This window comes from Prionailurus bengalensis, chromosome A1, assembly GCF_016509475.1.
Source record: "Prionailurus bengalensis isolate Pbe53 chromosome A1, Fcat_Pben_1.1_paternal_pri, whole genome shotgun sequence".
Lineage (NCBI taxonomy): Eukaryota > Metazoa > Chordata > Mammalia > Carnivora > Felidae > Prionailurus > Prionailurus bengalensis.
This window is the reverse complement of record NC_057343.1, coordinates 46,041,893-46,186,071: the sequence shown is the minus strand read 5'-3', so window position 1 is coordinate 46,186,071 and position 144,179 is coordinate 46,041,893. Positions and strand designations below refer to the sequence as shown.

The window sequence follows — 144,179 nt, the reverse complement described above, 5'->3', positions numbered from 1 at the left end:
CAGACTCCAGTAACAGTTTCCTCACTGTCCTTCAATCTGTAACTAATACCGTTCTTGAGGACCTTGAGGCCTAAGCTCTTGACAAGGTCCCAAAGAGAGTGCTACATATTTTAGGTTGTTATGATGGAAATAATCCTCTTCCTGGTAAGAAATTCTGTTCCAGTTATCAAACTTCTTTTCTTCTAAGACAAGAAAACAAAGATCTAAAACAGTTTGTTAGCAGCTTTCATGGTTCTATGACTTGACACACACCCGGTCCTTTAGAGCCTCTTCTACAGTTCAGTCAGACAGTGGCCAGGATTGGAGTCCTCTGAATGTTCAGCTGGCTTCATAGCCCAAATTCCTCACACTTTGTTCACATAATGAGTCTCTCTGACCACATGCCTCTTTTAGGTAAGAAGCATACATGTGGAAGAGGATGTGCTGCCAGATTCTTCTCTTTAGTAGCTGCTAGGCTCTCCCCTTTTCTCCAGACATTTGCTGGATTCATGAGCTTCTGAGTCATCCAGGGAAGGTGTCAAAAAATAAAGCAGTAAAGGATTTTTTTTCACTTTTACTCTTGTGAACTGGCATTGGTTCCCCATATGATGGACATTATCAGAGCTGAGCTGACTTTTTCTCTCTCAGACTTGTACATTTCTCTTCTTTCCTTCCTTCCTTCCTTCCTTCCTTCCTTCCTTCCTTCCTTCCTTCCTTCCTTTGTAAGATAACTGACATTTATTTTTAAAGTTAACAAATTCTAGGAGCATAACACTAAAGGGGGCCTCTTAAGGGAAAAGGAGGGTAGTAGACATTGAGTTCTCAGGTGTCAGCAAGTGGTACCACTGACCAACAACTTTTAGACTTATACATCTCTAAAGATATCTTACCTGCTCTTCACTGACCCAAGTGATGCATAGCCTCTGGTTCATTACTCTTAATTTATGGTACTTCTGGCAGAGTCTAGGCATTTTCTAGGCAATCTTAAATATGTTCTATGATAACCCTAGATAAGTTTACTGTAAAACTTTGGTTTACAAGTATAATTGATTCCAGAAACATGCTTGTAATCCAAAGCACTTGTATGTAACAGTGAATTTCCCCATAAGAAATAGTAGAAACTCAGATGATTCATCCCACAACCTAAAAATATTCATAGAGGAATGATTACAATATTGTAATATACAAAGATAAAGAAAATATAAAATGTAAAGAAAAATTAACCTGCACGTACCTTTGAATACCTTCACAGCTGGTGTGAGAGAGACAAGAGAGAGGAGGGTTATTGTGTAGGATGACTCTCACTATCACTAATGGAATCGCTGTTATCTGTTGGCTCAATGGAATCTTCTTTCCGTGCAACTTTAACAAGGAACCTATCCAATGACTTGCTGTTTCCTCCTTTTGAGGATTTCGCTGAAATGTGACATTGCATTGTCGTTAAACAGATTCATCACTTGCAATGCTATAGTCTTATTTGGGTGGTGCTTTTCTACAAAATTTTGCAATGTTTCCCACATTTGACACATCTCCCTAATCTCATTTGAAGTGAGGGTTTCCTCCACCTTTTCTTTCCACTGCAGATGAGATGTAGATATAGACTTATCATGAAATCTTGGCAATTTAAGCCACTCACATACCTCATTCATACTTCTCAATGATTTTCTTTTTAACTTCTACCATAATCATTTCCTTCTTACAGCCTTTATTTTCAACCATTTTCAGCGTGGGGCCATTGTATACATTACACAGATGTTCACTACAGTACAGTATTAATAAACCCTTGTCATATACTCTATTGAATGTAACTGGCAATAAGGGAGCAGAGGAAAGGGTCTCTAAGTGCTTGGAGCCTGACCTAGAATGAAGCAAGGGGCCTAGAATGAAGGAAAGGACTGTCCATAGGTTCTTTGAAGTGACAAAAAATACACTGGTGCCAGTTGTGGGCACCTTCCAATGTTCGGAAAAATCACTGATTTCTGCCAAACACCGTAGCCTGAGACTGAGCATTTGAGCATGGGAGATGATCATCCACAATCCCGCAGAGAGAGAAAGAGAGAGAGAGAACCATTGGCTCAGTTGTGATCATGCGACATTCAGTGTTACCTACTGCTTATATTGCAAGACATCGCTCATTTATCAGTTAAAATTTATTAGAAATGTTTGCTTGTCTTGTGGAACACTTGCAAAACAAATTACTCACAATCCAAGGTTTTGCTGTATTTATATTCATCTAACTTACATCTTTTATTAATTTTATTTTGGTAAAAATTACATATAAAAATATCCATTTAAAGTATACAATTTTATGAATACACATGTATAGAATCATCAAACCACTGCCATAGTCAAGATACAAATATTTTCATCACCTTCAAAGGTTTTCTTGTGCTCCTTTGTAATTCATTCCTCTCTGCACTCCTGGCCCAAAGAAACCATTAGTAAGCTATTAGTCACTCTAGATTACTTAGTCTTTCACAGAATTTTACATTAATGGACTTACATAGTATGAGCAATACTCTTTGTGTCTATCTTCTTTCACTTGACATAATGATATTAAGATTTACCTATGTTGTTCTGTACATTGCTATTCATTATGTGTATTGCTAAGTAGTATTTTATTGTAGGGATACACCTGTGGATAGGCATTGGTTCTTCAGTTTTGAGCTACTTAAAGCACTTATTAAACTTATGTAAAATAATTGTGTGAACATACATTTTTAATTATCTTCAGTAAATACCTAGTAGTGAAATGGCTAAGTGTTAACACTATTGTGTTATCATTTTCATGTTTTAAAATCTGTGCTAGTAACTCCTCTTTTAATATTCATATTGTTTTTTTTTAATTTTTAATCAATCAAGTCAGGAGTTGATCAATTTTTTAATCTTCTTAAATATCCAGTTTTTGGCATTCTTAATTTTCTCTGTATCTCTCATATTCTGCTGAATTCTGCTTTTAAATATTTTAATTTTGTTTACTTACTTTACTTCTACTCTAGTTTGTTCGTTTTTAGCTTAAAGTAGTGTTAGATTATTGAGCTGAGGTGTTCTGTATCTTTTTGCTTGTTTGTTTTCAGTATTGTCACTTCAAGCTATAAATTTCCCTCTGGGTACTGTTCTGGCTGCAGCTCTCTAATTTTGATACATCTTGTATTTATTATAATTTAATTTTTATTTTTTATTTTACCTATGATTTCTTTTTTAACTTATGCATGATTTAGAGGTGTGTTGTTTACTTTTCAAAGATTTTTTGGAGTGGGGTTTTTATATATCTTGTTAACTTGGTTTCTAATTTAGTTTCATTTCAGTCAGAGAATATACTCTCTATGATACCAATCATTCTTAATATACTGCAACTTATTTTAAGGTTCAGCATATAGTTTTGTTGGTGAAAGAACCGTGTGCACATATTAACATGAAAATAATCTGTATTTTGCAGTTGTTGGCTATTGAGCAGTGTTCCATAAATATCAGTTAGTACATGGTGCTTAATAGTGTGGTTTAGATAATTTATATATTCACTGACTCTTTATCTAGTTGTTCTGTCAGTTGCTGAGAAAGGAGTGTTAAAAATATCCTGTTGTAATTGGGAAATTATAGATTTTAAGAGGTTTTGCTTCATGTGTTTTCATGCTCTATTTTTAGTCACTATATATTCATAATTGTAGTCTCACTCATATAAATTGATCCTTTTATTTTCATAAAATGTTCCTTTTTATCTCTGGTAATAATTTATTTTTATTTTTATTTTTTAGTTTTTAAAATTTACATCCAAATTAGTTAGCATATAGTGAAATACTGATTTCAGGAGTAGATTCCTTAATTTTATCTTGAAATATATTTTCTGATAATATACCCACTACAGTATTTCTAACCTTAATTTTTGCAAAGTGTATATATATTTATTCTATCCAGTTATTTTCAACTTATGTGTAACTTTTAAATTGAAGTGCCTCTTGTATACAGCATGCAGTTGGGTATCCTTGTTTCTGGTAATATTTGCCCTTTATTTGAAGTGTTTACATGATAACACAAAAGTCAGGTTCTTATAAAGTTGTTTTTAGGTCTACCATTTTACTGCCATTTTTCTCTATGGACAGTAGACAATATACACTTAGAAGTACACTTGCACAATGGCTGTATTATACTGGTTTGCATGTAGGATGTTTTTGAACTGCTGATCTTATACTAGAAATATTTTCAATAAGCTACTTGCTTTTAAAACATTGTTGAGCCACTTAAAAAATCTGATTGTGACACAATTTGCCTCAAATATGTTTCAAGTTCTACATTTGTTGTCCAATTTTTGTTCCTGTTTCCCATTTTCTGACTTCAGTTGGATTATTTGAATAGTTTTAGAATCCTGTTTTAATTTATCTATTTCCTTTTTAGTTGTGTTGTTAGGCATAATTCTTTATTTAGAATTCTGTAGAATGAGAACAATTCCAAAGAGGGGGTTTAACTTGAGGAAGATGGACAGGATTATCATAGAGCTTTAGCATGTGTGGTCAGCTAAAATTTCACATGTTTGGGAAACAACTATCTAAAGATGGTCCTCAAAGAGGAAGGAAATATTCTTGTGGCTTAGCAGACACTCACTGGGCAATTCAGGATTATCAAGGACAGGAAGAACAGTCATGAGAACCAAAGTTATGTTTAGGCCAAACTGGACAATTTTTACATGTCAGAGTCTCTTACGTTACCCTACTTTATTACTTAACCTACTTCACTTGTCTTCATAGTACTTATTTTCACTTTAAATATTTTTAGCAATTTATTAATTTCCTTTCTGTTGTTTTCTTTCCCTTTGAAATACAATCTTCATGAGGGCAGAGCTGCTATCTGCCTTGTTCTTCTCAGTGTTTCTAACGTCTACAACATTGCCAGGCGTGTAATAGAAATTCCAGAAATATTGCTACAGTAAAAATTGGGGGGAGGAGTAAATTATATTTTTTGTTGGACAACAAATGTAGAACTTGAAGCATATTTGAGGCAAATTGTGTCACAATCAGATTTGTTAAGTGGCTCAACAATGTTTTGAAAGCAAGTAGCTTATTGAAAATATTTCTAGTATAAGATCAGCAGTTCAAAAACATCCTACATGCAAACCAGTATAATACAGCCATTTTGCCAGTGTACTTTTAAGTACATATTGTCTATTGTCCATAGTCTACCCAGTTACAAGCCCACACTTCAACAACATGCTGATAGTTCCTAAGTAAAACTAATTAAAAGAAAAAGGCATAACCCGATGTTCCCTCATTTGACCAACTCCATTAAAGTTTAGACATGCAGAAAGGTTTAGAAATATCCAGAGTAAACCACATGAAACATGTTACTTTTAGTTTTCTAGAATAACGTTTCAGGACAATGACAGTGAGATACAGGAAGAAAGGGGCCCCTGGGTGGCTCAGTTGGATAAGTGTCTGACTCTTGGTTTCAGCTCAGGTCATGATCTCACAGTTCATGGGTTCAAGTACCACATGGGGCTCTGCACTGACAGTGTGGAGCCTGCTGGGGATTCTCTCTCTCTCTCTCTCTCCCTCTCTTTCCCTCTCTCTCCCTCTCTCTCTCCTTCTCTCTCTTCCCCTCCCTCACTCATGTTCTCTCTCTCAAAATAAATAAATAAACTTAAAAGAAATGTAAAAAGGGGCACCTGGGTGGTTCAGTCAGTTAAACACTGACTCTTGATTTTGGCTCAGGTCATGATCTCACAGTTTGTGGGACTGAGCCCTACATTGGGCTGCACTGACAGCATGCAGACTGCTTGGGATTTGCTCTCTCATCCTCTCTCTCTGCCCCTCCCTCACTAGTCCTCACTCTGTCTCAAAAAAATAAACATTAAAATGAAAAAAAATAATTTAAAACAAAAGAAGGAAAATTATTTAAAAAAAAGATACGGGAAGCAAAATGGATGACTGAAATCCTCATTACTACACATGCATATTTGTTGACAGTAGAGGGAACTTTTTACATACAAGTTACAAAGAAAAGGCAAATTATTGTGTGCAAGAAATTTAACACATTCTATACAATGTCCTTACTTTTGCTTTCATTTTGTATAAACTCTTCACAGTTGACCTGAGCATCAGCATCAACGTTTCCCTGAGCAGATTGAGTAACTGAATAATCATTTACCAATGTTCTACTATCCCTTTCTTGCACAGAAACTAGAGCTTTAACATTTAGATAGATCCCTTCTCTTATCACCTTCCAATTCCCTCAAGTTGTAAGTACAATCATCTTTTTTATGTTTTTATTTGTTTTCATTTTATTTTATTTTATTTTATTTTATTTTATTTTATTTTATTTTATTTTATTTTATTTTATTTTATTTTCATCACGGTAAGTGTACTCTAATCCCCATCCCTTCTTTCCCCCATTCCCCCACCCACCTCCCCTCTGGTAACCATCAATTTGTTCTCTATCATTAAGAGTCTGCATTTCCATTTGTTTATCTATTTTTCTCCTTTGTTTTGCTTCTTAAAGTGCACATGTAAGTGAGATCATATCATATTTGTCTTCTCTGACTGATTTGCTTTGCTTAGCATTATACCCTTTAGCTCTATCCATGTTGTTGCACATGACAAGATTTCATTCTTTTTTATGGCTGAATAATATTACATTGTATGTGTATACAACCTCTTTATCCATCTATCAGTGGAAAGTTGGGTTGCTCCCATACATTGGCTATTGTAAATAATGCTGCAATAAACATAGGGGTGTATGTATCCTTTTGAATTAGCTATTTTTATATTTTTTGGAGTAAATACCCAGTAGTGTGATTCCTAGATCATAGAATAGTTCTATTTTTAATTTTTTAAAGAACTTGTGTACTATTTTCCACAGTGGGTGTACCAATTTATATTCCCACCAACAGCGCAAGAGGTTTCCTTTTTCTCCACATCTTCATCAGCACATTTCTTGTGTTTTTTATTCTAGCCATTCTGATAGATGTGAGGTGATATCTCATTGTAATTTTTATTTTCATTTCCCTGATAATGAGTGATATTAAGCATCTTTTCATGTGTCTGTTGGCCCTGTGTGTCTTCTTTGGAGAAATGTCTGTTTATGTCTTCTGCCCATTTTTTAATTAGATTATTTCCTTTTTTGGGTATCGAGTTGTATCAGTTTTTTGTATATTTTGGATACTAACCCTTTATCAGAAATGTCATTTGCAAATATCTTTTTCCATCCAGTATGTTGCCTTTTAGTTTTGTTGATTGTTTCCTTCACTGTGCAGAAGCTTTTTATTTGATGCAGTCCCAATAGTTTATTTTTGCTATTGTTTCTCTTGCCTCAATACAAATATCTAGAAAAGTATTGCTATGGTTGCTGTCAGAGACATTACTGCATGTGCTTTCTTCAAGGATTTGTATGGTTTCAGGTCTTACTTTTAGGTCTTTAATCTACTTTGAGGTTTTTTTTTTTTTTTTTTTGGGTTATGGTGAAAGAAATCGTCCATTTTCATTATTTTGCATGTTGCTGTCCAGTTTTCCCAACACCACTTGTTGAAGAGACTATCATTTTCCCATTGTATATTCATTCCTAATTTGTTAAAGACTAATTTACAATTTAATTGTGACTTGATTTCTGAGTTTTTGTTCTATCCCATTGATCTGTCTATTTTTATGCCAGTACCATACTGTTTTAATTACTACCAGTTTGTAGTATAACTTGAAATCTGGAATATTGATACCTCCATTTTTGTTTTTCTTTTTCAAGATTTCTTTGGCTACTCAGGGTCTTTGTGGTTTCATACCCATTTTAGGATTGTTTGTTCTAGTTCTGTAAAAAAAAATGTGGTTGGTATTTTGATAAGAATTGCATTGTGTAGATTGCTTTGGGTAGTATAGACATTTTGACAGTATTTGTTCATATAACTCATGAGCATGGACGGTCTTTCCATTTCTTTGAGTCATCTTAAATTTCTTTCATCAGCATTTTCTTTTTATTTTTTTAGTTTATTTATGTATTTTGAGAGAGAGAGAGAGCATGTGCACACATAAGTGGGAGACGGACAGAGAGAGGGAGAGAGAGAATCCCAAGTAGGCTCCTCACTGTTGGGGCAGAAACCAACATGGGGCTTGAATCCACAAACTGTGAGATCATAACCTGAGCCAAAATCAAGAGTTGGACACTCACCAACTGAGCCACCCGGGTGCCCCTTATTGGTGTTTTATAGTTTTCAGAGAATGCGTCTTTCACCTCCTTGGTTATATTTATTCCTAGATATTTTATTGTCTTTGGTGCAATTGCAAGTGGTATTGTCTTCTTAATTTCACTTTCTGCTGCTTCATTATTAGTGTATAAGGATGCAACAGATTGATTTTGTATCCTGCGATTTTGCCGAATTCATTTATCAGTTCTAGTAGTTGTTTGGTGGAGTCTTTAGGGTTTTCTATATTTAGTATCATGTCATCTGCATATAATGAAAGTTTTACTTCTTCCTTACCAATTGGGTGGCCTTTATTTCTTTATGTTCACTAACTTCTGTGGCTGGGACTTCCAGTACTATATTAAATAAAACATTATATACCAACCATCTTTTAAAATCAGGACACAGTGGTTTATTAAGGAAATAGCGAACAAGTGAAAAGGGAAAGAAAGTTGGGCATAACTTTTCAACATCAGTCACCACACTGCTTCTCCAAAATATATTTGGCTCATTTCCAAGAAAGACAAAAATTTCTCTAAAAAGATCTACAGGCATGAAAGAAATTGATGGAGGAGGGCAATAACTTTCTCCCTTTCTCACACATATGAGATTTTATTATTTCAGTTCTGAGCTTAAAATACTTCTTTATATTTAAAGCTAAAAGAATTCTATTTATTTGCATTCCAAATTATATATTAATATAGATTCACATTTGCATTTTAACCCACATCATGCTATTTTCCAATCTTAAACTTGAAGTTTTCATTTATTTTTTAATTTAAAACAACTTTTAATGTTATTTATTTTTGAGAGAGAGAGGACACTAGAGGGTGAGGGACAGAGAGAGAGGGAGACACAGAATCCAAAGCAGGCTCCACGCTCTGAGCTGTCAGCGTAGAGCCTGACACAGGGCTCGAATTCACAAACCTTGAGATCATGACCTAGACCAAAATCAGACCCTTAATCAACTAAGCCACCCAGGAGCCCCTTGAAGGTTTCATTTAAATTTGCAACCCTATGTAATGAGTCACCTCTTTTAGCAATTGCTAAGAAGTAAATATATTACAAAGCAAATTTTACTTAAGTAAAGTGTAATTATTTTCATTAACATTGATGGTATAGACAAAAAGTTCTATAATAAGTTCCTAATTATTCTACTTATTTTTCCAGCTAGTGCTTTACAATGTAATATTTTCTAGGTTTGATTAACCACCTCTAAGGGTTTTTGAATAAGTAAAACCTTTGCTAACACATTTTTCTTCAAGTTGTATTTCTATTTGTTTACAGGCTTGATCTCAGTGTGTCACTTGCCTGCAATGTTTTCCATTACTGTGCACTGTTTGAAAATGCCTTGATGGCAATAATCATTGGGCTCCTGGAGTGTGATCAGTGTGGTGAGCATTCCTGACTTGCCTTTTAAATTTTCTTCGTTTTTCCACAATTAAACAGATTTTAGTCTTGTTTACAATTAGCCTCTTGCTTTTAATTTCTGGTCAAATAGGTGATGGCATTTGGTTTCAGTATAATTTTATAATATGTGATTTTCAATTTCTTGAAGTTTGTAGCCTATGGTTTTTTCTTCTAACACTCAATTGAATACCGAAACTAGATCTTAAAGGTTAAGAAGTTATTGCATGTGTTTTACTCATGCTGCCTTTCTGCCTATCCCTTTATATATGTGTGTATATTTTGACTAGGAATAGTAATATCAATATGCTCTATGTGAGATAACATTTCATTTATATTCTTTTTTCTTCTGGTCATATTGTATGATTCTTTTAAATAATACCCATGAGTTTCTGGGTGATAGAACAATTAAGTCATTCCTAAAGCAGGGTAGCATATGAAATGCATAAAGTAGATCCAAGCATGCAGAACTGTCTGCTACTTTTTTCTGCAAATTCTCAATCTAAGCTTTCCTAAATCTGTAAACTCCACTGTTACATTTCTTCCAATAAATTGAGATTCTCCTTGATAGGGTACCTGCATCTACAATAAACTAATAGCTGCTAAATTAGAATTGATAAGTATAATTTCAGTGCTTTCTGTCTTTATCACTGAACTGCCTGCATACTAAAATACTGTAATTTTAGTAGTTAACTTGACAAACTAAAAATAAGGTTCTAAAATTATATTCAAAATAGCACTTAAAAATTAGCTTTGTAGTTTAGCTGCTTAAAAACTGAAAGAACTATACAAAGTGTTGTTGTATCATAAACATACACATGAACAATATAATTCATTACTCATAATGCTAAGAAGGTCATTGACCCAAAGAGTCAAACTTATGATAATAAACAGATAGATCGTTTTAAATAAAAAAGTATCACTATTTTAGACCAGTCCATTTTGTCACGGTAAAGGAATCATTCACGCTTTACTGTGGTAAAAAATGTCATTGAAAGTTATGTTATATTATTAGGTACATCTTAATGCATTTTGTAAGATTAAAGATATTTTACTATGTAAGATGCCAAAAGAGCTCAGTGGGTGTGATCTTTCTCTCAGTCTTTCTGTACCACTCAATATGGGTCATTTAATTCGTATTTAGCCCATGCATGCATGCATTACAGCTGTCAAGAACAACCCCCAAGGAATCTCATAACTTTAGGGAGTGTATTGTCCTGTTTGTGGATCCCAAAGGCCTATTTGTCATAAGAATTCTTTGAACCATCTGGACCCAGCCTTTATCTGTGAGATTCCTGGAATTTCATTAGTCAGGTAAGCAGAAACTGTTAGGTTGGCAGGGTAGGCAAATCACGAGTTTCACAGTAGGTGTGTATAAAAAAATAAATAAATAACAATAACAGTAGTGTTCCCAATGAACAGTCTCTCTGTGGGGGCTCCTGGATGGCACAGTCGGTTAAGCGGCAGGCTCTTTATTTTGGCTCAGGTCATGATCTCCTGGTTCATGAGATCAAACCCCAACTCAGCTCTGAGCTGACAGCATGGAGCCTGCCTGGGATTCTCTCCTTCTCTCTCTGCCCCTTCCCTGCTCATGCACTCTCTCTCTCAAAAATAAATAAATAAACATTAAAAAAAAAAGCAAGTCTCTCTGCCTTCTGGCTCCAAAAGTTTGTATGATTTTAGACTATTTACAACTAATATTTATACTATTTGCAACTGCTCTCTTTATAGATAACAGCAAAATTTAAATTATTTCAAGTTTTTTTCAAGAATGATGAATAAAACATTGGGTTCAGAGTTGAATGGTTTGCAACAAGAAAAACAGTATTATTGGGTTATTCGGGAACAAGAACAAAAAACAGTGCCCACAACCTTTTGACAAAGAAGAGATAGACTTTAGAGCAGGAATTATGTATTTGCTAGTCATTTTTCATGAGCCATTTGATTTATTCCTCAGAAAACCCATACAACCTAGGTATTCCCATTTTACACATGAGGAAAACTTACTGCAGATCACTCCAATCAGTCAGAACCTGTCGGGGTAGACGCTCCAGTGGCCCATGATTCTCATAGGCCAGCCTGCTGTACCACTCAATATGGGTCATTTAATTGGCAATTGGGCCATGGATATATGCATTACAGCTGTCAAGAACTACCCACCAAAGGACATATCCTGAGCAGGGCCAGAGTTTCCCAAAAGGCAGTTGGACACTATGGATGGGAAGGGCCGGAGCCATTTGTGGACCTGTAAAAATCAGAGCTGGAAGTCAGACCAGATCTGTCTTGCTCCAAAGGCAATCATTGTAGCATACTATCTTCTGATCAACTGAAAATCACATTACTTTAGCAATGTAATGATCTTTTAGGTTTTTAATAGATTGTAAGGGTAGTTATCAATCACGTGCTATAAACCAAGAGTTCTGATAGATTATTATATATATTAATGTTAGTTATTCTTCTCTGCTCAATCTTCAGTAAAGTATATATGTATGTGTGCATATATATAATACAGAATAATTATATTTATATTTATATTTATGTTTATATTTATATTTATTACATATATAAAATACAGAATGAAACTTTCAAACTATACTTCTTTAGTTGAAACTTGAGTCAGGAACCACAGTAACCAAGAAATCATAGACAATTTCCCTTGTCCCATCTCCCAGCTTCTAAGAATGTGAATAAATAATGGGATACACTGTGGACTTACTATAATATTTGGAGTTAATATTTTGTGCAATGTCCAACCTAACATCTTAATTATAAATATAGAAACATGCCAGTTTTAGGAAAATATTTAATATGCTTTGCTGCTTTAGACTGAATGTACTCCTCCCTCTCTCCCTACCCACCATATTCATGTGTAGAAACCTAATTCCCAAAATGTTAGTATTTGGACGTGTGTCCTTTGGGAGGTGATTAGCTCATGAGGAGGAGCCCTCATGAATGGGATTCATGCTCTTCTAAAAGAGACCCCATGAGCACCCACACACTTTATTTCATGTGAGGACACCGCAAAATTATGACTGTCTATGAAACAGAAGTGGACCCTCATCACATACTGAATCTGCTGGCACCTTGCTTTGACTTCCCAGCCTCCAGATTAGTGAAAAGTAAGCTCTCCCAACTAAGGTATTCTGTTATATAGCAGCTTGAATGACATTTGTATATCATCTATTAACCTGCAATTGACTCAGGATTTATTAATGCATAATTGTGACATTTTTTGTTGGGATAAGCAAAATTTTCCATAGGGTTCTACTTTATTTGAACATAATTCTGTTCCAAAGGAAAATAAAATCTGTAGGCATCCTGAAAGGAACTCTACAGACACTGTAAAATTTTATAATGTTGATATGTAAGTAATCAATTTAGAAAACAACAAAAGAAGAGAGAATTTGTTTTTTTTTTTTAAGTGGCAGAATGAAGTTTTCATTCTGAGTGTCTTGGCAAATCAGAAGTCTCTCTGTTCCAACAAAGCAAAGTATGTGTGATAGGCAGAGCAATGGTTCCCTACCCCAATCCAAAGATGTTCACATCCTAATCCCCAGAACTTGTTTCATGGCAAAAGGAATAAAAGAGCAGGTACAATTAAGATTGCAAATCACCAGATCTTGAGAGAGGGTGAATATCCTGTGTGGCCAATGTAATCACAGGGTTCTTAAAGGGGAGGTAGTAGAGGGTCCAAGTGATGCAGTGAGAGAAAGACTCAACAGGCCATTGCCAACTTTGAAGATGAAAGGGAACCACATGTCAAAGAATACAAAGAATACCACAGGTCTAGAAGCTGGGAAAGAAATTGAATTGTCCCTAGAGCTTCCAGAAAGGAACACAACCTTGCCAATACCTTGATTTTAGCCCAGTGAGATCCATTACAGAACTATAAGATCATAAATTTGCATTAGTTTGAGCCACTAAGTTTGTGGCAGTTTGTTACAGCAGCAATAGGGACCTAATACACTGAGTGACACTCTAAACTATTACATGATATTGCTGTTGAACGTGCGTTCTTTGCTTCAAGATAGAGCCATTTAGTATGAAGTTGGAAATCCCATAGAAAGATCAATTTATAGTTTTTGCTTTTTTATCTTTAGTTTGTAAATTTTAGGGATGGCATTTTTGCCAATTGGGTTTGCACAAAACATGGCCTACCCTTTTTAAAAATCAGTATCTATTGATGTGTATATGTATGTGCATTCAGTAAATCTCAAATAACTTTAGGTTATGGATTTTTACAATTTATATTTGATAATGCCGGCTCCCTACTCCATCAGCTTACAGCCAGACACATGGGTTATTAAACCATGTTCACATGCTATTTATCCAATAAATGCACAATCAGCCTTTAGTGTTGTTCTACTCTGAACTTTGCAATAAATAATCAAAACGTACTATCTCTTCTTAGAGGTTGTTTTCAATGCTGTAACTTCAGGGCCTAGAGTAGTGCCTGCCATGTGATTGTGTCCCTAATATCTTTATGGACTAAGTGAATGGAGCTAACCATTGCAGAGAGCACTGAAGAATTCTGTTGAGGCATTTTTTCTCAAGGTACCACCAGAGTGCTAATGATTATCTGTTCCTTGGCTGTCCACAAACCATTTCCAAAATGGTTCAAGCCTGTGCAAATGTCCTCATTTTCACTTTTTGCTGCTATAAGGGCTGCTGAGGTACTTAACATCCTCAGTGTCTAAAGGGTTTCTGTGAAATAGCTCTTTCCGTTTTCATCCATCCTTTTCTGAGCATCCGTACCTGAAACATAGCCATGAATCTGTCTGATATCTGGGCAGATATTGTGCTGTACTCATAACCACTTCCTCTCTGATTTAAAATTATTTTTTCCTTAAAAACAACCTATTCTCTTCCTTATCTTAGTAGATTTTTTTGAGCTTCCCCCACTAGTTCTCTAACATATAACCATACAGAGTAAAATCAGCTTAGAAAATAACTTATGTGCAAGCTAACACACCTATCGCTTTAGTTTCAAATGTATTCATGATTTCCCACAAATAACCTTTAAACATATTTGTAACATACAAAGCCTTTAACGCAGAGACTGATGCTAAATAGACACTTAATAAATGTTAATTTACCTGCTCCTTTCTATTAAGAACCATGAAATCCATTCCTACAGGAAAAAAATGCTTAGATTAATGTGAAGAATATAATATTTTGAATATTTAAAGCCATGTTCCTGATAAGACAACTATTTAACATGATTTTACAACAGATTTACAGTTAATATGTACTGAACAAAGTATATAAAGAGCAGTGGAGGAATGTCAACACATAATATCCTGAGCTTTTTAGCTCTAGTGTAGAAATCTCCACAATTATGAGATTATACTTAATGCTAATTTTCTTCAAAAGCTGGTGCAATGGAAAGATAACTGGCTCTAAATTAAAATCTCAAATTTGTGTGTGAGCCTAACAATTAAAATAGTTAAAATTTCTCTGATTCATATTTAAACTCTATTTTCTAAGAAGAAGACAACAGATTTGTTTATTTGTTTAAGGGCTTTTTTTTTTTTTTTACCTTACATCAAAAGCATTATGGTTTTTTAGAAGTGGTCCCAAAATATAAGATGATATGAAAGTTTTATTTAATTTCAAACTATTGATACCCTTTCATAATTCAAGTCATTTGACTTTAAAACAAGCTCACAGTCAAAAAAAATGTTGACATATATAATATTTGATTTTTATATTGTAGCACGATTGAGCATACTTTTTGTGAAAATAAAATGCCTATACCCTGGACATCATTATCAAAGGTTGGTGTTTTTTAAACATGATGGCAATTTTCTCACTCTTTTCAATGTCATTTTAAATATGTTTCAAAAGGTGCCTGGAATTAATCACAAAAAGAAAAAAAAAACTTAACATTTCAACAAAGAAAATTGGTGGACACAACCTTAACCAAGTGATCAAAGTTATTAACATCATCACTAATAGGAAAAATCACCACCACGTGTCCATGGATGTGATACACTCAGGACACTTTGTCACTTATGTGGTATTCTTGCCCCCAAATTCATAACCCGAATGACGAAATATTACACAAACCCAAATTGGGGGATATTCTGTGACATAACTGCCTGTAATCTTTAAGAGTGTCAAGGTCATGAATGTTGAACAACTGAGAAACTCTTCCGGAGTGAACGAAACCAGACACATGACAATAAATGCAATGTGAGATGCTGAATCTGATCTTAAATCAGCAGAAAAATATACTTCTAAAGGACATCATTTTCACAAACTGAGGACATAATATTTAATGTGGAGTAAAGGTTAGACAAAGCATTGTATTAATGTTATATTTCCTAATTTTGATGATTATACTATGGTCAAGTAAAAAAATTCCCTTGGTCTTAGGAAATATATGCGGGAGAACTTAGGGATATAGGACACCACGGTTCCAACTTATGGAACAAAGTTCCAATCAAATAGTATCAAAAATTAAAACACATATATTAAAAAATACAAAGAAATAATAAGGCAATTGGAGTAAAATGTAAACATTTAAGTGAATCTGGATAAAGAGCAGAAACTCTTTACTACTCTTTACAACTTTTCTCTAAATTTGAAACTACATAATTTTTTTAAAAAATTGCCCAAGGGTTAGTGTTAGGGGAAGGGGAAAATAATAGTTACAGAGAGGGAGGAAGCAAACCATAAGAGACACTTAAATATAGAGAACAAACTGAGGGTTGATGGGGGGAGGAGGGGAGAATGTGATGGGCATTGAGGAGGGTACTTGTTGGGATGAGCATTGGGTGTTGTATGTAAGCGATGAATCATGGGAATCTACCCCCAAAACCAAGAGCACACTGTATACGCCGTATGGTAGCCAACTTGACAATAAATTATATTTTTAAGAAAATTACCCAAGGGGCACTTGGGTGGCTCAGTCGGTTAAGGGACCGACTCTTGATTTCAGCTCAGGTCACGGCCTTGCAGTTCATGAGCTAGAGTCCCGGGTCAGGCTCTGCACTATTAGTGTAGGATTCTGTGTCTCCCTCTCTCTGTGTGCCCCTCCCCCACATAAGCGCGCGCTCTCTCTCTCTCTCTCTCTCTTTCTCTCTCTCAAAATAAATAAACATTTTTAAAAAATTACCCCAAACAACAGTGCTTGGGAAGTATACATTATTTATCTTTATAAGGAAATAGAGAGTGTTTTGAACATTTGATAAGCCCACTCCATTTGTTACAAAATATGTAGTCTGGACTAATTAAAAATATGTAGTATTATTTTATTTGCTCTTATCAGCAACTGATAACTTGGATGAAAACGTCGTTCGTAATTTTTTTTCTTATTTCAAAGATCAAAGAAATAGCTCATTTTTAAGACAGTTACAAGTCCAGGTGAATTCAGACCAGATGTTTTAAGGATTTAATTCCACTCTAAAATCTCTGATACACACGGTAGAGAATGTCTAAGATGGAATGACCGGCCAGAATTTCCCATTGAAGATTGGCTATTCCTGGGTCAGCCTCCAAGTTAAATGTTTATTTTTCAAACTGTTTTATAGTGAAGTTTGGTTAAAAGACTTGGCACAGTGCTCTTCAGTTTAATTTTAAGCCTGACAGAAATGCTGGCCTCAGTGTGTGCATGTGTGTAATTTAGTTGCTGTGCTACTGGAAGTCTATGGAAGATTAATGAATGGTGAGGCTCAGTGGCAGTTGTGAAGGGATGCAGGATAGAGAAAACCAGCCACCATCTGTTCAGAATGTCTTTTGTAGTGCTTTTAAGGAAAACAGTTATCAGCAGGAGACAGAGGCAAACAATGGCTTTAAATATTAATGTTTCTGTTGCAAATAAATATTGCAATTGTACTTCTATTATTTCAACAAATAAATAGGCACATATTATATTGTGACCATACTGTATATTCAAATCAATGCTCCAAAAAGCAGGAAAATTACCAACAACTTATTATCTTTACCAATATTTACTCTCAATTACGATTTTCATATATATATATATATATAGTAAGCCCACAGACAAACTCTGAAAATCATTTTTTTCCTTACAATTCACCTTTTTCTGTAGAATCACAGTCACCGTGGTCTCATACAACTTACACAACATGCATTAATTATGTTTGCATAGAGTCGTTATCCCAATCTAGACTTCACATCTTTTAAAATTGTCCTTTTATAACTGAAATGCTATCAGTTATTTATGCTCACTCAAGAAACTCTAGATCAGTATTTTTCAAACTTTAACAGAAGACAGATCACCTGGGGGTCTTTTAAAAGGCAGATTTGATTCCTTAAGTCTAGGCTTGAACCTAGCTTTCTGGTGTTGCCCAAGTTGTTGGCATATGGTTACACTCTGAATTAAGGATAGAAATTTATCTTCATGAACCTTTTACTGCAAATAATGGTGAAGGAGTCATTCGTAAAATGCTAAAAATATACAACCCTCCCCCCCAAATTTTGTTGTCTACCTGTCTCAGTCTTTGCAAAGTTTCCCATTGACCCAAGCACCAAATAATAAAACAACAACAACAACAGAAACCCTTTAATGGCTTATATCAATAGAACCAGTATTGAGCCAGTATTGGGTCTTTCATCAACATTTTTGGTTATGTCAAAAAATCATATATTAACAACTTATATATCTTATATTTACTAAAAACATGAATGTTAATCCTTGTGTCTATCTTTAAGGCTGAGGTATTTTATTTTAGTAAAAGTCTGTTGATTGGATTTCCTTGTCATCTTTCATGCACAGAAGTTACCCATAATTCATCACCTTAGATTTCCAGTTTCCATTTATTTCAAGTGAAGCAGTAACTTAAGTGTACCTGCAAAGCACTGTAATGAGACGATTTACGGCAACTTCCAATTTTTTACAATTAGCTCGTCTACACCTAATTCAAGTCCAATTGCTTTAGAAAACTTTTTTTTGATTAATCCAGAGCACTCAACATACTTTCCATAAAAATAAAAACATATGTTTTCTTTTTCTCTTATTTATTGTTGTTGCTGTTTATATAGTGATTGTTATACCTTCAAGGACAAATACAGCCAAAATATTGAACTTGCTACTTGACATTGACAGCAGAATTGTGTGTGTAAACTAGGGAGTGACTAACCCAAAAAGGGTCCACTGTGCCATTAGTATCCATCAGTTTGTTTCACACAGTGAATTGGGAATAGTATTGAATCAGGGAGGTGGAAAACAGTTAAGAAATCTAATCTTAAAGAAAATCCAGTGGTTATCTGCAATACTTAAAATTGTTTTTAAGTATTTCGGGGCACCTGGGTGGCTCAGTTGGTTGGGTGACCAACTTCAGCTCAGGCCATGATCTCACAGTTTGTGAGTTTGAGCCCCATGTCGGGCTCTGTGCTGACAGCTCAGAGCCTGGAGCCTATTTTAGATTCTGTGTCTCCCCCTCTCTCTACCCCTCCCCTGCCCACGCTCTGTGTCTCTCTGTCTCCCAATAATAAATAAATGTTAAAAAAAATTAAAAATGTTTTTTAAGTATTTCAATTCATAATCTCCAGAAATATTTTTTGCAATCTCTTTTGCCATTTCCCAGTTCTTTTGTATATTTGGCTGATCTTTCCTTCCATGTTGAGTCATATTTGTTTCCCTATCACTCTGTCATACCTCTTCTACATTGAGTCCACACGGAGTCATATTTGTTTCTCTATCACTCTGTTACACGTCTCAGTTTCTCTCTGTGTGTATATCTACCAAACCATTTTAAATTGTTCCTCTTTCATCCCCCCTCCTTTTTTCCCAAGTTTTACCTCTAATTCTCTTACTTCTGAATCGTAAAATATCCAGGGAGAAATGGCAAAACAGAATTGTGACAGTCTGAAATTATTTCCTTGAAAATGACTTGTTTATGTCTTACAAATATTTGCTAAATTTGTTATTTATTTGATCCATCAATTTGTAAGCCAAGATAGTAGTATATTAATTCATTAAGGCACTTGTATCCCAAAAGAATGAAGTAATTCTGTTGCTTACGACTAGAGAATGTCATTTATGATAAGAATCATCTGAGTGATACAAAATCAAAGTGTCATTAAATACAGCACAAGTAAATACACATGAGCTCATTATCTAGGCCCAAAAAGCCAGCAAAGGTCTTTTTTCTCTTAATAGCAATGTAATTACCTTAATGCTACCAATTGACAATGTGATCACAAAATATGAACAAAAAATATAACTAAGTTATCCACTCTTCTTTAAAAATTTGTGATTTTAGGGGCGCCTGGGTGGCGCAGTCGGTTAAGCGTCCGACTTCAGCCAGGTCACGATCTTGCGGTCCGTGAGTTCGAGCCCCACGTCGGGCTCTGGGTTGATGGCTCAGAGCCTGGAGCCTGCTTCCGATTCTGTGTCTCCCTCTCTCTCTGCCCCTCCCCCGTTCATGCTCTGTCTCTCTCTGTCCCAAAAATAAATAAACGTTGAAAAAAAAATTAAAAAAAATAAAATTAAATAAATAAAAATTTGTGATTTTATAATTCTTTATGATTTCAATCATAGTAATGAGGGGCCCAATTATTTAAAAACTTAAAATATACTATAGTCAAAAACCATTCTAGCAAAAAATTATATAAAACATTTGTATACTTAAAAAGAAAATACATTTTTAAAATTAACTTAATTACTAGTTGTATAAGAAGTTTGGTTAAGGCTTCTGTATTCAGGTTTTATTCATCATTTTATGATTTAGTGGGAAAATTACTGGGTTGGAATTCTGAAAACTTCAAAACTTGTATTAATTCAGTTGTTTATTGACTATATAACATCAGGTAAATCATTTAATGTCTTGAAGTTTACTTTTTACTCTATTTTACTGTGATTTTAATATGGCTTTTGAAATTATTATTTTCAGAAAGAAACATCTTGTAAAATATTTAAAAGCTAAAATAGGCAAAATGTAAAATATTAATGAATGATTTGTATATTATGTTGTACTTAAGCAGACATTTAGATTGAAATTAGAGTATGGAAGGCAAATTGTTCTAATCATTTATCTTTTCCTGGTGAATAGCAAGTCATTTTTATAACAATAGATGTTTTATTCAATTTCTCTTTGTTAATGATTTGAAGCAATTAACAGTAAGTAAGCCTCTCCAGGTTCGGAAATTAAACATTTATAGTATTTATCAGCATATAATTGTATTTCCGTGAGTTTGGCTGTACACACACACACACCTCATACATGAAACAGTCACAGCCACAGCTGCCAACTTATGGGTCTATAAATGGAAAATATTCTCCTTTATTCATTATTGGTTTGATCATTTTAAAGAAAGCATGCATTATTTACAGGGCACCTATATTAGGAAAACCGATTCAATGTGGTATTCAGGTTAATTACTTTATTCTTCTGGGGTTTTTGACCTGATTTCTATTTTGGTAGGCAAAATACAGTGAAAATTGGGATTAAACTGCTCTTGCCTGTAAATGAATTTCCAAAGTAAATAACTAAAGCAAATTTCAAAAACAAAAACAAAGACTGACTACACTAAAGGAGTTACTATACTCTCATGTAGATACACTAAATAAAATATTAACTAGAAGAAAGCAACCAAAACTTTTTTCCTGATTTAATATATCTTTACGCAGGAGTTTTGTATGCAACTTTATCATATAAACTGCACTGATTGAGACATAGAATTTTAACTGAAATGTAAGGTTAGGGGGTAAGAATGAGTGGTTCTAGTTATTCTTACCTTTGAACAATAAAATCACTGCACAACAGTTGAATAAAATGAATCCGAAAAGTTCTACAAATATAAGCAAGCAGTTAGCGTCGACAAACAGCTTAGCTAACTCATGCTGCTTAAACACATACTACAGAAATATGGCCCTAAGGCAAAAACTGGTTTCTGTACTCTCCTGTCCTTTTCAAAGATCAGGTTATCTACGTATGTCCCTCAGATGGCTGTACATTTGCCCAAAGTCACACAGTATCAGTGGTACTTGCTCAAAAATTAAAACTGTTTCTGATTTTTGCAAGTTACCCACTAATGTCTTTTAGAACAAGAAGTCACATGTGGTGGGCAGAAATCCTCCCCTCCGCCCCACCACCATGCACATCTTCAAAGATTTTCAATCCTAATGGCCAAAACCTGCGAATAGGTTTCCTTACATGGCAAAATGTGATTAAGGTTAGGGACCACAAGCTGAGAAGATTAACCTGAATTATCCAGGTGAGCCCAAACTAATCACACAAATTCTTACAAGTAGAGAACCTTTTCCAGCTGTGGTCAAAGACTAATCGATGGCAGCAAGAGAAGGATTCGGCTTTGATCATGTCCAGTTGCAGGTCCCAAGATGTAGGGGGCCGTGTACAAGGAACTGAATTCTGCCAACAAGCTAAATGGGCGTGGAAACGGATCCTCCTTTAGAGCCTTCAGAAAGGGATGCAGCAGTGCCAATACCTTGATTTTAACTGGGGTGAGGCTGTGTTGGAATTCTGACCTATAGAAGATAATAAATTCAGTTGCTCTAGGCCACTAAATTGGTGGTGATTTATTAACAGCTAATGAAACCTAATATAATCCAGAATCACATGCCCCACTTAATTGCCATATCTCTTTAGTCTACTTCATTTTGCAAGTTGTTCAGTCTTCGACTGACTTCCATATCCTCGACAATTTTGAAGATTGCAGGCAGATTAGAAAGCCCTTCGAATATGGGTCTGTCTTTAGTGTCTGCGTGGCTTCATCTTGGTTATGTGCATTTGGCAGAATACCATAGAAGTGATATAATGATTCTTCTCATTGCGTTTTATCAGATAGAGGATTTTATTTTTTTCCATTCCTGGTAATATTTACTCTGACCACACAAATAATGTACTGTCTCCCAGGCTTCTCAAACTGTGAAGTTACTATTTTTCCTTTGGCAATTCCTAAGAGTTGTATAGGGAGTACTTTGACTTATGTAATTATCACATCTGTCAGCAAATTTTCTATTTATTTATTTAGCTACTTATTGATTCTTGGTTCCTTTTTAATTCAAAGGTTAAAATCATTACTGTTATTATTTATTTAGATTCTACCATATCTCTTCAATGCGTATTCTCGTCGCTGTTCTTAGATTCTGGCTTGGGTCATCTAGCTCTGAGGATACACTTAGGCACCAACACCCCAGGCCATGCCCCCTTGTGGACACCCCTTTCACTGTTGTTGGGCTTTGGTACTTCTCACCAGGCTGATCCTTAATATGGATACCCACCTCAGTCTATTCTGCTATGACTTTTCATATTCGCAGTTTTTAAATCTAGGTTAAAATTTTATTCGTTCTTCATGAAAGCCAGTAATTTGAGTTTGAGAATTTATCAGTTATTGTAACATGGTTTCATGATATCATGGTTCCAATTGTGACGTGTCATAGATAATCACTGGGTTATTAATTATTCAGTTTTGTTAGTAAGGGAAGTTGCTCTTAGATTTATTCATCTATTCTACAGGTCTAGAGCAGAAAATTTAAAGAGTTCTGTGATAGAAACATTAAATGGTAAGAAATTTCATATTTTTGCATTCAGAAAAATTCATAAAGAAAATGTTCTATGACTTGTATTCACCTCATTAATTTACTTAAAATGCTAACATACAGCACATACACAAAAACAGTAGACTCAATGACTTGAAATGAAAGTATTTTAAATGATAAGTCAGAAAGCCTGGCTTCAAATATCTATCTTCTAATTTATGTTGGACAAATTAATTACTCTAAATCTGTTTCCCTATTTGTAAATAGAAGAATGATGTATGCTTTGTTCACTTTAAAATCAGGGGGAGGAGAATGAGCTATGGAGTCAGATAATTTTGGATTTAGATTTCTGTTTTGATATCAATAGTTACATGACTTTTGACAAATTGTTTAATTTTTCTGATCTTCCATTTGACCATGAGTGACATGGAGACAGTAATGGCTACCTCAGATCTGACGTAGGAATGAAATGGGATATAAATGGGATACTGTGTATTAACACCTAGACCAGTGGCTGTTAGGTATTACATTATTGTAGTATTTGACACATAGTAGCATCAACAGTTGAATAAGAGAGAGATTATATGAAAAGCTATGTTGTGATTTAATTGGCCCTCATTTTTAAAAAAAAAATTTTTTTTCAACGTTTATTTATTTTTGGGACAGAGAGAGACAGAGCATGAACAGGGGAGGGGCAGAGAGAGAGGGAGACACAGAATCGGAAACAGGCTCCAGGCTCTGAGCCATCAGCCCAGAGTCCGACGCGGGGCTCGAACTCATGGACCGCGAGATCGTGACCTGGCTGAAGTCGGACGCTTAACCAACTGAGCCACCCAGGCGCCCCTAATTGGCCCTCATTTTTAATGATTTCCTAACACTTTGTGTTTCTCCCTTTTGGCATTACCACAAGTGTGATGATTTATTTTCTAGTTACTTTTTACATCTTTATTTTCTACTGAAATGTATAGAATAAAGGAACCATTTTTGTGCTCCCACAATACCCTAGTGTTCATGTATAAAGTCTTTTTATAGTTATTTGTGTTCATCTGTATCTCCTTTCACTAAAGAGTGAACTTTTCTCAGGTAGTACCCATATAGATTTTGACTCCTGAATAAGTATCTATGCATGTTAAATGAAGGAATAAAAACATGTATGAATGAAACCACAGAATACTTGTGTTTTTAAAAATCTGTTTGAATATAAGAAAATGCACTTCACTTTATGAAAACTTCAAATGAATTTTGAATATACTAAGATATTAATTTCTCATTAAATGAAACTGAATTCACTTTCATTTATCATAAATAAAAAGAGATGATTGAAATTAATACCATTCAAAAACCAAAATGTATTAAGACTCTAAGTCACAGTTTGGAAACAGATTGAGGAATTGTTTCAAATTGAAAGCTATCAGAAAGGAGAAGCTTGAAGAATGAATTTGTGATTTTCATTGATATTTTAATGAATTTCATCTAAAATATTAAAACTCTAAAATCTTAATAATTATGTTATTACTTAGACATGTTTGTATTTTTTTCTTGTTCTTAAATATTTCCCAAACAAGTTGTGAAATTTTTCAGATTTTCCATTTTTCATTAGATTTTTTTAATCAGGAAAAAAAGTAATATATGCCAAATTCTTGAATAGGGACATGCAGCCCTGGCCCAGGAGACTAAATAACATGATATCCAATGGACAAGGTTGAAGAGAGTGTGGTGTTGGATATCTAAGTAAATATTGTAAATTACTGAAATGTAGTCAGAATGAGAATCCAGAGTCATTAATGAATGAAGAGGGTAAATCACTGTATTATATGTGATACAAAAGCAGTACTAAAATAATCTTCCAAACATTTATAGACATAATTTAGCCAGTGGAGACTCTTAAACGGACTTGGGAATCTACCTGATAATTATGGTTAACAAAGCTTGGAGTTTAACTTAAAGATTTAAAGCAACAGGTCCTAGAAGGAAGGTAGTGAAAGATCTCTGAGTGCCTAATACTATAGGATGGAATGTAACCTTTTAGGGACAGTGCTATGGAGAATTAGAATGGCCCGGGAGTAATTCAAGGCCATCATCCCACTTCACCTCTTCATTTTTCTACATGACTAAAGAGATAAGTATCTTACAGATCATCTAAGCTACCCACTGGTGGTGGTTTCTGGATGTTAATTACCTGAATATTACCACTGTTCCCTAAAGGCTAGTACTAGAAATTTCACTATTGGTTTTATCGTGGCTTGGATAATTCTTATGCAAGATGTATTACTGAGAGCATAATAATACTTTTAAGTTGTTGTTAGGCAGTTGAACTTTAAAAGGAGTGCCTTTTCTTTTGAGACATAGAGCATACAGGAGTAGGGAGAGGAGCAGAGGGAGAGAGAATCTTAAGCAGCCTCTCCACTCAGCATAGACTCCTATGCGGGGCTGGATTCCACGACCCTGGGATCATGACCTGAGCCAAAATCAAGAGTCAGATGCTCAATCCTGATTGAGCCACCCAGGCACCCTAAGAGGAGTATCTTTAAAGTACTTTCAAGACTAGGGGCGCCTGGGTGGCGCAGTCGGTTAAGCGTCCGACTTCAGCCAGGTCACGATCTCGCGGTCCATGAGTTCGAGCCCCGCGTCAGGCTCTGGGCTGATGGCTCAGAGCCTGGAGCCTGTTTCCGATTCTGTGTCTCCCTCTCTCTCTGCCCCTACCCCATTCATGCTCTGTCTCTCTCTGTCCCAAAAATAAATAAACGTTGAAAAAAAAATTTAAAAAAAAAAGTACTTTCAAGACTGAAAATGTTCATGGTGGAGAAAATGAGAGTATTAGGTTTTTAGCGACTTAACTGCAGTTTTTAGTTTCCTCTGAAAATTCTTCCAAATTCTTTTAAAAGATGTAAACCAGTTAATATTTTTTCCCTGCTTAATACCCTTCTATGACTCTTCATTAAATAGGATAAAACCTATACTTCTCAGAATATAGTCATCTGGATTATGGCCACCACTCATCTGTTTCCATTTAGCCATTTTTCACACTATGGAAGCCAGTTTCAGAAAACTGCTTACTGATTTCTCTATGCATTTTATGTAATGTTTTCTCTGCAGGAAATGACCCATTTATTTACCCAGCAAGCAAGTACCCATAGAAAAAAACTCTGAGCTCATATGCTAGCTCCACTGTGAATTCTTGTCAGCTTAGGCAGGGTTAAGTGATTTCTTCTTTGTGGTTCCCATATGTCTAATGACATTATTGTAGTTATGTTTATATGTTCATCTCTTCCATCAGTTCCTCAAAAAGGGAAGCATATTCTATACCTCTGTGATTCTCTAGTGCCTCGATATAACAGGTGTTTTATAAATCACTAACAAAGAATGACGAAGTGAAAGATAGGAAGGGAAATATTACTGAGATGTCAAACATTCAAAACAGAGATGAACAAGTAGGTTATAAGAATGAAAATTCATTACTTGACAATTTTTTGGGTACAACTAATCTAACTTTCCTTATATAACCACCTTTCCCATGGTCTATATGAAGAGTAGAGTTGAAATGATGCCATTATGTTCAGTGGTTACAGTGAATGTCATCCCTTAAATGTACAGTGTCACCCTGTCTTTATTACTTTGTCAAAACTTCATCTCTACAGCTCAGTCCACCCCTTAACAATTGAACACTTGTTACTGTTTTCTTAGATATTTTTAAGATCTACCATTTCTAATTTGCTTTTTTTTTCTTTCCTGCACATGTAAAATGCCATCTGTAATGCTTTTATTCAACTTCTTTTGTATCTGGCACTCAAATGATGTTGACATTAAGGCAGATAATTAATATCATTTTGCATAAACGCCATGGAAGCTTTGAGTTCATGTGTACACAATTTGTTATCTTCTGCAGAATTTGATGGAAATATTTTATTTTTATTTTAACACAGTAGACAGGTAGTTGAACAAAAATGACCTTTTCATATCATAAGGTCTTCAAATCCTCTACTGTGATTCAGTTTTGCATACTACACCTGCTGAGTTTCTAATGCAAACTATCACAGTGTGTGGTCCCTGCTACTGTAAACATGAATTCTTTCTCATTGTGATTTCATATCTTCAGCACTGATTATAATGATTCTTTGTCAGCTCAAAGCTGTCAACATTGTTCTCAAAGTATTGCAATCTTAGCTTAAAAAAATATAGATAGCTAGTCACACGGAATTAAAGGTGGACCAGTGCTCTCAAATATAAAAGACAAAAGGAAAATAAACGTTTCTCTCTTCTCTCACTGACAAGAAAAAGAAATGGACTGTGTAGTTTTGGTTTTGTCAGATCACCTTACTAATGAAATTCAATATTTTTTAATGAAGTACTTGGCATCACTTTTTTTTCATTTTACTACAGCAATATTCTATATATAAGCCTCTGATAGTTATTCTTCTGCTTAATCCTCCTTAACACATTTCCCTTTTCATAAAAAGTGATAAACTACACAAACACTCAACTGCCTGATTACCCAAATACCTCTGCTAATTTGCCAAGGTTAGCAGAAATGGGGCGTACAGTATATTGTTGGCTATGCATGGATGAAGGGTGCAGAAACAGCACAAGGCTATATATTTCACACTCCATAAACAAAATGGTGAAACACACACTAGAAAGGTGCAATACTTATCTAATCTAAATTCAGGAAACATCAGTAGCTTTGATCTCTATTAGGTTAAATCACTGTCTCTTCAAGGAATGACCAAATCATTAACCCAACAAACCAGTTGATGAAAACACTCATATGTATGAATACTGAGTAAGCAACATTTCTGATGCAGTGAAAAATAACTCCACATAATTGAGCAGAACAATAATGACTGGAGTAGCTCTAAAGCTTTATCCCCTCTTTGATCTATTTGTCCATTCATACAAAAAGTATATTGAGTATCTACGAACTGAACAAAGTGCGAGGCAATGAAATAATAAAGATAAATAACAATTTCTGATACCCTGAATCTCATGGAACAGCCAGATATATAGACAAATTAATAAAACAGAGCACAGTTAGTGCTTGTATCAGTAAGGATAATCTAGGTCATAACCAATGTCCCCCAAATCACAGTGGTTTATAACAACTAAGATTGTCATCATGGTTGCACTGTGGTTCTTCCCTATGTCATTTTCACTATAGAACTCAAGCTAAAGGAATAGCCTCCCTGTGAAACATTTCTGACTTCAAATTTTCTGCCTGGAAGAGGCACCCATCAATTCCACTCATATTTTACTCGCCAGACCAAATAACACAGCCAAGATTGACATCATCCTGCTGGAAAAGTTTAATCCTGCCTTTGCAAGGAGCAGGGAAAAGTTTGAATGTAATTATGCTGCTCTTATGGTACTACAAAAGAGGAGTAGACCCAGTGCTTTTGTAAGATAATGTGCAAATCAGTGTTAATTCTGGAAAAATCTGGTGTGAGGAGGACTTCAGAGAGGAGGTGACAATCGAAGCAGGTCTTGAACAATAAATACATTCTGTCACACGTTACCCTATCTCGTGTCATAAAAGGGGGAAAGGTAATTCTCTATAGAGATTCAGAGGAAGGCTTAGAGATATAAAAGAGAATGGCATACTTGGGTATGAGTGAGAAATTCAGGATTGGAAATGTATTTTGCAGAAAGGGAAAGGGAAAGGTAGTGACTTAAGACCAAATAAAGGGTCTTGAAGACTAGACTATGGGAATTGAAGTATATTATAACTGGCTTTGAGGAATCAAAAAAGATATTTAAATGGGAAAGGGATATGGGCTGTAAGCAGATCCTTCTGGTCTCATAGGGTCATGTGACATCATCAACAATTAGACAATAAATTTCAGTTCTGAAATAGAGGAGAAACAGTAAGAATGGGAAAGAATGAACTATTTTTTCTTGGGAAGTTTTACTTTGTTCAAACACCTTAGTTAACGTAGCTAGTTGGTCACTGAAATTGAGTTAAAAGAAATTAAATACAGGGAAGAAAAGACATTTATTGAGTGACCCCCCCCCAACCAACTTTAAGCTTTATATATTAAAACACTGTATTTTTTAAATTTATAAATTACTTACTTTAATAAATTGTGAGAAAATATACATAATATGAAATTTACCATTGTAACCATTTTTCAGTACACAGTTCAGTGGCATTAGGTACATACACATTGTGAATCATCACTATCACACATTCATAGAATTTTGCTTTTTTCTTGAAAAACTAAAACTCTGAACCCATTATACAACTCTCCATGATCCCCTCTCCTCAACCCCTGGAAAACATCAGTCTACTTTCTGTACCTGTGAATTTGACTGGGTACCTCATATGCGTGTTTTAATGGTATTGAAAGGAAAAAAGAGATAATCATGAATAATTATATGGGGGATAATTTTTTAGTGTATCACTTATATTATAATAAACCAATTCATTAAATTATTATGAAATTTGCTCTCTCAGTGCTCCCATGGCCGTGCAAGCTTAGTGATTCAGTGGAGGGACTCATGTGACTTAGCATAAAATTATACCTATGACTCACATTTATTACAGAAAAAAAAAGTACAGGAACATCCAGGAAAAAAAATACATAGATAAGGGCTGGAGTAATCAGTCAAAGAGGCTTTTTTGTCCTTTCTCCAGAGATGAACACTTTTGTCCACCAGGAAACTGCAGGGATATGTACCAGTATCCTTGCCCAAAAAAAGCCTGCTATGTCTTCAAATTCAAATTTCTTAAAGAGAACAAATCATATATCTGTCATGTGACCAGCCATGGTGCAGACCCCAATCGGGGCATCAGATGCACAACCCTAAATCTTCATGTTTACTCTGAACATGCTAACAACCTGGTCCATCTTGATGCACCTCTTTGGGTACGTAAAGTAGTATCATTCCCCAGCAACCGGGAAAATTCCACTTGGTTGGTTCTCAGAGTTTGACCAAGTGTAATCATCATGGCTGCCAACATAAGCAAGAACAGAATCAAACAGGGCTGCTGCATTAACCTTTTCCTCACATGTGCCTATTTTATTTTTTAATGTTTGCAAATACTCAGCATCTATGCAGAAAATTTCAATTTCAGTATAGTCATCTATTTTAAAAAATAGTTGGTTTAAAAAAACCAAAAACCTTATAAGTATTATTGATATGTACTCAATCTTTAAAAAATCCTTAGAGGGGTGCCTGGGTGGCTCAGTTGGTTGAGCAACCGACTTTGGCTCAGGTCATGATCTCACAGTTTATTGGTTCAAGCCCCTGTGGCTTACTGCTACCAGTGCAGAGCCCGCTTTGGATCCTCTGTCCCCCTCTCTCTGCCCCTCCCCTGCTAATGCTCTTTCTGTCTCTAAAAAATGAATAACGAGTTTTTGAAAAGTAAAAATAAAAATAAAAAATCATTTGAGTTCCTAGCATTACATACAATGTGCATGTAAGTCAATAGTACCTCTAGTTAATAGAGAAAAACTTGTCTCCTTCACTTGTAGTTATTCCAATCAAAAATCTTATTGTATTGGTCAGTGTTCCCTGCAGAATCTAGAAAATTATCCAGGGCCAAAGGGCAATTGAAGGACAATTCTGGGTGCTTAAGGTTAGGTAAGGAGCATCAGCATAATATTCCTTGGAGCCCAAATTTCAAAATTATGTCAGGTCTTCCTATATTACTATACATAGAAATTGCTTCTCTTTTTCTAACCAGCCTGTCTTTTTAGCTTTTCCCTACAGTACCTCAATAAGGTGACATGAGTATTCAATTTCAGAAAATTGGCTTGTGATTTACTCATGAATACAGGTTTTTGGTGGAAATCAAACTAGAATCCTAGACTTTTACTTTGTTTCTGTTTTTATAGAAGATTCTAGTTTAATTCTGGCTGGTCAGAAAACATATTTTATACAATTTTAATCTTAAAAAATGTATTCATACTTGTTTTGTGGCCCAGCATGTAGTCCATCCAGAAAAAGTATTTCATGAGGAATTAAAATAATTTGTACCCTACAGTCTTTGGGTGAATTGTTTTAAAAATATCAATTCTTACAATTTATCAGTTTACTTAATAATGTTGTTCTAATCTTTTACATTTTTGCTGATCTTTATCTAGTTGTCTTATAAACTATTTAGAATGAGGAAATTGAATTCACTGAGGATTATTGACAAATTTCCTATTTGTCCTTTCAATTCTGTCAGTTTTGCTTCAGCTATTTTGGAGTCAGTTATTAAGTACATAAACATTTTCCTCATGAGCTTACCCCTTTATCACTATGAAATGTCATCCTTTGTCTATAATAACATTTCTTATAGTCCATTTTATTTCATATTAATAGAGCCACTCCAGCTCTTCCATGGATGTTCTTTGCCATATATATATAAATGGCCATCCTTTTATTTTCAACTTATTTGTGTTTCTGAATCTATGGTGTGTTCTTCGCAAACACTATATAGTTGAGTCTTGGTTTTTTAACTGGTCTCACTATCTCTGCTTTTTTAGTTCACCTATATTGTTGAATTTATATCTGCCATTTCAGTATTTGCTTTCAGTTTGTGTGTTGTATCATTGTTGTTCTTCTGCAGCTTTTTTGCTGCCTTATTTTGTAGCATCTATATATTTTTTTATTGTGACAATTTATTCTTCTGTTGACTTTTAAACTATATAATTTTGCCTTATTTTCCTAATGGTTTCTCTTGAGAACACAATCTGCATTTTATGTTATCACAGTTGATTTCAGAATATTAAACTAATTATGATAAAATATAGAGGCTTGACTCCAATGTAGGTTTATTTCCCTCCCCATCCTCTCTGCTATGACTGAAATACCAAGTCCACTGAAATGTTTTGAGCAAGAGAGAGATGGATTCAGGTATGCATGCCTGGCCTCTCCTAACCATGTCTGCAGGAAACCATATTTATGGAAACCTTGCCTGTCTAGAAGATCAAGACTGTCTGAATGAAGGGATATGGTTTTGCTTCAGCTCTGATACTGCTTAAAGCATGTTGTGTTATAGAGTTCGTCCCTCCTGTGGTAAGGAGCTTGTGTCCATGGCCTTTTCTAGATCAGTCAGGGTTACTTTGAATCAGCTTATGCTGCATCTCAGGGTAAGATAAAATGTGTCCATCCTTCTGTTCCTCACAGAGCTTAGTGCCCATATCCCAGTGTGCGCAAGCAAATGCTAGTTGCCGTGTTCTACCAGCTTGTGCCTGGCTCTTGCCCCCGAACCATCTTCCTTCGCCAGTTTTTATACACTGTAGGAACTCACTGAAGTAAATGTGACTCTTGCAACAAAATGTTTTTGAGCCTTAAAGATAACCCATCATTAACACAAATTTTCTTTTCCAGAAAAAAATATTTCATATGTATAAATATTAGTAATAAATCACAATTTTTGGATTGACAGTGTGCTACCACAGAAATGTTCGTGTGCTTTCAGTGATGGACATATGAGTCTAAAATGAGTCTAAAATCAGGTCCTCCTCTTTTTATTATCAACAAAGTGAGACTGTGTATGACAGATGTTGCATTGCCTTTTTCAGGAAGTAGGCAGAAGCCAAGTTGTGGGCTGTCCTAACATGAGGAGGCAATGCATGTCAGACCCAGGGACCACCAGGACATTGAAGTAGAGGATGAATTAGGATCAGATACCTCAAGTGATGACCTGTGTTAATAGGACAAAAAAAAAAAGAGATCTAAAATTCAGAAGCAAAGTACTGTGATACAAAGGGTTTATCAGAAATGTCAAATAAAAGATAGAAGAGGGAGGCAAATAAACTTGTGAACTTGTGATCCAGAATGTTCCTTAAATGTAAGGTTATTTCTCTTGACTCTCCTAGCCCTATGTATGTTCAAACGGATCCTTCTTTAGGGAAGATTCAGGATTATGAAATGGTACTTAACTTAATACGTGTAGTTTGATTGATCAGGTAGAGCAAATTTAAACTGATTTGTCTTGCCATGTAAATATCATATTTAGGAATTTGAGGATTGTGCCCACTAAAGGCAGAAAGCTTCTTCCCTACACACTTCTGTTACTTCCATAAACCAAGGTTATGAATCATGTGGTCCATTGAAGTTGTTGGGAACTCTATACTGACCATATTTTAGTCATTATGGACACTAAATAGATTTTAGAGTAGAATGTTAAAAAAGAAGGGAGTTGTAGAGTTTACCCCCATGAAAATAGAATGATGTGTAGGGCTGAAATAAAGGAAAAGAAGAGAATTCACATGGATTCTCCAATAGAAAGAATACAAAAATTATGCCAACTCTGAACTTCCTTCTTATACCCGCCCCCTCCTTGTTGGAAAATATACTAAGAAAAGATCTTTGAATTCTAGCCAGTGAGGAATAGGAATAAAGTAGGAAAAATATTAGAGCGTTTGGTTTTCTTAGAGGACGTAGAGCGTCCAATATTCCTGTGAATTCCTTCAAAGTCGGAAGACTTCAAACCTTCTTTCCCTGTGCATGGTGTGATCTTCTGGATGTGCCAGTATGAAGCACATTACTTTATAGGCACAATGGAAAAACACATAGGGTAGTTAAAGTTTTTAATTTGAAAAATAAATTAACATTATATCACATAATTTATGGGAAATGTGCAATATATTTTATTGACTGCATGTAGAACTTGGAAATATGATTTATGTGAATTTGCTATTTCAGCATGATGAATTGATTGTCACATTGAGGATTATGGAATTAGCTGGAAGAACAGATGATTAACCACCACAGCCTTTTGGCTAGTGAAGTTTTACCTTCTGATTTTTGAACATTAATAAATCATACTTCAGCATATGGGACTATTTTGGCAATAGAGCCGCTATCAATTTAATCATCTCAAACCAGAAAGCAATGTGTATGTTGCAAATGCTGCAGACATGAAAAACAGTTACTAAGAACAATTGAGCGTTATTCTTATAGTCACATTAATTACAGCTGAAACAAACCTTGAAGAGCTAAGAAAACATAGCACAACTTATCTACTATTTACTAGAGAAAAAAAAGGAATCAATATAGCCATTAATTGCATAAATAGCAATAAATACCTTGGCTGCTGTCCAGGAAGTGTACCAACTGAGAGAATTTTTCGTACTGCTGGTTTCATTACACAGATCATAGTCACAGTAAAGCAGGCAGTGGACTGCTGTTCAATAAACTACATTTAATGTTACTCAATTATGATCATCGTGCTCAGATATAATACTAATAGGAATGTCAACCGCGATTACATTTTCAGATTTATGTAAAATAATTCAAATGCTATTTGCTATCCCTCAGATACAAGGTTCATCCGGTTGTTTATGCAGTTGGTCGATATTGATCGTGCACAGCAAGTAGCGTAGTAGAGGCCCAATGGCAAGTATATATAATATCCCTTGTGCCAGCTGCCAGGGTGCTGTGCCAAGCACCGGGGGCGGCATGCCAAGTCATCAAGCAGACAGCACACCTCTGCAAAGCTGCCTTGTTTTTTTTTCAATATTTTTTTTGAATTGCTCACATGTGCCATGAATAATTCTTGCCAACATTACCCAGCATGAAACAGAAATGAAGGCAATGAAATGTCTTTCTTAGAGAATTCTTTTCAGAGCTAAATGAATCTAGTGAAGATATCATTCTAGCATCATTATATGTTGTTATGTATGGCTGGGGCTGTGTCATTTAGCAAAGTATTACTCAGTGGGCCAAGCAGCTGGTATATATGATTTTGTATACCACCTGCAAAAAATATGCCAAACCATACAATCAACCACCTGGCCAAGAGAGTAGGGTAGCTAAACACCACTTTGCTGTTGCACCCACATTTTCAGGAAGTTCGAGAACATAAACAGACACAGGCAGAATGAACATTGTACAAGATAAGGTTTGTTAAAGCTTTTCTGTTCAATAAAGCATATAGTGCCTGCTGTTCAGAGTACTGTTGAACAGATTTGCTTTATTTCTAATGAAGGTGTTTGGGCATTTCCTGGCACAAATGGAGTAAAATTATGTACTTAAAACAACATTTTCGAACAACAACACAACAAACCACCACTTCAATTGCACTGCAACAGATTGGAAAAAATGAAAATAGATATAAACTGAAACTCGATAATGAATTAGTGTCATTACTATGGATGAATCATTCATTTAGGAAGATCTTGCCTCGTCTTAAACAACCTGTATGCCTAGCAACCTCCACTGCATTTCTTTCTGCCTAAAACATGGGTTTATTATAATACTCTCCACACCATTACTCGTAGGGAAAATATTTTACAGGTGGCCTCTTTACTTATTTGGCTATAAGTGAATATGAGAGTAATTTGATTGTAAACTCATCTTTGTATCACCAGATTTCCAGTGTCAGCAATGTCAATCTCATCATCTCCCCTTTCCACTGGCTCAGCACTAGCTTGCTTTCTGTGGCGATGCACCTTTTAAAGTTCTAGTCCCTCATTGTTTGACAGATTACTGGAGGAAGAACTAATAACTAGATGAGGGTATTCAATGAGAAACAAAGGGAGTTGTTGCCTACAGACCAAGGTCTCTTGCTCTCATTATCTCTGTGGCTAGGAGTTTAAGCTCATTAGACTCTCCCTTTTGTCTCTTTTTAATATAAAAAGACGATTTGGGACTTGACTTCATTGTAACTCCTTACGTAAAATATTCTGGAATTTTCAACACTTCTAGAAGTTCTGCTACATAATACTAGTTTTCAACTTAGCTGCCTCTTTGTTTTCATGGGGGTTGGTTATCCCCCACCCCATTTTTTTCATCTTTCACTTGAAGAGGAGATTCTCACATTAGAGCTTTTAAAATTATTGTAGGTTTGTAAAAATATATGAAGGTATTTTTCCAGTAATTTCAAATGTATGGTTGTTACTTCTGTTTCTTCTAGGAAAATGAAAACAAAAGGGAAAGAAAAATAGAACGTTTAAAATCTATTAAAAATATATTGTGTATATTAAGTGCAAAAAATAGAACATAGGTGGCATGATTTTTTTAATTCAAAGTGAATTCTAGACAAGATGAACCAAAGCATAAAATTTTCTTACCGTAAGCATATGATAATTTATTAAATAACATTTTGAGTTGTTTGTTTACATTTCAACTTTAGCATTGTGGTAGTTAATTTTCTGTGTCAACATGGCTATGTCATGAGCTGCCCAGTTTTTTTGGTTAAACATTATTTCTGGGTATGTCTGTGACTGTGTTTCTGGATGAGATTAACATTTGATTCAGTAGATTTAGAAAAGCAGATTGTCCTCTCCAATGTGGGTAGGAATTTTCACATCTGTTGAAGGGCTGTAAGGACAAAAATGTGGAGGAAGAAAGAATTCACTCTCTGCCTCACCATTTGAGCTGACACTTTGGTCTTCCCAGCCCTAGGATTCCTGGCTCTCAGGCCTTCAGACTCATATTGTAACTATACTGCTGACTCCTGAGTCTCTAGCTTCCTAACTGCAGATTGTGGGACTTCTCAGCCTTCATAATTGTGTAGGCTGATTACTTAGAATGAGTAAATATGTACATAATATATATTAATTATAATATAAGAATATTTGTTTTTCATTTGAGATGAAAAATGTGTAAGCTTCAAATTCTCATTCAGTAAATGACTTTTGGGTCTCCTGGTAGAAACTCTTCTCTCTTAAACCTGAAAGCTACATCTCAGCAGTTTGGACAACGAAAATTTTGTATGGCTGTCATTAGGAATTATAGTGAGAAGTATCCCTTGATTCCTAGACCCATGTATTCTACTTATGGGAGAAACAGCTCCAAATATTCACTGCTGGTTAGAGCATATACCTCATGCTATAGGACACTACCTCAATCTCTGAAATCATTAGCTCCCATTAGGAAGAATGACTCTTGAAAAGGCTATTCTGCCATTGCATGAGCCCTCTGGCTTCTAGTGATAGGGTGCCTTGTAATACCAGTGAATCCCATGAATATTAGCCCATTGAATCATTTCTTTTGCTCAAAAATAAAACGTTTGATCAAAATTTGTGAGGTATGAGAAGCATGGTATAAAATTATTCATCCTCTAAGTCTGTGATTGGTGCTACAGGCTGATGCATGGTTGATAGTCAGTGATGGCAATTCAATATATACAAGAGCTACTTCCTCTTTCCAGTGAAAGAAAATTGCCTCTACCGTCTTCTGTTCATTGGAACAGATAAAAATGCATTTGAAGTAGCAGTGTAAGCATTTCAGTTGCCAGGGCCTCAATTGCTTTTCTCCATTCCATCTCTGAAATGGAAGCTGCATTTGGAGTTACTCTCTGATTATGATAACTATTGTCATTCTCTAAGGCCCAACTATCTACCCCAAAGGTCAAATGGATGAGTTATTGAAGAAGCAATATCAAATATTCCCAGTGAATCTTTCGGATCTTGGATGGTAGCACTAATGTCTACTATTCTTTCAAGAATACAGTACCACTTTATTTTTGTATGGAGGGAGATTTCCATAAGCAGTTTCTACTTATATGTTCTTACCATGAAGCACTATTCTGGAAAGGCAGTGGTTAAGTTCTGCCGGGTGCTGTGTATCTATTTCAACTGAACAACACAGGAACTGTACAAATAATCACAGAATAAATCCACAGGAAAGCACTGAATGCACTGTGAGACAGACTGACATAAACTCCATTGATCATAGGATCTGATGGTGATAGGAGTCCCACAGTGGTGTTTTGGTTCTCTAGAAATTAATATCATCAAAGAACAAACTTCTGATATGCCAGAGAAATATTGATATTTCCAATTCTCTGGTACACGGTTATTCTTCTAAATACTTGTATGCTTCTGTGGGGGAGGTCTACAACTTGGGTCTCTAGGAATTGGGTGAAGGACTACGATTCTTCAAAAGGGAGGAGACTTTGAGTCAGGCCTCTGTTCTGTAGACTTGTAGGTATTTTGGACATTTTGGGACTGCCCGTCTCTTAGTTCAAAGAGACTTATAAGCAATTAGTTACTGCCAAAGATGAATGAACTTCACCAAGTTCTGAATGCCACACTTACTCACTTGTCTATTTTGATAGCCGTGTCTACCTTACCTCTTTTAATTATTGACTTTGCCTCTAGATCCTAGGATCCTATATCTACATTCAAATGAGGTAGTCTATTTCAGTGGAATTTATGGACATTATGTCTCATAATCATTCCTGACCTATGAAGTATAGACACACCCCTTTAAACAATGTACTTTCCATTGCCATAATGAAGGGTGTACTTTCTTTGCTATTCTTTGAGGCATATAATAAATTTAATCCAGCGTCCCCATCTCTTAAAGTCTTTGGATTCCTTTGGCTATCTGAATTCCATTGCCATCTGTCACCACTAAATCCAGCTTTTAGTCAAACAAAATGAGAAAAACAACTGAGCCTCACTCATTTGCTCAAACCAACTTCAATGTAAAATTGTGTTATTCAACACTGGACTGGCCACATGAGTCTACTAGGCACTAGAAATGTTGCTAATATGACAGAGGGATTAATGCCTAATTTTTTTTAATTTTAATTAATTTCAATTTATGTGTCAAAACACAGACTATAAAATAATTTTCTCTGTAAAACAACTTCATTGTTTAGGGAGGATTACATTTTACTTTAACTGTTCCATTCTGTAAGATATTGTTGAATGATAATGTACCTCTTTGGCGCTTAGGTCCTAGTGTTATGCAGAAACCCATCACTTACCAAGTTAGTATCAACTGATTTAGTTGAATATTTTTTTACACAATAATGTAACATTGAATATGTTCATTTAAGTATTTTATACAGGCAGGTGATATCTAGGTAAAAATAGTTGTTAATCTACCATTGTAGTGTTTATAATATATAAAATTTATTGTAATTTAATTGCTATGTAAATAACTATTTTTCTAAATAATTTCTATGGACAAATTTATAAATTTGAAATAGAGACATGTTATTGGTACAGAATTAAGTGGGGATGCAGAAACTAGTAACACAAACAGAACAGTAAAGGAAAAAAGATACTGGAGAAAAATACATTGCATATTTTGCCACAAATGGCAATTACTGTTTGACATGACAGAACAAAATGAGAAAGCTGTGTGTCTTGTAAAAAAAACCAAAAAACAGCAATCAACAGAATAACATGAACAATACTAGGAGATATATTTAGCAAAGGCATAGTTCATTTGATAAGAAGATTTTTTTTCTTTATCTCAACACCCAAAAAATAACTAATAAATTCATTCTCCTGAAATCAGAATTAAATGTTCAACAAAAATATTTTTAAAGCTTTTTAAAAGAATCTGACCTTGAAAATTTATTCACCTATAAGATGATTTGTATACTTGCACCATGGAATATATTTTTAGGTGGAGAAATGGTAAGAAATTATTTTATATAAATTCTGAAAACTTTGTAGATGTTAATTAGGGACTTAAGAAAAAAGACTATCCATAGAATCAAAGACTTCTAAAATTATGAAAAATCAATGGAATCAAAATTAGAAAAATTTGGGGCGCCTGGGTGGCACAGTCGGTTAAGCGTCCGACTTCAGCCAGGTCACGATCTCGCGGTCGGGAGTTCGAGCCCCACGTCAGGCTCTGGGCTGATGGCTCAGAGCCTGGAACCTGTTTCCAATTCTGTGTCTCCCTCTCTCTCTGTCCCTCCCCCGTTCATGCTTTGTCTCTCTCTGTCCCAAAAATAAAATAAACGTTGAAAAAAAAATTAAAAAAAAAATTAGAAAAATTGGAAATGATTTTTAATTTAAGAAGACTCATGAAGTAGATAAAAATACTCTTAATTAATATTTTGGGTATTTTGTATCAACAAAGCTCCAGATTTATAAACAAATTCCCATTTGTGGAATAAAAAGTAAAATTTGTGAATACACATATACACATATGAATATATTATACATATATGTATATTTGAATATTTTTATTTTTCAAAGAAGAATTTTAGCTATATGTGAAAAAATAGTTTTACATCAGACGCTACGTATGTTTGGTCAAAATCTATATTTATTGTAATTCTGTACAAGAGACTGATATTCTCCTTTTATTCCATTCTGCTGCATGTTACATATTAGAAATATCTGTACTCAGTTTTCTAGTGCCACCTTTGTGAAAGGTGCAAATGTATGTAATTGTCAAATGATTCATTTGCATATATATACGTGCAAATGCTCTGAATCAGTATTAGTTTATGGAATTAAAAAAAACATGATGAATTTAACAATCTTGTGTTCTTTACCCACTCTTATTCGTTGAGTCATGGAAGATTTATTTACAAAGATTTATCGTACTGTTCATTCCAATTCAAGATTTTCTTGGAACAAAAGAACACTTACCAAATATGCAATAATAAAAAAATGGCAGTGTGATTTACATTTTCACTCATGAAATCATACTGCTCATGAACAAGCTAAATTTGGAGCTTCAAGGAAAGGAAGAGCTTCTATGTGTCTTAGCTAGACAGGTACAAAAATTTATGTTGAAATTGAAACTTTTCATTATACAAATCAATAATAATGTTATATTGACACAAGAAGTATTGAATTTATCTAACTTGGGTAGCAATACTTTTGAAAATTATATGCTTTTTCTTCTAGGTCAAAATAATTCTTGTAGTATTGATGAGCCAGTTTTGTTAACGATGTAAATATTTATGGAAAATTATATTTTGGTATTTGAAATTTTTGAAGTCTGTTTGATACATCTTGGAGATGTAAATCTACTTTCTCAAATGTAAGTTTTTTTACACGTAAATAAATCAAGTGTTTCTGATGCAAGCTTAGCATCTGAACTGAGCCATGCTGTAAGTGTAAAGTCATGCTGGATTTTGAAGAAGTAGTAAAAACAGAGTAAAATACATCCTTAATATTTATATAGATTTTGTTTGGAAATAACAATATTTTGGATATATCAGATAAAAATACATTAGTAAAATTTGTTTCATCTATTATTTTTTACTTTTTATGTGACAACTAAAATTGAAATTACATATATAATTCCCATTACATTTCTAAGGACAGTACAGGGTCTGATATATATATATATATATATATATATATATATATATATATATATATATTCATGTGAATAATTTTAATCCATGCAAAGACATGTTCTTTTTAAAATTTATTTATTTTATTTTTATTTTTGGTCTTGTGTTTCAGAAATTACTCCCACACAATAATTTTAGTTTTTTTGCCCAATATAACTAACCACAGTCTTGCATTTCTTGTGGTATATAAGTGTCTGGTCCCCTAGACACCACATGCTGGAAAATGTAAAGGGCTGATAGACACTGGCAGGTGGTGGGTGTGGACATGAGCTAATACCCCTCCAGGCTCTGTAAGCAAGGCTTGCTTCTGCTGGTAAGTTAGGCTCAGTGGGAGCGGAAGTTTGAGGGTAATTTGAATGAAATAAATCCTTTCAAATATCATTATTCTCAGTATCGGTCTTCCATTCTTTCCCAGTGTGTGCTCCAATGAGTACATAAGATATGAGAATTTAATGTATTTTGTATTTTCTCAACCCAGAACATCTGGCTCTGATTTTCTTTTAGGGCAATCATATAAAGTTTCTTTTTTCTTTTCTTTTCTTTCCTTTTCCCTTTCTCTTTCTTTCTTTCTTTCTTTCTTGTGTCTTTATTCAAGAACTTAAGACTTAAAGCCTATCATGTTATAGCAGCTTAAACTCTCCAGTGCATGAAATAGTCATTCACTTATGTTCCTATATTCCTTATTCTCTTAGTAGCCTCCATTTCGTCTGCTTAAGGGGAATCAACAGGGATAACTTAGGCAACTCATTTGCAATTTTCCATGTACAAATTACTGGTATTCTTTTCAGAAATAAATTAATATACTGCTATCAAGAGCAACCCAACATAAAGTCCAGATAACAATCACTAGAACTGTGTTATCAGTTAGTGTATTGTGTGAGTTTCAGTGACAGATGGAGCCTACTCTAGATAATTTTTACAAGAAAGAAATTCAATAGATGGAATTGTTTAAAACTGTTGGTTGATATGGTATAGAATCCAGGAATGGCTGTCACAACGATGACTTTGAACTGACCTCCCAAGAGAGCTACGAGCTCTACCATTTCTGAACTCTGGGGAATTGAAAACTATCACCACAACTTCAGGCTTCTGGATTACATTGTCATTGTCATGACCTCAGCCAGAAAGTAAATATTTGCCTGATGATTTGTGAGCATCTGCAGTATTTGTTTACAGAGTAGTCTACGCTTACCCATGGTTTCCCTTTACATAGTTTCAGTTACCCATTATAACTGCAGTGTGGAAGCCAATGATCCTCCTCTGACATATCGGTAGAAGGTCAATGGTAACCTAATGCTAGCTATGTCACAGTGCCTACATCATTCACCTCACTTCATCTCATGTGACATATATGCATTTTATCATCTCACATCCTCACAAGAAGAAAAGGGTGAGTGCAGTACAATAAGATATTTTGGGAGAGATCGACCACATTCATATAACTTTTATTATAGTATATTATTGTAATTATTCTATTTTATTATTAATTATTGTTCATCTTTATTTTAAAGGAAGTCTGTAAATAATATCAAACGCATTTATTTCAACAGGAAAATATTACAGTTCTAAACTTTTATGTACCTATATAGCTCTCTCAGTGGATTAAGGGGACAAAAACTTCTGTAAGTGTCCAGATAAGTTGAACAACATAATTAACAAGCTTTATTTACATGTATAATCCTGAAAAGTAATAAATAATAAGGGGGATATTTTAAGTTATTATAAGGTTTATGTAAGAGGGAGACATTATCTCTATCTTCCAACATTATTTGCTGTACAAAAATTCTGGGGGTGCCTGGGTGGCTCGGTCGATTAAGCGTTCGACTTTGGCTCAGGTCATGATCTTACACTTGGTGGGTGTGTGCCCACCAACTGTAAGCTCTGTGCTTACAGCTCAGAGCTGTACTGACAGCTCAGAGCTTGGAACCTGCTTCAGATTCTGTCTCCCTGTTTCCCTGCCCCTCCCCCACTCACACTCTGTTTCTCTTTCTCTCTCTCAAAAATAAATAAACAAAAAAAATTCTGTAAAATAAAATCCTGGACAAAGGGCAGTTAGTACCTTGCTTGCGTGATATAAAAAAATCCAAAAGATCAGTGCATCTTGTCTCCCACTAATGACTCCACTGAAAGATGACAGTTTCAGATAACTTACTAATTGTATTAAAATCATATCATCAAATGTAATTTATGTTGCCTCAAATCCTGAAAGTCTTAGCACAAGTTTGACTTTGTCTTTGTTCTAAGAGGTATACAAATGCACTAACTTGTCTTTCACCTTTGAGGGTATAGCGGATTGTATTATTTATTTAGAATTCTCTCTTTACCTTCACCCATGCCATAGTTCACACAGGAAAAGTATAATTCCCAGCCTCATTGACTTTTGGCCATATAACTTACTTTGTTCAGTGGAAGCTGAGCTGGCTTTAAATGTGCTTGTATGGACTTGCCTGATTGGGCATGCACTCTAACTACCCTACACTGCACCATAAGAAATAAAAACACTCTAAATAATGACTGCTTCTTCTGCTTTGGTCCTGAAATGAAAGATTATAGAGCTGGTGTGAGCTCAATCTATAGCCTGAAACAGACACTACACCTACTCCACATATATATGTGCAGAAAAACAAATGAATGTATTGTACACCATTAAGATTTTATAACTGATTTTGTATAGAATTATTCCAACACAAGTTGACTAATACAGGGGCGGGGGGAAGTTTATGCCCCAGCCCACTGGACACATAAAAAACATACTTAGGTGTAAATGCCTGAGTTTTCATGGGAATGGTTTCTGAATTACTCTGAATAAGGAATTTTTCAGAAGATTTCTCTCAAACTGAGCATGATTCAAGTGTTCCATTCTGGTTCTTTCCTCAAGATGCTGTGTGACATTTCTCTTCACCTCAGCCATATGTGTATTGCATGTGAACAAACCTCTGTGTCTACAGGGTAGCTCACTAAGCAGGGAAATTACATTCCAACCTCTAGACCTCCAAGTTGAAAGGGGAATTCACTAGTAATGTCCATTAAAGTAAAACTTTTTTACTGTTAATCCAGTTCCTGGGTGATTGTTTGAAGTTCTACGATGGAAATCTTCTAATCCTCCAACTTATAGTAGAAACTTTTTTGTTTCCAAAGTATTTTCTTTTTTTTTTTTTTTTTTTTTAAATTTTTTTTTCAACATTTATTTATTTTTGGGACAGAGAGAGACAGAGCATGAACGGGGGAGGGGCAGAGAGAGAGGGAGACACAGAATCGGAAACAGGCTCCAGGCTCTGAGCCATCAGCCCAGAGCCTGACGCGGGGCTCGAACTCACGGGCCGCAAGATCGTGACCTGGCTGAAGTCGGCCGCTTAACCGACTGCGCCACCCAGGCGCCCCCAATTTCCAAAGTATTTTCATATGCTTTTATTATTTTATTACAAAACTATTATAAAATAATCAAGAAAATATTTGTAATATCTCCATTTTTAAAGAACAATGAGGAATCAGACCATACATAAACTGGCAAGAAAAGTAACATACTAAGATTTTGCCCAGTGCAAGTTGGGGGAATGCTCCTTAAATAATGAGGAAATAGTTTCTTAATAAAACACTCTGTTAATGAATAAAACTTTAATTTTCAAATGACAGCTTAAGAAAAATATCTCTGAATGAAAACATTTGCATATTTTTGGTTCTATAAGACTTCAATTTTGTGAGATATCCTTGTTGTTAAAGTATCTTTTGTGGTAGGATGGAGTCTACAAATATTTATTTTATATCTGTGTACTTGTACATACACAGATAATCTTTAGAAGTTTCAAAACTTTTAATAAATGTTTATTATGTATGACCTAAAGAGCTCAGATAAAGTAAGAATAAGTGACTTGTAAATAACTAATGTCAGTAAAGACCCACCTGCTATTACTTAATCATACTCGTATTCTACAGCAAAACAGCCATATAAGGGTCATTACTGAGAAGAATGTCAAATTGGCCGATTTAATGTTACTTAGGGCTTACTTTATCTATATAACTGTCTCAGATAAGAATTGCAAGCTAATAATAATTGCATTAGTGTCAGAAGTGTAGGGGACACCTATGGTTTATTTAGTAGGGAGAGATAGTTTTAATGTTCTAAATTGAGTTTTACTCTCTAAGATAGTTAAAATAGCGTATGTAAAATATTCAAGCATCCATTAATGGTTGATATCTGAGAAATACAATATTGTTTGAAATATTTTAGAGTCTTCCAGTACCGCAGTCCAAACTGCTTATTAAAAGGCATGGGGTTGCTTAAATATACTGTTGATACATCTAAATAAAATTGCTATAATTTCATGAAGTAAAACAAGTTATTTTTTAAAAAAAGTAAAACTTTTTTTAAGTTACAGGTCATCAGGACCTTCATAGATTTAAAGAGTTTTCTCCTCTTGGTATCAGGTTGCATTCTCTAAATTCATGTATCTAGTGGAAAAATCTACAAAAGTAAATTTGTAATAGCAAGCTTTGAAATAATATATTCCATATATGACCATGGTTCTCAGCTAATACACACACACACACACACACACACACACACACGCACACAAAATCCATATTTGACACTGAGCCATCAGAAACAATTATGAAACAGTAAAAATTACAGAAAACTCAGAACAAGTTCAAAGCTATTTTTGGAAGTAGAGCTTTTCCACCTAAGTTCCTAATTTTCAAAGATGTTGATTCCCTAGCATATATGCAGCACTCTTGTGAACTAAGTAATAAGCACCTTAAAAATATCTGCCATCATCACAACAGTAGTAAGTTTGTTTTATTTTAAAACATTTATATATTGAAAACATTGAAAATAGTTTGTTACTACATTTTTATTCATAGAAAACAAATGAACATAGAATAGCAGCAAAATATAGATGGATAATATGCAAAAAGGAGACCGTTAGATGAGCGTGATTAATTCATTGTTAGCATGAATCTATGCTAACTAATGTAGCGTGGCAGCAGGTAGGTGTATCTAGAGAGGAGTTGTGGAGCACCTGTGGAGAGTTTCTCTTTTCTATTCAGAATGAAAAATTTGGGAATTGATGACAAAGGCAAACTTTGCTCCCATTGCTACATCAGCAAATATGTCCGTAGTTAGAAAGATGAAACGTCAAGATGTCCAAAGGGGCCCATTTTAGGTTTATATCTTTTGTTTGAAGTTCAGCTTGTCAAGTATTCCAGAACAACTGGTCAAACTGTCTGGAGTATGCCTGGCTGGGAACCACCAAATAACAGGAAAACATATGGGTACTGTGCTTTACAATTCACAAAATTCACAAAGCATTTTACCACACATGATCTCATTTGTTCTTCATAACAATGCAGGTATATTGGTAGGTTAAACATATTCTGCAAGTTCAAAGGTAAATGCTGAAATGAGAGAATTTAAGTGATTCATACATGGACACACAAATTGTAGTAGCAGATCCAGGACCTAGACCAAAGTTTTCTAATTCTAATTACAGACTCCTTTCTATTACCTCTGCTCTCATAAGAAGGTTGAAAACGTGCATTTCATTAAGATTTAATGTATGTCATAATTTTATTAAATGTTAAATATGTGAAAATTCTTCTAAATGAATTCAGCCTGGCTAGGAACTTAGTTGCTCTTGAGGCAATCAACATCAGGAAATATCATTTTTTCATGGTATTATTGGGTTAAAATTCGTATACCATAGGCCTCCTACTTGGGTGATAATTGTGTTAGTGGTATGATAAACCTTTATAAGGGTAGCACAACTTGCAGCATTTTAACATTCTCAGGGAAATGTTCTAAAAGCAAAAATGAATGGGACGAAAGAGAAAGATCTAGGTGTTTCTCTGTAAGTGTGTACATGTGAGTATTTTTTTCCACATATATTATACTTGACATGCCAAATTCCAGTTCAATCTTGGAAATGTAATAAAACAATGATCATTATAGAAAGCTCTACTCCTACATTCAAGAAGCTTATAGTCTAGGAAGGGAGACTGATACTAATCAAATAATTTTCTTTTCATGTATTCATTCATTCATTCATTCATTCAGCTAATACTTACGAAACACTTACAAGTGAGAAATTATTCTGTGTACTGGTAATGTAAACATCACAGCTATGAAGTGATGCAACTGGGATACCACATTTCCTGCAACTGAGGGACACAACTTGATGTGTCTGAATGTAGAGGTCTTGTGAACAATTAACCATCTCACCACCCTTCTTCATCTACCAAGAAAATGGCAACTGAAGCTGGAAATTTATTTGAAGTTTATTATTTGGTTCAGAAATACATACAATTTTACATTATTTAATAATATATTTATATTTTATGCCATATTATAATAATACATTACAATATATTGTAATAATATGAAGGTATTAGTTTTCATCACCCTTGCCCCCAATTTAAGTAAAATTGATTCTTGAAAGCAGATGTCTTTCTGAGACTTGTTTGGGAAATGGTAAGCAATTATTTCAGCTGCAGCATTATTTTTAAATATGTTTTAAAAAGTACAGGAACCGTGGCACTGCTGTGGCTCAGTCAGTTCAGCCTCCAACTTTGGCTCAGGTCATGATCTCACGGTTCATGAGTTTGAGTCCCGCGTAGGGCTCTGTGCTGACAGCTAAGAGGCTGGAGCCTGCTTGGAATTCTGTGTCTCCCCCTCTCTCTAACCCCTCCTCCACTCATGCTCTGTCTCTGTCTCTCAAAAGTAAATAAATGTCAAAAAATGAATAGAAATTATTTTTGGGACAGAGAGAGACAGAGCATGAACAGGGGAGGGGCAGAGAGAGAGGGAGACACAGAATCAGAAACAGGCTCCAGGCTCTGAGCCATCAGCCCAGAGCCTAACGCTGTGCTCGAACTCACAGACCGTGAGATCGTGACCTGGCTGAAGTTGGACGCTTAACCGACTGCGCCACCCAGGCGCCCCAAAAAATGAATAGAAATTAAAAAGTACAGGAACTAAGACTGGAGATAGAGAATATGAAACTGTTCTGTAGACCCATAAATGTAAAGGCAAAATGATGCTGTATTTGGAGAAGACTTATTGCAATCTTTTTCATTCTATTAGTACTTTTAACACCTACCTTGTAGAAGAGTGACAAGATGATCTATGTATAGGCTCCTCTCAGAGTATAGAACACATGGTAGGATATCAATAAATATTAAAATATATATAGTCTTGAGGACTTTACAATAGCTCAGTTTAGAAGTGTTGAGGGGTTCATCACTTATTCTTAATATAAAACTTATGCAAAGTGTGCAACAAATAAAACCTATAGAAAACAGATGTTTCCATCACAATCTGTTGCTTTTCCGAATAATATTTTGAAAACACATTCCTTCAGCCATTATACAGTTCTTAAAATACAAACGATATTAAATATTTATTTTTGAGAGAGAGTAATGGGGGGAGGGGCAGAGAGAGGGAGATAGGATCCAAAGTGGGTTCTGCCCTGACAGCAGAGAGCCCAATGTGGAGCTTGAACTCATGGACCATGAGATTATGACCTAAGCCAAAGTCTGACACTTAACTGACTGAGCCACCCAGGTACCCCCAAAAGAAATTAAATCTGTAAGAAAGCCTAGTAGATGGGATTCTGTACACAGGACTTGGTACTTGGTGGTTTATGCTTTAGTACATGTCACACCATCCACCTCCATTCATGCCACCTTGCCCATAGTAACCTCCACTGCCTATCATGGCCATAACCACTCAAACCACCAGGAGTACCAATCCTTCGCTGTAATTGTCCCCCATTTCCATCCTTCCAATGGATCCATAATCTCTCTCATTATCCATTCCATCTCTGCTACAGCACCCATTCCAGAACCTGCCATGCCAGACTAGAATTCAAGAAGAGTTTAATGTATTGGTATTGCATCTATTCTTACCGTTAGACATGGTAGCTACTGCATCCTTATATGTTACAAACTCTACATCTGCTTCTCCTGTTGCTCTGCCACCAGCTCCAATATCAGTATCAACTCATATTGGATTTAGTCATGGGGAAAATTATCGATGTTATTTTCAGTTGAATTAAAAGGTAATCCTCCCATATGTACAAAATGACCACCGAAAAAACCTGAAGTTGCATCACCAGCTCCCCCTAGCCATGCCCATCAATATCAACTCTCAATCTGGCATCAAAGCCATCATTTCCATAGCCATAATTATTATAGCCATAATAGTTACCAAAGCCTCCACAACTAGGGACTAGGGGAGAAAAAGACAGGACAGATGTCAGAGATGGAGCAAATATATTATTAACAGAATTCTATTTAGTTAAAAAATACATAGAGCCTAATGTGTGTCAAGCATTGTGCTGAATGCTTTGAAATACAGCCGAGCCCTAATTTGATATAAAACACAAGAAAAAGATAATCCCATAGTTTGGAAACAGTATGACTATGAGAAAGATATTTAAATGAATAAGAATAAAGATGTCAGAAAGTTGGATCTTGATTGCTGGTACAGGTGAAGGAAGACACATCATTTGATTCAACTCTTAATAGGAAACTTGTTTTTGTTTCTAAATAACAAAGTAAAATGCTGCAGTTCTTATTATTTTTGGGAACTATTTGGAAAAATCTTTTCCATCAATGCCTCCCCTCCCTCCAGTTACAGTATGATAACTTTGATGAATCCTTGACTTAGAATAAATGACCTCCTTTCATCTCACTGGTAGTTTTACATAGCCAGAAAAAGCTGCCAAAACTTCAAAATGGGAAGTGTGAAAATGTGGCTCAAACATCATTATTTCATATAGTATATGTATATACACATATACATATTTACTAATTTCCCTTCTAACATTTTTAGAATATTGATACTTTACTCTTCATTTGATTTAATATAAGGCTCCAGATTTTATCTTCAATCTGAAATTTTCCTTTCAAAGAGAGATAAGAATTTACATTTTTTAAAGTTTGTTTGTTTGTTTATTTAGAGAATGAGCAGGGAAGGGGCAGCGGAGAGGGACACAGAGGATCCAAAACAGTCTCTGTGCTGACAGCAGAGAGCCTGACATAGGCTCAAACTCACAAACTTTGAGATCATGACCTGAGCTGAAGTCCGACACTTTGACTGACTGAGCTACCCAGGTGCCCTGAGTGAGATAAGGATATGAATGACTCTCCTTTTTGCCAGTCTAGGTGCCCCGATGAATATTGGTTTATCGGTATTCAAGTACTGAAACCTCTCAGAATCGATTGATTTCTCAAAGTTTCTTTCATATAGGAAATCTTTTCCTCTTACCTCTAAAAAGTTATTATTATCAATATTATGGAGACCGACAGAGAGATGAAAGGTATGGGACATTTTCTAAAATAAGGTTTCTGTGGCATGTGTGTGTGTGTGTGTGTGTGCATGCATGTGTGGTGTGTACACACGTGCGTGTGCTCATCCATACCCATTGGTGGTGGTAAAATATTTTCTTTCCCCTTTACAAATAAAAATGTCTTATTCTAAAGAAGATACATAAACTATCAAATGCAATGTGATGTTTTTGTTAAATAATAAGCAACGGAAGCATACAGAAATAAATATTTCTCATGGAGGTAAAATATATACAACTATAAAATCATAAATATACTGGAGAATTATAATATGAATTTGTAAATTGTATGCAAATAGCTTGAAACCAGATCTATAAAGACATAAATAAAGCAACAAGACTGAAAGGTTTATATGTTGGCTTGTTTATAGAGTAGCACAAACATTTTTCTTTTTTAATTGGCAATTAATTTTCGGCAGCCATCTAGGTACTTTCATGTCAAATTACTTTTCCTACACTAAACAAGATTAGGCATCCAAGCAGCAAAGCACTTACGTGAAAAGTGAGAAACTGACTGTCAAGTAGATATTTTCCACCTATAACCAATTAAAATGTTTCTTTTTTGATGAATGGGTGTTGTAATTTCACATTTTGTATTTTTACCTAAGCACATACCTGTGTAACATCCCAGTTCACAAAGGCTAAAAAAGATGGGTACTGAGATTTCTTTTATTCCTTTTATTCAATACACCTTCAGAATGAAGCAAGCATTTTTGTGCTGTTTCAAAGACAGAGCTTTCTTATGCTACTGCACACAAAAATATAGCAACAGTTCATGTACGTATATATGTTTAGGGGCATATATGTGTGTATGTGTGTATAAGTGTATCAACGCACGTGTTTTTATAAACCTCAAAAAATATTTTAATCAAATGATTTTTAGTCTCTTGGTTCCTTGTAGATTATCATTTCACATTAAAATGTAGAGATGTCTGTATTTAAAAATTAAACCATTGACACATCAGGTAAAAAAGTAATGTATTATTGATAATCTTCAAGTGAATGACATAAAAAGGAAAATATTGATTTTTTGGAAGATGTCTCATTTTTCTTACTTCACAGAAGACTGATGCAGGTTCATGAGCCTATCAATATTATTTGAATTAATGCATATTCCCTGCTATTGATTGCCTTAACAATGATTGTCATAACTGATTTATGGGCACTTATGCCTGTTAAATATTTTAAGAGGTAAATATCAGATTTGTATATATAAGTAGATTGACTTGAATAAACAACAAGGTTGGATGTTAACATTATACCTTTTGATTTAATCCATATTATAATACATTATGCAAGATGTATTTTTAAGATAGCAGCAAAAATTCCAACTAAAGTTGATATTAGATCACATTGTTTACTAGAGTTAAGTGCAGAATTCTCTCTAAGGCTAACAAAGTATTTTCAATTTTGAGGTAGAAATTCTCATGTCATTTGGAAATGTAGCTAATGTATCTATGAGAAAAACTAGGTCTATCAAGCCAAAATATAAAATTTGAGTATCATTGTAATATACTTAAAATTGATTTCTTCTTACTGCTTAGAATAGATCAGGATATAAGATTATATTTCAGCTTTCTATGGTGACTGATACCCAATATTTTCCAAATAAATGAGACAAGTTGTGATGGTGTGAGAGGCAAAAAGATGTATATATCATCTTATAATTAGTATATCTTTGACTTCAAATGTGAGATATGATTACTACAGTCATTTACCAAGGACCTGCTTTTTTAAAGATGAGTTTATTGAGGTATCACATATGCATCTTAAATTCATTTGGTTTAAGACAATAATTAAATGCTTTTTCAAATTGACAGACAAGTATAAAAATTACCACAATCTAATTGTAGAAAATTTTTGTTACCTCAAACAGATACATGGTGCTCACTACGGTCACTTCCTGTTCCTAAACCCAGTCCCTGACAACCACTGATCTACTTACTGTTTCTAAAGATTTACTGTTTCTGGACACTTCACATAAATAAAATCACCCAAAATGTGGTCTTTTGCATCTGGCTTCTTTCATGTAGTGTAATATTTTAGACGTTGATCCATGTTGTAGTATGTGTCAGCCTTTCATTCATTTTTATTGCCAAATGCAATTCCATTGTATGGATAACCACAACTCTATACATTCACCAGTTGATGGATGCGTTTTTTTCACTTTTTGGCTATTAAAAGTATTTTTGCTATCATCATTCATGCAGAAATCTTACTGTGGACATATGTTTTCATTTCTCTTGCATATTCTAAACATGGGATTGCTTGATTATATGGTAAATTTGTACTTAACTCTTTAAGAAACTGCTAAACTGTCTTCTAAATTGGCTAAGCCATTTAGCATTCCTACCTACAATGCATGATGGTTCCAGTTTTGCTACATCCTTGACAATATGTTTTACATTTTCTTTTGATTGTAGCTATCCTAGTAGATGTGAAGTGGTAAGTCATTGTGGTTTTGATTTGCATTTCCCTAATGGCTGATGATGTACATCTTTTCCTAAGCTTATTAACCATTGCATATCTTTGTCAAGAAATGAATATTCAAATTCTTTGTCCATTTTCAACTAGATTATCTGTCTCTTTTTTGGTTTTGGTATTATATGTAAGAAATCATTATCTAATCCAAGCTCATAAGGAGTTATTCTTATATTTTCCTATTCCTAAGGGTTTTATAATGTTAGCTTTTACATTTAAATCAATGATTCATTTTGAATGATTTTTTTTTATGGTGTGAGGTAGGAATCAAAATTCATTCTTCTGCATGTGGATATTGTCTCAGCACTATTTGTTGAAAAGATTATATTCCCCCCCATTGAATTGCCTATTTTCCCTCCATATGCGTATCACAGTTTCCTTCTCCTCCTCCTCCTCCTCCTCCTCCTCCTCCTCCTCCTCCTCCTCCTCCTTCTCCTTTTTCTTCTTTTCTTTTTTTGCATGTCTCTTAACTTTTTCTTGAAAATTGTGCATTTTAGGTAATATAACAAATCAGAATCTTAACTCTACCTACCCCCTTAGGGTTGATGCTATCATTTATTTGTTTAGCAAGTTGGCAAAAATAATTCTATGATGTTTATTGCCATTACAATATGCAGTTGTTTTCTTGTGTTTATCTTTTTACCTGACTAGTAATTGGCCCAGGTCAGCATAAGCTTGTTATTGGTCAACAGGTGTGCTTAAGTTCCCTTGGCCTGCTGGATATTTAGTTTTGCAATTAAATGCATGTGTGTTTGGAGGTTGCTATCATAGTTCAGAGTTTACATTTTTTTCCCTCTATCCTCCACCCCTTTTGCTTAGAACTGATAGCATGGATTTTCCTGTATGATTCTATTTTAGAGGATGCAACCTTGGGCATGTACATAGTCTTCCAGACTGCTACAGTGGATGTGATTTTATTGTTAAACCTGGCTTCTTAGTAATTATTTCTGAATCACAGTAGCTTATTGTTTGGCCAATGTTTGGTTAGAGATTGTGCTTAAGCTCCTAGTTCCAGTGAAGCTTTTACTCTTTACCGTGGATCTGTGTGTGACTTGGGGAATGTTTTCGTTCCTGTCCCATCTCCTGCTCTAATTGTTCCTCAGTTCATTCAGCTTGTGCACAGCCTTTCTGTACCCAAGGGTTAAATGTGATCCTAGTAGTTCTTCATGGATATCTATTTTCTTGGTTCTCTCTGTTAAAATATGTGATTGCTCTGCTTTTTTTTTTTTTTTTTTTTTTTTTTTTTTTGCTACTGGTAGAGCTATGTGTACCTTTTGTTGCTCTCTGCCAAGATCACCATTGTTTATGACATCTCCCCTTTGTCCCGTAGGCATGGAGTTCTTCATGCTCTTTTCCAAACAAAGTCAATTTTCTCAGATAGAACTGTGAAACTCTTTGCTCCTGTGCTGTGTCTTTCCCATTGGGTATAAGCTTTTCATTAACTCACAAGATCTAGGACAGGAACAATGATGCATTTCGACTGGAGTCACACCTTTGCTCTATGACCAAGAACTGTGCAAAGCTGGAGAGTGTTCCTATATTACTGGCTGGAACCAGTTCTTGGAACCTCCACCCTAGAAGCAAGATGGGTTGGGGATCAGGGTTCGGTATTCTGGTCTTGTAATTTCTGGAATAGAGATTTTGCCCTGTGAGTGGGGACTGGGTGTTAGAAGGGAGTCTTGGCCCTCAGGGCTGTGTTGGCCCAAAACATTACTTCAGCCACATGGAGTTGGGAACAATGAGAAATACCAGCTGCCTGCCCATCTCATGTTAATACAGTTGCTTAGATTGGGAACTAGAAGGGGAAGAAGCCCCATAAGATGAAGCTTTTTGAGTGGAATGCAAAGAGTTGTAGCTTAAATGCCAGAGATTCTTAATGTTCTTATTAAAATGTAGTAGATGTTATTGAATGAATGTTTGGTCACCTGTTATATGCTTTCAGAAAAATTTACTTAAAATTGAGTAAAAAGACTTAAAATGTTGATTTTTTGAAAAATAATTTTCTGCAGGGGCGCCTGGGTGGCTCAGTTGGTTAAGCGTCTGACTTCAGTTCGGGTCATGATCTCGCAGTCTGTGGGTTAGAGCCCTGCATCAGGCTCTGTGCTGACAGCGTGGGAGTCTAAAGCCTGCTTCAGATTCTGTGTCTCCCTCTCTCTCTGCCCCTACCCTGCTCACACTCTGTCTGTGTGTCTGTCTCTCTCTCTCAAAACGAAATAAACTTAAAAAAATAAATACAAAATAAATAAAATAATTTTCTGCATATAAATGGTTGTTTGGTTGCAAAGGGTTTGCTGAGCTTCTGACTCTGCCTTTTCAAAAGAAATCAGTCTCTTAAGGAACTTACTTTTAAAGATAAATATTTTGTTTCTATTTTCAAAAAAATATTCAAAAAATATTCAAAAAATAAACATTTTAGGGACTCAAATATATAATAAGCTTTTGTAAATATTACTAAACTCAAATGTTTCTGTCAAAATGAATATTTTGACTAAAAATGCAAAATGGCAACCCTTTACAACATATAATACCATTATCATTCATGTTTTTTTTTCCTTCTGAACAGTCTTTATTTAATTGTTCGTGATAAAGTACTATTTGATATCACCAACACCAAAGTCATTGTTAGCATAAATTTTAATTGATAATTTATAGTCTAATTGCTAATCCCATTCTGCCCTAATTTATAATTCTACCTATGTCATAAATATGAATGGATAGTTTCTAACATATACTATCAAGCATTGGTTCAAGGACTTCCTTTAATTACTTCCATTATTACTGATCCTGTGGTGTAGGTGGGAGAAATTTGGGTAACCCTTTGGATGCTACCACTGTTTTATGTGTCAAAATTGGATTAGAAACTATGCATAATGCAAATAACCATGTAATTATTTTGAATTTACAATGTATTTACTATGTAATTGCATAGTAAGTACCATATAATTACAAGATGATTACATGATTATTTCTGCCTTTTACACAGCTTTAAAAGCAAAAGATTTTGTTGCAATTATTATTGGCATTTATTGGTAAGTGTTACATAGTAGGGAACAAAATATTTATCATGTAATCAACGAAGCAAGCAACTGTTATTGTGTCTTTTCAGTTGCGAAATTATATTTTAAAGTTATTGAAGTGAACCTGAAACTGCTCTAAAAAATAAAGTTTATTAATTAAAAAAAAGTTATTGCACTCAAAGAGTTAGCCATAAGTACAAGGCATAACTTGATATATCTAAGATAGCTGATTATTCTGGATATCGTTCTGTTTACCACAGTTGTGTATTTTTAATTGAAGATCTGAGATTGAGGTTGATTTTTTAAAATATTCCAAGAAAATTTTAATGGGCCAGAGGAGAAACTCCAGAACTAAAGTAAAAATGATACTTACAAATATCCATACTTATAAGAATAAACCATATCATTACTTTTTTTGTTTACCAATACTTTAATTTCCCCAGATTTATTGAGAAATTATTGACATACATCACTGTATAAGTTTAAGGCATACAGCATGATGGTTTGATTTATATTTATTCTGTAATGCTAACCACAATGGGTTCATCCAACATCCGTCTTCTCATATACTACAATAAAAAGAAAAGAGGAAAAAAATTTCCTTGTGATGAGAACTCAGGATTTACTCTCTTATCAAGTTTGCTATATATCACACAACTGTGTTAGGTATGGTCATCGTGCTGTACGTCATATCCCTACTATGTATTTATCTTGTATCTGGCAGTTTATATCTGGACCACCTTCTTACAATTCCCCCTCACCCCACCCTTTTCCTTTGGTAACCACAAGTGTGATCTCTTTTACTATGAGTTTGAGGGTCTTTGTTTTGTTTTGTTTTGGGGGATTTTTTTAGATTCCGCATATAACTGAGATCATACAAGTTGTTGCAAATGATAGGATTTTCTCATTTTTTATGGCTGAGTAATACTCCTTCATATATATACCACAACTTCTTCATTCATCCACTAATGGACACTTAGTCTGTTTCTGTATCTTGGCTACGGCAAATAATGGACATGGGGGTACAGATATCTTTTTGAGTTGGTGTTTTGAATTAGTGTCTTTAAGTTAGTGTTCTTCATGTGTTTGTGAATTTTCCAGTTTTCTTCTTGCTATTGATTTCTAGTTTCATGCCATTGTGGTCAGAGAAGATAGTTGGTATGATTTGGATAGGCCAGGCTGTGCACCAGATCCCCTGGCCAGGTGAGCCCCTGGTTTGCTCTGCAAATGAGGGAAGCCACAGGCTATGCTCTCTGTTTAAGTATCACTCTATTTAGGGCTGCTGAATAGGCCATGGGAGCTTCTCATGTGCCCTGGTGAGGTTCCCTGGCTGTACACACTAAAGTCTGTATTCTGTGATAAGTGGGGCTATGAATTAGATTCTCTGCCTGGGCTCAGGGGGAGAAGTAGCTCTAAAGCTGGGAAAACTCTTTGCTGCTTTAACTCAAGCTGACCCATACCCCAAGTTTCTGGCTGAACAAGGTCACTACCTTTGCTTTGCACGCTATAGCCTCTGCCTGCCCTCCTCAGGGCTCACTGCACCATGCAGAGAGACACTGCTGGGCCACACAGATCCCAAGAGTTGCTGCCAGCCCTTCTGGTCAAATGGGCTGGAAAGACACATTCCATGCTGGGCGGGGCTATATTTCAGCAACTTTGCCTGGGCAGGAAGGGGAGAGGCTGTTCCAGGTTACTCTTATTTTCCAAAACAGGCTCTCTGTGTGGGAGACGCTAGAACCTACCCTCAGCCTTGGCTCTGAATTAATCCTCCTGACTGTGTATAACATGGGGCTTCCTCATGTCTGATATTGGCTTTGCTTCAGAGGTAACTGCTCTGACTACCCACCTCTTGGCTGGAGCACCCCAGGACCATGTGGTTTCTAGTACTTATCACTAGTCCTTCTGGTCAGATGGGGCCAGAAGACATTCTCCACAGAGGGTAAGGCTGTGGTTCTGCTCCTTGCCTGGGAGTAGACAAACCTAGTTCTAGGGACCAGCAAAACTCCTCGTTTGAAGATTCAAATATGGCAGATCTGCACCTGACCAAATCCTGTGGTCACAGCGTGCCACCAACTTGCTTCTGTGGATGAGCAAAGCCAAGATCCATATGCTGGTTGTTGCAAGCAACAAATTAGGTAGGTTGTTACCTACCCCCTTTATTTGTCACAGTCAGATTCCCAGTGGTTTAGTTCCATAGATTTCCCTGCAATTCCTGTGATATGAGATCAGAGGAAGGGCTGGGGTGGGTGTTGTCTCCATAGGTTCTTTTTCCCCGCTGGAGGAACCAGAGACTCTGAGGAGTCTCCTCAGCATGGTGCTGCACTGACCTGAGGGAGGGGCAATGTGGCCCATGGGTAGCCATGTCCATTACCCTTCTAATGTTGTCTGTCTTGGTAACCATGGTACAGGGGGTGCTTCAGCTTCACTCCATGTTCTGGGATTCTCTCAGTGGCATCTTGTTGTAGAATAGTTGTTGGATGTTCTTGTGAGGAGACAACCTATTTTGCCATCTTAATGAGGTTACTCACCCATACCTTTTTTAACTTTATAAAAATAAGCATTTTATTTTAGAGCAATATTAGAGTTACAGGAAAATAATACAGTTGGTACAGAGTTTTCACATGCCCTACACACCCAATTTCTGTTATTATTAACATCTTTCATTGATATGGTATACCTCTTGGTTGTGACAGTTTCTCAGACTTTCCTAGTTTCTGATGACCTTGAAGAATATTTGACTTTTGAAGAATATTGGTAAAGTATTTATAGAATATCTCTCAATTGGGTTTTGTTGAATGCTTTTCTTGGGATTGGACTGTGATTATGTGTTTTAGGGAGGTAGAGCACAAGGACAATGAAGATTATATTAGCACACTGAGGTGCTAATAAGATCAGATTATATTAAGAATACATAAAATAAGTATGATTTATAACTATTATTATTAACCTTGATAGCCTGGGTAATCCAGTATTTCTCTGAGTTCTTAACTGTGAAGTCATTCTTTCTTCCCTCTTTCTATGCTATACTTTTGAAAGGATGTCAATGTTTGCATCCCACACATAAGAATAAGGAAGTTATAGTCAATCTCCTTGAGGGCAGAATATCTGCATAAATTATTTGGAATTCTTCTGTACAGTAGGTATATCTATTTTCCCCGCTTATTTACTCAATCATTTATTTGTACCATTATGACCTCATGGACAGGTATTTTTTACTTTAAGTTCTAATCTGAAACTATACGATGTTGCTCAAATTGTTTCATTTTTGGCCATTTGATGCTTTTTCTGTTGGCTCCTATGTCCCTTAGACATCCTGGGTATTGTGAAATTTTTTTGAGCAATTATTATAAAGCACTATGTGCACTTGAATGAAGGTTTTTGTGTGGGCATGTTATCAGATCTGCTGAGTAAATATCTAGAAGTGTGATTGCTGGAGTGTGTGGTAAGACTTTGATTAGCTTTATAGGAAACTGAGAATCTGTCTTCCAAAGTGGTTCTACCATTGTGTTCTCACCAGTAATAAAAGAGAGTTCCTTCTGCTTCATATGGTTGTCAACAATTGAAACTGCAGATTTTTGGATTTAGTCATTGAAATAGGTATACAGTAGTATCTCATTGTTGCCTTAATTTGCAATTATATGATAAACCATATTTAACATATTTTCAAATACTTACTTGCCATCTACATATCTTCTTTGGTGAGGCACCTGTTAGATCTGTTGCCTATTTTTCAATTGAATTGTTTACTTTTTTATCGTTGAGTTTCAGAGTTCATTATATAATTTATATATATATATATATATATATATATATATCATTCTTTATAAAATATGTGATTTTGAAATATTTTTTCATAGTCTGAGATTATATTGTGTTTCTCTTAATAGTGTCTTTTGCTGAGAAGAAGCATTTAATGTAAACAAAGTTTATTGATCAATATTTTGTTTCATGGATTGCGCTTTTTGTGTTGTGTCTGTTTTAGTTGACTAGGGATGTTGTTATAATGTACCACAACCTGAGCAGCTTAAACAACAGAAATGTATCCTCTCGTAGTTCTGGAGGCTGGAACTCCAAGATTAAGGTGTCATTAGGGCCATGCTTTCCCTGAAAGTGTCAGGGAGGCGTCTGTCCAAAGTTTTTATCCTAGCTGCAGGTGTTCTTTGGTTTGTGGCAGCTTAATTCCAATTTTTATTTCAAGCATTCCCTCTGTGTCCAGACTCCCTCTTTATATAAGGACACCAATCATATCAGATTAGAGGCCTCTCTTATCACAGTAAGGTCTTGTCTTGTCTTAACTAATTGCATTTCTGCCATCCTATTTCCAAATAAGGCCATATTAGGAGGTACTAAGAGTTGGGACTTCAACATACGTATTTTAGGGGACCCAATTTAACCCATAATAGCCACTAAAACTCACCACCAAACTCATGGTCACATAGATGTTCTCCTATGCTCTCTTTCAGATGTTCAGTAGAATTGCATTTTACATTTAGGTCTGTGATCCATTTTGGGTAATTTTTTTGAAAGTTGTAAGATTAGTGTCTAGGTTTATTTATTTATTTTTTGCATATGGAGTTGTAGTTGTTACATTACCACTTGGTGAAAATATTAGGCTTCCTTCATTGAATTGCCTTTGATCCTTTGCCAAATACTAATTGACTATACTTGTATGAGCATTTTTCTGGGCCCTCTCTTCTGTTCCATTGATCTATATATCTACTGTTTCACCAATACCATGCGGTCTTAACTACTACACCTTTGAAATAAGTTTTGAAATCAACTTGTGTAAGTCCTCTAACTTTTTTTGCCCTTCAGTATTGTGTTAGCTATTCTACTTCTTTTGCTTTTCAATATGAACTGTAGAATGAGATAAATTTTCTCAAAAACATGACAGCATTTCTTGAAAATTCGAGCAATCATAGCTAAAAGAACAAAATATTGGCCTTTGTCTCTATCTATGGCTAACATAGCTTCTTGTCAGAGCGACTCAGTTATTGGACATAGAAACTTCTGCCTTCTAAGAGAACAAGGCAGGAGTGACTTCCGTAGCCCTCAGTTAATGCCTCAGATATGAAAGCATGGAGAGGAAATTCGTGTGCGACTTTATAGTGCAGATCTGCTTCTGCTGACATAGGCTGCATTGTTAATTGAAATATTACCCTTTTCTGTTGCTGATACATGCTACTGGCTCACACCTAGAGAAGCTTGAAAACCTAGGCAGTGCATTTCAATATTACTGAACATACAAATCACCAAAGGATATTATTGAAATTTACATTGTGATTCAATGTCTGGTTTGGGCCATGATTTTGTGTATGTAACAAGCTCTTAAGTGATGTTGCTGGTTCTACTGAATACACTTTGAGCAGCAGAGAGCTAGAGAGGTTTTTCCTCAAACTTTGGCATGCACAAAATGACTTAGGCTGTTTGTTAACATACGGATTATTGGGCTTCATCTACAGAATTTCTGATCCAGTGGAATTGACAATCCAGTGGAAGGCTCTTCTGGTAGGCAGGTTACTATCACTGGTTCTGCTGCCAGTATTAGTCTGGCCCAATATCTAATCAATGCCAGGCTTTCCTCTGAGAAGGGCATGGGGTACAGCTAGAACAGTGTAGGTTCACTTATAGCCCCTTTCTGCTGTTTTCCCACGATCCAACTGTGTAATTTCTGGTCAGTGATTCCAGGTTTTAAATAATTTGTAAGTGTTCAGTTTCTACACAACTTATCATCCACTAAGAATTTAAAAATCACATTCTCTGTTCAGCTGTTAATGCTGGGATCCATATTTAGTTTTATAAGCTACTCCCTGTTTTTAGTTTTGTTTTGGGTTTTTGGCTCATGAATTTTATTTCTGTTTGTCGATGAGAAATGTAAGAGTGGAATGTTAATAAGTTTCAGTTTCGTTCTGTAATGTCAAGAATTTAAAAATTAAAAAAATGGATTGGTTAAAAAAAAATCTAAAATGACCTAAAAACCACATGTGAAAAGATTGATCCCGAATTCTAACCTACAACTACTCCAAAATGGAGAAGTACCAGGATCCCAGCCCATTTGACAGGTTGGAGAAAAAAAATTTTTTTTTTCTCCCTATACCTCACTGCTTATTGACTCAGCTATTGGCTACATGATGGAAAGGCTGATCTGCATGTATTTTGAGGGAATTCACACTTACTGGCAGTGCCGATGGTTGTAATTAAAATGGTCCAGCTACTAACAAAGATGATTTTATGTTAGCTTTTTTACCCACATAGACTGTAATATCATTACTATAAATAGCATTATTTTAACTAATATATAAATAAAATTTCATCCATAATGAAAATATGAGGCCGAAATCGTCACTCATACATTCTATTGTAACTACATATTTCTAAGAATACTAAAAAATACAGACAAAGATAGGTAAGTAAAGTTGACTGGCTATTTAAGGGGTCTCAGTGGTTCAAAGGAGAAAAACCAAGCCACAAAATCAGAATAGTTTACTCACATGACATTAATATAATTGAAGAAACCAGACAGAATTTATCATTTTTTGATACAAATTTCTGTGATGATTCAAAAAACTATTGCGGGGTGCCTGGGTGGCTCAGTCAGTTAAGTGTCTGACTTCAACTCAGGTCATGGTCTCACAGTTAGTGGGTTCAAGCCTGTGTCCGGGTCTGCGCTGACACCTCAGAGACTGGAGCCTGCTTCAGATTCTGTGTGCCCCTCTCTCTTTGCCCCTCCCCTGCTTGTGTGCTCTTTCTCTCTCAAAAATAAATAAATAAACATTAAAAATGTACTTAAAACTGTAATGTGCAATGTGACAATTAGATAACATTTTCTGGAAATAATAATAACAAGCCCACAGAATGACTTGTGAAATGTAAATAATCAAGAGGAAAAAAACAACAACAGAATAAAATAGACTCCATCTTGTGGGAAATGGCTGTAATCTTCCCCAGCTGCTAATGGCTACTCAAACAGTTGCTGAGTCTTAATGCCTGAACTCTTCTCTTTCTCCCACATTTTGCACTTAATTATTCAGCAAATCTACTTGGTCCTGCCTTCCACTTATATACTGAACTTAATCACCCCCACCATCCCTGCTGCTAATACACTAGTCCAGACAACATTTTTCTTTTACTTGGGTATTAACATACCTGCTTAAATGCCCCCTTTGTTTTCCTTATGTGCCCAGCAGAGTATCCTCAACATTGGCTCAGAGTGATCCATATCAGGCAGATCATATCAGGCAGATCAAATCACTGCTCTTTTCAAAGTTCTTTAGTGGCTTTTTACCACTTGATATAAACTCATTTCTTACTCATCCTCCAAAGCAGCCCACACCCTGGCCCCTGGTAGTAATCTTCCCACCACCCCTCCTCACCCTTCTCCCCTTGCTCATTCCAGTCTTCACACCTGCTGGTCATGCCCCTGGCTCAAGGTCTTTGTTGTTTCCTTTGCCTGCTTCTCCAGAAATCTGAAAGCGTTGCTCCCCCACCTACTTCAGCCTTTGATCAAATGTCATCTTCACAATCAGACCTTTCTTGACTGCCCTAAAGTAGTAACTGCTTCTCTTCTCCCACCTCCTCTTCTTCTTCCCTACTTTATATTTCTCCAGAGCACTTATTATTATCTGACATAAAACATATTTTTCTGATTTGTTGTTTGTAGTATCCTATAACATAAGCTGTAAGAAAGTATTTTTTTTGGGGGGGGTGGAGACTTTATCATTCATTGCTGTATACCTCATACTTAACAAAGTGCTTAATAATTTAAAACAAAAATACAAACAATTGAAAATTAACAGTGAAAATTTAAAAAAATGTGAAAGACAAATCCAGAGGATCTTATAACTGAATAATAGAAGTTCAATGGAAAAGAAAACAGGTAGGTGAAGAAAAAATAGTCAAAATAGAGAATGCCTTCCTAAAATAATTTTTAGGTTACAAGTGCACAGAAAATGACTGGGTAGAATAAATAAGTGTATAGACTGTAGCAATAAAGATAAGTCTGGAAACTTGTCAGACATAACAGGTTACCAGCCAAGAATGAGAACCAGGCTGCCATTTTTTTCAAAACTAAAATTTAAAAACATGTAACAGCGCTTATGAACTTATACTAGAAACAGTGGTGTTTGTGAGGGAAACAAAAAGCAACTCATGGACCCCCTGTTTGTGATGGAGATTGTTAGCTTCTACTATAGTATTAGGTTTGTATCTGGCCCAATGTCTGCTCAGCCACAACATTCTTCCCCATCACTGAGGTTAGCTGAGGCCACATAACTAAGTTTTTGTTTTTGTTTTTGTAAGTTTATTTATTTTGAGAGTTAAAGAGAGAGTGTGAGTGGAGGAGGGGCAGAGAGAGAGAGGGAGTGAGAGAATCCAAAGTAGGCATCGTGCTGTCAGCACAGAGCCTGATTTAGGGCTTGAACTCAAGAACTTGGAAAACATGACCTGAGTTGAAATCAAGAGTTGGATGCGGGGGAACCTGGGTGGCTCAGTTGGTTAAGCATCCGACTTCAGCTCAGGTCATGATCTCCCTGTTTCAGAGTTCAAGCACCGCCTAGGGCTCTATGCTGACAGTTCAGAGCCTGGAGCCTGTTTCAGATTCTGTGTCTCCCTCTCTCTCTGCCCCTCTCTCTCCCACTCATGCTCTGTCTCTCGAAAGAAAGAAAGGAAAGAAAGAAAGAAACACTAAAACAACCAGACCAAAAAAGAGTCAGGTGCTTAACTGACTGAGCCATCTAGGTGCCCATGTTTAAGTTCTTGACAGTGAGTTAGGAACAGATGTGATTATGTACTGGCCTGTGGCCTGAGACATTTGGATGTGCTTTGTTCACCATACCTCTTTCCTTCCCCAGTTTCTACTACCTAGAAAACCCAGTGCCCCGGTGAGTTTAAAAGAAACCTAGGTCTCTCATCAACTCTGAGGAGCAGAGTTGCTTTATACATCCAGATTGTTCACATCAGTGCAAGAAAGAAGAAACCTTCCCCCAAATGAAGAATTCTTATTTCTTAGCTCAGTGGGCAGATGTAATGCCAGGCAAAGTGGAGGAATAAATTACAGTAAAAGCTTGGATTGGAAATAACTTGTTCTGTGAGTGTTCCACAAAATGAACAAACATTACTAATAAATTTTAACTTGATATATGAGTGATGGCTTGCAATAGAGTAGTACATGATGCCGAATGTCACATAATCACATCTGAGACAATGGTTCCTCTCTCTCTCTCTCTCTCTCTCTCTCTCTCTCTCTCTCTCTTGCTTGCTATGGGATTATGGTTGATCATCTCCCATGCTCAGATGCTTGGTCTCAGCCCTCGGTGTTTGGCAGAAATCATTGATTTTTCAGAATGTTTGAAGGTGCCCACAACTGGCACTAGTGGGTTTTTTTGGCATTTCAAAGCACCTATGGACATTCCTTTGCTTTTCCATTCAAGAGTAAGCTTAGGAATGCTTTGGTTCATCCTAGGTCTGGCTGCAGATATAGATCCTTTCCTCTGCCTTATTGCCAGTTACATTAACTACTGTGTATGACAAGAGTTTATTAATACTGTACTGTAGTCAGTATCCGTGTGAGCATATACAATGGCAGAAGATTCCATTCAGCCAGTAGATAGCAGTGATTCTGTTAGTGATAGTGAAAGTCGCCCTACACAGTAACCCTCCTCTCTTGTCTCCCTCACACCAGCCCTGAAAGTTTTCAAAGGAAAGTGCAGGTTAATTTGTTTATTTTTCTTTATATTTTATATTTTCTTTATTATTTTGTATTATATTACAGTGTTGTAATCATTTTTATATGAATATTTTTGGGTGGTGGAATGAATCATCCAAGTTTCCATTATCTTATGTGGAAAATCATTTTAATATACAAGTGCTTTGGATTACAAGCATGTTTCCAGGGCAAATTGTGCTTGTAAACTAAGGTTTTAATGTACACACATGGATGTATATTTAGGTATATTTCTGAAATTGAAGGAGAGAGAAATAAAAGTTTTCATTTTTTAGTCACTAAATTTTGAGTCTTTCCATTATAAATTACAGCCTTCATCCAAAACAATTCACTACTACCCATTTGCCTTTTCTCTAAAGATTATTTAATTAAATATTTTATAGGAGGAAAGAGTCACTTTTACTTCTTAATATACCTCTCTAATGTTGAAATGATGTGTGAGTTATTTTTACTGTTTTTTTCCTAATAAAAATATGGATTGTAGAAGAAACTAAAAAATCCATAATTCAGTATAGGTTGATGTGTCAAATAATTTAGCTGAATTGGTTATTAAGAAAAGAGTCTATGGGGTGCCTGGGTGGCGCAATCGGTTAAGCGTCCGACTTCAGCCAGGTCACGATCTCGCGGTCCGTGAGTTCGAGCCCCGCGTCGGGCTCTGGGCCGATGGCTCAGAACCTGGAGCCTGTTTCCGATTCTGTGTCTCCCTCTCTCTCTGCCCCTCCCCCGTTCATGCTCTGTCTCTCTCTGTCCCAAAAATAAATAAACGTTGAAAAAAAATTTAAAAAAAGAAAAGAGTCTATATCTATATCTATATCTATATCTATATCTATATCTATATCTATATCTATATTTCTCATCATTTAAGGCTTAATTCAAATATTTCCTTCTCCCATAAAATTCTGTTCATATTTCATTATAACTTGTGTAGCACATGATTTTATGAGAATCTAAATGTTACCTTCTCCTTCAAAATTGTGAGAACCTTAAAGACAGGAAATTCATCCTCTGCTGTTATTTATGAAGAAATACTATTCATACTGTTATCAAATAAGAGATGGACTTGATCAGACACCATAAAAATAAAGTGAAACCAGTAAGGTAAAGTGTAGATGGAAAATGCAAATTCTTATATTTGGGTTCAAAATAGCAATTTTATAAGGGGAAGATGAGAAAGGCCCAGCTTAACCACAGTTCATATAAAATGGCTTATGAGATTTTGTTAACTACATAGTCTGTGAGTCAACAATGTAACATGGCTGCCAAAATAAGCAATAAGCACAATGAAAATGTTTCACTTTGCCAGGCTCAATAAACATTATTTTGCTGTTCTGATGGCCTCTAATTAGGATAATTAAGAACTCAAGTGTCAACATTGGCCCCATCTACTAATTTCCTGATTGTTCATGGACTTTCGCCACTCCACATTTTGTTGCTCTGCATTCAACCACTCTGCTCTTTTTGTACCGCCTAAGAAAGGCCCATCACTCACTCTTAGCTGCTCTGATGCTCGTGTTAGACAATTTTCATGAATGTCTACAGAGATGATGTGCTAAGGTATGCAGTCACAGAACTAGCAAGAGGTATTAGGCAATTGCTTTAATATCAGTTGTATCTTCGGCCAAACAGTAGTTTTGAGACTTTCTGATCGACACTAAATTTGATATTATAAATAGGAAGTATTCATTAAGACAGTCTGCAGTAAGGTTGTTACACAGAGTTTCATGGAAAGATAAAAAACTGAAAAATCTTGGAGAAATTCCTTAAAATTACATTTTGAAAGGCAAATGAGAGAGATGTGCCAGCCTGTGGTATTCAGGCACAGGAAATTTGAACACTTACGTAGGTATATCAAGAGTGACAGTATGGCTAATGTCTAGTCACTGGTTATTCAGATTGCATAATGGCATTCAATTGATAAATAACTTTGCTATTTTAAGAAGAGTATTTCATTATGGTATTAACACAATCCTTTATTATAAAGATAGAGGATAACTCCTTCAACTTTCTTTGTCCTCAAATTATAGGTAAATGTCTTACCTCAAATCAGGGTGAAGAATGTCTCATCTGCCTGAGGTTCAATTTGTGTATGTTTCTCTCACCCAAGTCCATACACTACTTGTTTTCCCATCATTAAAAACACAAGTCCTTTATTTTCCCTTATCTATTGCCACCATTCCAGATGTAAATATCTTAGATCAAGTTTCTGGAAAGCAAAGTCTGACACAGAGGTCTGAGTGCACATAAGTTATTAATGAAGGACTTTTCAAGAAAAACTTAAGGGAATAGAAGAAGATAGGAAAGGGAAAAATGCAACGCAAAAAATGTGAGTTCAGGTCAAGCCTAATCTTCAGCTGGCTTACATAAACTGCTCTGCTGCCTTGTTCACATTCAAGGCAAGATGATTGGCATTTAAAACCCTATATCAGGATATCATGGGCTGTGGGCTTCCCTCAGAGTTTGGGCCGATGTGTATACTTCCTGGGTAAGGTGGCTCTAATTGTCAGCCAGTGACAATTTCCGTAGAAAGAGTGGCATCTGCTCCTAGTAGCAGCCGACGTTCACAGCAGTTCAGAAATGGACTGTGACCACAGAACCTGGAAAGGGAATCTGGAGTGGCTGGGTGGGGGCATCGTCCAGACATAGCTTTTCAAGAATTCTCCGACCAAAATTCCAGATGTAATTTACAAGAGGACAGTTACTTGGAGAGCTGCAGCCCACCAACACGGATGCTGCAGTTAGCACCAAAGCTGTAACTACCCCCGGAACTTCCCTTCATTCTTGTATAGCATTTCTGCTGGACTGGAGGCTTACAAGGTACAATGAGCTAGTCCCAAACATTGGAGAATGTTAGCGTCTGGGTCTCAGGTCACCATGCACTTATCAGATGTGGATGTTGTACCTGCTCATTTACAGTAAAAACTGGGCATGTGGGTACCGCTGGTTGTCTCAATGGATCATTTGAATATCAAATATTTTTCTTCCTTCCCTAATTACAAAACAGAAGTTCTGCCTTTTGATAATAATTAGGGTCAGTGATCCCTGCCAAACTGTGTATTTGTGTAAAGAGTCCAAAGCGGCCCTATAGCAGTCCTAGATTTAGTCTCACTGTGTCTCCTGTTAGGAGGATCCACCCTTTGAGAATGAGCACTTCTGAACTCATAGATCCTAGAGTTTTAGGGATGAGATCAATGAGTTCCTCAAGTGGGTACCTGGAAGGATTTGTAAGTGGGGACTTGTAAGGGCTGAATTATACCCCTTCAAATCCATACGTTGAAGTTCTAACCTCTAGTTCCTCAGAATGTGGCATTATTGGGCATAGAGCCTTTAAAGAAGCAATTAAGTTAAAATGAGGCTGTTAGGATGGGCCCTAAGGCAATATGGCTACCATTTTTATAAGAAGAGGAATTTTGGGCACAAAAAGAGTTATGATGAACACATGTGACCAGAGAAAAACTATGTGAGGGCACAACAAGAAGGTGGTCATTTGTAAGCCAAGGAGAAAGATCTCAGAAGAAACTAAACCTGCCAACACCATGATCTTGGACTTCTAGGCTTTACAACTGTGAGAAATAAATTTGTGTGTGTGTGTGTTTTTTTTTTTTATCAGCCCTATCATAAGGCCACAGCTGCTTTTACTTCTTGTTTTTCAGACCAACATACTCTATTTACTAGAGATATAGTACTACATAATGACTATTTTTAAAGGAGCACACCCCATACTAAAGATTAGCACCCCTTCTTTGCAAGGATATGGTTTCTCCATACTACTCCTTTAGGCAAGTATCTTTGGGATGCTGTGGTAGGTAGTGACACCAGTGGATCCCATGGTTTTTTGAGTGTACTGTCATACTAACCTCACTGTAAAACAGGTCCCTTTATGTAAGGTGATATTGCGTGATATCCCATGTCAATGAATAATGGCACTTATAGAATGGTGGAATAAGGAGATTTGCAAAATCTTTCCAACAATAATAAACTGGACAAATTTCTCAAAAACAATCATTGTGGTTCTCTGAAATTAAAAAAAATGTGAAATTGTTTTTCTAAGAAAAATTACTGAATCTTATGTAAGAACAGTGGGAGACTATGGGGTTTTAACCTAATATAGATCCTACCTCTCTACTCACACACACTCCAATTCTGCCCTGTCAGAGACAGTTCAGAACATGCAGAGCTCTATGACCAAAGTCATTACTGAAAACAATACTGATTTTGATGGCGACCAACCTTATAGCCACCTGAAGTTGTGATACTGGTTATGGCAAGCAACAGATGAGCAGATACGTCAGGAGTTTATCTAGAAGATCTGAGGAATGAGACATAGTTTTTCTGATAAGCTACCACATATCCTAGGTGGTCTCAATTATATATATGCATATAAGTATGCATATATATGCATAAGGATGCACATAAACTTTGGAGACACTGGAGAGGCCCCAGTCATCTCCATGTCCCTGCATGAATGTAAGGCCATGTGCAGGTTCATAGAAGACATGACAAGAGGGGCGCCTGGGTGGCGCAGTCGGTTAAGCGTCCGACTTCAGCCAGGTCACAATCTCGCGGTCCGTGAGTTCGAGCCCCGCGTCAGGCTCTGGGCTGATGGCTCAGAGCCTGGAGCCTGTTTCCGATTCTGTGTCTCCCTCTCTCTCTGCCCCTCCCCCGTTCATGCTCTGTCTCTCTCTGTCCCAAAAATAAATAAACATTGAAAAAAAAATTAAAAAAAAAAGACATGACAAGACTCAGGAAAAAGTAAAAACTTGGAGAATTGTAAACTGCCTGAATTATGAATGTATACCTCATTCTTTACACAAATGCATTGCAGAGTAGAAACCTTACTGAATCCAGGTGTTTAAACACTATCTCTGGTCAATCACTGGCTGACTATTAAGTTATATAATCAACCTGTGATCAGTAGGATCTAAACTGAATAAAAATAAGCAAATGAATAGATAAAATGAAAAGAGAGATCACTGGCTTCGCAATGCACAATAGGCAAACTCTAAATAATTAGTCCAAGTAAGTGGGTAGAAATATAATAAAAAAAAAACAACTACCTGCAGATTCAATAGGCACAGGCACCAGAATCCAGAGTTGCTACAATATATTATCTAAAATGTTCAGTTTTCAATGAAGTATTATGAGACATACAAAGAAATAGGAATATGTGACACACACACGAAAATAAATCAATATAAACTGTCTGTGCAAGTCCAGATGTTGAACTTCACAAAGACTTCAAAGAAACCATTGCAAATATGTTGAAGGAACTAAAGGAAACCATATTTAAAAAATTATAGGAAAGTATGAGAATGACTCCTTAAAGAGTGGATACCAGTAAAGAGGTACAAATTATAGAAAAGTAGCCGATGGAAATTCTGGTGTTGAAAAATGAAAAAAAAATTGCAATGAAAAATTCACCAGAAATACCTAAACTTGAAGACACAAGTTATGAAAAACAAGAATAAAAGAAGGGTCATCACTATTAACCTTACAGAAATGAAAATAATTATAAAAAAGTAATACAAACAACTTTTTACCAACAAATTAAATAGCTTAGATGGAATGGGCAAATTACCAGAAAGAGCCAAATTACCAAAATTGAGTCAAGAGGAATAAAAAATCTGAATAAATGTATAACAAGTAAATAAATTAAGTTAGTGATTAAAAATCTTTAGAAACATAAAAGCCCAGGCTTTCCTAGAAACTCTATCAAACATTTCAAAGGAAATAATACTAATCATTCAAACACTCAGACGAGAGAGGTCTTTCTAATTAATTATGAGGTCAATATTAATACCTAAATATAAGGCTAAAGAAAGCCATCACACACATCTACAGACCATTAGCACTCATGAATAGAGACAAAAAATCCTCCGGAATGTTAGCAAACCCAATACAGAAACATAAAAAGGACTATACACTGTGATCAAGTGGGATTTATCTCAGGAATGCAAAATTGGTTTAGCATTTGAAAATCAATTAGTGCAATACACAATTTTAATAGAATAAGGACAAAAAACATGATCATCCAATAATGCATTAAAAGCTTTTGACAGTATCTTCTCTTGATGATGGTCCAGATTTTGTACATTTTCATGTGTTATTTTTATTTAAATGCCAGATATGAAATGGAAGTACATAATATTTATGCTCAGAAAAGGGTAGGCTGCTTGCATCAGGCTGTTTGCTTGTGAGTTGAGGCAATGTAGTAAGTAGTGGTTTGGGGCTTTGTGGTTGCTTGTTGGATTCACTTCGCTGCATGCTTAAATTATTCGAAGATAGTATAATCTTCCCTTAGCAGGGATCTGAGTGCCTAGAAGGTTTCTGTCAATTCTCTTGTTGGCCCTCAACCTTTGGCACACCAGGTGGTCTGCCCATCAGTGGTTGCCTCTCAGCTCTCTGTCCCCTCTTGCAGTTTTACTGGCTGCTGCCTTTCCCCCTAGACCCTTTGTGTCCTTTGGTTACCTTTCAATTTTCCCTCTTCAAACTCGGATTTCAGGAAGGCCCTAATACTCATGCCTCAGGTGACTTTTTCTCCAAGGCTCCGGGCTGGGGCTGGGCTCTCTGCGAGAGAGATGGGGAGTGTGGATTACTTAGGTAACATCCAGAGTGCCTGGAAAGTTTCCGTTTCTCCCAGGTCTTCCATTTCTGCCTGTACCCTGGTGTCAACCTCTGTCGGCTCTCCCGATAGTTAAAAGGTCAACCGAAGCATATTAAAAATTTCAAGAGTTTATCTGAGCAAACATCGATTGGAATACTACATCGCCAAACTGGAAGCGGCTAACAGCTCTCCCTCTACAGGTGGCCGGGAAAAGACTTCCAGAGATCAGAAGGGGGAAGCAAAGGAACTTATTTGATTGGCTACAACTTTAAGCTTAGTTGTTGCTGATTGGCTGTCCTCAGGTTTCCGGTTTGATTTTGTAACGCGGGAGGCTTTTGTATGCTTAGGTTTTGGTTTGCTCAGGCAGGCAGTCTGGGCTTTATAACCACCTCAGTCTGTTGGCCTCCTTATTTAATTAATTTAACATTTTCTTTTCCAAGTTTTTTATAAGTACTCACTGAAGCCCTCTGGAGGAATCAGCAGGTGAGAGCAGAGTCTCTTTGCGTCAGATCACATCATATTGAGCATTTAAAATTTTATTTCATGTTCAGTTTTTTCTTCTTACCCATGTGTATGGCAGCTTCTTGGTCTCCCTCTCAATATGCAATAATCAAAGCAACAATTATTTCTTTCTCTTCTGGAGGGTACTCGTCATGTGTTTTTTCTTTTATTTCATTAGGTTTTATTTGCTATCTCTGAACTTAAGTAAAAAAACAATAACAACAAAAACTGACGTTTTGTTGGGGGTATCTGGTTTATTCTCTTTGTTAGGTTGGGAGAGATAAATTCTCTTGTGACTTTCTATGTCCTAAGTGGAAGAAATACCCGTTTCATTGATTCCTGTCCTTATCTGTATTATTTTTTATCTTCTACGTAATTTGGATTCATTTTGCCTGTAATTCTCTTGCTTCTTAACGCACAAACATACATTATTGATTTTATATGTTTCTTTTAAAAAGACTGTATAATTTTTTTCAGCACTGCTTTGACTAAATTCCACAATTTTGTAGGTAGTGCTTTTGCTATCATTTGGTTAGAAATATTTTGTAACCTTATTTATATTCACTCCTTTGAGTCAGAGATAATTTGAAATGTGTTGCTTAGTTTCTAATATTTTCATGATTTTCTAGATATCTTACTGTAATTAATTTTTAATTTAATTATATTACAGTCAGAAAAATAATTTCTAAGATTTCAGATATTTTTGATATATATTGTGACCCATGTTGTCGTCCAGCTTATGGTTTATTATGGTAGGTGTTCCGTGGGTATGTGAAATCTTTTATTCTGTAATGATTGGGATTTGTGTTCTGTAAGTCCCAACTAGTTGTTTTATCAGGTACTAAGAGTGGAACATTAAAATCTCCAATGATGACTGTGCACTAATCCATTTTTGCCTTTAGTTCTCCCAACGTTTATTCACGTATTGAATCTGTGCATCTGACTTTATGATTTGTATGCCTTCCTGATATAGCATCCCTTATATAACTGAAATACATTCCTTTTTGTGTCTTTGACTTTATGTCCATTTATCTTTGTGTGTATGTGTGTGCTTATTGTTTGTATGGTTTATCTTTTTTCATTCATTACTGTTTGACAGTGATGTATCTCTATTTAAAGTGTGTCTTTTATAAGAAGCAAATACTTACTTTCTGCCTATTTATCTGGTACAACAACCTCTGCATCATAATGGAGGTGTTTAGTTCATCACATTTAATGTTGTTATTGATCCAATCTGCTTTAAGCCTACCATCTTGCCATTTATTTTCAGTATTTTTCTCTGATTTGTGTTCTTTCCCTCCATTCATACCCAATATGGGAGTAATTATTTTTGGATTTTTGGAATTCCATTTTAATTCACCTACTGGAGGAATTATAGTTTTGATCTATACGCTTTCCCATAATTTTCTCAGTGTTTGCTATAGGAATTACAATACGTATCTTTATCATAGTCTACTTAGAGATAATATTGTTCTACTTGTGTAAAATGTTAAGAACTTCACATCTACATAATTCTATTTATTATCTTCCTGTTCTTTGTGCTATTTTCTCAAATACAGTAGTTTATTTCTCCATGAATTTTAAAATCCACAATATATTTTTTAAATTATTTTGAAAGTTACTGTCTTGTTTTAAAAAAATAATGTTTATTTATTTTTGAGAGAGAGAGGGAGACAGAGTGTGAGCCGGTCAGGGGCAGAGAGAGAGGGGTACACAGAATCCCAGGCAGACTCCAGGGTCTGAGCTATCGTACAGAGCCTGATCGGGGTGGGATGGGGTGGGGTGGCGTTGGGTGGGGCTTGAACTCATGAACCTCAAGATCATGACCTGAGCCCAAGCGGGTCACTTAACTGACTGATCCATCCAGAGGGTCCTTTTATTTTTTTCTTTTTGAAAAATGTTTATTTATTTTGAGGAGAGAGAGAGAGAGAGAGAGAGAGAGAGAGAGAGGAAGGAGAGGGAGAGGGAGAGAGTGTGTGGGCATGTGTGTGTAAGAGATGAGGAGAGAGAGAGGGAGAAAGAGAATCCCCAGCAGGCTCTCTGCTGTTGGCACAGAGCCCAACTTGAGGCTGGAATTCACAAACCTTGAGTACAGACTTGTGTAGTTTTGTTTCTTAATCTAAAGATCAAGTTTCTTTGGGCGCCTGGGTGGCTCAGTCGGTTAAGCATCTGACTCTTGATTTCAGCTCAGGTCATGATCTCATGTTCGTGAATTCGAGCCCCACTTTGGGCTCTGTGCTGGCAGCTTGGAGCCTGCTTGGGATTCTCTCTCTTTCTCTTTCTCTGCCCCTCCCTCGCTCATGCTGTGTCTGCCTCTTTCAAACAAATAAATAAACTAAAAAAAAAAAAAAAAAAAAAGGTTAAGTTTCTTCAGCATTTCTTTTAGAGTGGGCTTGTTAAGAATTATTCTTAATTCTCTTGTTTCTGATAAGATATCAAATGCTATTTTCTACAAATTACTAAGGCTTTTCTCGTTTTCTTGGTTTTTTGTTTTTTTTTTTTCTGTTCAGATTGAATAGTATCTCTTCATGGCCATTGACCCTTTCTTCTGACTCTAGTATATAGTTAAACTTGTCTCTTGGATGCTTATTTTAGTTTTCTATGATTTCTGTTCTGTCCTTTAAAAAAAAAAAGAAGCAATTTCCATTCCTTTTCTGAGATTTCCCTCTGCTCATCATCATATCTACATGAAAAAAAAAATCTTAAACCTATTTATCATAACTATTTCAAAGTCATTGTCTGATAATTTCATATCTGGGTTTTCTTCAGATCGGTGTCTGTTGATTTCCCCTTCCCCTTTGATATGGACCCCACTTTCATGTTTATTGAATTATTTCTATTTTATTGTATTGTTTCTATATCTTGTTAAATTCATATTATATGTAACATGTAATTGTATACTTAATTTTCTGTTTACATTATTGTATTTATATCATGTTACTGTTATGAGATGAATTGAGGGCTTCCATTACTTTACTACCACCTATATGCCATGCTTGCAACTACTGAGTCTGTTTTTTTTCTCATTTTTTTCTGTGCTGAAAATTCACTTAATATTCCTGCCTAGTGAACGTCCCTTGACACTTAAAACCTAAAACAAAACTTATTTTCCTCTTGGTGCCTCTTCTTTCTTTATATTAGTTTGTGACCTTAATACAACTCAGGATTATAGTTTTTATATCTTATCTCTTCTCATCCTCTCATATCATAATTAATCATTGCTTTCTAAACATATTTTATTCAAATACATCAAAGTTCTCTACAGTTTCATCCACTACTACTATTTAATATCAAGCCCTCATTCTTCCTTACCTGGATTATTTTAGTAGACAGATAATGTTTTCTGATTTCAGCTTTGTAGTTCTTCAGACTATCTACAGTGCAGTGCTAGTTGCTATAATGACAAAAATATTGGTGGCTTTATGGAGTAGAAGTTCAGTTCTCACTCATGTGAAGTCCACTGGGTGGTGGTGGCCATGATGATGTCACTGCTCCATGTAGTCATTCAAAGACCCAGGCTGATGGAGTTTGCCATTCTCAACCTGTGGCTCTATGGTCTCTTTGGATCTCAAGATCCTCTCCTGGATCGTCTACATCCAGCCAGCAGAAAGGGAAGAAGAATGGAAGATTATAAATGTTTTTATGATCCAAGTCTAGAAGTAGTATACTTTACTTTTGCATATTATCCAGTGATATGAGACCTTTTCCCTGATAACTGTGAGGAGGGCAAAGAAATATAGTCTATCTGTGTACCCAGGATGGAAATGCAATAATGAAAACCTTGCCAGTTTCTTCAGTAGTCCACTCTTCAGGCAAATAAATATCTATCTTATCCTGTCTCCATAGTTTGAACACACTTCAACTTCTCTAAGTGAGATGGTTCATAAGTCCCTTTCAATCATTGCATTTACCACAGAGTCCACAATATGGGACAGTTTTTAATCCTGTTTTTGAGACTTGGTAGCTACTCATTCTAGGAAATAAAAATGTTATCTCTGTTCTTCCTGTCCCTCAACACACACACACACACACACACACACACACACACACATCTCTTCAACATAATAAATATCTCATTTGGAAGGAATAAAATGGGTGAACATCAAGTCATGGTGCATAGTAATTTGGAAACTTTTTTGGTGGATAGTGTTAAATCTCCTACCCTGAATAAGGGGAGACCTTTGAATACACTCTCATTATAGTTTGTGACAGGAGCTCTTTTATCCATTGTTTGATCTCACTCCAGTATGTTCTTCCACGTCCATTATTTGACTGAGATGTGTATTGAAAGGCATTCTTTTTTGAAAACTTTATAGTGTTTCAGCCATTTCTGTAGACAACTTCTTGTCAGTGCAAGTTTAGCTTATAATTGTAAGCAAGTGTGAGCTTAAACTTTGTTGATAATAATTTTTTTCTCAAATACTAACTGCTTCCAGATAGTTTCAGGTGCCAGAAAACACATCCAAAGTTATTTCCTAGATTTAATTCTCAATCTGTTTCTTTTCTTCCTCAGTCCCCTACCTCTGTCTCAACTTAACACTGGTGACCTTGAAGTTGACTGAGATAGTAGGCTTGATTGGGAAGACTAAATCCTTAATCTGAACTTGACTTGGATCATTTTTTTTTCTTAAAAATCTTTAATGCCTTACTGTATATAGAATGAATGTTTGTGTCCTCCAAAAATTCATATTTTGAAGTGTTAACCCCCAAGGTGATACTTTTAGGACATAAGACCTTTTTTGGTGTTGATTAGGTCATGAGGATAGAGCCCTCATGAATGGGATAATTGTCCTCTTAAAAGACACCCCATGCAACTGCCTTGTTCCTTTGACCATGGGAAGACACAGTGAGAAGACAGGCATCAATGAACCAGGAAGGGGACTCTCACCAGACACCAAATCTGCTGCCACCTTGGTCTTAGACTTCCTGCCTCCAGAGCAGAAATAAATTGGTGTTGTTTTTAAGCTACCCAGTCTATTATAGTGATCTGAATTGACTAGAACAGAAGTCGATACCAAGAATTAGGAGTGTTGCTCTAACAAATAACCCAAAGATGTGGAAGCAGTTATGGAACTGGGTGATGGGGTAGAGGATGGAAGAGTTTTGAGCTGCCTGCTAGAAGAAGCCTGCATTGCCATAAATGAACTATTCTGGGTGATTTGCATGAGGGCTCAGAAAGAAAAAGGAGAGCTGTAGAGAAAGCCTGAGTCTCCTTAAAAAAATACCTAAAGAATTCTGAAAAGAATGTGGATAGAAATGTAGATGGTCAAGGACATTCTGATGAGGTCTCAGATGGAAATGAGAAATATGTTATAGAAAACTGGTGGAAAGACCATCCTTGTGATAGAGCGGCAAAGAACTTAGCTGGGTTATGCTTGCGTTCTGGTGTTTCGTGAAAGATGGAATTTTCAAGGGATGAAATTGGATAGTTAACTGAAGAGCTTACCATTTCTTCAGATAACTAAAGAGATTTCTAAGCAACACGGTGAAAGTACAACGTGGTTTGTTCTGACTGCTTATAGTAAAATATGAGAAGGGAGAAGTGAGTTAAAGAATGACTTAAAAGTGACATAATAATAAATAAACAAATCCATACTGAAAAAAAAAGGAGAAAGCATGTTCAGAAGAGAAAACTAAGGGTTTATCATTTGATAAGGAGGTAAGTATAGATGTGAATCATGGGCCTAATTAACATGTCAGCAGAGTGCCAGGTTTCATTCCTCAACTGGGGAAGAATGACCCAAAAAGTGGCTCAGAGATCATCAGGGGTACATCTTCAGTTTCAAAAAGAAGGGCCAGAGATAACCTCTGCCCAGAGCAGTAGGGGTAGGGCCAAACTACAAGGCATGACACCTATCCCAGTGGGTCCAGAAGGGGAGACCACTCACTTCACTGTGTGTATGGTTGGACCTCCATTCCAGTGGTTCTGAGCAGAGAGTATCAAGCCAAAGGGAATTATTCTCAAACCCTCATATCTGATGGAGTCTGCCTTGTAGTTTGGACTTGCTTGGGACCTGTTACCTCTTTCTTCTTTTGGAATAAGAATGTCTATTCTGTGCCTAACTGCTGTAGTTTCAAAGCTCATAACTTGTTTGGTTTCCCAAGTTTATAGTTGGAGAGCAACTGGCTTCAGGATGAATTGTACTTTGAGTCTCACCCATATCTGATTGAAAATATATTTAGATGAGACTTTGATTTTAGAGTTTAGAGTTGATGCTGGAATGAACTCAGACTTTTAAGTATGGGACTGTTAAGATGTAACAAACATATTTTGCATGTGAGAAGAACAGGGATTTCTTTGGGGAGCTAGAGGTAGAATGCTATGGACTGAATATTTGTGTTCCCCTCCCTTCCCTTATTCATATGATGAAATCCTAACCCCAGTGTTATGGTTTTAGGATGTGATTAAGTCATTAGGTTGGGGCCCTCATGAATAGGATTAGTCGTTATAAAAGAGGCCCTAGAAAGATCCCTTATCCCTTCCATCTTGTGAAGATACAGTGAGAAGGCAATCATCTATGAACCAGGGAGTGGACTCAAATCAGACACTGGATTTGCTGCCACCTTGGTCTTGGACTTCCCAGTCTCCAGAACTGTGAAAGATAAATTTCTGTTGTTTCTAAGCCACCCAGTCAATGGTATTATGTTATAATAGTCAAAATGGACTAAGCTTTCTCTTTTACTGTTTGGGAGCTAGAAGTAGTCTTTTTTTCCTAACCGTACAAAGCTACAAAAATCTGTATTCCATCATTGTTTTGCTATTTTGTTTCTAAACTAAACAATTCTCACATAAACTGTTCTTTTTCTTCTAGTAACTACTGACCAATAAAGCAATGTTGTATGTTCAGATTTTTGTTGCAGGATCACCCAACTTCAAGGCACCGATGTTTATTACTTAGGGAAATAGTGCTAGCTATTATAACAAATAAATTCCCAAATTTCAGTGGCTTAATACAATAAAATTTTAATTCTTGTTCACAATTAACCTCATGTACACAGTGCGAAAAACTCTATTCATTCATAGGGACCAGAAACTAAAAGTTTCACCATATTTGGCAAACAAGCAGCCTGTCTCTGCCAGTTTTCTTCTTGAAATGCAACTCTAATAATATCATTTTCCCTGATGACATCCTTCCTATGAATCCCTTATTACATTGAGAATAAAATCCAAGCTCCTTCACATGCCATGCACAGATTTCTTTGTTTTGAAGTTGCCCACTTTATGACCAGGAGTACATTGCTGCTTAAATGTATCTGCATTTTCCATCTGTTTACCTTATCATATAATGTTCCCTCTTTTTGGAGCTCAATCCTCCTCCATTACTACTAGGCACTATCACATTCATCCTGCAGAATCCAACTCAAATATCACCTCTTGATGGCTTCCCTAATTCCACATCTAACAGAGATAATCAACTCTTCTTTGTGTGTAACACTTTGAAATTAATTATGATTTTTTGTGTAACCTGATGCATCCTATACATTTTTGTAATGTCTTCTTATTCAAGCTCATACAAATTCTAAAAGTATGTTTTCCTCGACACCAAGCACAGTGCCTATAGTGAAGGGAAAGCAGCCAAAAAGATGTCACTAAAATACATTGCATGATTAGCACTTTCTAAGACACATTATAGTAGCACTAAAAGTTTTAATATTTTTAAGAACTATGAATTCAGAAGACTGTGATTCACAGAACTTAGTTTTGTAAATAAATAAATAAACGTTTGCATTTTTCTGACCCTATGATTATCTTTCTTGAAATTCAATCCCCTTTTTTGTTTTTCAGAATAAAAAAGTCATTTTTGTTATTTTGATCTAACTTTCTGATAAATTGTTAAGTTTAAAGTTATATATGCCATGACAGATATTTGCATATATAGTGTGTATAAATATATCTATATATATAATTTTATTGAAGTGTATTTGACATACGGTATTATATTAGTTTCACGTATATAATGTGGTGATTCAATATTTATAGACATTACAAAATGACCATCATGATAGATACCATCTATCAACATACAAAATTGCTACAATGTTATTAACTATATTTTCTATACTGTACATTACATCCCCATGCCTAATTTATTTTATAACTGGAAGTTTGTACCTTTTACATTTTATTTAAATTTCAGTTAATGTACAGTGTAGTATTAATTTCAGATGTACAAGATAGTGATTCAACACTTCTATACATCACCTGGTGCTCATCACAAGAGCACTTCTTAATCCCCCTCAACTGTTTTACCCATTCCCCCCCCCCACCTCTCCTCTGATAACAATCAGTTTTTTAAATTTATTTTTAATGTTTATTTATTTTTGAGAGAGAGAGAAAGAGACAGAGTTGACTGGGGGAGCGGCAGAGAGAGAGGGAGACACAGAATCCGAAGCAGGCTCCAGGCTCCGAGCTGTCAGCACAGCTCAAACTCAAAAACTGTGAGATCATGACCTGAGCCGAAGTCGGATGCTTAACCGACTGAGCCACCCAGGCGCCCCATCATCATTTGTTCTCTATAGTTAAGAGTCTGTGTCTTGGTTTACCCCCCTCCTTTTTTTCTCCCCTTTGCTCATTTGTTTTGTTTCTTAATTTCCATGTGTACGTAAAATCATATGGTATTGTCTTTCTCTGACAAACTATGTCACTTAGCATAATACTCTTTAGCTCTATCCATGTCATTACACATGGCAAGATTTCATTCTTCTTATGGCTGTATAATATTCCATTCACCTCTTCTTTATCCATTCATCAATCTGTGGACACTTGGCCTATTTCCATGTCTTGGTTATTGCAAATAATGCTGCATTGAATATAGGGGTGAGTATATATTTTATTTTATTTTATTTTTAAGTTTGTTTAAGTTTACTTATTATTTTGAGAGAGACAGAGCACAAGTGAGGGAGGAAGAGAGAGAGATGAGGAGTAAGAGGATCCCAAGCAGGCTCCACACTATCAGCATAGAGCCTGATGTGGGGCTCGAAACCATGAACTATGAGATCAAGAGTCTGGTACTTAACCGACTGAGCCATCCAGGACGCCCCAGAGCTGAGCATATATTTTTGAATTAGTGTTTTCGTTTTCTTCAGGTAAATACCCAGAATTTACCTGATAAATTGGAATTGCTGGATCATATGTTATTTCTATTTTTTAAATTTTTTTAGGAAACTCCCTACGGTTTTCCACAGTGGCTGCACCACTTTGCATTCCTACCAACAGATCATGCGGGTTCCCTTTTCTCCACATTCTTACCAACACTTGTTATTTCTTGTGCTGTTGACTTTAGCCATTCTGACTGGTGTGAGGTATCTCATTGTGGTTTTGATTTGAATTTCCCTGATAAGCGATGTTGAACGTCTTTGCATCTATCTGTTAGCCATCTGTAAGTCTTCTTTGAAGAACCGTCTGTTCACATCCTCTGCCTATTGTTTTAATTGAATGGTTCAGGTTTTTTATATGATGTTTTGTCAGTTCTGTTTGTGTTTTGAATATTTACCGCTTATCAGTTGTATCATTTATAAATCCCTTCTCTCATTCAGTAGGTTGCCTTTTTGTTTTGTTGATGATTTCCTTTGCTGTGTAAAAGCTTTTCAGTTTGATATAATTTCATTTCTTTATTTTTGCTTTTGTTACCCTTACCTAAAGAGACAGATCAAAAAAAATTGTTCAGATTTATGTCCAAAAGCTTACCGCCTATGCTTTTTTCTGGAAGTTCTATGTTTTCCAGTCTTACTTTTAAGTCCTTAGTACACTCTGAGTTTATTTTTGCGTGTGCTGTCAGAAAGTGGTCCAGTTTCACTATTTTGCTTGCAGCTGTCCAGTTTTTCCAACAGCGTTTCTTGAAAACCCTGTCTTTTTCTGTTTGTATATCCTTGCCTTCTTGTCGAAGATTAATTGACTATATAAGCATAGGTTTATTTTCAGATTCTCTACTCTGTTTCATTGATATACATGTCAGTTTTTGTGCTGGTGCTCTACTTTTTGGATTACTGTAGCTTGGTACTATATTTTGAAATCAGGGAGTGGTACATCCAGCATTATTCTTCTTTCTCAAGATGGCTTCAGCTGTTCAGGGTCTTTTGTGATTCCATACAGAGTTTAGGGTTATTTGTTCTAGTTCTGTGAAAAATGCCATTGGTATTTTGATAGGGATTGCACTGAATCTTTAGATTGCTTTGGGCAGTACGGACATTTTAACAATTTTAATTCTTTCAGTGCAGAGCACAGCACATATTTCTACTTATTTGTATCATTTTTAATTTCTTTCATCTGTGTCATAGTTCTCAGAGTACAGATCATTCACCTCCTTGGTTACATTTATCCTAGGTGTTTTATTTTTTTCAGTGCAATTTTAAGTGGGGTTGTTTTCTTAATTTGTCTCTCTGGTAATTCATTATTGATGTATGGAAATACAACAACTTAGGATATTTTTTGAAGCATTTTTTTCTTTTTCTGAATGTTTCAGACAAGTAACTTCAAGTTTGGTATAGGGCTGGGTACCTGAGATTTGGTTTTGCTTGAATTTAATGTCATAAATACATTAATCTGCCTTCTGCTATGTGTGAGGAACTATGTTAGTATCTCAGAGGGATGAAATTGAGTAAGATGTACTATTTCCTGAAGTCCACGATATTGCGTTAGAGAACTATAGTAGCCTTAGCTTTTGGTATTTTCAGAATGATTTTCTGTGACTCGTGCTTTTAATTTTTTACCTGCAGAGTGTTAAATACTTGTATTTTCACTAATTACTTAGGTGCTAGGTAACAAAGATTTTCCATTAAAATCCTTATCAGAGGTTGAACTTCTTCGTTTTCATCCCCAAATTAGTGCTGACTAAACCAACAAGTTAATACTGAAAGGACAACATTATGATCCTTTTCTCTAAAGTGTCCATGTCTGGAGGTATGTGATAGAAGGAAAGTATACTTTGGATTCAAGAGACCTGACTTTACTTTCCAACTTCTTCCTTAGCCACTGTGTACTGTCTGAGGGAGTGAGTCAGTGGACAGTGACTAAGTTACAATAAATGAAATAATATATAAAAATGTAATGCATATATTCCAACAATATTAGAGGATTTTGAAGGCTGACAAGTCACTTCAATTCCATTTTGGACTTAGCATGAAATAGATGTTAAATATATTAATAAGTCAGTAGTAAATAACAAAAAAATCTTATCACATACCTCTGGTTTCTCTTCTAAATGAGAGATTGCTCATCAAGTGTCCTTTGATTTGTGGTATTTTCTCAATATGCACAAACGTAACATACAAATAAATCACACATATCTTTGTTTTCTCCTTCCTTTCTAGGGACATGCTATAGACACAAATCTGGTTTATTGAAAAAGCTTTCTGTGTCAGAGGGTACAATAACTCTTGATTGTCCATGAATCGTTCTTTTTGAATATATACAATGTTGCCAATGAAATCTTTTGAAATAACCTGTATCAACCAGTTTTTTAATGACTACATCCTTTGGATTTGGTGTTGAATATGACATCGAACTTGTAAAAGGAAACTAGGTGATTGTTGAATCAATTCATCAAAAATGAATTATTTGATGACTACTCTTTGTTCAGGAACACTAAGTTTATTTTTCTGTTACATAAAAATTACATAAATCATAATGGAATTGGTGTTGCTAGTACTTAACAATGTGTTCTTTGTTGTATGTTCCAACCTACATTACGGTATTTATCCATCACAACAAGCAGGCAAGAAATATTTTCTCCTTATGGATGAGGAAACATATTTAAAGAGTCCAAGTTATTTTTTCAAAATTGTAGAAAGTAAATTGTAGTATAAGGAATCAAACTCACTTCTTCTGATTCTAAGGCTTCAATATTTAAACAAAACAAAACAAAGAAAGGACTTCAAAAGCTAACACCAGGAAGAGACTGGTACTCTCATTCCCTGAGGCTTCAAAGATGAAGACTAAGTCCTGCCAATTCTAACTGTCTCATTTATTCAAAGAGCTAGAATAGAAAGCTCAGAAATCTTTGGGGACCCACTCCAAAGGCACCGGATTTGGCACTGAAAGCATCCCTAAAGCACAGATTGGAGCAGAAGCAAGGAAAAGGAAGCATTTGCAATGTACCACTTGTATTTAAGGCATTTTTTATTATGATTTTATTAAAGCGTTTTCAGTAGCTTCAAGGATCAGGATAAACTCAAGCACAGAGGTGTTTGGGATAGGGGTTATGGCAAGTTGAAGTTTGGCCTATGGATACCAAAAACATCTTCCTGTGTTGTAAAAATAATAAAAATGAGTCAGATGAGACATTTGGGAATAGTAAATCTAAGGTCTGTATCTCAGCCAAAAGATGCAATCACATCACACAGCCACATGTCTCCCAACTCTGCTGTTTGCCTTGTTGTTGCCAAATTCACCAGTGTAATGTCCATTAAAATAACATCTTTGGGAAAATAGCACAGTGTCAGTGTTGTCTATGAGAATGAGAAAAACAGAAAGAAGAAAATGGCACTTGTGGCGATCTCTAACTGAGTTACTATGGGGAATCAAAACTTCTAAAAGAAAAACTCCATCATACGAAGAGGGGTAAAAGGAAGCAAACTATCTCAGACCCAAATACAAAGTTTCATCACTGAATTTAATCATAGCTCAAAGACGAAGAATGAAAAGGATCACCATCTCATTGATTTATGACCCAGTTATTTTCTTCGTACTTCAAAGCTGTAATACAGAAACTGTTGTGCATTAATGTATGATGAGAATACTCACTTATGACCTGAGAGGCTCTCAGTTCAGCATCCTTTGACTTTTCAAAATTAGTCACATAATCATCACATGTTAGTGGATTCCTGTCTTACCCCTTTAACTAATTCTCTCCTAGAAAAGTAGGATAAGGAGATTTGGCTTAGTAATTTATGACATCAGTGATAACAACTTGCTATTGGATTTGCCTTTGTCTTTCTCAGAGCTGTCCTCCTCTCTTGTTCCCCAGTGACTGAATTCTTTTTGAATTTCTTCTCTTCAGAGTAGCCCTGCTGTGACATCCGTGATGTGTGCCTCTAACCACCTATCTTCCTCCACAAAAACCCACCTTGCATTTGGAGACAGTTAAGAATTTTGACAAACTTTTCTACAAGTATTCCATTTTTCAAGCAACATATAAAAGTATTCTCTATTTTCCACACCACAGACTGCACTCCTGTGACCTGATATTGGCACTTGCCTATAAATTTGGTTTTCTTCTCAGCTCTGACCTTCCACATGGTGAGCACACTAGAGAAGCCTTATTTCTGATCTCCTGATATTCAAGCGATAGAGGGATGTACTTTCTTTGCCAAGTAAGATAATATTTGTGATAGTTAATTTTATGAGTAAACTTGGCTGGGCCAAGGGGCCACAGGGTGCCTAGATAATTTGGTCAAAAATTATTCTTCGTGTTTCTTTAGGAGTGTTTTGGGTGAAATAAACACTTACACACTTAATTTTGTGGACTTTGAGTAAAGCAGATTGCCCTTATAATGTTGATGATCCTTATGCAATTGGTTTATGGCCTGAATAGAAAACGTACTGGCCTCCCCAAAGAAGGGAGTATTCTCCAGCAGTCTGCTTTTGGATTTCATCTGCAACACCAGCCTTCCTGGACTCCCTTTAGACTCAAACTGGAACATCAGCTCTGCTGAGTCTCCAGCCTGCCACCAGGCTGGACTTGATTTTGGACTTGCCAGACTCCATAATCATGTGAACCATTTTCTTAATATATCTCTTTGATCACATATTCTTTAATAGATCATAATATATCTAGAAGTGTCAACAGAGTTCAAGTATTCATGTCACATAGAAAACTACTATATATTATATATTTCCATCTATAAAATTTTTAATATAAAATTTTGTGTTTATTATATTAGGGAAACCACAAATAGGACATATAATAAGTTTTTAATTTTATTCATTGGTATTTATTATTCTCTATTTCTCTCACCTACTCATTTTATTGATTTTTTATAAGTAAAAATTGCATATAGTTGGTTCAATGTGACATTTTGATATATGGTTACATTTGAAATTATTACTAGAAATAAGTTAGTTAACATATCTATCACTTCACATTGTTACTGATTGTTTTGTTGTTGTTGTTGTTGTTTTGATGGTGAGGATATTTGAGATCCACTCTCTTAGCAAATTTCAAGTATACAGCACATTATTGACTGATGATAGTCTGAAGTTTGTACCGATGATTCACATCGTCCTTTTACCCTACCCCTACACTTTGCCTTAGTAATTATGTTACCACAGTTACCAAACTCTGTTGGTATGAGTTCATGCAGTGTTTGCCTTTCTGTGTCTGGCTTATTCACTTAGCATAATGGCCTCCAGATTCATCTTGTTGCTCATGGCAGAGTTGCCTTCTTTTTGAAGGATGAATAATATTCTCTCTTCTAATATAATATATACATGGAATAGAATGTATGTGTGTGTGTGTGTGTGTATATGTGTATATATATACACACATATATATGTATTTACTACATTTTCTAAATTTTCTACATTTACTATATATATATATGTGTGTGTGTGTGTGTGTATGTATAGAGTATATACATGGAATAGAATGTGTGTATATATATAATACACACACACACACACACACACACACATATATATATGTATTTACTACATTTTCTGTATTAATTCATCTGTTAATAGACACTTAGGTTATTTCCATACTGTGGCTACTGTGAATAATGCTGCAGTGAACTCAGAAGTGCAGATATCTCTTCCAGACGATGATTATATTTACTTTGTGTATTTATCCAGAAATGGAATTGCTGAATCATACAGTAGTTCTATTTTTAAATTTTTGAGGAACTTCCATACTGTTTTCCATAATGGCTGTACCAATCTACATTTCCACCAGCACTGAACAAGGATTCCCTCTTCTCTACATCCTTGCTGACACTTACTATTTTATTACTTTTTGATAATAGCCATTCTAACAGATATGAGGGGATGTGTCCTGTGGTTTTGATTTGCATTCCACTGATAATTAGTGATGCTGATCATCTCTTCAAATACCTGTTAGCGATTTGTATGTCTTCTTTGGAAAAATATCTGTTCTTGTACTTTCCCCATTTTTTAATTGGGTTATTTGATTTTGCAAATGAGTTACATAAGTTCCTTAAGTATTCTGGATACTAACTCCTTAACAGACATATGATTTGCAAATGTTTTCTTCCATTCCGTATGTTGTCTTTTCATTTTGTTGATTGTTTCTTTTGCTGTGCAAAAAGTTTTTAGTTTGATGTAGTTCCATTTGTTTGTTTTTGCTTCAGTTTGTGTTTCAGTGCCAAATCCAAAAACTCATTGCCAATGCCAGTCAAGGAATTTTGTCTTGTGTTTTCTTCCTGGACTTTTATGGCATTATGCTTTCAGGTTTTCTTTTTTTTTTTTTTTTTCCATTTCTGTGAAAAATGCCATTGGAATTTAAATAAGGATTGTATAGAATATACAGATCACTTTGGGTACTCTGGATATTTTAACAATATCGATTTTTCCTATCTATGGGATATCTATTTGTTTCTTCTTCAGTTTCTTTAATAATTAAAAAAAATGTTTACTTATTTATTTTGAGAGAGAAAAAGAGAGAGGCAGATATCAAAAGTTAGTCGCTTAACTGACTTAGCAACCCAGGTGCCCCTTTAATAAATTTTATATAGCTTTTACTGGATGATCTTTTGCCTCCTTGATTAAATTTATTCCTAAATATTTTATTCTTTTTCAGATCATCATTAATGTATAGAAATGCAACTCTACTTTATATGTTGATTTTGTATCCGGCAATTTTACTGAATTTGTTTATTAGTTTTAATAGTATTTTGGTGGAGTCTTTAGGGTTTTCTATATGTAAGGTCACGTCATCTACAAACAGACAATTATGCTTTTTCCTTTCCATTTAAAATGCCTTTTATGAGTTTTTCTTGCCTAATTGCTCTGGCTAGGACTTCAATAGCATGATTGAGAGAAGTGATAAGGCTAGACACTCTGTTGTGTTCCTTATCTTAAAGGAAAAGTTTATGATTTTCACCATTGAGTAGGGTATTAATTGTAGGCTGGTCGCACACTCACACACACAGACACACACAGACACACACACACACACACACACACACACACACAGTCACCTTCCTTATATTTACCTAATTTGTTGAGGGTATTTATCATGATGGATGTTAAATGTTGTCAAATGTTTTTTTTTTTTTCATATCCACTAAGGCAGTCCTGTGATTTTTTTCCTTCATTTTGTTGAAGTAGTGCCTCACATTTACCGATTCACATGTCTTCAACCACCCTTGCATCCTGGGGATAAATTATAAATCCACCTTGATCATGATGTACAGTCATTTTAATGTGCTGTGGAAATCAGTTTGCTAGTGTTTTATTGAGGAATTTTGGACTTATCGTCAAGAAAGATACCAGCCTGTCATTTTCTTTTTCTTGTAATGCTGAGATATCTGCTGATATCCTACTGGGGATTCCCTTGTATGTGATAAGTTTATTTTCTCCTGCTGCTTTAGAAATTTTGTCTTAGATTTTTGACAATTTCATTATAATGTGTCTGGGTGAAGTCCTTTTTGGGTTGAATCTGTTTGGAGATTTTATGAGTTTCATATAATTGAATGTCCATGTCTTTCCCCAGATTTCGGAAGTTTTTAGCCATTATTTCTTCAAATATACTTTCTGCTCCATTCTCTCTCTTTTCTCCTTCTGAGACTCCTTTAACTCATCTATTGCTAACTTGATGGTACCAAACTCTTTTTCAGCCTTTTTTTTCTTTTTGCTCCTCTAAAAGTATAATTTTAAATGAGCTATCTTTGAGTTCACAGATTCTTTCTTTAGCTTGATCAAGTCTTTTGTTGACACCTCTACCATATTTTTCTTTCTCTTTTCATTTTTTGTATTCTTTTCTTTGGTAATCTTTAAAAAAAAATTTTTTTAACGTTTATTTATTTTTGAGACAGAGAGAGACAGAGCATGAACGGGGGGGGGGGGGGGGGCAGAGAGAGAGGGAGACACAGAATCAGAAGCAGGCTCCAGGCTCTGAGCCATCAGCCCAGAGCCCAATGTGGGGCTCAAACTCACTGACCATGAGATCGTGACCTGAGCCGAAGTCGGACGCTTAACCGACTGAGCCAGCCAGGCACCCTGGTAATCTTTTTTTTTTTTTTATAATTTTTATCTGTTGAAAATATTTTGTTTGTGTATTGTTTTCCTAATGTTCTTGAATTATTTATTTGTGTTCTCTAGTAGCTCTCTGAGCCCCCTTAAAACAATTATTTTGATACTTGGTTAAGCCGTTCATGGATCTCCATTTCTTTGGGATCAGTTAGTGGAAAATATGTGTTCCTCATGTAGTGTCATGTTTCCTTGGTATTTTATGTTTCTTGTGGGTTTTTTTTAAATATCTGTACATTTTATGAAGTAGTCACCTCTCTTAAGCTTTACAGATTGGTTTTCTACAGGTGAGTGTGAGGGGTTACCTGTGTGAAGTGTAGCAGTTCTGGTTCCAGAGAGGGTATAGCAGTGTAACCTCTGTTCAGCTATAGCAGCGGATCTCAGCATCAGTGAAAATTGCAGTGGCCTGTAGTGGCCAAGACTGGTGGTATCTGCAGCAGGGGCAAGTGCAGTTAGGTGTTCAGTGGCAAAGCCAGCTGGAGTCCTCCTGATGTCTTTTACTTCCATGGAAGCAGTCATGGTTGGAGCATTCTGTCTTAAACCTGGGTCCAGTTTGCAGGTGCACCTGCAGTGGCAGTGGTAGTAGTGTCTAATGCACAGGCACCTGAGGAGTGGCCACAGAACTAATGTTTGGAACATGAATATCCTTGGAGCAGCCATGTATCTGGGGTCCAGAAGCAGGCACACATTGTTGCTCCAGGGTCAAAGGCATGGGCACTCTCACTGTGGCAGATACTTCTGCATCTAGGTGTAGGGGTTTACAAAACCATGGAAACAAGGGCCAGGATGGGAGCTTGCCTACTGTGGCGGTGGCTCCAGAGTTTAAGATGTAGGAGTGCCTGAAGTGGCTGTGAAGCTGAAGTCTGAAGCCTGGTCATATGGTGCTCAAACAGCAGCTTCCTTGGTTGGGGGGAGTGGTTCTACAATGTCTTTCTCTTTAGGGGTCAGTAGTGGTGATGACCATTGAAAGCTGCTGGTGTCCTCTACAAAATGAGCTCTTCAGATTCATGCTGGTGAACACTATGTGGGCATTCACTGTGCAAAATGTGCATAATCCACGGCTGCTATCTGCCATGAGGTTTGTTGAGGTCCTCAGTAAAGGCTGCCAGGGTCTTACACACAGTAGGCTACTAGGGACCATGGTGGCACCCACTAAATAGGCAGTTCTGATAAACTCTGCCCCTTTCTTTGTTTCTGACCACCCCTGACATCTCAGCTATGCCAGTCTTTCCAGCAGTCCTTCATGTGCAGTGGTTCTCTGTTTTTGGCTCCATTGTGTTGGTGCAGGTTCTGAGTGAACTCTTGAGCCCTCCTGGGGGCTATTTTCATTTGTGGATGGCTATCTAATAGTTGTTTGTTTTTATGGGGGGCACAAAGTCTGATCTCTCCTATCTCAACATCTTGCTGATATCACCTAAAAATTACACACACACACACACACACACACATACACACACACACGTGCGTGCGTGTGACAATGAAATGCATTTAAAACAGTATCAAAAATATTACCAAGGGGCACCTGGGTGGCTCCATTGGTTAAGCGTCTGACTCTTGATATCGGCTCAGGACACGATCTCATGGTCGTGAGATCTAGCCCTGCATTGTGCTCCGCACTGAGCACAGAACCAGCTTAAGGTTCTTTTTCCTTCTGCCTCTGCCCCTCTACTGCTTGCGTGCTTGCTCACATATACTCTCTCTCCCCCCATCAAAAAAAACATTAAAAAAATTTAAAAAAAAAGACCAAAATATCACAATACTCAGAACTCCTATTTTTTATATTTAAGTGTTACTTCATTTATAATTTAAAATATACATTTGAAGTTAGGATGCCAAGGTTTTATGACCGTAAATAGTTCTGTTAAGTTTTTATAACTTCTGATAAATTATTATAAATTTTCCTCTGAGCAACATTTTGGTTATATTTGATAAGTGTTAATACATAGGGATATGATTGGTTATTTGGTAAATAACCTTTTATTAAGGCTTTGATTTTTTTTTTATCTGGGAGTGTCCTTAATTCTTTTTTTCATTTCCAGTAAAGGGAATTTCTTTGATTCTAGTATTTATTGTGATTTCTAGTTTTGTTGCATTGATTTACTATCTAAAGTACTATCTAATCAATTTTTTAGATATTTAATGAGTGTGTTATACTCTTAACACTAATATTAGGATCATAATAAAACTGAAACCAAAAGTAAATTTGAAAACAAGTGGGAAAACTTTTTAAAAATAAGTAAGCTTAATTATGTTTATATTAATAACATAATAAGTAGAAGTATCAAATATTAAAAAAATGCAAAACTAAGTGGACAGGAATAAGACATTATACTAGGCATCTTATCTCACCATATAAACTCCTGAAACAAGTAGATAGAAAATAAATAATGGTGAGGAGGTTCTAATTGATAGAGCAGTGAAACTTGTAGTGATAATTCACATAAACTATCACTTTTTTTTAAATTTTTTTTTCAATGTTTATTTATTTTTGGGACAGAGAGAGACAGAACATGAACGGGGGAGGGGCAGAGAGAGAGGGAGACACAGAATCGGAAACAGGCTCCAGGCTCCGAGCCATCAGCCCAGAGCCTGACGCAGGGCTCGAACTCACGGACCGTGAGATCGTGACCTGGCTGAAGTCGGACGCTTAACCGACTGCGCCACCCAGGCGCCCCCAAAACTATCACTTTTTATAAAGGTAATATTTTAGTTATTTTTGTTACTTTATAATTTGAGACTTAGACATAACACCATAAAAGCAGTGCCATCAGACATATAATAATTGATGCCTAGTTATTTTAAAAGTAATATAAATAGTTTGTCTTTGTCAAGCAAAGATTAAGTGGCATGCTGATGTGCTGCTTTAGGAAGGACCTGCAGTCACTCAAATAGAGACCATTTCTTGGGGATTCAGGACACCGGACAGGAAGATGTTATATAACATAGACTTAGGAGTGGGTGCTATAATATAGAATTAGAAAACTTGAGTGGAAAGTATGACTAGGACTTTTCACAGCATTGGGTCTGTAGTAACATTTAAACAAGCATAGTACACGGTTCATCTTTTGTACATATCAACATACAAGAATTTATTAATAAAAAGGTTTAATATTTAATTAATAATAACATGTTCACAAGGAAGAATATTGAGTAAATTATGTATTTAATGTTCAGTGTTACATTTAGATTGTGCTCCTTGAAATAAGGCCTATCATTTTAAAAAATATTTACTGTGTGTTTTCTAAATACTGGACTATCTGTAAAACAGACCAAAGCCCGAAACACTTGTAGGATGTCAGGCAAGATGGCGGCTTAGGAGGACGCTGGGCTCACCGCACATCCTGCTGATCACTTAGATTCCATCTACACCTGCCTAAATAACCCAGAAAACAACAGAGGATTAGCAGAACGGAGTCGCCGGAGCCAAACGCAGACGAGAGGCCCACGGAAGAGGGTAGGAAGGGCGGCGAGGCGGTGCGCGCTCCACGGACTGGCGGGAGGGAGCCGGGGCGGAGGGGCGGCTCGCCGGCCAAGCAGAGCCCCCGAGTCTGGCTTGCAAAAGCAGAGGGGCCTGACGGACTGTGTTCCCACAACAAGCGCGACTTAGCGTCTGGGAGGTCATAAGTTAACAGCTCTGCTCGGAAAGCGGGAAGGCTGGAGGACAAAGGGAGGGAGAGCTGCTGAGCCCCCTGACGACAGAGCTCAGTTTGGTGGGGAACAAAGGTGCTCGCCAGCGCCATCTCCCCCGCCCATCCCCCAGCCGAAATCCCAAAGGGAACCGGTTCCTGCCAGGGAACTTGCTTACTCCTCGCAAACACCCAACTCTGCGCTTCTGCGGAGCCAAATCTCTGGCAGTGGATCTGACTCCCTCCCGCTGCCACAGGGCCCCTCCTGAAGTGGATCACCTAAGGAGAAGCGATCTAAGCCTGCCCCTCCTGCCCCCGTGCACCTTGCCTACCCACCCCAGCTAATACGCCAGATCCCCAGCATCACAAGACTGGCAGGGTGCAAGTAGCCCAGACGAGCCACACCACCCCACAGTGAATCCCGCCCCTAGGAGAGGGGAAGAGAAGGCACACACCAGTCTGACTGTGGCCCCAGTGGTGGGCTGGGGGCAGACATCAGGTCTGACTGCGGCCCCGCCCACCAACTCCAGTTATACACCACAGCACAGGGGAAGTGCCCTGCAGGTCCTCACCACACCAGGGACTATCCAAAATGACCAAGCGGAAGAATTCCCCTCAGAAGAATCTCCAGGAAATAACAACAGCTAATGAGCTGATCAAAAAGGATTTAAATAATATAACAGAAAGTGAATTTAGAATAATAGTCATAAAATTAATCGCTGGGCTTGAAAACAGTATACAGGACAGCAGAGAATCTCTTGCTACAGAGATCAAGGGACTAAGGAACAGTCATGAGGAGCTGAAAAACGCTTTAAACGAAATGCATAACAAAATGGAAACCACCACAGCTCGGCTTGAAGAGGCAGAGGAGAGAATAGGTGAACTAGAAGATAAAGTTATGGAAAAAGAGGAAGCTGAGAAAAAGAGAGATAAAAAAATCCAGGAGTATGAGGGGAAAATTAGAGAACTAAGTGATACACTAAAAAGAAATAATATACGCATAATTGGTATCCCAGAGGAGGAAGAGAGAGGGAAAGGTGCTGAAGGGGTACTTGAAGAAATAATAGCTGAGAACTTCCCTGAACTGGGGAAGGAAAAAGGCATTGAAATCCAAGAGGCACAGAGAACTCCCTTCAGACGTAACTTGAATCGATCTTCTGCACGACATATCATAGTGAAACTGGCAAAATACAAGGATAAAGAGAAAATTCTGAAAGCAGCAAGGGGTAAACGTGCCCTCACATATAAAGGGAGACCTATAAGACTCGTGACTGATCTCTCTTTTGAAACTTGGCAGGCCAGAAAGAATTGGCACGAGATTTTCAGGGTGCTAGACAGAAAAAATATGCAGCCAAGAATCCTTTATCCAGCAAGTCTGTCATTTAGAATAGAAGGAGAGATAAAGGTCTTCCCAAACAAACAAAAACTGAAGGAATTTGTCACCACTAAACCAGCCCTACAAGAGATCCTAAGGGGGACCCTGTGAGACAAAGTCCCAGAGACATCACTACAAGCATAAAACGTACAGACATCACAATGACTCTAAACCCGTATCTTTCTATAATAACACTGAATGTAAATGGATTAAATGCGCCAACCAAAAGACATAGGGTATCAGAATGGATAAAAAAACAAGACCCATCTATTTGCTGTCTACAAGAGACTCATTTTAGACCTGAGGACACCTTTAGATTGAGAGTGAGGGGATGGAGAACTATTTATCATGCGACTGGAAGCCAAAAGAAAGCTGGAGTAGCCATACTTCTATCAGACAAACTAGACTTTAAATTAAAGGCTGTAACAAGAGATGAAGAAGGACATTATATAATAGTTACAGGGTCTATCCATCAGGAAGAGCTAACAATTATAAATGTCTATGCGCCGAATACCGGAGCCCCCAAATATATAAAACAATTACTCATAAACATAAGCAACCTTATTGATAAGAATGTGGTAATTGCAGGGGACTTTAACACCCCACTTACAGAAATGGATAGATCATCTAGACACACGGTCAATAAAGAAACAAGGGCCCTGAATGAGACATTGGATCAGATGGACTTGACAGATATATTTAGAACTCTGCATCCCAAAGCAACAGAATATACTTTCTTCTCGAGTGCACATGGAACATTCTCCAAGATAGATCATATACTGGGTCACAAAACAGCCCTTCATAAGTTTACAAGAATTGAAATTATACCATGCTTACTTTCAGACCACAACGCTATGAAGCTTGAAATCAACCACAGGAAAAAGTCTGGAAAACCTCCAAAAGCATGGAGGTTAAAGAACACCCTACTAACGAATGAGTGGGTCAACCAGGCAATTAGAGAAGAAATTAAAAAATATATGGAAACAAACGAAAATGAAAATACAACAATCCAAACGCTTTGGGACGCAGCAAAGGCAGTCCTGAGAGGAAAATACATTGCAATCCAGGCCTATCTCAAGAAACAAGAAAAATCCCAAATACAAAATCTAACAGCACACCTAAAGGAACTAGAAGCAGAACAGCAAAGGCAGCCTAAACCCAGCAGAAGAAGAGAAATAATAAAGATCAGAGCAGAAATAAACAATATAGAATCTAAAAAAAACTGTAGAGCAGATCAACGAAACCAAGAGTTGGTTTTTTGAAAAAATAAACAAAATTGACAAACCTCTAGCCAGGCTTCTCAAAAAGAAAAGGGAGATGACCCAAATAAAATCATGAATGAAAATGGAATTATTACAACCAATCCCTCAGAGATACAAACAATTATCAGGGAATACTATGAAAAATTATATGCCCACAAATTGGACAACCTGGAAGAAATGGACAAATTCCTGAACACCCACACTCTTCCAAAACTCAATCAGGAGGAAATAGAAAGCTTGAACAGACCCATAACCAGCAAAGAAATTGAATCGGTTATCAAAAATCTCCCAACAAATAAGAGTCCAGGACCAGATGGCTTCCCAGGGGAGTTCTACCAGACGTTTAAAGCAGAGATAATACCTATCCTTCTCAAGCTATTCCAAGAAACAGAAAGGGAAGGAAAACTTCCAGACTCATTCTATGAAGCCAATATTACTTTGATTCCTAAACCAGACAGAGACCCAGTCAAAAAAGAGAACTACAGGCCAATATCCCTGATGAATATGGATGCAAAAATTCTCAATAAGATACTAGCAAATCGAATTCAACGGCATATAAAAAGAATTACTCACCATGATCAAGTGGGATTCATTCCTGGGATGCAGGGCTGGTTCAACATTCGCAAATCAATCAACGTGATACATCACATTAACAAAAAAAAAGAGAAGAACCATATGATCCTGTCAATCGATGCAGAAAAGGCCTTTGACAAAATCCAGCATCCTTTCTTAATAAAAACCCTTGAGAAAGTCGGGATAGAAGGAACATACTTAAAGATCATAAAAGCCATTTATGAAAAGCCCACAGCTAACATCATCCTCAACGGGGAAAAACTGAGAGCTTTTTCCCTGAGATCAGGAACACGACAAGGATGCCCACTCTCACCGCTGCTGTTTATCATAGTGCTGGAAGTGCTAGCATCAGCAATCAGACAACAAAAGGAAATCAAAGGCATCAAAATTGGCAAAGATGAAGTCAAGCTTTCACTTTTTGCAGATGACATGATATTATACATGGAAAATCCGATAGACTCCACCAAAAGTCTGCTCGAACTGATACATGAATTCAGCAAAGTTGCAGGATACAAAATCAATGTACAGAAATCAGTTGCATTCTTATACACTAACAATGAAGCAACAGAAAGACAAATAAAGAAACTGATCCTATTCACAATTGCCCCAAGAAGCATAAAATACCTAGGAATAAATCTAACCAAAGATGTAAAGGATCTGTATGCTGAAAACTATAGAAAGCTTATGAAGGAAATTGAAGAAGATTTAAAGAAATGGAAAGACATTCCCTGCTCATGGATTGGAAAAATAAATATTGTCAAAATGTCAATACTACCCAAAGCTATCTACACATTCAATGCAATCCCAATCAAAATTGCACCAGCATTCTTCTCGAAACTAGAACAAGCAACCCTAAAATTCATATGGAACACAAAAGGCCCCGAATAGCCAAAGTAATTTTGAAGAAGAAGACCAAAGCAGGAGGCATCACAATCCCAGACTTTAGCCTCTACTACAAAGCTGTCATCATGAAGACAGCATGGTATTGGCACCAAAACAGACACATAGACCAATGGAATAGAATAGAAACCCCAGAACTAGACCCACAAACGTATGGCCAACTCATCTTTGACAAAGCAGGAAAGAACATCCAATGGAAAAAAGACAGCCTCTTTAACAAATGGTGCTGGGAGAACTGGACAGCAACATGCAGAAGGTTGAAACTAGACCACTTTCTCACACCATTCACAAAAATAAACTCAAAATGGATAAAGGACCTAAATGTGAGACAGGAAACCATCAAAACCTTAGAGGAGAAAGCAGGAAAAGACCTCTCTGACCTCAGCCGTAGCAATCTCTTACTCGACACATCCCCAAAGGCAAGGGAATTAAAAGCAAAAGTGAATTACTGGGACCTTATGAAGATAAAAAGCTTCTGCACAGCAAAGGAAACAACCAACAAAACTAAAAGGCAACCAACGGAATGGGAAAAGATATTTGCAAATGACATATCGGACAAAGGGCTAGTATCCAAAATCTATAAAGATCTCACCAAACTCCACACCCGAAAAACAAATAACCCAGTGAAGAAATGGGCAGAAAACATGAATAGACACTTCTCTAAAGAAGACATCCGGGGGCGCCTGGGTGGCGCAGTCGGTTAAGCGTCCAACTTCAGCCAGGTCACGATCTCGCGCTCCGTGAGTTCGAGCCCCGCGTCAGGCTCTGGGCTGATGGCTCAGAGCCTGGAGCCTGTTTCCGATTCTGTGTCTCCCTCTCTCTCTGCCCCTCCCCCGTTCATGCTCTGTCCCCTCCCCCGTTCATGCTCTGTCTCTGTCCCAAAAATAAATAAACGTTGAAAAAAAAAAAAAAAAAAGAAGACATCCGGATGGCCAACAGGCACATGAAAAGATGTTCAGCGTCGCTCCTTATCAGGGAAATACAAATCAAAACCACACTCAGGTATCACCTCACACCAGTCAGAGTGGCCAAAATGAACAAATCAGGAGACTATAGATGCTGGAGAGGATGTGGAGAAACGGGAACCCTCTTGCACTGTTGGTGGGAATGCAAATTGGTGCAGCCGCTCTGGAAAGCAGTGTGAAGGTTCCTCAGAAAATTAAAAATAGACCTACCCTATGACCCAGCAATAGCACTGCTAGGAATTTATCCAAGGGATACAGGAGCACTGATGCATAGGGCCACTTGTACCCCAATGTTCATAGCAGCACTCTCAACAATAGCCAAATTATGGAAAGAGCCTAAATGTCCATCAACTGATGAATGGATAAAGAAATTGTGGTTTATATACACAATGGAATATTACGTGGCAATGAGAAAAAATGAAATATGGCCTTTTGTAGCAACGTGGATGGAACTGGAGAGTGTGATGCTAAGTGAAATAAGCCATACAGAGAAAGACAGATACCATATGGTTTCACTCTTATGTGGATCCTGAGAAACTTACCAGGAACCCATGGGGGAGGGGAAGGAAAAAAAAAAAAAGAGGTTAGAATGGGAGAGAGCCAAAGCATAAGAGACTGTTAAAAACTGAGAACAAACTGAGGGTTGATGGGGGGTGGGAGGGAGGAGAGGGTGGGTGATGGGTATTGAGGAGGGCACCTTTTGGGATGAGCACTGGGTGTTGTATGGAAACCAATTTGTCAATAAATTTCATAAAAAAAAATAAATAAAATAAAATTAAAAAAAAAAACAGGCCAAAGCCCTTAACTTCTGGGAATTGTATTTTAAGTTGGGTACGGATGAAGAGATTAAAAATAATAAATATCAAATTTGAAACAAATATTGACTAGGTATATCTTTTTCGTTAAATTAACATGAATTATTTCTTATACTGTATCTGTTTGAATTATATTTTATTTTTATTTATTAAATCTTCAAATCTTTCAGTTTCAGCCAGTTTCTGAAATCAATTTCATGATATTGGTTTATGTCTTAAGTTTTTATGTTAGGGGACACTTTGTCACTTCTAGACCTTTTCCTCTTTCCTCTTTTCTTTCTCTTTAAAAAAATTCAATTCACTGAGCTTTGATAATAGGTATACATTATGATTATGTCAGGTATTTCATGAGATTTTTTTAAATGGATTTAGGAGTCTATTTTGAATTCCATGATTTTTCCTAAAGCTCTGTGTATTTGGATTTTGATTCCTATTTTGTTTCCACAGGAGACTGCTGTAGCTGAGACCAAAGAAGTGACTTCAGGATCAGCATTTTAGGTAGCAAAACAGGTGAGCTATAATTTAAACATTCTGATGCTTCTCAAACTACACATTAGCACTCTTATCAACACTAAGTATGGACAAAGCAGTTTGTCTTTGTGGTAGTGATGGTTGTCTGTTGGTCACAACAAACACATAACGACACAAGCCTTTGTCATAATACTGAGCTATGTTCAGTTGCAGTGATTTTGTGAACATGCTGGAGTAAGGAAGAACAAAAACTCCATGTACCACAACCTCTTGTCAAATGCTTTTTTCCTTTATTAAGGTTTCCTGAAAAATGCATTTTGTAGCTGTTTGGTAAAATATGTGGCACGTAAAATTCAAGTACTAAAATATAAATCTTGTCAAACTTACTCTGTTTTGATGGGGATTTGTATATATGTTTACTAAAATATAGGCACAACACAATTTCCATGCTATCTCTAAAATGTTTTATTAATTTTTAGAGATAGCCCAATATTAATTGTTACATTTTATAGGAAACTGTTTCTTTATGGTTAAAATTGCATAAATTTCTTGAAATCAATGAATTTACAAAAAAATTACATTGTAGGACACACAAAAAGTCTGGGAACAAAGTGGTATATAGATATAGATATATAATCTAAATTAATATTTTTAATGGGCTTTTAAAATATATTTTTGTTTGCTGGTTTTCCTTAGGAATTACATCTCTGCAACTTAGGAAGCTGGAATTTCTTCCCATTAGAGATACAGTAATAACTTTGTAATTAGTGAAATCATTGTCACACGGCATAATCAGCTCATTGAACACATACATTATAGTAAGAAAAAATAATAAAAAATCCTTGATAGTAACATAACTGTCCCATTAAAGTCTTGATTAACTTTATAACAATAATGTAGTATCATTTTACTTTTATAAATTAGCAGACAAATTGGAAATATATCAAACAATGCTTCTGTATCTTTACAGAAGGGAGGGATGCTTAATTAAAATAATATAATGCTGGCAACATTAATTTCTTATTGTGGGGATTTAGCAACTCATTTCAGAATGTGAGGCCAAAATTATATTTCAGCAGTTTTATGTTAAATGTTTCAAGGAAAGCCATACGGCCCCTGGGCACCGCATGACAGACAGTAGTATCAGAAACAATTGATGTGTGTAATGACAATTGCCAGCATCCTTTCCAGATGAGCTGACCCACCCTGATTCCACCCTGCTGCTCCTGTTTGGTCAGCAGGTACCTTTCACCATCTGTTTCTCTCATAGCAGCTGAGTTGTTTCTCTTATTGTGCACCTAGATGGTAAAGCATGTTGAGTATGAAATATAGCTTGTAGGTCATGGGATATTCTAAATATTTGTTTAATTTGGTAAGACTAATTTTAGCTTTGAATGCATTTTCCTTTGGTGGTAGGAAAAGAGTTTTGATTCAGAGCGTAATCAGACCAAGGCATGTAAATTTTTAATAGGGACCGTACATATAATTACAAAGATTGCTATAATTTGCTATTTGTATTATTAACATCCTTAGGACGATATAATAATCATTCCTTCTAACTAAGTACCTTGCATGATTACTAAACTGGTCATGAAAACTCTAGAGCCTCCGAGAAAACACGTATATATTCTGTTGGCTTAAAATCTAGACATAATTTTTGCTTTGTCCTTGTATATCTTCCCAAAAGATCAAAACTTAACATTAAGTTTTTAAAAATCTTCTATTGAAATGAATTAATACTTCTTGTATTTTAATAAAACCCTGATTTTTAATATTATATTTAAGGGATTTAATTTACGTTTCCTTAAAACAATTCTTTCCTCTTGGTTTGAGTGAATGGGAAATAGGAAATTAAGTCATGCTAGGTGCAAGCCTACACTGGGATTCTTCTCAGGAGGGTAGGGTAGGGGCCCACGGAAGAGATGGGTAGAGGAATAGCTCACTTTTAAAATTTGTTTCAGCTTAGTTATTTATTTTGAGAGAGAGAGGAAGAGCAAGGGAAGGTCAGAGAGAGAGGAAGAGAGAGAATCCCAAATGGGCTCTGCACTGACAGCACAGAGACCTTTGCAGGGCTCGAACTCACGAGCTATGAGATCATGACCTGAGCCAAAATCAAGAGCTGGATGAGATCCTTAACTGCCTGAGCCACCCAGGCTCCAGAAATGGTTCATTCCTGAGAGAAGGAGAGTAGCTGAAATCTGAACCTAGTCATTATCATCAGCATTTCCAATAACATTGAATAATCTGACAGGCTAGTATTTTGAAAATGTTATTTTCATCACATTTGTCTTTATTTGTTTAATTATTTTAATGTAATGACAATGCAGAGGAAATCAAGAGTGTTGGTTTTGAGTTATTCCATTAGCTACTTCTGTAACCCTGGATTGATAATTCAAACTCCAAAGTATTTACAGTGGCCTTCCAGGTCTGGAATGATTGGGGCTTTAGTATTTCTGTGAACTTCCCATTACTCTTGTCCTTCTCATTCACTTGGCTCTGTCTTAGTAGCTTCATCACTGTTCCTGGAACTTGCCAAATACACTCCAGCCCCAGCTTTTGCAGTTTCCTCTGCCCAGATCATACTTACTCCAAGCATTTTCACTTCCTTCAGTTCTTTGATCTAAAGTAATCTTATGGGGTGCCTAGGTAGCTCAGTCAGTTAAGGCTCTGACTTCAGCTCAGGTCATGGTCTCTCGGCTCATGAGTTTAAGCCCAGTGTAGGGCTCTGTGCTGACAGCTCAGAACTGGGAGCCTGCTATATATAGATTCTGTGTTCCCTCTCTCTCTGTCCCTCCCCCGCTCACGCTCTGCCTCCCTCTCTTTCTCTCTCTCTCTCAAAAATAAGTATTAAACAAATAAATGAAGTAACCTTATCAAGTAGGCTTTCCTTGACCACTGAATGAAAAATTTATTCCATCCACAAGAACTTTTTCTCTCTCTTAAACTCCTTTAATTTTCCTTAAGCCCTTCCCAAGCATCTTGACCAAGTTTACATTTATCTATCTATTTATTTATTTATTTATTTATTTATTTATTTATTTATTTATTTTCTCCTCCTCTTTCCTAGAATATAAACTCTAAGGGGCACAGGCTTTGTCTGCTTTGCCTGTAGTATAACCCCTAGACTTTAGAACAATGCCAGGCATACAGCAGACATTCAATAAATAGTTGTTGCATGAAGTCATTCAGCAACCATTTAATAACCTTTTTGTACAAGCATTATACTACAAGTGGACTAGAGATACAGTGCTGAATAAGACACAGGACTGCCCCTTGTGAAGATAAATTCTTAGATACAAATCATTTATAATCTGTTAAATCTTCACTTTGTTTAATTTTTCTTTACCTATTGCTCATTAATGAAGGGTTTAGTTCAGTAATCACTAACGTTTCTTTTGGTTATAAAGTTTTATAATATTACTATTCTAAGGTCAAGTTAGAGTCCAAATCCTCCTTAATCTATCTTCATTTCACTGTTCTTTATTTCTCTCTAAAGCCTCTTTTGTAAGCAGCAACCACTGTTCCTAAAAGTATGCCCTCAAAATGATCAACTCTGAACTTGTGTGAAAATTCTTCCTTGTACTGAGGGGCACTTGGGTGGCTCAGTTGGTTGTGTCAGACTCTTGATTTTGACTCAGGTCATGATCTCAAGGTTCGTGAGATTGAGCCCTCCATCGGGCTCCACACTGATAGTGTGGAGCCTGCTTAGGATTCTCTCCCCCCCTCTCTCTCTCTCTGCTCCTCCCCACTCACATGTTAGCACTCTCTCTGTCTCTCTGTCTCTCTCTCTATCTCTCTCTCTCTCAAGATAAATAAACATTAAAAGAAAATTCTTCCTTGTACTGAGATCATTCTCTTTGCATATCTTTGTCTGTCTTAATTTTTATCTACTTTCAAAGGGGATCCAATTCCCTCTTATGTAGATTTTACTGAACCAACTCACAGTGGTTACAACAAGAACCTGCTGATTCTTTTATTCAGTCTCACAGTGAAAAAATAAATAAACTGAGAACTTGACACATTACTTCTTACTTAAAGTTTATAGCTCATTGAGGACAAATTTTACCTGTGTCCCCAGGCTTCCAACTCCAAAATCTTTTGCCTAGACCTGAATATCATGTATTCCTTTGTGTTGATGTCTTAGTCCTTTCAGGCTGCCATAAGAGAATACCACAGATGAGGTAACTTATACACAACTAAAATTTATTTCTCACAGTTCTAAAATATGGGAGGCTCCAGATCAAGTCACTGGCAGGTTTGTTGTGTGGCGAGGCTCTACTTCCTGGTTCGTAGATAGTCATCTTCTTGCTCTGGTCTCACATGATCCCTATCAGGGGTCTCATTATAAAGGTTCTAATCTCATTCATGAGGACAGAGCCCTCGTGACCTATTCATGTTGCAAAGGTCCTACCTCCAAATACTATATATCAGGGATTAGGTTTTAACATAGGAATTTGGGAGGAATATAAACATTCAGTTAGCTGAATAGATAGCTGTTAGCTATCTATTTATTTATAATACCAAGTAAATACAAAGTAACTGAAGTATATTTTATATTGGAAGGTGCAAGACTTTTGACTTGTGATAATTCTCAGAGCTTTCCAAGTTTTTCAAAAATATATATCTGATCCTTGTGTACCATTTCCTGAAAAAGATGTGTTATTTAATGAGATCTCAGTTTATATAACAAATCAGACTACTGTAATTTCTTCTAGAAAAACATATTTACACACCCTTATATGTGTATATATGGGCAAATCTGTGTTTCATCTCTGTTTTTCTAAATGTAAAAAAGAAGACAGTAGAGATACTTCTTAGATCTATGCATTTTTCACTTAACGCCTTTTGGAGATTTTTTCATATTATATTCCTTTTTATTATCTAATGCTTGCAGACTATGCCATTATATAGAATATAATAAGAATATAATAACTTAGTTAACTAAGTATCCAGGTATCTCTTAATAGACCCCTTAGGTATTTTCATTGTTCTGTTTTGCTATTCCTGATAAGTGTAATGAATGGAATATATGTACTTATACATTTTATACACACACTCCACCTAAATATAAATAGTTTTTCATAAATTTATGGCCCATTGACTCTTTTTTGTGAACTACATGTTCCTATTTTTGGTTGATTTTTGTATTGATCCAGTCATCCTTTCCTTTTAAATTTGTGTGGGTTCTTTGTAAATTGGAGGTATTAGCTCTGTGTCAAGTGTTGTAAATATGTTTTGCCAGTTGTCATTGGTATTCACTTCTTTGAGATTTAAGACAACTCATGAAAGTAAGGCTGTGAAAGCTACTCAAAATTAAGTGGGTATCCGAGGCAATTATTCAGCAGAGTCTATCCAAGAAAAAAATGCTCAATCACTTTAATATTTCAAAGGGAAATGTTAATTTGGCTTATTTTTTAGGAAATAAAATAACTGGCATAGCAAAATAATCTTTTCTTTGGAGTGCAATGGTATAAATAATATTTAATAGCTTCTGCAACACAGTTCATATATAATTTTAGATACGTTGTAGGTGTCACAGGAACCTTTTTCTTTTCTCAGTTCTTGGTCATCTCCTGAAAGTAGTTGTCTCTGGTCATAGGGACGTGTATTGTGTCTCTTCAGTGTTACCATGCCATTAATAATTCTAACATAATTTAAAGTAAAAGAAGATTACATCTTGAGAATTAAATATTTAGCAAAGAACGATAGATAGTGACAATAATGTTAACCAAAGCAGTCATTTAAGACACAGGAATAAGTACCAAACACAGGTAGAATCCTCCCCTCTTGCCCAACATGGAGAGGTCTCCCTAATCTCCTGTGTTTCTCTGTCTTCATTTTTCCCACCACATACATGAAAAATCACAGCTCTTATTGAGAGAAAGTCAGTTGCATGGTCCCCTTTTCTGATCATTGTGCAGAAATTTTGAATCTTCCCTTTCTTATATAATGTTTTACATATGAAAAATTATTTACATCATCATTATTTTCATTTTCACACTTTCTGGTGTGGTTTAACAAATATGGTCAGGTTTCCACATGAGCTCACCTCGTACACTTTTCTTCGTTTAAATCATGTTTATTGGTAGCATAGTGGTTTCGATTTTAATTTCTTTCTACTTGTAGTTTAACAATTCTTCTTCCCATTTATTTGCTACATATGGAGATGCCATTTAAAATGGTTTCTGAAAAACATTATTTATACACAGATGTTGTTACATACACATACAAAATCTTTTATCCACAATGCAGTAACATAAATAATATCCAATAGCTTTTACCACAAAAGAATTAATTAAGAACACATAAATGTGTTCTAAATAAAAGTGGAATTCTATCCAGCTACATAACTAGATACATATAGATAAAACAAAACCAAGAAATACCTAAAGAGTATATGTATGTGTATTTATGTATATACTTTGTGTGTGGTGTGTGTGTGTGTGTGTGTGTGTGTGTGTGTGTGTGTGTAAACAGAGAGAGAGAGAGAGAGAGAGAGAGAGAGAGAGAGAGAGAGGATTTCACTTGCATTTGGTACATTTTTCATTATTGAAAATCCATTGAAAACACAGTGTTAGAGAAACTATTATGTTTAAAAACATAGAGTATCTGGAACAAATCTCACAGTTTTCTATGGAGAATTGAAGTAAAAACAAAAACAGAAACAAAACAATCTTTTTTTAAGGGGTTATTTATTTGGGGAGAGAGAGTGGGGGGGGGGGAGGAGGAGGACAAAAGAGAAGGAGAGAATCTCCACTCTCACCGCAGAGCTGGATACAGGGCTCACATTCACAAACCTTGAGATCATGACCTGAGCCAAAATCAAGAGTCAGACGCTTAACTGACTGAGCCACATGGGCCCCCTGAAGACGACTTTCCATTACCTACATCCAAGGTGTAAGTACTTTCCTGGGGGACGAGGGCCTGAGTGAGAAGTCACATGGTGCAGATGTTAGGAGGGTGGGCTCCTGATGCCTGGTGATTGGGTTCACTAGCAGTGTCTCATTAGGAGTGACATAACTGTTCTTTGTTTTCATACACTCATTTATAATATATGGCTCATAATAATCCCATCCCTTAGAGTGTTGTGAGGATGGAATGAGTTAATATATGTAAAGTTCTCTGAAATGTTTGGCATGTGGTAAATGCTGAATATCTGGTTGTGTTATTACTGTTATTATCCCATCTTAAGCCTGGAGAGAAGAGACTTTTTCCACACCTTCCTCACATGCAGCAGTCACCCTGCTTTATTTGAAGTTCAGCAGTGAGTTGGCTTTTAGAGGAATGCAAACCGAGTGGGAGAGTGAGGAGGGGGCATGCCAATTAGTGGATGGCAGCTGAAAAGCTTGGGCAGGACTGTTGCAATGAGATGGAAGCCTAGGGCACATGGGAGGGTTGGCAGTAAGGTGAGAAAGGTAGGCTGGCATCAAACTGTGACCAGCGTAATTGTCATATTGAAAACATTTAAAAGTCACTGAACCCCAGCTCCAGGGACAATTTCTACAATGTTCCCTGTGATAATAGCTGTCTTTCTTCCTGAACAGTCTCCTGATCATATACTATAGGTCTTATAATTTTTTCCCCTATTTTTAAGCGAAGAATGCGATAGCCAGGGTAGACTCTTGTGAGAAATAAATGAAATTAAATAGTCCTTGGCTATTGCATTGTATTGTATTGTATTGTCCCTGGCTTACAGATGTGTTCCATAAATTATAGTTGTTATTATTATTAGCAACATCATTATTGTTATCATTTGTATACGGTTTGCCAAAGGAAATCTAAAGAGTCAAAATTACGTATATAAAGAGCAGGACAAGGAGCAAGGCAACTAGTTTTGTCCTTTAAACTACAATAAGACCAAGACTAGATCTGTGTCCCTGTCGGAGTGGCTCACCCTATGTAGACAGAAATATTACCTGTTACTGAATGTTGCATCATTTACCAAAATTCTCCTTGATTAACTTTATTCATAAAAGATTGTAAGTATGAAAAATATCCATGTGGGGACAAAATAAGAAAGCTAAAAGGTACCACATCCAAGTGAATAAGATATCACATCAGCATCGTTACTATTTCACAGCCTGAAGACAACTGCAGTGTAGTCAACACAGGGGCAAATACAGGCTGCCAAGGAACCAGATGCTATTGCTGGAAAGAAAATTTTCTCGGCTCAGCATCTGGGTCTTGGAAATGCAATCCAGAAAGAATTAGGGCAGGCTGAGCTTTATAGAGGGGAACACAGTGTCCTTACCTAAATGCTGTATGTAGTATAAGAAGTAATATTTGTAATGATTTTCTTTTTTATTAATTGACAAACACAAAACCAGACTGGACTTTTTTACTCAGTATTCCTCCTGGTCAGTGATGACATCTATGAAGACATTTACTGGTTATTAGGTTTGCAAGAATAAATATTTTTGTCTTTGGAGGAAAGTGGGGTTGTATACAACCATGTTTTCGGTATAACTTCTGTGGATGCAAAGATCATAAATGGAAACCTCTGCTTTCTGCATGACTGTATCTTAGAAAAGTGTAGGACTTGTAGGTTTTGGAATTCTAGTGTTTTCTCCTAATGAAAACTAGTCTCCATAGGGATGAACACTTATGCACTGGAAAACATTGACTAAATCAGAGATTCGATGGACAAGGCAGGAGTTAACATTGGCACCAGGTAGAACAATGTGCTTGTTTATCGGAAGTAATCTCATCATCTTTATTTTTTAGTATATTTCTGTTCGGACAAGGATAAAGTGTATATAAAATGATACAAGTATTTGCAAAACACACCCATGCATTTCAGATCCTTATGTTTTGCTATACAGGACTTGTTATAATATTCTACAGGAAAACTTATTTGAACATCTAGGTATCTAAGATTGGTTATAATGTCCTGTCCTTCAACGAATACTCTTAACTTATTTTTAAAATATCATTCAGTGTTTGGTAATGGAAGCATACAATTAAATTTCCTAAAAGCATGTACCTGGCATTTAATAATTTGAAGTTCAGAAAGTTGTGTATTAAAAACTGTGATTTAGGGGTGCCTAGGTGGCTCAGTCGGTTGAACATCCACCTTCGGCTCAGGTCATGATCTCTCAGTTCGTGGGTTCGAGCCTTGCATCAGGCTCTGTTGACAGCTCGGAGCCTAGAGCCTGCTTCAGATTCTGTGTCTCCCTCTCTCTCTGCCCCTCCCTCTCTCACCCTCTGCCTCTTCCTCTCAAAAATAAACATTAAAATTTTTAAAATGTAATTTAAGTCAATAAATCCTAGTTGATAACCTGTTATGTTTAAGGCATTAAAAAACTGCTGGAGCTGACTCAAAGATTTGGAATGGGCTTTTCATGTCCAGAAGTATACCATATTTGACATAATTACAAATATGAGGACAATAGCGAAATACTGACAGATAAATAAAAATTGTGATATTTTTAAAATACAAATGTAGATTTGCTTTATTCCATTTTAGAAGTCTGCAAAATTCCTGTTATTTTAGGTTATCTGCTGAGCAATAGGATTCATTTGGTCATTTGTTTATCTATTTATTTATGTCTTCTAGAACAATTTTCTTTTAATTTGCCAGGGTCTTGATAACTTAAAAATAATGATATGGCTTTCTAATAGTAAAATAGTGATGTAAACTTATGCTGAATGTCATATATACACATTACTTATAAAATCAAATATGTGCTGAAAAAAAATCAAATATGTGCTGGCTTTAGGCCTTCTCCTCTTTTATTTTAAGTGGTTTCAGTTTAGGTGGTTAAAGAAACAGCATCAGTGAGACCAGGTCCAGTGATCAAATCCCCCACTTAAACTATTTAATTTCTTGGTCAAGAGCTATGCCACCAAATCTGGAAGGCAGTTTTGGAAAGATGTGACATTGATGGTAAAATACACTTGGCAGTCCAGTGTAAATACAAAATTGTTAGGATTTAAAATTAATCCCACACACAAATAAGTCCATAGTGTTTTCACTTTAGGATCATGGATTATATGTGTGTGTTTGTGTATTTGTGTGTGCTTACATGGTAGATGAAAATGAGGTGAAATTGAAATATATCTGAAAAAGAAGACAGAAAACAGTATTTCACACGTGGAACATTCCATGAATAGTTTGTTTCCTGTTAAATCAACAGTTCTACTTGCAAACTCTCTAGGGTTTTCAAAGTCACTGAAGAGAGCCCAAATTAGATTACTTGAATCAACAGTCTTGCGGCTACCCATATATCCACCTCCCTGCTTTTTATTGGATAAAAATTGCTCCAAGTTTTCCAGCTGCATAATCTCTGTACTTTGCATACAAACCAAATCTATTAGATGTATAATAAGGATAGGGTCTGTGGCCATGTTGTTTTTTTCTTGGCTGTGCCCAAAACCGTGTTTACACCTTACTCTTGTAATTACCTCAGCATCTAGCATTGTGTATATTGGCATTTACAGCGAATGTCTGTTGAATGCAGGAATAAATGGATGGATAAAAATAAAGAAATAGGACATGAGGAATTTAAGTTTTATAGAGGTGAAGAAGCCAATGAGAGAAAAGGTGGAAAAATGTATACAGAGTAAACAACCTCACTTTTTGGCAAGGATACTGTAACATTGGCAAGAGAATTAGCAGTATGCTGGCAATGAAGGATGGGTTTCTAGCTGCAGCTCCGCGGTAGAGTGTTTGATAAATCATATAGCTTCTCCAGGCCACGGTCTCCTCATGAGTTCTGGTAGGTCGTGTATTGGAACCAGGACCCTAGTGACTTCAAGTGCCAATAGATTGGCAACTGTTTTCTGAAACTGTGTGTAATTCTAAGACCACCTCTCTATGCAATGAGCAGTCAAGAGCACTGTGGATGGTTGGTTAGTAATGTCTGTCATGGGCCTTATGGGAATGGTGACATCCATGAGCTAGAAGTTTTTGGAGGGTTTTCAGTGTGTTCTCTGGATTCTTTAACCATTGTTTTTTGGGGGCCGAAATACTTCCCTTACCTGTTTAACCACTTGCCAATGCCTGTTTCTTACCAGTTTCACTTAAACCTTTTGGAGACAGAGATTCCAAATTCATCACTAGTGTTCCTTGTGCTATGTTGTCTTTTCCTTACTGTTTGGTTACCGTGGATAAGAAATGCTATTTTAAGTCTCAGATATAAGCAACCTCATGTAAAGCCATTAAAAAATTTAGTGCTATAAAAATGATTTGTTGTTTGTTTAATAAGAAATGCAAAATTATTTGATATCATATAAGCTTCTTTGGTCACATAAAGCTAATGAGTTATTTGACAACATTAAGCAATGGGTGATTCTAAAATAATTCAGAGCTTTCATATAGGACTAAACAGTTACATTCAGTTTTTACTATAAGTAATTATGTTTTGGGAAGGGTAATCCTAAACTTCCATCTATTATTTCAAGGCACTGATAATCCAAGTACCATGAAATGAAAATGTTATTAACTTTAAACAATTCACTTCAAATTTATATAAGTTTGCATATGCACTTGCTTAAAAAGCTGCCATTAAAAACTGTTTAGTCAATCTTGTTACAAAAATTCTCCTCTGAATAGCACACATAACAATGTATTCGATCTAATGCATTTTAATTTATCAGTTTAATCAACTTCGGTAGCATGTTGCCAATTTTTTTCCCTTTAAACAAGAATATATGGCAATTGATCAGAAAGAATATGCTTTCTGTGTGACTTTGAAACTCTGCCGTTCCTGCTGCAGTTGTGTTGCCGCGATGGATGACTTTCACAACAGGAAATCAGGCCAATTTAAAGTCCAGGCACCAAGCAATTTGAGAACCACCAGCTTTATGCAGTAATATAATTATTCCCTCCGAGGCTCTTAATTGTATTCATCACACCATGATTTCTGCACAAATTAAGCATGCATTTACTGCTATATATAACTTGCTTTGCAGTTAACATTCTGGAAACAAATTTCAAGGAGATAGAATTTCGGACTTATTCATGCCCTGAAATCACAAGTTCTAAATGTTCTATATACTTTAAGGTCATATTTTCTACCTTCTAGCTTCTAAATAAATGAGATACCAAATTAAGAAAGAACAAATATCTGGAACTGGACTGGATATCTATATATATTTTTTTTCATTACTCCAAGAATTTGCAGGACTCCAAATTCTAAGTATTTCTTGCATGGATGCTGTTTTCCTGGAAGGAATTTGTAGCTAAATCTCATCTACATGTTAAATCACTCAAAAAAAATGTTTGAATGTATACTCTATCAAATGTTAATTAATCACAAAATAGATTGCACACATATAGGACAAAAAATAATCAAAGACAGCCCAATGAGTATGCATAGGTAATCTTTCTGTGTTCAACCTAAATAATTTTGTCTGATATACTGAGAAAATGAACTTATATTCCTACCTATTTCTTAAAAAATAAATTGGAATAATGAAAGTTCTTTTTTTTTTTAATTATTTCATTTAAAAAATCTTAGCTATAGAAGCCGTTTGAATTTCTACAGTATTTTCTGTTTGATTCTTTTATTGGGTTATCTCTCCTTACCTCTTTTATTTTTAACCATATTAGAAACATAGCTTTCTAATATTTGATATGGTTTACTTATTTTCTCTATTCTTCTCATGAGGGCAGGAATCTCTGCCCTCCCCGCCCCACCATCTGGGTATATAGTCTATATGTACCTCTCTACTGCGGTATTACTAGAACTCCAAAAAATGTCTAACACATAGTGGGTATTCAGTAAGTATTTGTTGAATGAAATGCTGAGTAACATTTTCCTCCCTTAGTCTTATCTCATTAGATATATTGTAAACTCCTTGAAGGCAGGTACTCTACGGAGGCAGAATTAGTGCTCTGCATTCTTTCAGTTATTCAAAAACCTTTGTCAAGCAGCAACCATGAGCCAGGCAGCAAACTAATAAAAGACCTATATGGTGTTTGTATTCATAAACTGCAGTGGTTCAGAATGTGGGCTTTCAATTCCATGTATATCTTTCTCATTCTTTCTAATTGCTGCATACTCTTGTATAGTTTGATGTATTATAATTTATCTAGTCCTTTCAAATGTGGTGGTTATTTAGGTTGTTCCTGTATATTTATATTTAAAAGCAGAGTAAAAGAAAAGATTTTATCTGGAAAAAAAAACCAGAATGTGGGCTTTCAAATGGCTTTGACCTGCTTTTGTTGAATAACATAATTTATTTAAAGCCACTAATATTCAGTTTGTCTATTTGTAAAAACAGGCTAATGACAGCTGTTTAAAAATTGTTGGAAATTAGATCCTTTGCATACTGTTGGTGGGAACACAAAATAGTGCAGTCATTATGGAAAACACTATAGAAGTTCTTAAAAAATAAATAAACTAAAAATAGAGCTCACATATGATCCAGCAATCCCACTTCTAGTTATATGTCCATAAGAATGAAATCAGGATCTCAAAGAAATATTAGCAATCTCATGTTTATTATAGCAGTATTCATAGTAGCCAAGATGTGAAATAATCTAAATGTTCATTAATATATGGATAGAAAGAAAATATGGTATATGCATACATGAGAATGCTGTTCAGCCTTTAAATTTTTTTTTTCAATGTTTATTTATTTTTGGGACAGAGAGAGACAGAGCATGAACGGGGGAGGGGCAGAGAAAGAGGGAGACACAGAATCGGAAACAGGCTCCAGGCTCTGAGCCATCAGCCCAGAGCCCAACGTGGGGCTCGAACTCACGGACCGCGAGATCGTGACCTGGCTGAAGTCGGACGCTTAACCGACTGCGCCACCCAGGCGCCCCTGTTCAGCCTTTAAAAAGAATGAAATTCTGCAGTATTCAGTGACATGGATGGACTTTGAGGACATTAAGCTAAATGAAATAAGGAAGAGAATGACAAATAATGCATGATTCCACTTACATGATGTATCCAAATAGTCAAATACATAAAATCAAAGACTAGTATAGTACTTAACAGGGACTGAGGGAGGAGGGGGAAATAGGGAGTTATTAAACAACAGGCACAAAGCTTTAGTTAATTAAAATGATTAAGCTCTAGATGTCTAAGGTACAGCATTGCATGTATAGTCAACTATAAAGTATTGTAAACTTAACATTTTTAAGAGGTTAGATCTCAGGTTAAGTGTTCTTATCATAATAAAAATATAATTCCTATTTCCATATTGACTTTATTTCTCTGAATTAATAAATTACTTTAGAAGCAAAAAATAATGTTGGAACACAACGCAGTACTGAGTGTATACTGCAGGGAACATAGGTCTGGCAGAAAGAAAGCACTTAGTGGATGGCCACTTACTTCAGAAGAATTTTTCTCTTCTGTATTTTTTACCTAGTATTAAACATACTAGATGGGTAATAGATATTTTTGAAAGGTTGATTGATTTTTTTTTCTAGAACCCATCATCCAGTCAGTTATCCTTAGATCATGGGGCTTCTGGAAAAAGAAGGGGTGTCCTAATTTTAATTATAGCTCTGGGGGCAGCTATGAGAGATCCTCTTTGTCAGAGTGGGGGCACAAGCCACAGAGACATGAGAGCAGCTGAGGAGACGTGGAGTCTCAGTATTATAGGAAGGTTGAGGTTTCTTGTTAGGGCAGGCAGCTAGCTACAAATCTATGATAGATGTCTAAGGCAAGATAGAAAATACCCAGAGGTATTAAAAAATTAGATTAGAAAAAACTTGGTGACCAAAAATCCAATTGTAAGACTTCTTACTAATGCAGGTGTGAAATAGTGGAACACTCTATGAGAGCAATTGTAAAATGATAGTTAAAAAAAGCAGGCAAGAGAAATACTCACAAGAACTGGAGAACTGAGTGGTAAGGCTTACAGATAAGGTATAAAAAGCAATCAAATATATGGGCTCCTGGGTGGCTCAGTGGATTAAGTGCCCAATTCTTGATTTTGGCTAAGGTCATGACCTCACAGTCTTTTTTTTTTTTTTTTAATTTTTTTTAATGTGTATTTATTTTTGAGACAGAGGGAAACAGAGCGCAAGTGGGGGAGGGGCAGAGAGAGAGGGAGACACAGAATCCGAAACAGTCTCCAGGCTCTGAGCTGTCAGCACAGAGCCCGACCCTGGTCTTGAACCCACAAACTGTGGGATCATGACCTGGGCCAAGTCGGACGCTCAATGGACCGAGCTACCCAGGTGATCTTGGGGTGATGACTACATTGAGCCCTGTGTGGGCTCCACGCTGAACGTGGTGCCTGCTTAACTTTCTCTCCCTTGCTCTCCCTCTGCCCTTCCCCTACCTTTACTCTCTCTCTAAAAAAAAATAATAATAATAATAGTAATAAGAGTAATAAATAAAAAATGAAAACAAAAAAATAAATTACTTACAGAAAAGTAATCAACTATAAAATACAGATATCTAAGTGAATATTTGTGCCATTTACAAAGGAAAGAGATATAGGATGAGGAATAAGTATCCTTTGGACATATTTCAACCACATATTTTAAGCGGAAATAATATGCTACATAATTATTGGACAATATATTAATGTTCCCTTCCTATCTCTCACCTAAATGTAAGCTTTCTTCTGCTTACAGATTAAAACTTAAGGCTAAAAATTATTAGATATTTTCTCTGTTGTTATCTTTTAAAAAACAATCTATAAATTTAACTAATATTTTTGTTCAGGTAGAGAATACACTTACGCTGCTGTGGAAGGATTAGGAAATCCAAACTGTAAAAGTAACATAACAATTGGTGGAAACTAAGCCTTCTCATCTATGGCATTTCATTTTTACATTAATGTTTGAAAGCTGATGATTAGAATAATTGATTCTCTGTATATGCACTTAATTGCAATATTTGCTACCATATTATTGAGCTGAATATTAGATTGGCATTTTGCAAAATCTTTCATTTGCAGATTGTAAGCTTTTAAATGCTGTGCTCCCATCTGTCAACTTCAAGTCCATGCCGTCTATATCCTTTTAAAGTGGTGTTAACACAACTTCATTACATAGTGATGTATACTATACAAATGTTAATTATGTGTTTGCCCTTGTTAATGACATGGCAATGTTACAATTTTGATTTGCTTTTAAAAACTATAGATAAGACAAATTATGTAAAAGGATATAGAAAAGAATCATTAATGTAATTAGATCCAAACCCATTTAAACACATAAGCATAAAATGTCCCTTACATGTTATTAATTTATTCAATCTATTTTTAGGAGGAAGCAATAACATTTGTGATACATTGTTAATTTTTTTTTATTTCATATACTATCATTCTTATGTGCTAATTAAGGGAAAAAACTAATATAATAACATGACATTGTTTCAAGGTACATCAAAAATAATGTCACGTGTTTTACTAAAATTCATTCTTCATATGTATTCCCTTTTTGTGGAAAGGATAGTAAGCACAATACTTTGAAGTTGATTATTATCAGAGTTGTGTCTATTTTTATTAAAATATAACAGCCAATACATTCTGCACACTTCTAGATTTATGCTATTCACATGTCTTGTCATATAATAATTGACATAATGATAATGTAAGAAGAATCAGAGCTAGAGAAAGAAAGAACCAGAAACTGCTAGGTAGCAATTTTCCCAGTAAAAAAAAGAAATCAACTGGAATAGATTCACTGGTATTTTATGTGCCATCTCCTTTTAATAAGATCACATTTTCAGAAAATCAAATCTGCATAGATATGGTAAAATACAGAGCTATTAAAATCACTAAGCTCCAGCCTTCCTGAATGACCAACACAGATAAAGAGCAAACACGTGAACAAAAAAGGCTAAGGAATCAGTCGTCTGCAGCAGGAGAAACTGAATCATTACAAAACAAAAAAGCATTCTGTGGAAGTGTCAAGAAAGCAGAAATTACTGGCAGAGCATAAACTACATACAAGGAACATTTATTGTCACGAATATTCATGCCACTTGTATTCCATTTGCAAGAAAACCTTAGTAAGAGTGCCTTGAGGCTTGTGGCACTGTAACCAGCAGGGTGAGTCCTGAGAAGAAAACCTCAAGCAAAAACTTTGCACTGAGGAAAGAGGAGAGTTGGGGGAGAAAGGAGGATATATTTGTGACCAGTGACACAGATCAGTGTGTTTTGTCCTCTAATAATGGGAATTGTGATGGACAGTTCATTGTGCCTTGCATATGCCCAGTTCAGTGCAGAGTGTGTTCGTGCTGAGGGAGACAAGTAGAGCCCCAAGTGAGCTGGTATCAGCTCTATTACTCCTACACTCAGTGCTGAACTTATGCTAGAAACATATCTGTAGTAAATTTTAAAACAATTCACAACACCTCCTTCTGGAAGATAACTTGCTTTGAATACTGCTGTATATATTTCAGTAGGCAGGTAGTGAAAGTTTAAATTAAAGAAACCCAGATAAAATGATTCTCAAGAATAACTATTACATAAACAAGCAATATTTGACTCTTAAATTTTCTTTATGCTATGACAATTTGTTAATTGGGAAACCTATCTCCTGTTTTTCTTTTTATGCAGAAAAACACACTAGTTTCTTTTATTTTATATGATTTTATACCTCCTGTGATGCTTATATTTTAAATAATAGCTACTTTAATTCTCAGTTATATTAGCTTATAAAATGACCAAGTATTCTTTGATTGTTTATGAAAAGGATAAAAGTTAAACTTTGTGGTTTTGAGAATATGCTGTAAATGTGCATAAACCAACCTTTTTTTCAACTGGTCCTTATATACCTTTAAAATAATATCGATATATCCTAGAACTTTTGTAATATATATACAGACAAGTTTTAATTAATTATAGAATAAAGACATGAATCATGAACTTAAAGATTATTTGTTCAAGAAAGAGAAACTTTTCATATTAAGAGCCACCACTGTATTAGGAGCTGAGAATAGAATCATAAATAAAATGCTGACCCTGCCTTTGGGAATCTCAAATCAGCTTAATAGCTAAACACAACACAACATATTTCTGGCTTCAGTAACCTGGATGAAACACACATCTTACAAAATTGGTGAGAACTTTTCACTGATGGAAGAGAGAGAGATTCTGTGTATATACAGGATAGAAGGATTAAACCTTTTAAAAGAAAACAGTAAGCCCATAAAGATGATGCATTACAAAAACCCTTGAATGTGAGGTATAGAAATCACATTAGAGGCATAACAGTGCAGATGTGGGAATTGAAGTACAAAGAAAAAAAAACATTAATTACAAAATGATACATATTATATATGGTATAATAGTTTATGTGGCTCTTACTCTGAATTTTAGATTATGTACTTTAGAAGATTATAATACTAAGGATAATATTAAAAACAAACAGGTGTGTGCACACAATCCTTTACCTTTTACAAGAACCGAGAATCTCTAAATGGGCAAGTTTGCAAGGAATTGGAAATGGTGGAGTGCTAGTGAGGGAAAATGAATCTAAGAAGCATATCATAAAAATGTGCCCCACTTATGAAGGACCGAGAGTCTTACCTTAGGTCATCACTAAAAGCTTTTCTTCCCATCTGATATTCAAGTTATTGACTGGGCCATGCACTAGAAAATATTCTGAAGATTAAGTAGGATTTTCTTAGTCTTCCATAATATAATAATTTATCTTGTCTTCAGGACTGTTGGCACAAAGAAGTTACAAACATATTTAGTATTGGAATTAGAAAAAAAAATAGAAAAGAAAACAAAGGAGTGAACAATGAAGAGAAAACAAAGGGGCAGATGAGAGAATGTAAAACAAAAGCTAAAAACTCAAACTCAAAGCTCAAAACAAAATCTCAAAAAGCTCAAAATAGAGCACTGGAGATTCTGTCAAAATGGTCATGATGGTTTGATTTTGAGTAAGCATCAGTAAGATCCTGATTTAGGACAGTGAACATAAAAATGTGAACTTTAAAATGAAAAGAGATTTATGCCATGCACAAGGGCAGTAGTGGGCATCATTGGTTTACTTACCACAACCTCAGTTTGCAAAAAAATCACATTAAAAAATAAATATATGTGTGCTTCCTTATATATTTACTGTGTTTACTCTCCATAATGAAGGTATTTCCAATTGTACTATTAATGTTTGCTCCCTAAATAGATGTAAAATATTAGTAAGAGCAGGAATCTTAAAAATTCTGGGTTCTGGAGCTGACTGTCATGTAATCTGACACTATATGATACGAATAAAATTACTTAACTTCTCTAGGTTTTTTTTTTCTCAACAGTCTGTTGGACATTAAATAACATCCTTATTTAGCTCATAAGCTTTCCCTGAAATTTCTTTGTAAACTAGGAATAGCGATGTTCCTAGAATTGTATATATAAGTGGTCTGTGAGCTCTAAAGAACTGTACAACTGTTTGGTATGATAATGATAATATGCTTCAGATAATGTTAATTTGCATCAATATAAATGTATCTTCTCCATGTAGAGTAATTATTGACTAATTGTAGATATTTGTGTGTATGCATAAAAAGCAATCATGTTAGAGAGAGAGGGACCCAAACCATAAGAGACTCTTAAAAACTGAGAACAATCTGAGGGTTGATGGGGGTGGGAGGGAGGGGAGGGTGGGTGATGGTCATTGAGGAGGGCACCTGTTGGGATGAGCACTGGGGGTTGTATGGAAACCAATTTGACAATAAATTTAATATTAAAAAAATAAAAATGAAAATACAAGTATCTCTCTCTCTAAAATTAAAAAAAAAAGCAATCACAATCACTGCCTGGATGGTTCAGTCTGTTGAGTGTCCAACTTCGGCTCAGGTCATGATCTCACAACTTGTGAGTTCGAGCCCCACGTGGGACTCTGTGCTGACACCCCAGAGCCTGGAGCCTGCTTCCGATTCTATCTTCCTCTCTCTCTGCCCTCCCTGCCCTCCCTGCTTATGCTCTGTCTCTCTCTCTCTCAAATATAAATAAACATCAAAAAATTTATAATTATTTTTTAAAAACAGTAAGTAGGATCAGGCATATACATTTTCTTTCTTTTTTCTTCTTAACAGCTTTCTACACATGACAGAAATGTTTGTGGGGGTGGAGCGCCTGGGTGGCTCAGTGGGTTAAGTGTCTGACTTCAGCTCAGGTCATGATCTAAGGGTTCGTGGGTTCAAGCCTCATGTTGGGCTCTGTGCTGACAGCTCAGAGCCTGCAGCCTGCTTCGGATTCTGTGCCTCTTTCTCTCTCTCTCTCTCTCTCTCTCTCTCTCTCTCTCTGCCCCTTCCCCACTCTCACTCTCTCTGTCTCTCAAAAATAAATAAGCATTAAAAAATTTTTTTGGATAGAAGAAATATATGTGGAGGAAAATCACCCTTTCATGATCTCTAGTGCTTTGTCTTCTGAAATAATTTATTTTAAAGAGTAGTTACAAAAAAAACAAAACAAAACAAAACATAGAATCAGCAGTGAGTGGAGAGAATTTTTGAATTATTTTTCATGATGTAATCACTCACAGAAGTTTGGTTTAGGTTACTGTCGTACAAAATATCTAACTCTGTATAATGCTCCCAGAAAGACATTTTTAAAGGTCAAGGTAGTTCATGTAACTAAACGATAGAAATCATGATGAATTACATTCCAGCCTTTCGTTACACGTGAAAGAGAAAAAGGACTCCTAGAAAGATGTTGCTAAAAAAAAAAAAAAGTCAAATTTCTCTAAAAGCATAAAAGGAGAAAAATCGTAACAGAAATCTAAGGATTTTTCAAAATGTTATTGATGATCTCAAGAGGAAGATTCTTTGTTTTGGCTATTGAAATTTGAAAGAAGTAATGCTTTAAGAGTGTGTACTACTCATAGAGATTTGGGAACTATTTTTAGTGAGCAAAAAATTTGAAGGAAAAGAACGTTTTCTAAGAGAATGAATTGATATAAAAATGTTTTTTTTTTCTCCCTAGAGTAATTTGGAAATATGTATGAAGAATTCTAAAGAAATTCAAACCATTTACTCTAGGATGTTAAGAAAACAATTTAGAATTGCATGGGGAAATAAACAACTACATATATTGAGGTTATAGTTTTAATAGGGAAATTTGGCTATAACGCATATATTCATTACCATCTTGCTTTTAAAGAATATTTAAGGTTAGAGAAAAACATTTCTAATTCTGTATGATTAATAGAGGCAAAATTTTAAACTATTTGTAATATAAAAATATTTCTATATATAACATGAAAGATTGGAAAAATATACACCCATGTGATAACAAGGTTCTGTTTAAATGACAGCATGGTGTGTTATGGATAATTCAAGTTTTCTTATTCATACTTTTTCACATTTTTAAGATTTCCTATATTTTACAAATCCAATTATTTTTTATTGAGTGCTTATTAAATGCCTAGCAAAGTGCCGGGAATGTCAGTTAAAATGGTGAAACGGAGCTAATTATATTCAGGATGAAAATGTACCACTTTTAAATATTATATTAACAATTATCTTTGGGTATAACTAAAATCTGGTTTGTATTTCAAAGGTGTATGTATGTGTTGCTCTTAGGTTTTCTGCAATAATTGACCTGAATTCAATTAATGGTGACAGAGTCTAGTGCTTTTTTTAAAGAATGATTGATGTAGAGTGTAAGAAATGACCTCACATTTGCAGAAGTGGTATTGTTGTGAAATAACTGAAAGCAATCCCCAAAATGCATAGAAATTTGGTATTATAGAAAGCGGCCCAAGTAAAATAAATGTTTGAGGTCTTTGTTTTGTTTTGTTGTTTGTTTAGTTATAAAGCTAAAGCTTTAGGAGAAGCTGAGTGTTAGCAATTTTAAAAGCTTCTTTTTTATTATTTTGATAATTTAAATCTTATTTTTTTTTGTAATAAAAGACATATCCTTCTAAATAAGCTGTCTTTTGTGAAACACAGTTTAGTTCTGCACAATAATCTGAACCCAGCAAAGCACACATGTAAAAACACCTTTATGCATTTCCCCTACTTGCCTCATTAGACTCGGCGTTCAAAAGAGATCAATGACTTGGCTGAATTGACAAAATATGCTTTTTCCCTTTTGCTGATGTGCTGTCTAAGACAGAAAATATTGCTTTCTTTTTTTTTCCCCCCATTCCTCTAAAGCATTTCAACTTTCATTTCTGTAAGTGTTATCACATTCGACGACTTCAACACACTCTCCATTTCACTAGCAATCTGTTAGTGATCTGCCCCTTTCATCTCTCCACAGATTTGTCCTAATGAAATCATTATGGCTGAACTGTTGTTTTTCATCCGCCTTTATTCCATCTCTATACAGTAATAATGATCTCATTTTATTTTCAGAAACACTGACACGCAGCCATAGTTTTGAGTCATTATTTTTATGTTTCTTAAAAGAAAAGTAATTGATTCTCTAAATATTTTGTTTTGTGTATTTACCGAAGGTGAATACAAGACAGTAATGCTGCATTTATTCTGAAAGGTGTTGGAACAGAGTGGATTCAGAATGAACTGGGTTCAAATCTTCTGTCTGCTATTTAGAACTACGTGATCTTAAACAGGTAGCTTATTTCATTAAACTTTTGCTATTTCTAGGTTTACTCTGAGTATTAAATGAAAAACTTCATATGGAATAATTAGCTGAGCCTCCAGTAGATAGATGCCAAACTAGATACTTTTCAGGAATAGAGCCTGGTTTTATGACTTAAGGTCACTTAATGTATGCATCTAAGTCATGCTGCACTAACTAGGAGAGGTGCATGCATGCATTTTAACTCATCTATATCTATCACTATCAAGTTACTCTTTTTTAGATCTTCGCCCACCATTGATCTTTAGTAAACTTAAAAACAGATAATCATGTTTATGTAAAGTCTCCTTGAAATAAGTATGAATAGAATGTTAAAAATGAGCTTAACGATATGGTTTAAGGATGGAGGCATCAAGATGTTTCTAAACCCCTTTCATGTAAATGTAATTCTTTCCTCTTCGTCATCCTCCCAGATTTTCTACTGCCCCTTTGTAATCTCTCCCTACCTATCTCCACCTTACCCCAATCCATTTCCCAGACATTCACTGAAGGGATGTCTGTCAAAATAGATCATTTTTCATATCTAGAATTTTATATAAATGGAATCATAATAGTATCTACCATTTGTCTGACTTATTTTGCGTGACTATTTTGAAATTCATCCGTGTGTGATGATATATCAATAGTTCATTTTAAAGCCAACTCATATTTTTCCATGGGATATAACATAATTTTTTTATTCACTTATCTGTTAGTGAAGATTTGGCTTGTTTTGGTTATTGCAGTTTTGGTTACTGCATTTTGATCAGCTGCTATGAAAATTTGCATACCAGTCTTTGTATAAACATTTGTTTTCATCTCTCTCGAATTAAAAAAAAAATGAAATGGAATGGCTGATAATGGAGTGGCCAGATTCTACTGTAGTTCTTAAGAAACTATCGAATTGTTTTTGTAGTGGTTTTACCATTTTACATTCCCACCAGCAGTGTGGGGCAGTGTTTTGTATAGAATTGGCAATATTTCTTTCTTAAATTTGTAGAATTTACCAGTCAAGCTTCCTCATCATGGAGATTTTTTTTATGGAAAGGATTTTAACTATATACCAAATTTTTTAATAGTTAAAGGATTCGTCACGTATTGAATGACGTTTGGTCGTGTTTGTGTTTCAAGGATTTGTCCTTTTTGTGTAAGTTCATAGAGTTGTTGATGATATTTTCTTACTATGCTTTTAATACCTGGGCCACCTCTCTATTTATTATATTGAAAATTTGTTGCTTTCTCTCTTTTATTTTGAAGATCAATCTGACTAGAGATTTATGAATTTAATTGGTCTTCTACAATAACCAGCTTTGATCTCATTGATGTTTTTTCCCTGATTTTCTGTTTTCTTTGTCATGGGTTTTCATTCTACACTTTATTTTTCTTTTGTCAGCTTATTTTAGATTTACTTTGTTCTTTTTCCTGTTGCTTAAAATTTTTTTTTTAATGTTTATTTATTTTTGAGAGACAGAGAGAGACAGAGCATGACAGGGGAGGGGCAGAGAGAGAAGGAGACACAGAATCCAAAGCAGGCTCCAGGCTCTGAGCTGTCAGCACAGAGCCTGACACGAGCTCGAACTCACGAACTAGGAGATCATGACCTGAGCCCAAGTCAGAGGCTTAACTGACTGAGCCCCCAGGTGCCCCACTTTTTCCTGTTTCTTAAGGTGAAAACTGAGGTGGTTGAATTTGATTGTCTTTTCTCATGTAAATATTTAGTGCTGTCAGTTTGCCTGGAAGTACTACTTTAGGAGCCTCATCCTACGATTTTGATACATTTTTTCATTTTCATTCAGTTCCAAGTACTCTTTGATTTATTTCTTCTTTTGCCAGCGGGTTATTTATGAGTGGGTTTTATTTCTTTGTTTTTAGTTTGCACTCTCCACTGCTGCCCACCGCTCTACTCTCATCTCATTTGCGTTGTGTATAATGCGGTATCTGCTGTTCTTCTACACTTTGTCCCTCTTGCTGTAACATGCATTTTGTTCTCTGGTTGCTTTCAATGTGTTCTTTTTTCAGTGGTTTGAAGTAACTTTATTATGGTGTACATTGATTTTTTTTTTTTTTTGTCGTGTTTCTTGTGCTTGGAGTTCGTGGAGCTTCTTGGATCTGTGCGTTTATTTTTTTTCTGAAAGTTGGAAAATCTAAATATTATTTTTAAAAATACTTTTCTGTTTTCTCTCTCCCTTCTGTTTGGTATTCCAATTATTTGCACAGTAGACTGCTTTTAAAATTCTCTCACAACTCACTGATTCTCTTTCTGTTATCTTTTTTCTCTGTTTTAGTTTGGATATTTTCCATTGCTGTGTATTCACTTTGCTCTGTGTAATCTGCCATCAATCTTATCCAGTGTACTTCTCTTTTCTTTTTATTATTATTTTTTAATGTTTATTTATTTTTGAGAGACAGAGCATGAGTGGGAAAGAGGCAGAGAGAGAGCGAGACACAGAATCTGAAGCAGGCTCCAGAATCTGAACTGTCAGCACAGAGCCCAACTCATGAGCCCTGAGATCATGACCTGAGCCAAAGCGGCTTAACTGGTTGAGCCACCCAGGCACCCCTCTGGTGTGCTTTTCTTTTTCTTTCTTTCTTTTTTTTTAAATATGAAATTTATTGTCAAATTGGCTTCCATACAACACCCAGTGCTCATCCCAACAGGTGCCCTCCTCAATGCCCATCACCCACTTTCCCCTCCCTCCCACCCCCCATCAACCCTCAGTTCATTCTCAGTTTTTAAGAGTCTCTTATGTTTTGGCTCCCTCCCTCTCTAACTTTTTTTCTAGTGTGCTTTTCAATGCAAATGTTTTGGTCTTCCTCTCCAGAAGTTTGATTTAGGTCTTTGTAAATCTTCCATCTTAACTTTTGGACATAGGCAGTTCATAATGTCTGTTTTATGCCCTTGTTCATTAAGTCTGTTATCTGTGTCACTTCTGAATTGGTTAGGACTCATTGGTCTCCTCATTGTGGATTGTGTTTTTCTACTTCATTGTGTTTTTGGTTATGCTTGGTTGGAAACCTACCAATTCATTGATAGGTGATAGGTATTTTTGTGTGCTGGATTTTTTGTGTTTCCATTAACATTCTTTATCATTGTTCTTGCTCATAATTACATTACTTGGACACAGGTTGATCATTTTCTGTCCTGCTTTTATGATTTGTCAGGTGGGACAAGAGCAGTGTTTAGTCTAAGGCTAAGTATTTCTCACTACTAAGGTAAAATGATTTGGAGTACCATGAATGCTTTGTGAATCAAGTTTCCCATTCACCTGGTGAGAAAAGGCAGGATTCTTAGCCTTGAGTGACTGCTGTGAACTGTTTTCTCTAATCTTTTCAGTTGATTATTTCCTTGGCCTTAGGCAGTTTGGTTACACACATGCACTGAGAAGTACTCACTTGAATACTCCAGAGGATTGCTTTGCATCCCGTTCCTATCTTTGTGCCTTGCTCTCCTCTGATTCTCTGGCCTACACACTCTAGCACCCTTGATCTCCTCAGATCTCAATTTAGACAGTCCAGTGGCTCCATTTGGATGGGGCTCCTTAGCATGGAAATTGTTTCAAGGCACTAAGCTGACGCAATCATAGGACTCAATTAGTTTGTTTCCTTTTCTCAGGGTTCATTGTCCATTAGTGTATTCCAAATCACTGTTTTATATATTTTGTTGAGTTTTTGGTTGTTTCAGGTGGGAAATTATGTCCAGTTTGTGTTACTGCCATCATCTAGACTTGGTTTTGATTCTGTTGTTTGCTTGTTCATTTTTTTTGTTGCATTTGAAATTAAGACAAGTGGGATTTTATTATATTCCACTTTGTTGGTCATTGGTATATGTTGTAAATATTAGCATCTTCTTCTCATGTTGTAGGCATTAGATTGTTTTTTGTTATTTGAAGTGTGGGCAGTACTTATGTTTTAACCTTATGAGGGGCAATTTTTATAAATTAATGAATAAATATAGAGTAAGATGTGAATAGTATTAGGGAACCTTAAATTACACACAGTATGTAAATAGAATTGGAATTTTTAAAAATTAACTTTTTCAAAGAGTGCCTTGGTGGCTCAGTCGGTTAAGATTCAACTCTTGCTTTTGGCTCAGGTCATGGTCTCACGGTTTATGAGTTGGAGGCCCGCATTAGTGTGGAGCCTGCTTGGGATTATCTTCCCTCCCTTGCTCTCTGCCTCTCTCTCTCTCTCTCTCTCTCTCTCTCTCTCTCTCTTCTCTGCCCCTCCCCCACTTGTTCACATTCTCTCTCAACATAAATAAATAAACTTAAAAAAAATAAATTTTAATCAAGTTTTAATGCCACAAAAATATGAACCTGGAATTTTAAATGTAGTAAACATGTAGAAATAATGGAAACTGCATTCAAATCTTGTGATTCTTCTAATGACCTAGACATACTACATGATATAAAAATGTGTACATAATTTACCAAATGTTCCATTTCTATTGAGAAATGTGATATTAGCCACTGACAAAATAATCCTCAAGAAAATATAGAAAATAATTCACACCAACTGAGTTACTCATAGTAAACATACTCATTCTTTGCTGCAGAAAAACATGTTCGACTCTGGAACTGAAGTTTAAGACAGTGGTGGAAAATTTATAAATAGTGAACAAAATCACAAAGTACAAAACAGTCTTTATATACACCCAATAACATTTTTAAAAAAATAAATAGAGATAAATAATAGCTCTAACTATAGTATTTTAAGATAAAGAAAATGTGAGGGAATATATATGACCAAATTTTCAAAAAAAAAATGGCCTTTCCTTAAAAAGAAAACTCTTGAGCCACGTTATCTATTTTTACTCAGTTTGCTCTCTAAAAAACAAGTATTCATCTGTATTTCTTTAGTGTATTATTTTAGAAAAGCACAGATGATGTTTGGCCCTCTAAATTTTCTAAGCCAAGAAGTAGTCTACTTAAAACTGGCTTCAGGTTTCTTTTCTGTTGTATATTTTTACTACATTTTCATAGCATGTTCTGCTTAAAATACAAACACACAGATGGCAAGATACTGTTACCAGCCATAAGGTTGAAGTATGTTTGTGTGTGTTGGTTGGAAAATATCTATAAAATGAAGTACTTGTAGACACTAAACAAAATCCACTCTCTCTAGATATTTTATAATATAGCTACATATGGAGCACTTTAATGACCACAATATATGCTTCTAAAATTAGGCTTGTTTACTTCAGTGAAAAATTATACAGCCTTTGGAGAACAAACCCAAGTTGCCTCCAATTTTTCAGCAAGATGAAAGAAAGGAGTTTGCTAACTGTAACCTAAGGAAATGAAAGAAAAGAAAAAGGGGGAGAGGTTTCAGAATTGAAGCTATTTGAAATAATTTGTGATGGATATTAAAGTATTTGGTATTATTTATGCATTTACATTATGTAAATGTAGTGACTTTTAGACAGATGCCTATATTTGAAAAAAATATCAATTTTTTAAGCCTGATAACAATAAAACATGACAAAAATCTACTACCTTATTTTACCTATTCCTTTATAAGTCAATATTAATTATGATCATGAAAACAGAGAAGGTTGTAATGAAGAAGGTATATTTGTTCCAAAAACAGAAAATTAACGAATCTAAGCATTTTTGTTGCAAGATTCTAAACATATGGGTTGTTCCAAAATAATTTAACCAAAAGAGTAGAGAGAAAACTATACCATATAAAAGACCTGGCTAACTTCCAGAGTAATCTATCAGGATAAAATTTGTCCTCCAGATTCAATATACTGGTAAATTAGATCTAGAGAGATAAGTGACTTAATGGCAATAGAGAGACTAAACTAAGAAATTCAGTGGAAATATCAGATGCAGTCATTATAGGTGTAACACTGAAACATGAAGAAAAAAATCATATCGGTTGTATTTGTAAAAATATTAATAATAACAGTTTGCATTAAAACATCGTATTTGGTATGGTATTTAAAAATATTCTAACAGTCAACTTTTCATTTTTAATCCAAATATTTCTCTTTGTCTCAACAACAAACAATACTAAACTAAACTAATCATTGAGATTTTGACAATGGTTTCAGTGTCTTTGATTATATCACTTATGTCTATGTTAAGGAAAAGTTTCATTCAAGAAATAGGAAATTATTTATGTCTTTATACTTAAATCCTTCCTTGTTTATCTATTTTATCTCGGATATAGTTATTTACAATACATTGCATTTTAGCTGGTTTCCAGTAACTAAAACTAGTTAATATGGGAATAACTAGATTTATTTTAGAACAAAAAAATAATAATAAATGCTATGTTAGTTTGATGGAGTCAATGGACAGTTGCTAATTGTACCTAGAGATTCTATTTGTTAAAATGCATGTTATTCCTTTTTTTTCTTCAAGTTATTTTTTATGTATTATATTAATCTTTGGGATCTTGGAAAAAATATATATTAAACCTACTAATTGCTATTTATCCCGCGTATCTTTTCTCTTAAACTAAGTAAACGACTGAAAATTAGCTTGCAATTTAAATGATATATTGATATTTAATAATAATTCAATGATAAATGTTAATTGGGAACAAAAATCAAAATCAAAAATCATGAATTTGTTTTTGCTTACTTTGGCTTATTTGTGTCCTCTCAGAATTAGAGAAGTAGATAGGACACATCATTCTGACATTGCATTGGTTTTTTTTTCTTTGCCTTAAGTCACTCATCAGACTCAGTCAATATAATCCAACTCAGGAATCAGACAGATAGAGGGGCTCAAAATGTAATAATAACCTTATAAGTAAGTGAAATAGAAAGTTTTGAATATGAAGGGATTTGAAGAACATTAAGGAATTTCCTGGGCACCTCCTGAAATTTTATCATTAGACATTCATTGCTTTGGGTAAGTCACTGCCTCTCCCCACCTCCTTTCCCTAGGACTTTCCTTACAGGATTCCACTCAATGAGATTAGTTTTACTTTAGAATGAATTTATCATGCTATTTTCTTTGTGAAAAGGAACCAAGAGAGCATGGCAAATGTAGATTCATTATGAGACAAAAAGAGATACTGATACCTGGAAAGAATAGGCAAGCTTTGCTTTTTCAAAATTTTGTGAAATCACCTTTCTTATATGACTTCAGTTACCATTATGTATAATCTTGTCCTACCTTGATGCTATAAAACTGAGATTAATTTGTGGATGCAGTGAGGCTGTAAGGAAAGGCAGAAATCCTATTCAAGAGGGGAGGGGATCTCCTTCTCTGGAGCTAGTGAACAGTTTCTACTTCTTCTTACTTTCTATAATTCTGACTCAAAAAAGAAAAAAATGATTATTATATAACTTATGAATATATTTACTGAGTTTGTATCATTCAAAATAACCTTAAATTCACTATTTTATCCTCACAAATACATGAGTGGGCTCCTTTAAATAAGTCTGTGCATCATTATTTTTATCATCACAATCAACCTCATAATAGTGAATTTTGCATCAATTTTTGGGACAACACTCATTGATTAGTCAGCCTTTGTACGGATCCATGGAGGTAGGCGGCCTCTCTGACAATGACCATAAACCTCATAATACCCCTAGCCAATTGTGCAGGAAGTCATTCCCTCCCAATTTCTGCAATGAGCAACTTATTCCCTAAAGTGTGAGATTTGATTACCTTTTCTCAGCATGCATTCAGACAAATGTTATTATTGGTCATAAAATTATCCAGCCCAGTGACCTATGGTGACAGTGAATTTCACAAGGTGACTGCCTGCTGAGTGAAGCATCTCCTTTTATTTGTTCTAAATATTTTATATTATGGAGCTTGAAAATAAAGGGAGTAACTTCAGATGTTTAAATACAGTGATACTGGCATTCTGGTTTGGCCAGATTTTAACATATATTTTTCTCATTTGCCTTCACTGATTAAGATTGTCAAATTTTGCAAATAAAAATACAGGATTTTTCCAGTTAAATTTGAACTTATGATAAAAATTATCTTATTGTAAGTATACTCCAGACAGTATTTGGGACATCTTTATGCTAAAATTTGAAATGTGTTGTTTATCTGAAATTAAAACTCAACAGGGTATTCTGTATTTTATCTGCCAACCTGCTATTGAGTGATTCATTTTCACCTTCTCTTCGCCAAAACCATCTGTATTGCGATAGGTTGTCTGTATTTAAATTGTTGATTCAATTAACTTCCTTTAGGTGTTATGTACAAAGAAATGTGACAGTGTGTCTAAAATTCTTCTTTGAATTTCTCAGATGGTAACTAAGATGGAATGCTTGATGGAAGTATGTTCAGTTCAAACCTCAAATCTATCTGTTAAAAAGGGGAAGAGAATGAGCAAGAACAAGTCAAATTAAGATTTTTTTTTTTCTTTCAATAGACTCTTTTAGACAGGCATTGAAACACTAGCTCTGAATAAAAACACCCATTTCCTTTTTCTCCCCTCTTGGAACTATTTTCATGCACGAAATTGTACGTAAGATTCATAGATGCCTGCTGAACTGTGCCTTGTTGCATCACTGAATCTAGATTTCACTGTTGTCTGAATGCAGTTGTCACCATAGGGAAATCTGTGTAGCACTGGAAAGGTCACAAGAGCACCTGCCCAGATGTTAGCACATTATGATTCTCTATGCTGGAACTGTGGTTGGTGGAGATTATTTGTGGAGAAGTACAGTATTCCCCCTTATCCACAGGGGCTACATTCCAAGACCTCCAGTGGATGTTTGAAGCCATGGATAGTACCAAGCCCTATATATAATGTCTTTTTTCCTGTACATACCTACCTATGATTAACAACAACAATAATAAAATATAACAATTATAACAATATACTGAAATAAAAGCTATGTGAATATGGTCTCTGCCTCAAAATGTACTGCACTCAACCTTCTTTTTGTGATGAAGTGAGCTGATAAAATCCTTATGAGATGAGATGGAGTGAGGAGAATGACACAGGTATTGTGACTTAGCTTTAGGCTACCGGTAACCTTCTGACATATCATCAGAAGGGAGATCACCTGCTTCTGGTCTACAGTTAAATGCAGGTAACTGAAACCATGGCAAGTGAAATGACAGGTGAGGGGGGACTTCTGTATATACTCTCAGAGGAAGTTGCTGAGCAAGGCAGTTCACTGGGTAGGTGCCCTGCTACAGTGAATAAACCAGTGTACAAACATTTCCTGCTTCACCAGAAAAAGATGGAAATTTTATTCTACTTGAGAACAATTCTGAAGCAGAACACTTGGAGTGATGGAATTCCGTCCGTACCTATGTGGGAGAAAATGTATTTCAATGGCTGACCATAAACCCTTTGAAACATGGCTAGAGATCTTTCGATAGTGACTGCCAGACTACTGTAATTGTTTATGACATTGTCAGTGTAAAGTAAGAGGCACTATACAGAGCCTCTTTGGAACATGGCAATGCAGATATTCTTAAAATTCTCTAGAGAAATCCAGATGCCTCAGTGTAATTTTTGTCGGGTGTGTTCTTTATATCAACTTTAGCTATAACTGAAGAGAACAATAATTACTCTGAGCAGAGGATGCCGACTACTTCATAAACATACAACACAGTAATGACTCAAAGTTAGACCCAAGGGAAGGCACAGTTGGGTCCCTGATCACATCTTTTGTGTGAGACTCAGGAATCCTATTTTGCTTTGAAACTATAGAATTCTATTCCAGAATGAAAAAAATAGTTATAAAAATGAACAATGTATCATGCATGTCGTGGTGGGTGTTATTGGAAAGAGATGAAAAGCAGACTGACACCATTGCTATCAGTGTAGCTGATGTTATGAAGAGGCCCAGGCACCTATGATGCTGTACAGAACTGTGTGCAAAAAATTTTAAATAATCCTACTTCTCTTGTACAGGAGATCAGAATCTAAAACCAGAGTGTGGGGAATTGCATAGTCAAAAGGAGGCCTTAGAAACAGATAACTAAATACCTCAAAAGTTTCAGAACAAATGAAGAAGGGGAACATTTTTGACTTGGTATATATTGCCCTTATTTACAAATCACAATGATGACAGCCACTCTTTATTATGGGCATGCTTCAGTCTTTGTCTACTGGCCCTATCACCGTTGGAGATGATGCAGATAGAGATGAAGTATCAGACTGCAATTCCTTTTCCATAAAGAGGTCTCGTTTGAGTTCATGTATCACATTCCAGGATCAAGAACAAAAGAAAGACTGGAGTAACAAAAAAGAACCAAACCAAGTGAAAAACATGCTTTTCTTACTATACCCTCCAACCAGTTTCTGTACTGGGGGAGATTTTATCCCTCAAAGTGTATTTGACAATGTTTGGAGATATTTTTGGCTGCCACAACTGTGGGGAAGGGGAGAGGAAGAATATTAGGCATTTAGTGGGTAGAGAGGCCTGGAGGTTGCTGAACATCCTACAATGAGCAGGAACATGCCCACAACACAAAATTATTGGACTCAATTGCCAAGAATGAGTAACACTGATTTAGAATAAGCACTCTGCTAAACTACTCTGGTACATATGTTAGCTTTCTTCTTCTTTTTTCTTAAAATTATTTTTAATATTTATTTATTTTTGAGAGAGAGAGAGACAGAAAGAGAGAGAGAGAGAGAGAGAGAGAGAGAGAGAGAGAGCAAGCAGGGGAGGAGCAGAGAAAGAGGGAGACACAGAATCCAAAGCAGGCTCCAGCCTCTAAGCTGTCAGCCTAGAGCCCAATGTGGAGGTCTAACTCATACTGTGACCTGAGCTGAAGTCCGACACTCACCCAGCTGAGTCACGCCAATGCCCCAGCTTTCTTCTTTAAATGAGAAAATTCTCTGTCATACTCCAGAATTACTTAGGTAATGGGCCACAGTAACAAGAGCTCAAGTATCCCTGCTATTCTACCTAGTAGGTAGGTAGGTGGATTTGTATAAATCTTCCTAAGGTACAGACTTAGTTATATTGTAATTCAACCATTTTTATGATCCAGTTGCTTTTTCCAAGGAGACAGGTGAATTGTAATACATAAAATTATTGAGATTCTAAGAGCCATCCTGGTCAGGTCAAATACACACACATGTACACACACATGTACACACAAGCACACACGTGCACAAATCATCCTTTTCTCAAACTTAGAGGCTTCAGTATTATTCTAGACACCTAGACTCAAAATCATACAGTTATCTCTCGGGCATGAACTTTGTTGTCAATAGTCTTGTTTTAAAGTCTTATTCTATCTTACCTGTGTTTTTTCAAAAGCTTCTCCTTTTATCTGCTCCTGTCTATGCGCACAAAACCTTAACGATGTCATCCCCTGGTTTAATAGGACAAACATACAAACAAAAAACAATTTGTTTCTGTATTAGTTGCAGCTGTCAGTGACCCACAATGCAACACAATAATGGCTACAGCAGTTCAGAGCTCTGGCCCATAAAGATCTTAGGAATCCAGACTACTTCCAGATCACTGTTTTGTCATTCCTACAGTACAGGCTTAATCTCATGGTCCAAGATGAAGAGTCCAGGTCCAGACTTCTGATCCATGATCCATGTATAGGCTACAAGGAGGAGGGGACAGAAGGCAGGCCATGGACTCCTTCTCTGAAGACACTTCTTGGAATTTCTGCCTTTGTATCATTCCTAGTAACTGTGTCAGATGAGGGCACACCGCTGAAAAGGAGGCTAGGAAATTTTCATTTTGGGTAGCCAAACTGCAGGGGTTCAGTTGCCAAGGGAGCATGCTTAAGGAAAGACAGCCATCATTCCCTGTGAGAAGACAGTGGGTATCAAGTTATTCATTCTAACAATTGAGGTTGTTTTTTTTTTTTAATTTTTTTTCAACGTTTATGTATTTTTGGGACAGAGAGAGACAGAGCATGAATGGGGGAGGGGCAGAGAGAGAGGGAGACACAGAATCGGAAACAAGCTCCAGGCTCCGAGCCATCAGCCCAGAGCCTGACGCGGGGCTCGAACTCCCGGACCGCGAGATCGTGACCTGGCTGAAGTCGGACGCTTAACCGACTGCGCCACCCAGGCGCCCCACAATTGAGGTTTCTAATATAAGTCTTGACTTAGCTTTTCAGCCTCCTTTTCCACAGTTTATGATCTCTGCCACTGCCAAAGCTTCTTTTTTTTAATTTTATTTTTTATTATTTATATTTTTAAAGCTCCTTTAAAGATGCTATTAGTTTTTAAAAGTTTTTATTTATTTATTTTGAGAAAGAGAGAGAAAGAGAAAGTGGGGGTGGGGGAGCAGAGAGAGAGGGAGAGGGAGAATCCCAAGGAGGCCCCTACTGTCATCACAGAGCCCAATGTGGGGCTTGAACCCACAAATTGTGAGATCGTGAACTGAGCTGAAATCAAGAATCAGATGCTTAACAGACTGAGCCATCCAGGCGCCCCTAAGCATGCTAATATTGACTGTAGTTTTTTCTTCCTTGTCCTCTATTGTCATTGTTTTCCAGTGACAAAACTATCCATATTTTGAGGCTGAGGTTCGATTTTTACCATCACCCCACAATCCTTACTGTTACTTCAAACAGCATCCCTGTCTGCTACTGAGACTGGAGGCACCTTCCGACCTGCTGGATCAAATGGCTCAAGCAGCAGAGCCCCCTGCACAGCAGCTTGGACCCTTTGCAGAGCGTTCTCTTGGTCTGGGCCCCCCTCAAAACTAGCAGCTTTTTGGGTAATTTGGTGAATGGGTGAGGGTGACACAGCCATAATAGAAATATGCTGCCTTTGAATTCCAAGGAGATCTTTTCCAACACATACATAATAGCTTTCTGGTCATTGGTGCAGTGTTTGAGCTGAGAAGTGTAGTCTGTACTTTCTCCAGTAATATTAGGAGCAACCAGCCAACATTATTATATTCATTATTTTGTCATGTGTGTTTGGACATATTATATACACCATCACCTAGATCCATGCTTTTTAGAGTTGGTTGATTAGTAGAAGTATTCAATGGTGATATTTTGAGAATCTCTATCACCAGATTACACCATGGACTATCAGTGCCCTCTTTACTGCTGGGAATAGAGTCATTAGCATCCTTAAATTTTATCATATTAGAGAGATTCAGAACTCTAGAAAGAATTCAGAAAACTTATCCTTAACATTCCGTTTCTGTAGAACCACTTTCAGTACCAAATAGGGTTCTCCAGAGACACAGGACCAATAGAATACACATTTAACCCTTTAACAATGTAGGGGTTAGGGCTGGTTGAAAATCCATTTATAACTTTGGACACCCCTGAAACTTAACCACTGATAACCTACTATTGACCAGAAGCCTTACTGATAACATAAACAGTTGATTAACACATAGTTTATATGTCATATGTATTACATACTATATTCTTACAAGTAAAGTAAGAAGTACATTTACAATATAGTACTGTATTTATAAAAGAAAAATCTGCATGTAAGTGGACCCACACAGTTAAAATCTGTATTGTTCAAGGGTCAACTGTATACATATGCACATACATATTTTATAGTGATTTATTATAAGAAATTGGTTCCCATAATTATGGAGACTAGCAAGTCCCAAGATCCACAGTCAGCAATCTGGAGACCCAGGAGAGCCATGGCTGTAGTTCTAGTCTGAATCCTGCTTGAGACCCAGGAAGAGCTGATGTTTCAGTATGAATCCAAAGGCAGGAATAAAAACCTGATATCCCAGCTCCCAGGCAGTCAGGCTCAAGGAGTTTTCCTTGCCCCAGAGAGGTTCAGCTTTTTTTTTATTTTATTCATGCTTTCAACTATTTGGATGAGGCCCACCCACATTAATGAGAGCAATTTGTTTTACTCAGTTTAGGGATCTAGATATTAATCTCATTCAGAAACACCCTTACAGACACACCCAGAATATTGTTTGACCAAATGACCAAATAAGTATCCTGTGGCCCATTCAAGTTGACACATAAAACGAACCAGCTCACTCCCGTTGTAAAATTCTCTACTATGAACCTTTAATTTATTGGCTGTACCTACTAGTACTCATTGACTGAGTTTATTATTTCATTAAAGGGCACAAAATATTTACTTGTTTATTTCAACATGCCTTCTCTGAAGAAGAGAATTTTTCATATCAACTAGTGCCATTAGGTTATTCTGAAATGCCCATCACTTGGAAAATAGAGGATAGATGTTTAATTTTTTCTTCTATTTGCTTTGTTTCAGCATAAGGAGTTAGTTCCCTAGTTATTTCCGGTGGGGTTCAGTGAGTTGTTTTTCCTTTATTTTGCTTTCTCTCTTTTAAAAGCAATATATTTTAAAACTCCTAGGTATCATTAATCAGTGTTTAAATTAGTTGTATTTATTACTGTTTTTTTCTGCTTACATTGTTTTATCTTTGCCTAGAGTCCCTTAATATTGGCTCCTATGGTTTTTTGTTTGTTTGTGTGTTGTTCGTTTGCTTGTTTTGCATAACCAATTGGTCTTTGAAAATGTTCCATATTTTCTGGGGCAACAGTAGTTACAAATTTTGTATATTTCCTGTGTCAGACCTAGAATCAGCTCAAGGAGCTTTGGTTTCTTGGTAGTTAAGGACAAAATGAAGGTTCATTCCTATTAAATACTCATAGCTTTTAAGTTTTAAGTATGCACATATTTTTGAGAAGAAACAAATAGGTTCATATTTATATTTCCAGTTCAATATGGCCATATATGAGTATGCATAAGAAAAAAATAGAGTTGTAAAATATCTTAAAACTAATTCGATGTGTTACCGGTGGCAGAATCTGTTGTGTGAATGGAGGTCTCTGTCCTTGGATTCCTCACAAGAAGATTTACGTGGGGATCCATGCTGGAATAGACAGCCAGAAGGAAAGGAGAAAGCCCAAAGCAGTTTACTAAAGCAAAAGTATACTCTCTATACTCTCAAGGTGGGAGAGCCAGCAGGTTCCAGGAGACAGAGCCAGCCCCTAGGTTGTTTGGGAATTGGATGTTATTGAGTGTCTCTGAGCTGGGAGGAGATGTGATGTACAGAGGGGTGGTCTCTAAGGGAGGCTGCTTCCAGTCCTTCGGGGGACTCCTCCCACTGATAGGGACAGGAAGCTTTTGACCCTATAGGGTTTGTGCCTTAACCTGTGGTGGCAGCCTTTCTCCATGGGCTGGGAGCTATAACTGCAGTGCAGATGTATTACAATGAGTCCAGGGGGCTGCCGTGGGACAGAGATGGAAGATGAGAGTGTATGCTCTGCACTTGTGTCTCTTGATTTGTCAACCCCAAGGTCGTAGAAGCTACAAGGTCAGGATGTTGTGCCCTGAGCTTTTTATTCATAGCTTATTTGTTACCATCCTTGTCTCTAGCTCGTGTTTCTGTTATTCCCCTTCAAGGACTTGGGACTCTACCTCCAGCGTTCCTTCCACTGCTCAGGTCTAGCTTCTACCTAATGTATGGTCTCATTTGTAGGAATAATATTGGTGTTAATCCTTAAACTAATTCATATATGGTAAGATCATCCTTTTTTGAAACTAAATTCAAGTGTTATTTCCTGCTACAAAACCACCTTATGATCCTTGAAGCTTGTCTTTTCTCAGAGTACACCCAAAAGCTATGGGGTCAGTCTATTTGGGTAAACTTCTAAGTATGGTATCTATAAGATAAACAGTCTTGGAAAAACAACTTACACATTTGAGTCCCAGTCACTTTAGCTGGCAACATATGAAGAATAATAATATCTGTCTACCTTCCATAATTGAAGTAAGGATTAAGTGAGATAATAAATATTAAAATAATTGGAACAGTGCCTGACAAATAATAAGCATTTGGTAAATGTTAGTAATTTACAAATAAATCATGGAACATTCTAAATGGAATTATATTCTAACTAGAATTATTTATGTGCATTAAAAATTCTTAGTATACTTTTTAAGTTTCTTGAGGGCAGAATCCACATTTAAATCAACCATTACATTCTTATTTATATCCAAAAAAACTAATTGTCTGAGTTACTTTGCAGAATGCACAAAGTGCATACACAGTAGTAGTTAATGTGGTAAAGTGTGTCTGTGTGTGCTTATGTGTGTTTATGTGGGAAGAGACAAGAGAGAGACAGACAAATAAGATAGAGAGAGAGATGTGGGGGAAGAGAAGGAAGGAGGGAGGGAGAAAAGGAAGCAGAAAAAAAAAGATAAAATTTGAGATTTCCCCCTTCATTCTTGTTGAACTTCTAAAAGAAAGTTCACTAGGTTTGTTATCCAATATTTGTATAGAGATTGATCCACATACAAAGGTAGAATTTCGAAACCATCTTTTGTATTTTTCCTTCAAATACTTTGGTAGAATGTCTGGCTTACCTGCTGAGCAAACAAGGCCAAGTTCTCAGTCAGTTCCCACACCTGACCTTGTGGAACAATATTCACTAGGGATAACCCAAGAAGAAGGGATTTCTTTTGTCCATCATGCTCTTGAGGGATCTCACAGTAATTGGTCAGGTCTGTATGTCAGACTGTGGTGGCACCCTGACAATTGAGTTCCGGGTTTTCAACTTGCATGATGATGGAAAAACCAGCCCTTCTGCTGGTGTGATTAGAGGAGGGGATATAGAAGACCTGAAATGGCAGAAGTTTGTTTTCAGACCTATGCTATCAGTTCAGCACCATAACTGGGGAAAACATCAACTCCTCCCCTTGTGTGATCAGGGAACTCAACGTTTCAGTTGTATAACAGGATGGGAATGGCAAGATTTGCCACATTAGTGATCATAGTTGAAGAATAGTGCACCCTTCCCTGCTAAGAAAGTATGTATGTGTGTAGGGCAGGTGGGAGAGTGTGGTGCTTGGAAGGAGGCTCTGAGGTGTGTAATTTATCATTATTATTGTCTGGAAAGAGAAATCCATAATAAGGGTACACTTGTGAGCTTCTTCCTAACTCTTCCTGTTCTCATCTCAATCTTCTTTGCATGCTCTTCATTCTTTACTCTGACTATAAATGTTGGCACTTTAAATATCATTTATAGTCCAACAAATCCCACATTTATATTTCCAGCCTAGATATCTCCTCTGAATTAAAGTCTTATGAGCTGATTTACTCATTGCTTTATTCATATTTTCACTATTGAAATCCTCTTCTGTGCTAGGCCTTGTTATAAGCTCTGGGGATGTAGCAAGGAACACAAACATATCATTATTTTGTTCTTATCCATATTTTTATCTTTTTCATATATTTATATCTTTTTATGTTTTGAATTCTGGGTAATTTTCTTATATGTATTTCCCACTATTTCTATGAAATAATATTTGAAACACAGACATTTTTTTCTTGCATTTTGACTCTCACTAGCAGTAGTTTATGTTTCCCAAGTGTTTCATGATTTTGGATTTTGCACTCATCTGCAGCACTGCCTACAGAGAAGGCTGTCATTGCAGAGCAGTTGTACATTATCTGTGGGACCCGTGCATCACAAATGAGTGACAGAGCTGGCCACCAATGTTTCTTGCAAGTAGCAAGGCGGCTGCTAACTTTCAAAATTGAATGGCCAATTTCCCTAAAATGCAGGACTGAGTTTTCAATTTTTCTGAAAACCGTTTTTTTAATACAGATATTAGATTGAAACAGAAAAGCTCTGTTTATGTTAACTTCAGATTCAAGTTTAAACCATATAAAAAGTATAGACAATAAGGCAATGAAGACCCAAAATGCTACATGTAGAGATTAAACATAAAATAGTATTGATAGAATTAAAGTTTTTTTTGTGAAAAATAACCCAATCCAGTTACCTCTCCACTTGCTTCAGCTGTAAACTTGATTCTGAAGTTGAAATTCATAAATTCCATGGAGATTTTTATACTTTTATCACATATCTATCCATGAGCCCCCAAATATGCATGTTTCTATAATATTAACATACAGTATATATCTTTCTGCAACTTTAATTTGGAAAAAAAAAAGCTGTGAGATTAAATCATGTTGATATATGTAGCATTAAGCATTCATTTTCCATATTGCATTTCATTGTATAAATATCCCACAATTTATCAATCTATTTATTTTCTGTTTGTAGACATATTACCACATTTTGATATTAAAAGCAATTCTCCAAGGAATATTCTTATGTCTCTTTGTATATAAGAGTTACTCTTAGTATTTACACCTAGTAATTGTGGAGTAGTAGAATACATAAATTTTAAACTTTACTAACTTTTTCTAGATTAATTACTAAGGTTGTGTTTAAAATCAATTTATAACTACAAGCCAACAGTATATAAAGTTTTCCATAATTCTACATAGTCAATACAATATTGTCAGTTTTAAATTTTTACCAATTAATGAAACAAAAATATTTTATTGTGATTAACTTGTATTTCCCTAATTAACATGAGGCTGAACATCTTGCATATTTATTAATTTTTTTGTTTTATATATTTTTCATTGCCAACTCATATATTTTATTTTCCATTGGAATGCCTATCTTTGTTTAAATTATAAGAGTTCCTTATAAATTCAGATAATGATCTTTTATACATTGTGAATATTTGTCTCTGATCCCTTTTGTAATTTTATTTTTGTATGATTTGATAACTAGAATTTTTTAAATTTCAAAGCATCCAAATTTATCAATTTTTTCAATGGTTTGCATCTTTTATATCTTGTTCAAGAACTTTTTCCTATCCTGAGATCATTAAGATATTTTCCTGTTATTTATAACAAAAGTTATAAAGTTTAAGTTCCTGTTCAGGTGTTATAATCTGCATTTTTATCTATGGCTGGAAACAAGATTTCAAATTTATTTAGGCCACATGGATAGCTAACTATTATTATTTTTTTTTATTATTTTTTTTTCAACATTTATTTATTTTTGGGACAGAGAGAGACAGAGCATGAATGGGGGAGGGGCAGAGAGAGAGGGAGACATAGAATCGGAAACAGGCTCCAGGCTCCCAGCCATCAGCCCAGAGCCTGACGCGGGGCTCGAACTCACGGACCGCGAGATCGTGACCTGGCTGAAGTCGGACGCTTAACCGACTGCGCCACCCAGGCGCCCGAGGATAGCTAACTATTACTGATGAGTACATAATTTTTCCACTGCTCTGTAAGACTAAGTCTTCTATTTGTCAAGTTTGCATGTGAGCAAATACAAATGATCACAATGGCAAATCAGGCCCATACAAATTATAGATCTGACCTAATATCAAACTTTACCAATAATTTTAAACACACCCAAAATTGAGAAATCCACGTACAACAAAATAGTGATATGTAGAAGTACTGTGGCCCTGATTAACTGAGCTCTTTCAGGGAGATTTGCAGTCACTTCCCTTACAAAGATGAGAGGTATATTAGTCATGAACAATCTCCGTTTTGTGTTCTAGTAGTTACATTTCCTTGGGAGCTGTGCCCCTAGGAATTCATAGATTCCAAATTGGTTGTTCATAAGACAGCCTAGGCACACTAGAAAACGGCATTTTCTCTCCCATGAGCTAATATCACTAATGCATTTGCTAGAAAATCATTAAAATGTCTATGAGGCAATTTGATCAGGGTGCCTTCTTTCTTCCTTTTGTGGGGCATCTTCCTCTTAATGTTGACAATGGATCTCAATCTTGCTGTTAACTATTTCCTTTCTACCATGTATAAATGGATAGAGTTCTGGGTCCCTATTATCTTTTAGCATTCTGCAAATTCCTATTCCAAAGTTACATTGAATTAATAAGGACACAAGAAAGTATAGCACCATAGTGAAGAATGCAAGCTAGACTGATTATATTTATATATTTTGTATATTTATATTTATATAATTTATACTCCCTCACTAAAATTAGTTATTCCACCTATTATATAGTTTTATAATAGTAAAAACTGTTATAAACTGTTGATATCTAGTAGAGTGATTTCCCAGCTGCCTCCTCCCAGACATACAACTACTTGTCACATGTTTCATTATTCTTCTTCAAAATTATATTGGCTGTTTTTAACCTTTAGATCATCTCTATATGTTAGAGAATCAGATTTTCAGGAATTTTGAGATGAGAGTGATTATAAGAAATAGATATCTTCTATAATGTGTCTTCCTAGCTTTGATTATAGAATATTTTTTCTATTTGTTATGGTCTTTTATGACTTTGATTAATTTTTAAGATTTTCTCCTTAAAGGCATATGTATTTTCTATAGATTATTGTACTAAGTACTATGTTTTCTTGGATGATATGACTAAATGTATTTATTTTTAGAAAAGTGTATTTCTAATTTATTCTTGGTGCATAGGAATTAAATTTATTTTTATACATTATTATTATATCCACTGACTTTATTGAATTCTAATTAATTTCTGAATTGGTCTATTTGATTTTTCTATAAAGATGAACTTATTTATGAAAAATGATTTTTCTTCCATCTTTTCCAATTATTTTATATGTTAGATATTTTCCTTGTTTAGCTGAGTTTATCCAAGACTTATAGTACTTGATGAATAGAAGCTCTTTCTTCTTGACTATAAGGACAATTCTTACATTGTTTCACTCTTAAGTATGTAGTCTGGGTTTGTTTATTAAGTGCTTCTGTCAGATTAAAGAAGTTCTTTTTACTCACGGTTTGTAATGAGTTATCTTGAATATATTTTAAATTATTTCAAATATATTTTCTGATATTATATTTTTTCTTTAACTTGTTAATGTAATGGGTTGCAATAATAGATTTTTAATTAGATGCTCTTATACTTCCAGGATAAACCAAAATTAGTCATGTTATAATATTAATTTTTGAATACATAATGGATTCTGTTTGCTAATATTTACATAGGACTTTTTTAATCTATAGTTATAATTTTATGTCTTAAGTTTATTATTTACATAGTGTCCATCTCTGATTTGGTATCATGTGTACTAATTTCATAAAATGGGGAACAATGTGTTTAAATATGACACCGAACTTGTAAGTGAGGTAGAGCTTGTAAAAATCCTTGACTGTTAAGAGCGCATATAAAGTGAGTACATTATTGATTCAACATTTAAGATTTTCTTAAGCTAATTCTAGTAATTTTTATAGTGTTCTCACATTTGATCATTTCCTACAAGTTTAAAATTTACTGATAGAAAATCCTTCAGAGAATTTCTTTAATTATGAACCATTTTCACTGTTAATGTTATTTATTGCTGCAATCTCTTTTCTTAATCTACTCTGGTATGTGATTGTTTTTATAAACTTTCCTTTATGCTTGAATCAAGGCACATTCTTGAGTCATTTTGGCTGGATTTTCATAGACCATAAATGTGTTTTTCACTTTTTTAATCTTCATTTATCAACTTTTAGTGTGACTTATTTACAAATATATAAGAAATTTATATTAATGTGGATACATAATTATGGCTTTAAATTTTTTCTTCATAATTTTCTCGAGTTTTGGTTTTGCCTTGCATTTTATAGAGTTGTTATTAGGTGTACAAAAGTTCAAGCCCATTTTATATAGTCAGTTCTTCCTTTTATCAGGCTGAAGTAACTGTCTTCATTTCTAATAACACATTATGCCTTAATGTGTATATAGTTTGATGTCTGCCTGTATATCTTATTTGCCTGTTATATATTTTCAAATTCCTTAATGTACTTTTGAATTTCCTGAAATTGTAGGGCTGTCTTTATATATAATTTGTGTCTATTGTAACTACTATATAGATTTTTACTTGTTTTTTTTTTCTGAAGTCTTTTTTATTTAACTGGATTAATTAATTAGTTTATGCTTTTGTACCTGGGCTTTTGAATGCAATATAAATACAAATTTCCTTTCTTATATGGGCCAAAGGCTAGTAAAAGAATTGTGGTAAATATTTCACAGTTGTTTTTTATCAAGGAAAAAAGAAAGAAAGAAAGAAAGAAAGAAAGAAAGAAAGAAAGAAAGAAAGAAAGAAAGAAAAGAGAAGTCCCAATTTGTAGCATTTGCCATTTACTGGGCTATAAAT

At 35.8% G+C, this 144,179-nt stretch overlaps 1 pseudogene; it reads right to left on the bottom strand.

Moving 5' to 3' along the window:
- Window positions 1-48,655: 48,655 nt before the first annotated feature.
- Window positions 48,656-90,403, bottom strand: LOC122478690 (annotated as a pseudogene).
- Between the last annotated feature and the right edge of the window lie 53,776 nt (window positions 90,404-144,179).